Genomic DNA, 125,492 nt, shown 5'->3' with positions numbered 1-125,492 from the left:
GGTCTTAGAAACAACTTATAGCTCTGTTTTCATTATTAAATTCCTTTTCTTTCCGATAAAAATGCCTTTGGTCCCCACATATTCAGAAGTTTAAGATTTTAAGTCTACGACTACTTCCGTGTTAGATACCGTGGACTGTGAGGCAAACCTAGGCCTTTTGAAGCACATGTTTTCCTGGGTCTGTAGCATGTTTCCTTTTTGATGCTGGGGCCCTTAGGTATCAGTTTGGGATGGATTATTTGAGGCCAAAGATTTTAGGAGTATTGTGCCCCTACCCCTTGCTATTTTCCTTCTCAGTCTCTGTCTGAAACCAGCCATGAGCCCCTTATGCATGGAAAGTGAATACCTCTGCAGCCCCAGGGCCTCCATGAAGGAACATCTCTGGCTGGGCACATCCTTAAGGGGTGCTCACTCCTGACACCCTCTCTGCCCCAGACCAGGTGAGGCACTGCTGGAAAGGCGCAACCTCCAGGCACTTGTACTGGCAGAGCTCTTTAAAGATTTCAAAGTGGGGCCATATCTGGTGTCTTTTTGTTGCCAGGATATCGCCATGAAGTAGGCAGGGGAAGCACTGATCCGGCCACTTCACACATACAGCTGAGGCTCAGGTAAGTGACTTGTCCAAGTTCACCTAGTTTCAGGTCCTTCACCGGAGGACTGCAGGACACACAATGGAAATATAAGGCCTCCCCAAACTCCCAACCCATCTGCTGAGAGTCTACTCATTTAATTTCATTTAAACCTCTGAATCCCTTACCAAGACAGCTAACTCAGAGATAACTACCAAAACAGCAATCAGCATCGTGTGTCTGACCTGAGGAACAAGTATGCACCTGCCAGCCATAGAGAACCCCCAATGGGGCCTCCCAAGGCTCTGTGACCCCATGGATATGTATCAGGCAGGACATGTATAGAGATTTTCTATTGTGCTTCTGGACTTTGAAGAAATATTTCCACCTGAAGGCTCTGTTAGGCAAGTTGTTCTGTCTACACCCAACCCACCCCCAGGCTTGAAGCCCTAAAGAATCCTGCTTCAAGTCTTAGCTGGATACTCAGGCTCTGCCAGGAACCAGCCAGCTTTCCAGCCTTCCGTCCCAACAATTGGCTGGCAGCAGACCCAATGAGATGGTTGAGAAAAGAGCATGGGGCCTGTTCCGGAGCCTCTTCTACCCACACAGGTCAAGGGAGCCGCTGTCAGCAGTTCCCTGTGAGTCCTTGGGGCCAAGGACCCACATTCAGTTTTGGAACTTTCCCTTTGAGAGAAAGTCAGCACCTGTGTACACTCTGCTCTCCCACTTGCCGAGCATGTATCTCATTGACATTTTTTTTTTTTTTTTGTCTTTTTGCCATTTCTAGGGCCGCTTCCGCAGCATATGGAGGTTCCCAGGCTAGGGGTCGAATCGGAGCTGTAGCCACTGGCCCACGCCAGAGCCACAGCAACGCAGGATCCCAACCACGTCTGCAACCTACACCACAGCTCACGGCAACGCCGGATCGTTAACCCACTGAGCAAGGGCAGGGACCGAACCATCAACCTCAAGGTTCCTAGTCGGATTCGTTAACCACTGCGCCACGACGGGAACTCCAACATTTTTTTTTTTTGTTCTACCTGGAATTAATTAAAATTTTCAGAGATGGCAAACTAATGTAGCAGGTCCTTTCTAGTTTTCAGACCAGTGGACACTCTCAACCTTCTGTCAGGAACAGTTTTCTCCTGACTCTGTGGGACTTTCGGCATTTTTGTTTGCTGGCTTACTTCACTCGTGCCTTGTTTTGGTTCTGTGCATATGCCTGGACCACTGGCCAGTCTGGTGTCTCTCTTAAGGGCAGGGACCATAAGTCAGTGCCTCTGTGATCATAGTCCCTGGCATGTAATAGCATATTTAGTAAAAGGAAACGAAGATTAAATTTTGGGTACAGCAAGTTAGCAATCTGTATTGAAGGGTTTAGAGATATGTGTACTTTATGGCCTAGTCATTCCATTTTCAGGGGTTGCTTCTAATGAAAAAAATCAGAAATAAGTGAATTCAAGAAACATAGTATTATATAAAACCTAAACATTGGAAATATCCTAAATATCCAATAACAGAATGACTAAAAATTAAACCTATATTCATATATGCAGCTACTAAAAACCATATTTTCTAAGAACATTTAATGAAAATGTTTTTTATATGACATAAGGCTGCAAAACTGGTTAGACAACACAATCAAAAATTTTAAAAATACATTAACATATGTGTAGAAAAAGAAACAGATAAAATATTTCTAAAAGGTAATAGAATAAACTACTGAGTAGTGTAATTATGGGTGATTTTTCACTTTTTTTTTTTTTAATGGCTGCACCTGGGGCATACAAAAGTTCTTAGGCCAAGGACTGAATCCTACACTGCAGCTGCAGCAATGCTGGATCCTTTAACATACTGCATTGGGAGGGGATCGAACCTCAGCCTCTGCAGCAACTCAAGCTGCTGCAGTCAGATTCTTAACCCTCTGTGCCATGGTGGGAACTCCTAATTTTTTTCTTTCATGTGCTTGTATTCTCCAGATTTCTTTATAATAGTTTATAATACTTTTTAAATACTCTGTAATTTATAGTACATTTATAACTACATAACATATAAATTATAATCATTCATAGTATACTTTATAATAATTTTTAATTGGCTAGGTTACCTAATATTTATTTGTTTTTCCAAAAAGCTACCACCTGCATTTTATTTATTGATTTTATTATTCTTTGCTAATTTAATCTTTCTACTCCCCATCCTACAATTTTAGCTGATTGTTATTTTAAAATTTTTCAATTTGATCCTTAATTCATTTTTTTTTTTCTTTTTGGGCATGTCTGCAGCATGTGAAAGTTCCCAGGCCAGGGATTAAACCTGTACCACAGCAGCGACTAGAGCTGCGGCAGTGACGACACCAGATCCTTAACTCACTGTGCCACAAGGGAACTATTTTAATTAATTTTTATTCTCATTTATCTGTTGGCATAATTACTTATGGCTACAAAATTTTCCTCTGAGTACTACTTGAACCACATAGTCTATGCGCGATCTATGGTTTTTCATTATTACTTTAGCTATTTTAATTTGATTTTTATTTACTCATTTATTCAAGGTTTGTATGTTTTCATAGAAGTTTGGGTTTATAAAATTATATTCTAGGTGGTACAGATTTTTGTTGTGGTTATTTAATTTTTTCTTTCATTTCCATTTTTAGTATCTTGTGATCATATATATATCAGTATCTATATACATATATATTTATGCTCTTTATACTTTGGAATTATTAGTGTTCACAAACTAATTTAGGGAATCGGAAATTTTTTTTTTTTCGTCCTTTTAGGGCTGCATCTGTGGCATATGGACGTTCCCAGGCTAGAGGTCAAATCGGAGCTGTAGCTGCCAGTCTGCATCACAGCCACAGCAAGGCCAGATCCAAGCCGCATCTGCGACCTACACCACAGCTCACAGCAACACCGGATCCTTCATCCGCTGAGTGAGGCCGGGGATAAAACCTACATCCTCATGCATACTAGTCAAGTTCATTACCACTGAACTACAACAGGAACTCTAGTAATCATTTTATATAATGAGCAAGATAGCAAATGTTTTTGAGTTTGTGTGCATACAGTTTCCCTCTCAACTATACAGCTTTGCAACTAGAGCACAAAGCCAGCCAAAGACATGAACGAGTGAGCATGGCTGTATCCCAAAAAACTTTACTTACAAAATCAGGCAGCAGAGCAGATTTGGCTGGCACTTAGCTCTTCATGTTGGCATATTATTTTTCATTAGGAAGGCCCATTTTCATTAAATGAGGTAATGCCATTGTCCCTAAAGCAATCTTAAATTAAGAACATAATCTTAAATTAGGAACCCCTGTTTACTCCCTTTACTGATATTTTAAATTTCATCCTTTCTATGTCACTTTGTTGTAGTTATATCTCTTGTTTACTGTTTTTAACTGGATACTACTTAGTGATAAAATCCAAAGCCTGGAGCTCCCTTCATGGCTCAGTGGTTAAAAACCCAACTAGCAACCATGAAGATTCAGGTTCTATCCCTGGCCTCACTCAGTGGGTTAAGGATCCAACGTTTCCCTGAGCCGTGGTATAGGTCACAGACACAGCTCAGATCTGGCGTGGCTGTGGCTGTGGCTGGCAGCTGTAGCTCCAATTTGACCCTTAGCCTGAGAATTTCCACATGCCACAGGTGTGACCCTAAAAAAGAAAAAACAAACAACAACAAAAACACAAATCCAAAAGCCTTAAAAGAGGTGAGTTTTATCTCATTCACATTTGTAGGCAACGCATAGACGCTTTCAGTTCCTATGTCTTATGTTACTTTTTTCTGCCTACAGAATTTAATAAACATTTCACATGTTTGTATTAGTTTCATGCCCTCTCTCTATATATGTATATTTATATACATAATGTTCTGAAAATATGCAATGGTTATATTTTTGTTTTAGTTTTCCTCTTGATCACATTTAAAACCACAAATGTAATTAATACACTCCTCTATACAATTAAATTAGCATGTTTGTATTTCTTTTAACTTTTTCTCCCATGAATTTACACTAAGAAAAATGATATAACCAACTAAAATTGGATTGTAAACCCGTATAGTACACTTTATAATAATTTTAAACACCCATTTGTCGTTTCTTCTTTGCCTCATTAAACATTCCGACGGTGACGATTGGGATTTTGGCAGTCCCGCTTCCAGAGCTCTCTAGGTAGTAAGTACTCATGACATCGCTAACAATCAATGCCATCTTTCTCCCAATATGTTCTTTTTCCTATCAGCCTTGGCATAACTCTTCCTTCTCGTCAGTCCTAGAGGTGTTTCTGACTCTCTCCGTACCTTTTTACTTTGGCATGTGTTAGACTATGCCTTAGGAGTTCGCTCCCCGCAGAACCTTTACCCAGACCATCTTCCACATGGCAGCTAGTGCGGACAGGTGTGCCCAAAGGGGTCAGGCCTCCAGTGATTCCCATATCGTCCAAAAATCAGCCAAGATCAGTCTCCTTCCCAGGCCAACAGGTGGAGGCAAGCAAAATCTAGTGCGGGCTGCTTGGTGGGAACGAGGCGACTGGGGGGGGGTCGGGCGGCGCTGCTGCTCTTCTGGGCTCCTGCGTTTGGAGCGCGCACCTACCCGTGAGCGCGTCTTAGGGGGCGGGCCCGCCGGGCGGGGCTTGGGGGGAGGGTCCTCGGAGCTAGAGGGAGGGAGGGAGGTGGGAGGGCGGGTCGGTGAGCCGTGGGTGGGGCCTGAGGGGGCTGAGTCTTCGGAGGAGCACCATGCGAGTCCTCGAGGCTCCGAGGGTGGATCCTTAGGGCGTTCCTTCAGGAACCCATCCTTGGGACGCAGGGCGGGACGTGGGTCCTCGGGGCTTGTGGGGCGGGTCCTCCGGGACCGGGGCCGGTTCTCGGTACGAGGGGCGGGGCATGGGACCTGGTCCTCAGGACGAGGGGCGGGGATTGGTGGTGGATCCTCCCGGCGCAGGGCGGGACCTGAGTCCTAGGGCCTCGGGGGGCGGGTCCTCGGGGCGGCGCGCGCTGGCGTCCCCCGCTCCTCCCGCGCGCGGCCCCTGGAGTCCCCGAGGCGCGCGGCCAGCCCTGCTCGGGCTGCTGCACTCCAGCTGCCCGGCCGCCGAGCAAGCGCGGGCCCGGGCCGGGGCCGGGGCCGCGGCGAGGGGCGCCGCACCCAGGGTCCTTCTGCAGCCCTCGTAGCGAGGAGCGAGGGCGAAGACGAGGCTAAGTGGAGCCGGAACCATGAACCGGAGTTTCCACAAGTCTCAGACCCTGCGCTTCTACGACTGCAGCGCGGTGGAAGTCAAGAGCAAGGTGAGCCGGGGTCCAGCAGTTTGCCTACCCCCCTGCGAATGAATGGGCGCCCCGCAGGGGACTGAACTGTGCGAGAGGGACTGGCGCCGGCGACAACTTTGGAGCGCGGCGCGGTCGGTGGAATGTGCGGGGGTCCCCCAGTCCTTCCCGCCCCTCTGCGCGCGCACAAAGCCCGGCAGCCCGATAGGGTCCAGCTGGAGCCGTGGCTCTCTGAGGGCCGCGCGGCCGCCGGACCCTTCGCGGGAGCTGCTCTTTTGTTCCACAAACCAGCGGCGACCCGGCGCGCCGCACGGTGGAGGGGCGACGTTTCCGGGGCTACCCGAGGCTGCTCGGATTCGGGGCCGTGGAGGGGCCTCGGGGGCCCGGGCGAGGGGAGGGCCCTGACCGCGCCGCCGCCCTCGCTGAGGAGGAGCCTCGGAACCCGCAAGGGGGGAGACAGGCTGCGGATCTCCGACCCCTGGACTGGACCCCCAGACCCCGGCCCCGCCCTGCGTACCAGCCCCTCAGCCTCCCGGCGAGCCCCAGGCCCAGATTCCCCCGGCGCGCAAGACCGGCGGCCCCTCCCGCTGCCCGCGCCCTGGCCCAAGCTTGCCCGAACTTGCGGGTGGCTGTACGTATTTGGATAATTGGCTGATAGGATCTGGCGCTTCTGCCCTTTGCGGAGGCGGCTCCTTTGCTGCAGACGCTTTTGTCTGCGAGGGTCTCGGGTGTCCGTGGTGAACCCCGCAGCAGAGGAGGAGCTGCAGTTGTTCAGGGTCCTGGAGGAGGGGCCCCTCGGGCTTACTGCTGCCTGAGAGCCGGTTCTTGCCCTTTCTCTCTGCGCGCCCCCCACCTCGGAAAGCAAAGCAGAGGAGCCTGAGTGGTGGGAGAAGGAGGGTGGGCTCCGACCAACTCCGCGCACACTCGAGTCTTGAGGCTTGTGTGCCCTGGCCCGGTCTCTAGGAAGACAAGTCCAGCGGTCCCCTGCCTGGGCTGCCCCTACCAGCGAAGGGGGATGGGGGTCCTTTGGTGTAAGATTCCCAGGGTTTCCTCCGAGAATTGGTGGAGGGGGCGCGGGTTATCTCCGCGGGAACCTCAACGCAATGAGTTGCGGAATTTCATCACCATCTCGTTGAACAGTGTTTTTATGAGATCCTCATGTCCAGTTACTCCGAATACTAATTCTGTGACCCTTGCCCAACACTCATCCCCTCTTCTAGCCCCAGAGTGCCTTCCCATACTGCCATCAGATGTGCCGGCCGTGAGTAGTGGGACGGGAAAGAACCGACAAGCATGAGTGAGGGCACCAAATAATTGACGTTTCATTAGCTCAGTGGGAATAAGGCTTTTAAAGCTCATTGTCCACTACAGTAGCCACTGAGCACTTATGGTGTTTCATTTTAACTTTCTGTTTTGAGATCATCATAGATTAACAGGCAGTTGTGAAAAAGAATACAGAAACTCCTCCAAAAGTAACATCTTGTATCACAGTGTCACACCTAGGACCTCATTAGACTTGTTCACAAGTGTTTTTAGGTCATGCACTTTCATCAGTGTGCACATTCCTGAGACCCAGCAGTCACAATACAGAGCACTTCCATCTCAAGGGTATCTTCTGCTGCCCTTTCATAGCAGCTATTTGACTCCAAGTGTGAGTTGATTAGCATCAATATCATACACTCTTCCTGAGTTCCCTGTGCTCAGTAGCCACATGCAACTTGCAGCTCCCTGACCAGATGCAACTCCAGAGGGTCTATCCAGAGGGGACAGCCCTGGAGGAAATGACCTCACAAAGCCTTATCCTACAGTGCTGGACTGTTGACACTGTGGGCCAATGGGTTCTGGAGAGTTGAGTCTGCCTTTGCCCCTCGTTGGGAGCTGGGGGCTGTGGGTGTTCTGGTAGCCCAGTGGATGGCCTTCTTGGCTTCCCAGTGAAGAAGAAGGGGCACTGCTCCATGCCCCAAGCCTGGGTTGAAGTTCAGATGCAGCGAATGCTCCCCAGAGGTGAATGGCAGAGCCAGACTTTTGGTTGAATTTGGGAGCAACCCTGGCCCTGGGCCCTGTTGGGCTGTCTGGTTATAGACACACCACTAGCAGCAGCAGCAGCGGCCTTTTTGGATAATGGGGCTTGCCTTACTTTTGTCCAGGGGGTTCATGTGGCTCTTCCCTCTGTATTCGGCCTTCCACTGACCCCCTTAGTAGTTAATACCTAGAACCATTGTGTCTGTCTCTGCAGGGGGTCTTGCGCCAGCTGCTGTTTTCAAAATATGGGGAAAAAAAACGTGATGACAGTGATGTCTTTATCCAGTCTAAATGTAGCACCTAGCACCTGGGTTTGTATTTGGATAAAATAGTGCCAGGGAGCTGAGCTCAGCAGGTTTTGCCACCTACCTTGTGAGCTTTCAGTCAAGTTATTTAACTTTTCTGAGTCTCAGTTATTTCATCTGTAAAATGGCCATTGTGCCGGTTCTGCTTACCTCCTAGGATCAAATGAGGTAGTGAATGTGAAACCACTTTTAAACTGAGAGCAGGAGTTCCCGCTGTGGTGCAGTCAGTTAAGAATCCAGCTACGAGGCTGCAGAAGCAAGAGTTTGATGCCCGGCCTGGGAACTTCATATGCTGCTGGGACAGCCATTAAAAAAAAAAAAAAAAAATGTTGAGAGCACCCACTGTTGTAAGAATTAAGCACTCAGATCAGGATTCTATGGCGTTTCAGGATATTGGGTCTAAAAATCACCTCTGATCCTCTCAGAATTTTTGGCATTAGCCATGTGCCACAGCTGGTCAGTTTCCAAAGCCTTGGGGACTTTATCTTGACCTGGTGCCTCAACCCCTCCCCCAAACATTTCAGCTTTAAAACCTGTGACTGGGCTCCTCCTACGCCGTCCAGCAGCATGCACTTCTGATTCCCCAGTTCTGGTAGTGGGACTAGCGTTTCATGGTCATTCTGACTTCTGCCCCTCTTCCCATGAGGCCTGAGGGGGCAGGGGTTGTGCCCATGTCTGGGGGTGTAAGTCTTGGCCCATCAGAGGGCAGCAGGAAGGCCAGTGCTGAGGGAAGGGTCTCTAGGGGGCAGAGTAATTGGAGATGACTTGTTTGAGGAAAAACAGAAAGTCACACAGATTAGCTGTGAGTGCTGCAGTGGCTTTAACTGTGTGTCTTGTCAGTGCCACCAGCATCTGCTTGTGCCTGAAAAATCTGAAAGCACGATTATCCCATCTCAGCCCCGAGCCCCACCCTCTGGCTGGAGGCCCCTGCCTTAAACCAGGTCCATGTGGTCCCAGTTTCCTTACCTCTCAGGTCTCATCCTGGTTCCCCTTGGCCGCTGGGCCTCTGGCCATGCGGCTTTCCCCCACCAGCAATGCTTTCTCTAAGAACCTGCCCTATCTTGGTGGCCCCCTCCTCTAAAGCCCATCTGATGCCTTTCCCAGGCGGAAGCTTCTCCATCCTCTGAGCTCTTCCCCATGTTTCTCGTGTTGTGGTCCTTGTCATGGTGCTGGTGACAGGGATGGAGGACTCTGTTTACACTCGCAGGGTTTGTTGTGTCCATTGTGTTTGGGGCAGAATAACACTGCTGAAGGATTTGATCCAGTTTTGGCTGCTTTGTTTAGATAATGTTGGAGGCTTTTTTGGATTCTAATCAAACACAGCATTGTAGAAAATATAGAAACCATGATAGGCATGAAGAGGGGTAATTGTCACACCCAGCGTGTTGTCACATGTCCTCCAGCCCCTTTATATGCACGTTTACATGCAGATGTCTTTGTTTTACAGAATCAGGGTCCTATTTATAGATATATTATTCCGTAGCCTGCTTTCCCCCTTCAGCTTAGCAGTGTATTCTAAATGTTTTCTCATGTCATTAGTATTTTTAGAAAACACATTTTTGAAATGGCTGTATAGTATTTCATCTTATGTATAAACCTTAATTAATCTAACCCTATCTGGGTTATTTCCAATTTTTTCTAGAATAAACAATTCTATGTATAACGTTTTTATATTTAAATCTTTTATTTAAAGATTACATGTAGAATGTAAAGAATATATATGTGTGTGTGTGTGTTGTATGAACTGTAAAGAATACTGATTCGCTTAACTCGCAGCAGAACTTTTATTATTTCTTTAGGATAGATTCCTAGAAGTGAAATTACTAAGTAAAAAATATGCACATTCTTAAGGCTTTGAATACATATTGCTTCCAGAAAATCTCTTCTGTAAATGTTTCATTTTCACCCCCTCTCTCCCCCTCCCTCCTTCCCACATTAGGTATTTCCTTATTCTTTCTCAATTGGATAAATGAAACGCTACCCCCACCATTGTTTTCATTTGTATTCTTGGGTTATTAGTGAATAGAAAATTATTATAGTTGTTAGCTATATGTATGTCTATTTTTAGCGGCCTCTTTCTTTCCTGCATTCTTTTTTGTTAGTGTTCTTATTTTTTATTGAGTTCTAGAGCTGCTTTCCACCGGGATTTCCCAGTGGGTGCAGATGATGCTGAGGTGACAGTGCCTTCAGTCCGCATGTTTCCTCTGGTCCCAGATCTTATCTCTGGCTGAGGTTGTTGCTGCCTGGCCTCGCCCTTCCGTCTGGTGGCTGGGGCCTTGGCCAGGCCCTCCCCGTGGGGTGCTTGGGCACTTGCCTCCTGTGGGCCAGTTGAGAACCGCCTGACATGGTTTGACTCACCTGTGTGTGCAGCTACACCCTTTTAAAGATTCCAGCTTGTTTATATCTGCGCATGTCTGTGTTTAAACAGGTTTGGTGACTTGATGAGGGGAAGTTGCCTCTGGAGGGGACTTTCCTCAGGGACCCAGGTGGGGAGTGTCAGTCTGGGGGGCTTGGGTGGTGCTACTGCCCACCTTCTTGGCTTTTGGGCCCTTAAGCAGCAAAAAGCCCTCTGGGCCGTCCTGGGGGCACCCCAGTTAGCAAGGGGTTTAAGCCACTTCCTAGAATCCATGACATTTCAGGTAGAGGGTTCTTACAGTTCTAGAGAAGGGAAGGAATGCCAGGGATTGGGAGATGCGACCATTCAAGGTTGCTTCAAGGTATCAGAAGCTCTAATATTTGTGAATCACATCCAGAGTCGGCAGAAATCGAGAGGCACCTGACCTGTTGCCATGAAGGGGCCTCCAAGACTTTTAGAGGCAAGCAAGGGAGAGCTTGGAATGATGACAGCAGAGGCATCCATGACTTGGGGGTGAAAGGGGCCGTGGGAGTCTGGGTATCTCATTTGTTCAGCTAGCTGAACCAGTATCCACACTGCCTCTCAGCAAATTTCTCCTCTACTGTGAACCTGGGGAACAATGGGAGGTGCTATACCCCTTTTCAGGCCCAACACTCACCCTACAGCCCTCCTTTGAGGTTGCCCTGAACTCACTGGGGGTATAGAGATGGTCCAGGCTGGACACTGCCTTCTGTGTATAGGTTGTGTTCAGAAGTATTTCTTAAAATTTGTTTAACCACACACACCAGACACTGTTCTAAAAACATTGCAATTGCAGAGATTATTCATTAATCCCCATCACGACCTTGCAAGATGGGTTCTGTCATCACCCCCCTTATACACAGGAGAACACTGGACAATCCAAGTGGCTTTACTAAGCTGCTCCAGGTCAGAGATCCTGCTCACTTTAGCTCCAGACTCCACGCTCTTTACCACAAATCACCTGTGGCCTCTGGTGGAGGCGGCTCCCGCTCCTCCTCCTCTGAGAAGCCCTCAAGCCAGGTCCACACATGGGTGTTCCCAGCTCATCCCAGGAGAATGAGGCAGACCCCCTTGGGCGCCTCCATGGAAGGCCAAGGCCTGGTACTCTGGGGGAAGAGGTTCTATTTTTCTTTCATCTCTGGAGCAGGTTCCAGCTGTGTGGCCTCAAGGGAAGTCCTGTGTTGAGTAGTTGTTCTCAAAAGTCTGATCCCATCATCCATTCATGTATTCATTTACTGAACACCTCCTGTGTGCCAAGCATGGGGTTCATGCTGGGGTACAAAGGTAACCAGGACAGACAGTATGCCCACCTTAACAGCTTATGGTCCAATGAAGGCTCAGACCCAGGTGGGTGGATGCTGGGCTCCTTCATTCTCTTGTCCAAATTGTCACCAGATCCATGGTTTCACATCTTAAGACCAGAGGTCGCCAGTGCATTCCGGCCATTCTGCCCCCACAGCAAGACCCGCCACAGTGCTCGGGCACCCAGAAACCACTCCCGTCTGTCCTCTGATGTGAGAGAAGCCGTGCCTGCGAGGGTCGCTCTGAGATGAGTTGGGGCATCTTCTCATCTCCTTGCTTCCAGAAATAGCTGGGCTCCAGTCTCTACTTTTCCTCATCTGGGGACTTTCCCCTGCGCTGCATTTGTCAGTAGTATGCTCCAAGGATAACTCCAGCATCTAAAGTGTAAAGAGCAGTGCTTTGAATGCAGCAGGTACCCAATAAATGTTAGTTGAGTTGAATGCAGATGAAGAACATCTGGACTTTCCTGCTAGCTACTAGTTCACAAGTGGTCTGTTAGGGTACTTTAGAAAAGAACTTCTTTTTGAGAAAGGTGACCAAAGCTGGACTCATCAATTGACTTATTCCCAGGGCATCTCTGTGAGGGGTCAGGGGCCTTGTCCCCCTCTTGCTAGTGCCCTCGGGATGGAAGGGTAGAAGATGAGCTAAACCAAGGAGGAACTTTGAAAGGTCGAAGGAAGCTGATGTTGGTATTGCCGCTGCTGATAGTATCCCCTGGTTTCCTCAGTGCTAAATTGCAGGCTGAGAGCTGCAGGGATCCAGCTCTGGCACTACATCGGAGCCAGCTCCCGTGCATCTCTCATTGTTCCTACACGCTGCCTCTTCCAGAGCCACCCAGGTAGCCCTGTGTTTCCCACAGGACAGGGGTAACAGATCAGGGCACTTGCTGTGGCAGCTGTGACATCTGTTACCTTTGAAGCCTTCTTTCCCTGACCCCTAAATTCTGTGTTTCCCAGGTTCCTGGGGCGCAGGGGTATGTCTCCCACACCCCACCCCTCTTTGACCCTCCCGAAGGCTGTGTTCCTCTGGGGCTCTGCAAAGATGCTTGCTGGCAGAGGGGACCAAGAGGATGGGCACTTCTCACCACTCCCCAACCAGAGCATCTGCTCTGTATTTTGGGGTATGAGTGCAGTATTTTACTTGGGGGAAGAAAAAAACTTTTGCTCCATAAAGAGTTTGAAAGCCACCCAGACCCTCCTGCCAGGCCCAGCCCTGTAAATTCTTAGTTTGTTACCCTCCCCAGGTCCATGGGCTGACCTTGCAACCTGATCCCTTCCTCCTCTTACCCAAGAAGCTCTGCCATGCCTCAAGGCTGCAACAGCTGCCTTTTTAGGAAACTGTTCCAGCCCCCCTTGACACTGGAGAGTCTCCTGTGTGAAGTTCAGTGTGTGTGTGTGACCGTAAAGTACACTAACCTCCGGCGTGCAGCTTGATGAAATTTTACATGTTGACACACCTGGATGAATGCTGTACACATCACGGTAGGTCTGGAACATTCCAACATTCAAGAAGTTTCCTGAGAGTTCCTGTCATGGCTCAGCAGAAATGAATCTGACTAGCATCCATGAGGACACAGGTTCGATCCCTGGCCTTGCTCAGTGGGTTACGGATCCGGCTTTGCCGTGAGCTGTGGTGTAGGTCGCAGACGTGGCTTGGATCTGGCGTGGCTGTGATTGTGGTGTAGGCCAGCAGCTACAGCTCTGATTTGACCTCTGGCCTGGGAACCTCCATATGCTGCAGGTGTGACCCTAAAAAGACAAAAATTTCCTTTATGCCCTGTGTAGTCAAACTCCCTTTTAACATCATCAGGGTCTCTACCACCAGAGATGAGTATGCTGGTTTCATCTTGATGTCACAATGCACTCTGTGTCCACAGGGTCCATCCAGTTGTATAAGTCCAGAGAGCTGTTTTCCTATGGATGCAGATTATCCCATTGTGCATCCGTCTGTGTTGATGGAGGTCTGAGTTGATGGAGGCCTAAAGCTTCCTGTGTGAGTTCCTCTTCAGTGCACTTGTGATTTTCACTAGCTGTCCTCAATGCTGCTGTAAGCCTGCCAGGGGTGGCCCTGGTCAGTGTAATGCTCGGCCCAGTGTGGCTGTCCTCGACTCAGCGGTGCAGCCTCCAATCCTGGACTGGATTGGATTTGGGTGGAGCAGCTGCTATAGGAAGTCTGAGGGTTCGGGAGTTCCTAGAGGCCTTGAACTGCAGCTTATTAAGTATTTGTTGATTAATAAATCAAAACAAATCAGGATTCGCGTCTTACAGAATTGAAGGGCTCCTGGTCCTTCCTTTAATTCTGGTTTGGGTTGCTGCTTGAGTGCCTTTCCAGCTGTCCTTTACTCTACTCTAGCCTTTGTGCGGCCTTCTGCTGGGCTGGGTGTCCTGGGCGAAGCTGAGACCCGAAGTGAAACAGTCCAGGGCAGCTCGTGCCACAGTCTCTTTGGCAAAGGCGAAGAGTCATCCTTTTGAACATCGCCTGAGTTTCACATCCAGAATGAACACTACACCGCAGCCTTGATCATGGTGGGCTGTGGAGCTGAGCGTTCACACGGCCTTCACCCAGGGGGCTTGCCTGTGTCGCCCTGCTGCTCACCACATGCACACCTAAGGATGTTGGTGAGTCCCATCCTTTGCCTTTGGGGATTTCTTTGCACCCCTGAAAGTTCTGCCTAGTGATCAGCTATGTTTATCTTCCATTTTATCACGTCAGTAGGCCTGTTGAAAGCTGGATTGTATGTCAGTCAGTGCACAGAGCAGATCTTTTGTGCCTTTGCTTCCAAGAGAGGACATGAGGTACTGATGCACAAGTCCAGAAAGTTCCCCCTCAGATGGCTTTTTGGGGGGATGTGTGCTGTTGTGGGAGGACCCTGAGGTCCCTGGCCAACAGCTGTGTAAGAGAACTGAGAGGACCATTAAAGCTTTAGGTCATCAGCTGTGCTAGAGCAATTCCGAGACTAAAGTCATGCTCGTATCCTGTTTTCCATGGCTTGGGGGCCTGAGCCACTGCCTCCCCACCCACAAGTCCCGACCTCACTTCCCTCACTGGTCTGGAATAATAATGGGGTGTTGCTATGGGACAAAACAAACTTCTCTGTCTGAAGTTTGGTCCCTCATGTAGACAGGGAAGTGGCATCTGGCTCTTGGCAGCAGCCGTACAGGGCACAAGACAGATTTCACAAGAATGTGCTCCTTTGGGCTGGAAGGTGATGCAGAAGCTCGCTATGTCTGGGCAGACATCAAGGGATGCTCTTGTGAGAAATGGTGTTTTGAGGAAGCTGTACTTTGCCCCCCAGGAGCAGAGCTGCCCAGGAGCAGGTTTGTCCCTGCTCACTGCATGTGGGCTTGGAGTCACCTATCCCGCACACAACCCTCCCCCACAAGCTGCTTCTCAGAGAGGTGACTCCGTTGCTTATCTGTGGTGTCTCTTATGATTCTTGTCATAACCAGGCTGAGGATTAGCACCTGGCCTTGAGCGTGAACAAGCATGTACTGTTGAGGTTGCCCTGCAGTTCTTCCTGGAGTGGGTTTCCAGGGAGCACACGGTCTCTGGGCTCCCTCTCTGACCCCGGAGCTAGGTGTGGCCTGGTGGGAGCAGCTGCCGCCCAGGTGATAGCACCCGAAGGAAGGTCCGGGAAAGTGTGACCATCTCTTATCATCAGTGATGTCTCATGGTTACAGCTTCCTTTCTTGGAGCATCAGCTGTGTGCCAGCTTTCTGCCAGGCACTCAGCACAGATGTTTTCCTTGACACTCCTGATACCTAATGGATGGGGGTCTTAACGAGGCTGTTAACTTGCCCAACAAAGGCCCCAGCTAAGTGGCAAAACCACTTCTTAAGCCCTCAATTGCTCCACCATCCTGCTTCCCATCTAGTTCTCATTATCCCCTGATTCCACCGCATGGAAAATAGGCAACACCTACCTGGTTCAGATGTGCTCTGAAGTCACATCACGTGTCCCTCTACCTCCTTCCTGGACACCAGCTCAGGGCTGTGCTGCTTCCTAAATATCCCTCTTGCATCCTGTGAAATCCCCTCTCCTAGGTAGCCCATGAGCCTATGTACAGTCTGCTGGGAGGGAGATGGGGTGGGTGCAGGGGGAGCTGCTTCCTCTGCAGTACTGCAGAGGTTCTTTGCTGCTGTGGTCAGAGTGCCAACGTGACCACCCAGGTCCCTGGCACCCCAGACATGTCACTCAACAGAGGCCCCTTGGATTGCCAGGCTGGGAGTGGGCAGTGCATGCTCAGCTCAGCTCTGAGTCCCCATCCAGAGACCCGGATGCATAGCTTGTCTCCAAAGCACAGCTTGGCTCTCATAAAATTATAAAAAGGTGGTTTTGGAGTTCCTCTCGTGGCGCAGTGGTTAACGAGTCTGACTAGGAACCATGAGGTTGCAGGTTCGATCCCTGGCCTTGCTCAGTGGGTTAAGGATCCAGCGTTGCTATGGCTGTGGTGTAGGCCTTCAGCTACAGCTCCAATTAGACCCCTAGCCTGGGAACATCCATGTGCTGTGGGAAGCGGCCCTAGAAAAGGCAAAAAGACAAAAAAATACACATATATGAAAAGGTGGTCTCATTGTGAAAAATGACCCTGAAAAATAACCGCCTGCCAGTGATGGAAGAGAGAGGCCTGAGAAAGCCATGACCCCTATTCAGAAATTAGGAAGGTGGCTCAATCGAAGGAGGGAATCCTTCAGTCAGGGGCCGACTGCATGCTTCCTGCCCTTTGACAAATCCACTCAGGCCAAAAGCCTCACCTTATTATGCTTGCAAGCATGCGTCTTTGAGAAGGGCTCAGTACATTCCTACGAATGGCCATGGATGGTCTAGCTGGGTGTGCACCTTCTCCAGGTATGCTTGGCCTGGAAGAGCAAAACCCCAGATACAAGCTGATCGAGTGCAAGCTGGTGAATAGCTGCTGTTTGCTGGACTCTCACTTTCAGAACAGCATAAAATTCGTATTTGATTCTCACAACAAGTTTGTAAAGAATACACTTTGTCTTGGAGTTGCTGTCATGGCTCAGCAGTTAATGAACCCGACTAGCATCCATGGGGATGCAAGTTCAATCCCTGGCCTCACTCAGTGGGTTAAGGATCCGGCGTTGCTGTGAGCAGTGATGTAGGTCCCAGACGCAGCTCAGATCTGGCATTGCTGTGGCTGTGATGTAGGCTGGCAGCTACAGCTCCAATTCAGCCCCTAGCCTGGGAACCTCTATATGCCGTGGGTTGTGACCCAAAAAGAGACAAAAAGACAAAAAATAAAAAAGAGTATACTTTGTCCCTCTTTTTCGAAGGAGGAGATATGCTTGGAGAAGCTTAAATTATTCAGAACCTGTGTATTAATCTAGAGCCCTGGCTTCTGATGACTTGTTGTCTGTATTGATAAGGAGCCATTGACCCAGGAAGCCCATCTCCTGCCTCAGCCATCCCCTCCCTGGACAGTGACTCTTTTCCTTGCATCTGAGCTCATGTCTGAATATTACCTCACTTTCCTGCTCAGACTGAGCTTCCAGGCTTCTGCCTGAGTGGATTTCTTTTCCAGGAAAGTTCCATGAAGGCAAAGAGAGATGACCCTCCAGTCCGCCAGCTCCCTCTTAGCACCAGGGTCTTCCTTAACCCTACCCCATCCCCCAGCTTCTAGAGCTGCTTGCTCTGGTTCACGCTGCTACCACCATCATGGCCCCTCTCTGTCCACGCTGTCAGCTGATTTGGGCATCCTCCCTTCCCACGTGGGGCATCTCTGCCCCTTGGAATTCTTCCCCCACCACTGGCGCTCTTTAGGTCTTGTCTAAATTCCCTCCTGTACTAGCCTTAGTTCCTTCATTTACTGGCCTTGTGCCTCTGTGCAGTCATTGAATCCTTCCATGTCTGAGTATCCTGGTCTATAAATGGGAAGAGAGACACCGCTGGGTCGCTCTTAGGATTAAATAGAGCAGGAATACAAAGCTTGGCACTTGGCACTGACTACACCTTCTCTGCCACAGTTTAGCAGTGCTGGGCCCACTGGTGCAGATCACATATGTAAACTAGAGAGCACATTCATGAGCAGGGGACTGTGTGCACACCCAGCTGGAGCACACACACAGGCTTACGGAGGTGACCACAAGTGCAGGGGGTTCTCCGTTCCCAGCAGTTGTCCAGATAGCCTCATGCAGAACTGGGTGCTTATCTGAGCAGTTCTGCAGGTGCCAACGGCAGCACCATTGTTGCTCTGGATTGAGTTAGGTTGACAGGACAGAGCGAGGGACCAGGCTCTGCTGTTGGTCCCATCCCATCTGACTCACAAGTCTGTGGACGGATTTTAAACTGTCCCAGTGTGTCAGCCCAGGAAGTCATCCCATGGCTGGGTCCCATGCTTTAACAGATGGTGTTAGGATGACAGCCTATGCTACCTGGTCATTCCATACATAATTGGAGGTCTTTCCATGGTTTTCTATATGACGTGTGTGTACACATGTTCCTTGGCCCTGTCCTGAAACGATCATGAGGTGCTTGCGTTTACCATATAAATACACGCTTCTGAGCTCTTTTACAGTTGGGTATGGACCCCCTTCCTGACAGAAGCCCTGACCCTGCACTTAGTAGGGGGCTCTGATGGTCTCAGGGGAGTCCTTTCCTCTGTCAGTGATTGGTCTGAGATGGGCATATGACCCTGTCCTTGATGATGAGATGTGAGGTTTTTCTTCCTCTGAATATTGTGTTGTTACTCCGGGACCCACCTCGGTGGGTAACAGGATGTGGCCCTACCCTCCTGGTTCTGGGGCTGCCTTGGTTCCTTCCAGCCGTAGTGTGGGTGATGTGCCAAAGCCCTCTGTTCCCCTGATTATTGCTTTCCTCATACCCACAGTTTAAAACAGGGCTTCTTTGTTTGAATTTCTGTTTGTCACTACACACTTGCCATGTGTGATTACTCTTCAGCATGTCATCCTTGGGTTCTCAAACAAACCATCAGACTCATGAGGACACTTAACACTAGTGCTGGGCCTGGCCCATACTGGGCATTCAGTGAAATCTTATTGAATGAGTAAACCGATGAATGAGTACTAAAAAATAGCCCATAGCAGTAACTAGTAAGATGCTTATTGGGATGTTTGTGATGCTGCTTTTTAGGCTTTAGTGTGCACCTGGGTCACTGGGAATATTGTTAAGATGCAGATGCTAGAGTTGCCGTCGTGGCGCAGCGGAAACAAATCCAACTAGGAACCATGAGGTTGCGGGTTCGATCTTTGGCTTCACTCAGTGGGTTAAGGATCTGGCATCACCGTGAGCTGTGGTGTAGGTCACAGATGTGGCTCGGATCTGGCATTGCTGTGGCTCTGGCTTAGGCCAGCAGCTGTATCTCCAATTAGACCTAGCCTGGGAACCTCCATATGCCACACACGGGTGCAGCCCTAAAAAGACGAAAAGAAAAAAAAAAAAAAGATGCAGATGCTGATTCCTCGGCCTGGGGCCTGAGGTTATGCATCTCTAGCAGCAGGTCCCAGGTGATGCTGATGCTGCAGGCTCAAGGAACACATCTTGAAGAGGAGCTAAGGTTGTAGAACTCCCTGTGTCTGGGCCCAGTGCAGAGACACTGTCTTGCTGGCCAAAGGTGGACCAAGTGTACACAGCACCCTGGGCTCTTGGCTCAGGCAGGGTTCCCCAGCCCAGGGATGGACCTTCTTGCTTTGTTCTGTGTTGCACCCAAGTAATTTTCCACCTGATAGGGATCACACTGTACATTCAGCATTGGACTGTTGGGTTGTTTTTTGGTTTTTGTTTTTCACTTTTCCATATTGTAAAGGCTTCCTTGAATCTATAAACCCTTTCTAAAATAGCACTTATGTTGGCGTCATCGTATTTCATCCTGGGAACATACTTCATCTGTTTGATGAGCTTTTACAGTTTTCATTTTTCATCACCGTGAATATTCTGACGAATATTTTCCATCAGAATCTGTGCCTCCCATGACCTATAGCTGCTCTCATTCGAGAGGCCTGGGGTGGCGCTTGGTGTGGGTGGGACCTGTGGGCGGGGCCGCGTGAGGGTGGAGTCAAGTGTATTACAGCCTAGCTGGGGGCGGGGTCTCTGCCTCTGGGTCCAGAGCGCTGGGCTGGATTGCATCCTGCTTTGAGTGGCACAGAAAGCTGGTTAACGGGTGTGTATCATTTTAAGTCTGCATTGTAAGACAAACTTTAATTATAAGGGGGTCGTTCGAGTGTGAAATAACATTGTAGGCCCCTAGACCCCCCTCAAGAGTATTTTCTATTCAAGGTAAACACATTTTACAATAGGAAAGTGAGCTGAAGATTCTTGGTTGGTTCAGCCCCAGGCCAGTGCCAGGGAGCAGTCAGTGGGTATCGGAATGAGAAGATTTAGCTTCTAGGGTCCTCCTTGATCCCTCGAGGGTAGTTTCAGGATAACTGAGAAGACCTCAGCCCTGAAGGATTTAAGCACTGCTGCCACAGCAATTGTTAAATTATTACAAGTGATCAGGAGCAGCTAGCCTGCTCTGAGTGCAAAGCTTTACATGCCTTGTTTCTTAAAACCTCACAGCAGCCCCATCCTACTGATGGGTAACAGAAGCTCAGAGAGGCTGAGGGGCTTGCCCCAGGTCCTCTAAGTCCCAGAGCAGTAGCGTGAAGACCAACCCATCCAGGACTCATGCAAGGGACCCAGTGGGCCTTTTGGCTGTGAGGGTCTGTGCTCCTAGGCAGTTCCCAGCAGATTATGGAGTGCACGTGGCCTCTGTTGTCCCATGTTACTGTTCTCTCCTTTCCCCTTGGCACTTACAACCTTCTAACATACTATATGATCTACTTATTCATGATTCATACTAGTTGCTTTCTGTACTCACAGTGTATAGGGTAGTACCTGCTGCTGGATAAATAAGAGCAGGGCCACTCCTTATACTAGTTGTCCACTCAGAAAATGTACTTTGAGTGCCTGTTCTATGCCAAGGTCAGTGGGAGTAAAATGGAGACCACATTTTTCTTTTGCAGCTGTAAAGCCTAGCTCATGAAAATATTTGTTCAGTGAGTAAGTTCCTACTTGGTATTTGGAAGTGAGTTCAAATGAAGAGACACATGTCACCTGAAATGACACTTTTGTAGAAGTGTCCTGGTGGTTCTTGGGTCACTCTCTTGTGAAAGGGGGCAGCAAAAGCAAATGATGCTTCTCAGATGTTCTCCTCTTTCTAGCATCAGTTCTGCCAAAGGTCAGTGTTGTGGGGTGGGGAGTGGGTGGAAGTTGGCCTCGGGGGCTCTGGCAGGGGGAGTCTGCCTTCCTGCAGCAGATGCACTGTACCCACTGTGTGGTCTGTAGTGGAGGGCACGGCCTGATGCTGCTGACCCCTGAATCCCCACCAGTTTATCCGGAACAGAAGGTCAGTGGTCAGAGAGACTGGCAGAGGCCCCGCCCCCAGTGAGGCTGTAATAGTTGGTTCCACCATCATGTGGCCCCGCCCACAAGGCCCCACCCACCCCAAGCGCCACCTAAGTCACTCTGACCACTGACTCCTTGGAAAGTGACTTGAGATCAAAGGGTTATTTCAAGAAAACACAATACCTTCAGGCAGCCACTGGGTCTCTGTGTATTTAACTGGCACTTACTGTTGAGCTGTGCCATCTGAAACAAAGACATAGACCAGAAGTTCCTGTCGTGGCTCAGTGGTTAATGAACCCAACTAGCATGCATGAGGACGCTAGTTGATTTCCATCCCTGGCCTGGCTCAATGGGTTAAGGATCCGGCGTCTCCATGGGCTGTGGTGTAGGTCGCAGACGCGGCTCGGGATCTGCTGTTGCTGTGGCTCTGGCGTAGGCCGGCAGCTAAGCTCCTTTTGGACCCCTAGCCTGGAAACCTCCATATGCAGCGGGTGCAGCCCTGAAAAGACAAAAAACAAAAACAAAACACAAAGACACAGACCAGTGTATTACACCTTAAAGACCACCACATCACACTCCTTTGCAAGTATTCATTGGAATATTACCTCCTTGGATTTGCTGGTGAGAACATCTTCACTTTCATGGTGACATGTGGTATTGGGGGCAGTCTGGCATTTGGCCCCAGGTTGATGAGATGGGGCAGGGCTGATGGGGGGCTCGGGACCTGGTTTGTGACCTCATGCTTATATCTCCTTCTGCATCCCTGTTTTGTCAGTCAGTGTCAACTGATAGCATTTTATTTTGAAACCGGTTAACAGAGGTTTAATTTTTTTTTTAATTCAGTGAGGATTTGAGTGCCTGCTCTATACCACAGACTGTGCTGTAGCAACCAGACCTTGCACTCATGGGCTTCTGGTCAGGTGGAGATTTCGTGCTATCATTCATATGGTAATTAAAAGTTTGTGGCGGCTTGGGGTTTGAGAGGTATCTTAATAAGTGACTCAGCTACTCAGCAGATTTTAACAGGTAAAGACTCCTCCTTAATGCCTGGCTCCTGTGGCCTTGCCTGGTGAGTCTGACAATACCTCATCACGACAACCCCGTGGGCACCTTACAAGCAAGGAGCCGGGTGACTTGATTTTTCTCAAGTTCAGGGGTACCTGCAAGTCTGAGACACCTGCCCCATAGGACCACAAGCAGGCAGCAAAAGAATGGGTTTTTTTACTTGTTTGTTTGGTTTTTTTGATCACACTCAAAGTATGTGGAAATTCCCAGGCCAGGAGTTGAACCCATGCCACAGCAGCAACACGAGCCACACAGTGACAATGCTGGATCTTTAACCTGCTGAGCCACAAGAGAACACCAAGAGAATGTTTTTAAAGTATAGCAGATAAGTAAAAAAAACACAGAGTAGATGAATGTAGACAGTGTACTACTATTTGTTTAGAAAAGAGAGGATTTAGGTACAAGTCACTTATGTTGCTTTCACATGCGTGAGATACCTTTTGAAGGGCACATATAACTGACATCATAGGTTCTTGTGGAAAAGGGACTGGGAGACTATTCACTGAATATCTTTTGAATTTTGAGCTATGTGGTTCTGTTCCATTCAAGCCATAGCAAGTGACCGAAGATGAACCTTGAAAACACTATGCTTAATGAAAGACATCAGACACGAGACCATATATTATTGTATGACTCTATTTATGTGAAATGTACAAAATAGGCAAATTCATAAAGAAACAGACTAGTGGTTTCTAGAGACTAGGAGTAGAAAGGCATTGAGAGTGGTTGCTAATGGGTATGGGGTTTCTTTTTGGGGGTGAAAAAATGTTCTAAAATTAAATAATGGCAATGATTGCGCAGCTCTGTGAATATACTAAAAACTACTGAATTTGCCCTTTGAAGGTATGCATTGTATTTCCTATGAATTATAGTTTATAGAGCTGTTTTTCTTTTAGCCTTCCCCTCAAAGAATAATTTTTTAAGCAGCCATTTCAAAGCTGATTGAGAGTTGTGGTCAGAAATATGGAAACCCCAGATGGTGGTAGTGGACTGGTGCCCATGAAGGCTTTGCCTTTGCTCCAGGCAGACAGTAAGCCTCAAGTGACCAAGGGTCAAAGCATCTGCTGTCAGCACACATCTTTAGAAGATCAAAACCTTTTTAGGACTCAGGGAAGGCCCCCCATTATTGCTGGCCCTTGCAGAGGAGAAACAGGATGTAAGATTTAGTCCAAGCTGGTAGGGCAAGCTTTTCCAGTTTGAATTGGTCCAACAGTGTTGGACTGGAAAGGGAGACAGAGGGCAGGTACTCTGAACAGGGTAGAACTTGCCTCCCTCACACACCCATCTCCACCCTGACCCCAAACTGCAAAAGGCCCTCACAGTCCCTCTTCTCCAATTTAGAGACTAAAGCTTTATATGAATATGTTTCTGGAGGCACTAGACTCCGGCGGTATGAGTGTATTTTCATCATTCCATGTCACGTAACTCCATTAATTCATTACCGTTACCGTAATTATATCTTACTTTCCAGGTTAAAAATATTAAAAATGTAAAGCTCTCCTTTTCTTGATACCTAAGGAGTTCTCTCTACACCCATCCATTTTTTTTTCTTTCTCTTGTTCTTTTTTGGTTGCCCATGCAGTTCCAGCTACAACCTAAGCTGCAGCTGTGACATGCCAGATCCTTAACCCACTGTGGGCCAGGGATTGAACCTGTGCCCCAGTGCTCCCAAGATGCCCTGATCCTGTTGCACCACAGCAGGAGCTCCTATCCATATGTTTATCCATTTTGTATAGAAACATATTTAATTCAGAGCATGAAATGCTCATTGGGTGTGTGCTACAAATCTCGTTAGCTGTCCTTATGCCCACAATTAAATTGTAAGCTTCTCAACAAGAAGTGCCCTTCCAAGCCCTATACTGAGAGGCTCAGAGAGAGTGAGAGATTTGCCCAAAACCATAGAGCTACTTGATTCCAGGCTGGCTGGAAATAAAACCCCATTTCCTGACTCTGGTGCTGCATTCCATCTGCAGCCAAGCTGCTGCCACTCCAAGCCAATCAAAAATTTCATTGTTTTTACAACTGAAATCATGGTCCCCAGGTTTCATCTTAAACTCACTCAGCTACTATTTATTTACAAACTCTAAATGGCATGTTTTTGATGATTACCATGTAGCTCTGGCTTAATACCATCCCCAAAGAGACTGTGGCGCCATTTCTGAGAAAAGCAGCTGACACCCTCCTGTTGATCTAACATCAGAGGGAAGGGGAGGAAAATTATAAACAGTACAGTCTTTTGCACTTGGTCTTTTCACACTGTTGTCTTTCTAACTCAGGAGGGCTCCTGGGGCCTGAACGCAAGAGATATCCCTTCAGGGCCCCAGGGAGGGTCAGCTAATAACTATTTCCCTCACTTGGGAAAGGCTGAGAGAGAAATGCGCACACGTGGCTGTGTCTCTACCAGCTACGGGGGTGGGGGGGGGGGTGGGGGGAGGGGGTGCACCACAGAATTGTTCATTTCAAGCGGCTGGGAAGAGACTTCTCTCCCCCCTTCATAGATGTAGACAGCTAAAACCCAGAGGTGGAAAGTGTTCAGTTTTGATAAAGTCCAATTAATCAACTTTTTTCTTTTGTTGCTTATGCTTTTAGTACCATATTGAAGACATCATTACCTAAACCAAGTAATGAACTTGTCCTATGTGTTCTTCTAAGAATATTAGCTCTTACATTTAGGTCTGTGATCCAATTTTAATTTGTTGTATGTGACGTGAGGTAGGCATCTAACTTCATTCTTTTACATGTGAGTATCAAATTGCACCCAGCTCCATTTGTTGCAAAGAAAAACTATTTGTCTTTTTGTGACTGATTTCACCGAGCATAATGTCCCCAGGAGTCACCCTTGTTATAGCAAGTGCCAGTTTTCCTTTTAAATTTTCTATTGTATGTATATATATGTAGACACACCACATTATGTTTAGGATTCTTTATATCTTCTGAGTACAGTGGATACAGAGCATCCACCAGCTCTATATCCGGGGATTCAACCAACAACAGATAGAAAATTATTCAGAAAAAAGATTCCAGGAGTTCCCATCATGGCACAGCGGAAATGAATCCGACTAAGAACCATGAGGTTGCAGGTTCGACCCCTGACCTCGCTCAGCGGGTTAAGGATCCGGTATTGCTGTGAGCTGTGGTGTAGGTTGCAGACGTGGCTAGGATCCAGAGTTGCTGTGACTGTGGTGTAGGCTGGCAGCAACAGCTCCTATTAGACCCCTAGCCTGGGAACCTCCATATGCCTTCGGTGTGGCCCTAAAAAGACAAAAGACAAAAAAAAAAAATTCAGAAATTACTAAAAAGTAGAACTTGAATTTGATGTGTGCTGGCAACTATATACAGTGTATTTACAACTATTTACATAACACTTATATTTATTAGGTGTTAAATGTAATCTAGAGTTGATTTACAGTATGGGGGTGGGATGGGATATGTGTAGGTTATATGCAAATACTATGACATTTTATATAAGGCACTTGAGCTTCTTTGGATACTTGTGTCTGCAGAGGGCCCTGGACCCAATCCCCTGCTGATAGAGGTATGACTGACTGTATTTATCCCTGTTTAAAGCCTTTTTACTCTGTGGATGGTGTCCTTTGATGCACAGATTTACTTTTTATTAAGTCCAGAGTCTGTCTTTTCTTTTGTTACCTGTGCCTTTGGTGTCATATTGAGAAATCGTTACCAAACCCAATGTCCTGAAACTTTTGCTTTATGTTTTTGTCTTAAGAATTTTATAGTTTTAGGTGTTACATTTGGTCATGGCTCCACTTTGAGTTAATTTTTGTAATGATGTGAGGTGAGGGTCTAACTGCGTTATGATGAAAGCATTTTATTTTAGAAAACATATTGGTGTGTGGTACCAATTTTATGTTTTTATTTTTACTTCCCCGTTATATCAGATCTGACAACTTGCCTGTAAATGAAGGAATTAGCAGGCACAATTCATTGTTGTATAATTCTCAGTACAGCTACCAGAAATTGAAAAAATGAATTGCTCTAATCACTGGGCAATCGATCTTTCCCAATTCTTTGTTTTCAGTAAAATTGAAAGCAGCCCTAATTGAATTGTCAGCTAATAGACTTAGACATACTCTACTGATAGACCACTCTGTGGTTACTTATTTCTGGTACCAGGCTTGGAGGGAGTCCCAGGACTGAATGTCTTCATGCCTTCAGAGCCTTTTACCACTGTCTCCTCCTTTATGTGAAAAGTCTTCTCACTGGTGACACCAAACAGTGAGAAACAGCAGAAGAATCGATGCTACCTTTGCTTCATTTAGTAAGAAATATTTTTCATTACAGATTTTTATATGTTTACTTTAGAAGGCTAATAATTGTTTGTCAAGTTTTATAACTGTATGTTCCAATTGATAATTGTAATGACTCAATCTAGAAATGTTTTTACTGTAAAAATCTGTTTTTACTTATTTTATATGATTTGATTTATAAATATAAAATACACATACCAAAAATCTACCACTTCACCATTTTTTTTAGTGTACAGTTTTGTCGTGTTAATTACATTCACATTGCTGTGCATCTAATCCAGAACTCTTTCTATCTTACAAAACTAAAAACTCTTTACCCATTAGAAACAACTTAGAAATATTTTTCACAAAGAGAGCCTTATGGCCTTGGGGAAAGTGTCTAACTTCAATTCATCTATCTATTTTTGTTGTAGAGAAGAGTGGCAGGGCAATCAAGCATAAATTATTAGGCTAAAATATCAGGATTAAATTCTCTTGGGGCAGTGTAATGGAAACAAGAGATCAAAGAGAAAAGGGAACCTTGTTGAATTTCTGATTATTATAATAGAGCTTGTTCATTCTATTTTAAAATGCATGATGGTAGTATCAAATCACTATGGCATTTAGATTTCATTGACTATATTTAAAAGATCATATGATAAAATATTTATTTTTAAATGAAATATTTACAGCATGCTGGAAATTAAATCCTTTGCAACTATTTATTTTTATTATGAAAAATTTCAATGCCAACTTAAAAGTATCTTATCCTTTTTATGGGGGCAGTTTTTCCAAAACTCTTTCAGGGATATCTGATATCTGAAGACCACTGAACTGGGGATGCCTGTGAAAGTGCCTGAATCACCATTCAAGTTCACTAGAGATTTAACCACCACCCCTAAGATATTCAGCATCTCATTGTGGATGTGTGTTCCCATGGCAGGGCTCATGACAAGGGTGACTGTTGAGCTTCACCCACTCACCTCTTATCCCATAATCAAACCCTAAAACACCTCAAAGGAAGTGGCACTACTTTGGGAGGTCATCTCCTCACTCTGTTACCCATTTCAAATGAGGCTCAGTGCTTACTGTCAACTGAAAAAAATGCACAACCTGAAAGTTAAGAATTATGTTTTATTTGGCAGACAAAACTACAAAACTGAGGCCTTAAACCCAGGACATAGCCCAGGAGCCAGATTATGTAGGAGTTTTTGCAACAAAGATGCAGTATTTGGAACATCTAAAGATTGCTGTTAATTAAAGAAAACTAGGTATCTCAAAGAATTGAGTGTTGTTCTGTGTATGGAAAGATATAAAAGTCAGGGCTCGTTGAAATCCTTCCTTTGATATGTACCTCAGCTGTCTGGACCAGTATCCTGTGCTTTCCTATCCTGAGTCTCCTCTGGGTGCACCAAGGGGGCTGCAGCAGTTGACCGCTGGATGGCAGGCATCCCATTTCTATCCTGGGTTCCCCAGGGCTCCATTGGGGCAGCTATAATGTGATGGCTTGATGGCTGCAACATCCTTTGTTTACTGAGGCAAGCAACATTTTTTTTCATTGATAATACTAAAGAATGTTTTAAGAGAAACTTGTGTTACTGTGCCTGGCCTAGGTTAGGAAGTAAGTTACACAACTCTATCAAAGTCCATCTACCCCGTCTAGCACCCTGCTACAGCTGTGATATTTCTCCTTAAAGGACCCTGATCTACAGAGTAAAAGGCAACCTATAGAATGGTTTTCAAGTCATGTATCTGATAAGGAATTTTGTTTATGTTTAGTGAAAAGAAGGTGTGTACTGATTTAAAAAAAAAAAAAAAAAAACTAATTGCGCCGAAAGTTAACATGTATTAGTTATGTGAGATAGGAAAGATGGTGGACTTATTGAAATTAACATTTGTGATGTATCTGGATAACTGATTATGAAAAATCACATTAAACTCATGTTGCTGCTTGATCTCTGGTGTTCTTGCAAAGCTTTGCCATCCCAGGGTGTCTCCCCTGCGTGTATGGGACTGTGTGCCTGGCTCACTGTAAGCCTGCTCGTGTACGTGCTCAGAGTGAGCATTAGCAGGAGGATGCTTGTCTTTTAAGTATCGGGAGAGGGACCCTGCCTCAAGGGGAGGCTCCTCTGACAACAGCAGGGCCCCAGCACATGGGTGCAGGGTTTAGTTTTGATTAGTCATTGAAGGTAGCTTTTCTCAAAGGTCAAGGTTTTTTTTATTCTGAGGCAATGCAGGATGGGTAAAGAGTTTGTTTTCTTTTGATTCTTAAAAGGGAAATGGGATCTGAGCCTCTGGTTTTCAGAGATCTGTGGAAATTGAGATCTGGAGTCTGATTCCCTTAAAATTGGTGATTATACATATGGTCCCTAGACTAGCAGCAGCTTCTCCTGGGAACTTGTTTAAAACGCACATTCCTGGAGTTCCCGTCGTTGTGACTCAGCAGGTCTAAGTATCCATGAGGATGCAGGTTTGATCCCTGGCCTCACTCAGTGGGTTAAAGGATTCCTGCAAGCTGTGGCACATAGGTTGCAGATGCAGCTTGGATCTAGCATGGCTGTAGCTGTCACCAGCTCCGGTTCGACCCCTAGCCTGGGAACTTCCATATTCTGCAGGTACAGCCCTAAAAATAAAGTAAAATAAAATGCACATTCCTGGGCTGCATTGCAGATTAGCCAACTCCAGAACTCTGGGGTCCTCCAGGTGATTCTGATGCCTCCTCAAATTTTAGAACCACTTACATCTGTATGGTTTGAGTTTCATTGCCCTTAACTCATTGACATAATGTCTGGATGGTATAACTATTAGTTTTGTGTTAACATTAGACATTTCATTTTTGTGTATTTTGGAACCAATATAATTAGTTTTCAGTTATATAGAAGAGCACAGACTCTGTCCTGAATGATGAATAAAGGTCCCTATTGCCAAGTGAGAAACAGCAGCATGTCCTGGGCCAGCACCCTCAGTCCAAACAATCAGAGGCGGTGCCCTTAGATCACTGGACAGTTCAGCCCATGGGAGGTGACCTAGGGTCCTCTCCTGGCAGGCAGCCTAGGTCTGCAGGCAGCACAGTGGGCATCTGAGGCAGGGCCAGGGGCCGATGGGAAAGAGGCGGGCCCTGTGTGTTTCCCAAAGCAGGAGAGTGAATAGCGTCTTTTTTTGAAGAAAGACCGGCTGTCTTGCCTGCCAGTCCAGAGCATAGCACCCCGAGATTTGTGAAGCATCTTTTTTTACCAGGTTCTTTCTATTTTGCTTCCACTTCTGAGCTTTCTGAATTGCAACCATTTGGTCTTTTTAAAATGCACATCATATCAAGTAATTTCCTCCCTTAAAATAAAAATTGTAAAATTGTTACAGGACTTCCCATTGCCCTTAGGAAAGAGTCCAGAAGTTGCAGCTGCTGCCTTGCTTCCCTCCTGCCTCTGAGAGTCTGACACTGCCCCAGGGCTGTGCACACACTGTTCCCTGGACCTGGAGATTCACCCCAGGGTCCTCGGATGAGGTGAGGGTCTTCACTAAGCAGTGACTCCTGTTGCATTCCTTCTGCCTTGCTTATCATTAATTTGACATTGCTTTTTTCCCACAGCCTGAGCTCCAGCACCTGTCCAATCCTCAGGACATGGTCTTTGTTGAGTGAGCTGTCCCCTCACACTGCCACCTCCCTCCTTCATGGGCTCACATAGGTTCCATGAGGCAGGGCTGCTGTGGCTGTTGCAGCTGTGTCCCAGGCCTCCTGGAGGCTCAGAAGATACTCCCTGGTTAAGCGAACAAGCCACACCTTGCTTCTGACTCCCTTTCCTTGCTGTTCACATACACCTTGTCTGTTTCCTTGTAGTTTGGAGCTGAGTTCCGAAGGTTCTCCTTGGACCGTCAAAAGCCTGGGAAGTTTGAAGACTTCTACAAGCTGGTGCTGCACACCCACCACATCTCCAACACCGAGGTGACCATCGGCTACGCCGATGTGCACGGCGACCTGCTGCCCATCAACAATGATGACAACTTCTGCAAGGCCGTCTCCAGCGCAAACCCCCTGCTTAGGGTCTTCATCCAGAAACGAGGTACCAAGGCTGAGCTCTTTTCCATTTTGTCTGTCATTATAGAACTATATGATTCTGTTTTCTAGTCTGTGGAGGGAAACCAAAGAAATTAACATCTGTTTGGTCAAATTAATTTCTTAGGAAGGAATAACAATATTTAAACTACATTTCCACCTTAAATCATGTTGACTTAATGATTTTTAAATACTGAGGAAAAGATAACAGTGATATTTTCAGTATTTTAACTGAAAGCATGAGCCAGTAACCCAAGAATGAACCTTAAGGTTGTCAGTGTATGTTTTCCGCAGTCTTTTTAGGGTTGGAAAAAAATGTTAGCTTTAGATTTTAACTTTGGTTAACTTTTAGCTCTGAAGGCCTAGCTTTGCTGCAAGGAACAATACCATTTTATGTGAAAGCAAATTACTTACACAGGTTAATGGTTGAAAGAGGGCACCACGCTGTGGAGTCACGATAGATTTGTTTTCTCATTTCTAAACTTGGGAGAATTTAACAATCCTAAATAACATACAGAACAAAAGAACCACCGGCAGGTAAGGCCTGACACTCAGAAAAAAATGCATTTCATGATTGACCTGATTCTGAATGTCCCTCCTTCCGAGTGGCCCTCTGTGCCTACAGCAAGAGTGGACCACCCTGGCAGAGCAGCATGGCAGTGGGGACACTTGCAGAGCTGCAGCACACTGCATTCAAGGTCGTGGACTCTCATCAAATGGGGAAAAGGGGGAACAGTCTTAGTCTCCAGGGTGGTGGGGCAGCCTCACAGAGACTAGGAGTAGCCACACAGTGTGCTGGGTGGAAGGCCTTCCAGGGTAATACGAGTCACCTGCTATTGGATGCAGCAGTAGTTCTATATAGTCCATACCTCTGCATATTACAGGTCTGTCTGTCTGTCTGTCTGTCTGTCTATCTATGAGACAAGCATGGTAAGTGTAGGGAGGCGGGGGGCTGAGGTTTGGAGATTTGGCACCTGACTCTCTCTTTGTCACCTGAACCCTCCTTTGCATGATGTGTTCTAGCAGCACTTGGCAGGCAGCTTGTCCTAAGTTGAGGAGGCCGCACACGCAGAGTGCTCAGAGCATGCTGGCCACAGCCAGGGCTCTGAACACTGGCTGTTGCTGTCCTCTTGTTTGTGGTGGTGGGAAGGACCGTACAGAAAGGGAACAGCAGGGGACCCACTGACCTCACTTCAGACTGGTTCTCTGGCACTAGATCAGAAAGCTTTGCATCTGCAGCCCTTGCTGAGCCTTGTGTCCTGCTGATGGTCCCGAAAAGTCAACACAGCTGTCACTTCCTCACAGTGGCCCCAGGGAACTGGCGTTCACTTTCCTGTAGGGCTGCTGGGGCATCTGCACAGTCCCTGGGTCTGCCTCCTTGTTCTGTTCCTCCTTCCCTTTGCTGTAGCCACACCTGTGCCCGGCTGTCCCCACCTGGAACTCGCTGCCCCTCATACCTGTTGGGTGCCTGTTCACATACCACTGTCTCAGAAGGGCCTGACCTCAGCGCACGCTCCCTCTGCCCCTTCTCTTGCCTTTTTATTCTGCTTTCTCTGTGTTGCACCATCAGTTGCTCTAGGGCTGGCATGTTGTCCAAATCCCACGTCCGCATCTCTGCCCTGGTCATCCCAGCTCAGGGCGTTGTCCCGCAAGGTGCGGAAGTGTGAGCAGTGGGTGTGGAGCCCTGTGTGAGTGACAGATATGTGCAGGGACTTGGTCCCCTGCCATGTAGGAAACAGGTCTCTCTGTGCCGCCACATGTGGGACTGGGGTTCGTGGCACTGCAGCAGGCATTCTTTGACCTTTAAGAGGCCAGCCCCAGTGACACTTGGCAACCTGTGCTGTTGATTCATGAAAGCCCAGGTGAGACAGGAAGTGCTGGTGGAGGTGCGCCAACTTCCACATGTGGCTCACATGGCTTTGCTGCTCAGCTTGCTGGGTCAGGCCCTGTATCCTGTGTTTATTATTTACTTTTTCTTTCTCCCTTGGCCTCAAGAAAAATAGCCCAAAGTTTAACTAACTGGCTTAGGGTTTCTAACCCTCTCATGTTTTGCTTTTTTTTCCCCCCCCAACAATTTCAGCATATAGAAGTTCCTGGGCCAGGGATGGAACCTGTGCCACAGTTGCAGCCTGTGCCACAGCTGCAGCAATGCCAGATCCTTAACCTGCTGCGACACATGGGAACTTCCACCCTCTCATGTTTCAAGTGTGAGCACTTCGCCTACAGCCCCTGCCTTTCTCTGTGATGTGACAGCGAGGAGCTGAACTCATGCCCTTCCTAGCACTTTCTTACTGGCTCTGCGACCTCTGAGTCCTAATGTTCTCATCCATAAAATGAGAGAGCCCACCTCAGGTTGTTGTCAGTCTTAAAAAGGAAAATGTTCCCAGTGTTCACAAAGCCTGGCCCCTCAATCCTATCTGGGTTAATTGGGGCTCCCTTCTCATCATCCTCAATGGCCCCTAACTGTAAAGACTAAGTCCCAGGGGGAGAAGCAGGGGCAGTTCTAGGAGAGGCAGGGGCAAATTGGGGGAGAGGCAGGGGCAGCTGGTTTCCATGGATGGCAGCAGCCGTCCTGATTGATGCCATCTGTGTTCAGGAAAGACTTGCTAACCATGTGACAGATGTTGTCTGTCCTGGGTGGGGCAGAGCTGAAGTTCCCCTGGAAATGACACTCAAGTCCTTTTCCTACAGTGTGGGTTCTGAGGTTTTGGTCACAGTAATGTCATTTTCATGATTTTACTATAACCACACCCACCATCATTTACTTAATAACTTTTTGTACATTGGTGTATATTGTAAGAAGAAATTATGTTACTATCACAAATGAAGAGTCATTCTTCTAACAGATGTTGAAATAAACCTCAGTAATATTTGGGAAAAGTAATGTGTTTGCCACCTACTAATCTCTTCTCTTGAACCACACACAGACATCATAATAAAACTTGAGACCAGCATTCCTTATGAATATAGATGTAAAACCTCTCAACAAAATACTAGGATATGGGAAAAATGTTTCCATGGTGATGAATAGATAAACTAAATGTGGTGTATCTATACAATGGAATATTACCCAGCCATGTAAAGTAAAGGAATAAAGTACAAAAGGATCCATGCCACAGTACAGATGGAAAATAATGCCAAATGAGTGAAACCAGTCACGTGTTGTAGGATTCTGTTTACAGTCTATCCTCATCATGTGTGGATTCTGTGTCTGTGAACTCACTACAGTTTATAACCCCAGGGTCAGTACCCTGGACCCTTTTAGAGTCATTTGCAGATGTGCACAGGCTGCTGATGTAAATTCCAGCTGAGGCTGAGTAGGTGCTGCTCTTCCTGCTGGTTTCAGGTCATGTCACGAAACAAGCGTACTCTTCACAGTCTATATAGTGGCACATTTTCCACATTTTGCTGCTGCTGCTTTTTGTAAAATTGGGTTAAAATACCATCACCACCATCCATCCCCCTAACTCTTTTCTTCTTGTGAAACTGAATCACTCTACCTTTTAAACACTAACTCTCTATTTTCCCTCCCCTATCCCCAGGTAACCACCATTCTACTCTTTCTGATTTTGACAACTCCGAGTACCTCATATAAGTGAAATCATACAGTATTTGTTCTTTTGTGACTGGCTTACTTCACTGAGCTGATTGTCCTCCAGGTTCCATGCTATAGCAAGTGTCAGAATTTACTCCTCCTTTAATGATGAATAATATGACACTATGAATATACCACATTTTGCTTATCCATTCATCCATTGATGAACACGTGGGTTTTTTCCACATTTAAGCTATTGTGAATAATGCTGCTGTGAACATGAATATATCTCTTTAAGACAAATGTCTTTTTGAGATCCTGCCTTCAATTCTTTGAGTATATACCCAGAAGCAGAATTGCTGGGTCACAGAGTAGTTCTATTTTTTATTTTTTGGAGGAACCCCCATAGTACTATTTTCCATGGTGGCTGTTCCATTTTACATTCCCACCACAAATCAATCAAGGGTTTCCAACTTCTCATCCACACCAACACTTGCTTGCCAGTTTTGGGGTCATGGCCATCCTCATGGGTATGAGGTGGTAGCTCGTTTCTTGTTTTGATTTGCATTTCCCTGATTATAAGTGATGTTGAGCTTCTTTTCACTTGCTTAATGACCATCCCTATATAATCTTTGGAGAAATGTCCATTCAAGTCTTTCGCCCAATTTTCCCTGGGATGTTTTTAGTTGTTGAGCTTTAGTTCTTTATCTGGCTATTAATCCCTTATCAGATACATTATTTGCCAACATTTTCCCCCTTTCTGTGGGTTGCCCTTTTACTCTATGGATTTTGTACAAAATTTTTTAATGTTCCTGAGGTCCACTTTGTCTAATTTTTCTTTTGTTATCTGTGCCTTTGGTGTCATATCCAAGAAATCACTGCCATATCCAGTGTCACAAGGCATTTGTCCTATGTGTTCTTCTAAGAGTTTTACAGTTTTGGGTCTTATATTTAGGTTCTTGATCCATTTTGAGTTAATTTTTGTATAGGATGTTAGGTGAGGGTTCAGCTTCATTCTTTTGCTTGTGGATGTTCACTTTTCCAACACCACTTGTTAAAAATATTGTCCTTTACCAATTTAGTGGTCTTATCACCCTTGTAAAAAATCATGAGACTATATATGTGAGGGTTTATTTCTGGGCTTCTCTATTCTGTCCCATCTATCTCTATGTCTGTTTTTATCCAAATATTACACAATTTTGATTATTACAGCTTTGTAAGAATTGTTAGCATCAGGAAGCATGAGTCCTCCAGTTCCGGCCTCTTTTTCAAGATTATTTTGGCTCTTTAGAGTCCTTTAAGTTTCCATATGAATTTAAGGATGAGTTTTTCCATTCCTTCAAAAAAACATCATTGGGATTTTGATAGGGATCACTTTGAATCTGTAAAATGGTTTGAGCAATGTTGACATTTTAACACTATTAAGTTATCTGATCCATGAACATAGGATATTGAGGTGATCATATGCTTTTTTCCCTTCTTGTTGTTGATGGATTGATTTTTGTGTTTACCATCCTTGCATTCCAAGAAAAATCCCTCCAGGTCTTAGTGTGTAATCCTTTTACTTGCTGCTGAAGTCTATATCCTAGTATATTGTTGAGTATTTTTGCATCAATGTTCGTTCATAAGGAATGTTGGTCTGTAATTTTCTTCTCTTATAGTGCCTTTGTCTGGCATTGCTATCAGATTTATGCTGTCCTCTTATAATGAGGGGGGAACTATTCCCTCTTGAATTTGGTGGGAAGTTTGAGAGGGATTGGTATTAGTTCTTCTTTAAATGTTTGGTAGAATTCATCACTGAATCCATCTGGTCCAGGACTTTTATTTGTTGGGAGATTTTTGGTTACTTACTCAATCTCTTTAGTCTCCTTACTAGTCTATTCTAGTATTCTAATATAAACAGATTTTCTGTTTCTTTTTGATTTAGTCTTGGTAGGTTTTGTGTTTCTCTAGGAATTTGTCCATTTCATCAGGGTTATCCAATTTGTTAATGTAAAATTGTTCATAGCACTCTCTTCTGATCCTTTTTATTTCTGTAGAAATGGTAGTAATGTCTTCACTATCATTTTTTTTTTTTGTCTTTTGTCTTTGTTGTTGTTGTTGTTGTTGTTGTTGCTATTTCTTGGGCCGCTCCCGCAGCGTATGGAGATTCCCAGGCTAGGGGTTGAATCGGAGCTGTAGCCACCAGCCTACGCCAGAGCCACAGCAACTCGGGATCCGAGCCGCGTCTGCAACCTACACCAACAGCTCACGGCAACGCCGGATCATTAACCCACTGAGCAAGGGCAGGGACCGAACCCGCAACCTCATGGTTCCTAGTCGGATTCGTTAACCACTGCGCCACGACGGGAACTCCGTTCACTATCATTTTAATAATTCGGGTCTTCTCTTTTTTCTTAGTCCATCTAGCTAAAGATTTGCTGATTATATTGATCTTCCTGAAGAACCAACATTTAGTTTCAGTAATATGTTCCACTGTTTTTCCCTTCTCCATTTTGTTGATATCTGTTCTAACCTTTCCTTCCTTCTGTTAGCTTTCACTTTAGTTTGTTCTTATATTTTAGTTCTTAAGTTGTAAGTTAGGTTGCTGATTTGAGACTTCTCTTGTTTTTTAATGCAAATAGTATAGCTATAAATTTACCCTTAGCACTGCTTTTGCTGTATCTCATGAGTTCTGTTATGCTGTGTTTTCATTTTTTGGATATTTACATTTTGTTTATATGTCATTTTCTTTGCTTTCCTCACATCTTCCTAAAACTCTTTGGGCATTTTTAGGACTGTTGTTTTAAAGTCTTTGACTTTAAGTCTTCTCAGGGACAGATTCTGTTGAATTATTTTTTATCTGTGAATGGGCCAGTTTATTTGTATGCCTTGTGATTTTTTTGGTTGAACATTGGACATTTGAATCTAATAACGTGGCAACTCTGGAAACCAGGTTCTACTCCTTCCCCAGGGTTTGCCAGGCAGTGGGTTGGGGGTGGGAGGGTGGTGGTGTTTTAAATTATTTTTGTGGGCTGTCTGCGAAGTGTCAGTATGAGGTTTAAAATGAATAACTTCTTAGGTTTTTTCTGAGACTCTCCTTGGGCATGAGCAGTCACTGTCTTTCCTCATATATGCAGTTGTTTTTAATGTCTTAGTTTTAATGTCTGGCTAGTGAATGGGGAAAAGAGAAAGAGGGGGGATAAAAGGGCATTCACCTTTGAAATCCCCTGGAGATCACTTCAGCTCGTTGAGGAGGGGTCGCAATAGTTCCAGGAGGTATAACAACAATGGCCACTTGCCTCTGGCTGCACTTTTATGATCAAAAGAAACAGTCAGCATCAGAACACAGATTCCTGATGTTTGGTGGACAGGGCCCTCTTTGCCCACCCTGGTTCCTGCAAGCTGCTCCAGAAATACATGCGCAGCTGCCTGCTGTGTGGCTGGGGGTGGGATGGGTGGGTGCTCCTGTGCTAAGACCTGAAATTGACCAGAGCGGATTATGGTGATCTTCCAATTCCTCCCCCTGAAGTTGCAAGCCTTCAACAGGCCCTGATTTCCAAAACAGTTGTATCAGACAGATCCCCCCCCCATTATTGGCCCATTCCTGCTGCTTCCTCCTCCACTGTCATCCCAGTATCCCTGTGTGTGTGTGTGTGTGAGTGTGAGATATTTCACTGTTTAAAATTACCCTCAAGCGTAGTGTTAAAGTGCTGTAGAGTTTCCCTAAACATGAGATGGATGCGATGTGCTTGACTTAGAAAATGCTTTTGGCCATGAGTTCAATTTTAATGAATCAATAGTGTATATGAAATAATATATCTTAGCCAGAAACACATTAAATCAAGTTTATGTATTGCTCAGTGGATGAAAATGTGATCAGAGGCTCACAGGACCCTAATCCTATATATTCTGGCAGCCATGGTTCAGTATTCAATACTTTGGTGTTCATGGAGCTTTGTAAAACATAGCGATTGTGAATAGCAAGAATCAACTGTATATGAAAAGTCCAGAATGGGCAAATCCATAGAAACAGAAAATAGATTGCTGGGGGAGGGGGCAGAGGGATTGGGAGGTACGGGGTTTCCCTACTGGATGGTGAAAATATTCTGGAATTCGATAGTGGTGCTAGTTGCACAGCTCTGTAAATATACAATAACCATTGAATTATATGTTTTAAATGGGTAGGGTTTATGATATGTAAATTATATCTCAATAAATTTGTTAAAAATAAAAAGTATGAGATTAAAACCAGGTTCTTCTGGGTCCGAATCTCAGCCCTGAGTGAAGTCATCTGGGCTTATCTTAAGCCTTTTTTTCCAAAATTCTGCCATCCTCAATCTGTGTGAATACTTTGACTTTTTAATTAATTTATGTATACAAAATTTTTAAACAATCATCTCTTCCCCTGGTAACTTTGTGCTTCATTTGATGGCCCCAGCTGTAAGTAGCTCCTGCTGTCCTGCTGCATTGGCATTGAAACACAAGACAGCACCCTGGACACTGGAGCTGGTCCCCAAAGGGCTTCTGATAGAGGAGGAACCCTGGCTCCCACCTTGAACTCAGTAGGAATGGGGATGGCAGGCACAGTAACATCAGCAGGACCTGCAACTTGTTACCAGTAGAAATCACAGATACCATTTTTATGTCATGTGTCACTTGTAGCCAGAGATCTTGAATATCACTTACATTATTATTATTATTATTATTATTATTATTATTATTATTATTATCTATTCTAGGGCTGCACCTGCGGCATATGGAGGTTCCCAGGCTAGGGGTCTAATCAGAGCTATAGCCGAAGGCCTACACCAGAGCCACAGCAACTCAGGATCCAAGCCGCATCTGCAACCCACACCACAGTTCATGGCAACTCTAGATCCTTAACCCACCAAGCAAGGCCAGTGATCGAACCTGCAACCTCATGGTTCCTAATCAGATTCGTTAACCACTGAGCCATGGCAGGAACTCCTATCATTATTATTAAATAGTGCAGATTATTATTCAGTGCATTACTAAGAAAGCACACATAGCATTGTATCACACATTTGCTGTAGTCTTTCGATCACTGTCTTCAAAGTAATTTATTTCTTTCGTAATCCCATATCTCTTAATTCCTTTAAGAACATTTTATTCATCAGATTGCTGAGGGTTTGGGGGCTCAGGGTTGAAAACTTAGTTGTAGATAGTCTGCATTTGGGAGTGCAGACAACAGCCAGCGAGGACTTGGCTTTTGTCCTTCCCGGACCCTGTCAGGATGTTAGATGGCAGTTCTGCTCACAAGGGCCAGAGGACCACAGCTTTGGCCTTCTCATCTGCAGGCTTTTTTCTTTCTATGTTTACTACACTTTGTCACGCCTCTGTCCAGGGCTCGCTACTGTTACAAGCTGTTGTGGGGGAGTCCTTTGGGTAAGTAACAGATGTTATCATGTCTTTCACATTAAGGCTTTGCCCATTTAAGTAAGAAAAACAGCATTAACCAGAATGAAATCGTCACTGGGGGGGAACCTGGATCACAGATTCGCTCCGTTCCCTACAAACTCCTGTCCAGGATGCAGGAACATTGGGGAGGCTTGCCCAACTCTGGGAGCGTAGGAGACCAGCAAAGACCCTTGGAGTATCTATTTCTATTTTTAGCAGAATAAACAGGAAGTGCAGACTTGTCACTACTTAGCCATCAAATAAACCCTCCCAGTACTGGCAATCCCAGGGCTCTTGTCATTTAAGAGAGGAACTTTTTACCCCCAAGGCCCCAGCCCTGGAGGAGGTGGAAGGCTAATGGAATCTCACTAGCTTTCTGTCCCTGGAGTAAGGGGCCTCCTGGGGTGTCAGAAGAGGCTTGACAAAGATGTTTTTATTTTCATAGGGCCGCACCCGCAGCATATGGAAGGCCCCAGGCTAGGGGCCTAATCAGAGCTGTAGCTGCCAGCCTACACCACAGCCACAGCAATGCGGGGTCCTTAACCCACTGAGTGAGGCCAGGGATCAAACCCACATCCTCATGGATACTAGTCAGGTTCATCATCCGCTGAGCCACAACAGGAACTTCAACCATTTGCTTTCAAAATAAACATAAATAGTGCTCATTTGCATATATCTGTTAACTGCCGTTGCCATTCTCACATTCTTTTGGGTTCTGAGAATGAGGAAGACACATTTGTAGACTTTTGGATTTATCAGAAGTGGCATGACTGGGGGCAGGGGAGGGAGAGAGGGGTATTTGCATGTGATGTCACTTGTGATGTGAGTTGCCAGAAAAAAATAATTAAGGGATGTTCTTCAGAGTAAAGCTATAGAAACATTGAGAATTTGGTTATACACACTGGCAGAACTCTGCTTATAATGGCTTTTCTTGAATTCTTAATTAAGTAGTAGGGTGTGTGTTTGGTTTCTAAGTTGGGGGCTCACTGCTCAGGAAGCACTCAGCGTGTCCAACGTTTTAAGCTGCCACAACCGAATTTCTATATATCTCTCCCATTTTATTCTGTTTCCTCATATGCTGCCCAAGGTTTTGAGGCTGTGTGTTTTGAGGAAAGGGTAAAGATGTAATTTTGCTGAATTAGCCTCATCTTTGTGCCCACGCTTACAGGAACAGGCATAGAACCTGTAGTTAACCACCCCTCTGCTGTGGGAGCTTTTTCTTGAGATACATTTGCTTTTTTAATTGCCACTGATTCCTAGAAGTTTGCATGTTTGGAGAATGTCCCTTTTTTTTTTTTTTTTTTTTTTTTCTTCCCAGTTGTAAAAAAGGGCAGAAACTCCCACTGCTCTACCGTGGGAACATGCAGAAAACAAAATGCCTCAAGCCCGTGCTCACCCCTGGAGCAGGAGTAGATGGGGAGAGAATGTGCTGATGTAGCTCATTAAAAAGCAAGCAAAGCCAGAGCTGCCCACCATCCAGAAGAATCCAGGGGCATGTCCTGGAGAGGCTGGCCACTCTGCAGCCCTCACTGTCTGCTGGGCACAGCTCAATCCACCTGTGTTAGTGGGCTGCGTCTTCCCCTCCAGCTGAACCTTTGGAAGGGAGGGGAAGACAGCGACGGCTGATTTTGTTTTCTGACGGTCCCACAGAACTTCTTGTAAATAAATGGGGAAAGTTTACACAGATGAATTGGATTCTACTCTTCACATTTACTTGCTAGTCATATATACTTTTTCACAGTCACGCCCATCGTATTAGTAATTTGGAGTCTTTCAAAGATCCTGATTGGGTTGTGATGATGGTTGTACAACTCTAAATATAATAAAATTCATTTTAAAAAGAAAAAAATAAAATGAGGATGGACTAGGGGAAAAAAATTCCTTTCATATCATACACGCATCCTAGGTCATTAAACTCTGTAAACCTTTTGTTTTAAAAATGGTTTTTTTGAATTCCTGTTGTGTCTCAGCAGTTTAAGGACCCGACATTTGCCTGCCTGCGTGAGGATGCAGGTTCAATCCCTGGCCTCACTCAGTGGGTTAAAGATCCGGTGTTCCCGAGAGCTGTGGCGTAGGTCACAGATGTGTCTCGGATCTGGTGTGACTGTGGCATAGGCTTCAGCCGCAGCTCTAATTTGACTCCCAGCCTAGGCCTAGGAACTTCCTTATGCCACCGGTGTGGCCATAAAAAAAAATATTTTTTTGTAACATATTTGTAAAGGAAAATTAAACAACCTGGAAATAAACAACTCTACCACCCTGAGGTGACTGCTGCTACCAGTTTGCTGAACCCCCTCCAGACCCCATGGTATAGATATGGTTAGTTGGATATAGCTTTACATAAACAGGGTCGTAATACACATACTGTAGAGATTATTTTAACCTAGCCTCATATTTTTGACTCTTTGTAGATTATATGGAGGTACATCATCTTTTGAACAGACATATCAGTTAAATGAATGTAACAAAATGTAGCCAACCCCATATTAATTTATATTTAAACTGTTCCAATTTTTCCTTATAATAAACTGTTGTGTATATATATGTGTGTGTGTATATATATATATATATATTTTTTTTTTTTGTCTTTTTGCCATTTCTTGGGCCACTTCCACGGCACATGGAGGTTCCCAGTCTAGGGGTCTAATCGGAGCTGTAGACACTGGTCTACGCCAGAGCCACATCAACGCGGGATCCGAGCCGCGTCTGCGACCTACACCACAGCTCGCAGCAAGGCCGGATTGTTAACCCACTGAGCAAGGGCAGGGATCGAACCCGCAACCTCATGGTTCCTAGTCAGATTTGTTAACCACTCCGCCACGACGGGAACTCCCATGTATTTTTATATACATGTCAGATTCAGGATTAATTGGCAGCAATGTTCTTGCCAAATTAAAAAACATGCAGATTTTGAACATTTTTTGCCAGTGGATCTGTCCCTCTCTCTCTCTCTCTCTCTCTTTTTTTTTTTTTTGCCTTTTTTTTTTTTCTGCAGCATATGGAAGTTCCCAGGCTAGGGGTTGAATCCGAACTGCAGCTGCCAACCTACACCACAGCCACAGCAACTCAGGATCCAGGCCATGTCTACGACACCACAGCTCATGGCAACGTCAGATCCTTAACCCCACTAAGCAAGGCCAGGGATCGAACCCCCAGCCTCATGGATACTAGTCGGGTTTGTTAACAGCTGAACCATGAAAGGAACTCCCACCAGTGGATCTCTCTTTCGCAGAGCATTAGAATGACATTTGAATTGGGTCTTTTTAAAACACATCTTCAGAGGCTGTCTGTGTGTGTTGCATAGAAGTTCATGAGCTCTGAATTTACGCTCTTGAATGCTGCAGTGAAGGCCAGCAAGGGTCTGGCCAGTAATGTGCGGAGAGGGGCTGCCCTCCCCCTAGGAAAGCCCCCACCTTGGGCCACATGGACTCCTTGAATCTAGGAACTCAGCTTCTATCTTGTGGGTCCCAGCCTGCCCCCAAAAGCTGATCATCCTGCTCTAGACTCCTGAGTTCAGGGAGCACCCTCCAGCCTGGCCTTGCTGGGTGGGAGCTGCAGACCTGCAGGACCTGAGCTCCTGGGGAGAGAGGGCACACGTGGGGGGATTGCGCCTGTTGAAGCACTCTGCTTCCACAGAGGCCAGAGGATGGCATGGGTGAACATGGTATCATATTATTTCTTTTCTGTCTTATCAGAGTGGCTTGTTTGTGACGATTAACACATGTGTTTATGCCAGTTCTCAGGAGGAGGGGCTCAAGTATTTCTAGTTTGATGGGAAATAAGGCCAAGCACAGAGGTACGGTTTGGGGCTTTCTTTTTATGTTTAAGCTGATAATCTTGGTTGTCAGGCTACCTATGTTGGTAGGATTTCTCTTAAAAATATCTTTTTAAAAATAAAGCAGCATACCCCTCAGATAACGTTACAGGGCTGTTTCTGTTTCCAGGGTGGGTGGGATTATATGCTGTCGCCTGTTTTTAGGAGGATGGTGTTCTTGGGCCTTCTAAAATGGCCCTGCCTGTAAACCCTGCATCCACATCCCCCCACCTCCTGTGTGTGCTCCCACGGAGGCAAAGCCCTGAGGCCCACCTACCATTCAGGCCTGCGAATAGTCATTCCTTCTTGGACTCAGTGGATCTCATGGTTCCTCAAGTGCCACAGCAGGCAGGTTGAGTCCTGGCCCTGCTCCCTAAGTGCCTATTCTACTGGGGCCACATGGGGGTGTGCATTGTAGCCCCAAAGATGCAGTGGGTCCTGCAAGAGCAAGCAGGTTGTGCCACAGCTGATGGAGAACTGTGGGGAGGGTTATGCAGGCACTCTGTGTCATGGCAGAGGTCCCATTGCGGGTGATGGCCCCTGGAGAGGCTTTTCGCATAGCCTGCCACACCTGCTTTCTCTGCAGCCTGATGATAACCCATGGTTTCCTGGATCACACGCTCCTTTATGGCTGGAAAACCAGCTGTGCTGAGTGAGCCAGAGAGCTGGCCATGTCCCCAGAGCAGGTGTGCAGTTTGGGACGGTCCCATGCCTGGACTGGAGTGGAGTTACAATCTGATGTCATGTTTTATTAAATGTCCCTGAAAGCCAGCAGATCAAGAAGTGCCAGACCCTTGGAGTTCCCGTCGTGGTGCAGTGGTTAACAAATCCAACTAGGAACCATGACGTTGTGGGTTCGATCCCTGCCTTTGCTTAGTGGGTTAAGGATCTGGTGTTGCCATGAGCTGTGGTGTAGGTTGCAGACTTGGCTCGGATCCCACGTTGCTGTGGCTCTGGCATAGGCCAGCGGCTACAGTTCTGATTAGACCCCTAGCCTGGGAACCTCCATATGCCGCAGGAGCGGCCCTAGAAAAGGCAAAAAGCCAAAAAAAAAAAAGAAAAGAAGTGCCAGACCCACTGGGCCTTTGAAAGCAAGAGATTAGGTTTGAGCTTTCCCGGCCCCTGTTGGGGATGGGTGTCAACAGCACAGAGGTTTGGCAGAAGGGACCCTAGCCTGGCAGCTTCCAAAAGTCAGATTTTTCATTCTCCTCTGACTGTAGCTAGGTCAGCCAGCCCTAACTTTGTGCTGTCAAATTAGAGCCCCCACTGCAGATTTGGCTTCTAAGATCATCCTTCATGAGAGTCACAGAACTACCAGCTCTTTGATGACTTACTCATTCCAGCACTGTTGACTATTTCTCCAAGTTCTGCCAGCCGTACCCCCACCTCTGTGTCTCTGAGGCTCCACTGCATGGCCCAGGGGACCCAGGGTCTTGCCAAGTGAGTCTCCTGCCTGTCACCGAGTCCTTCTGCCCAGACACCTTGCTCAGCAGCTTAAAGGCTGGACTGGCCCCTGACACGCAGCTCAGGTCCCATGGCAGCTTCAAGGGTCCTCTTCACATTTTTCATTAAGGTGCACATGGCTCCTCATGCCAGCATCTGGCATTCTGACTTCTGTGTTTGCCAGTGTCATTCCCCAGCGCAGTCACAGCCCTCCTGTTTCCCTTTAACATCCATTCCTTCCTAAGACTCACCATTGTTGCCGTCTTACTTGAGGAGCCATCAGAAGTAATTCCCACCGGGCCTGGGCAGCCCCTTCGTGAGAACTCCAGGAAGGAGAGGGGCTTGTGAGATGCAGATTCTGGCACTCTCCCAGCCCAGGAACCAGAACTCCTGGGTGCAGGTCAGAGTTGGCTTCTCCCGTGACTCCCCACTGCCTCAGGATACATATATTCCTTCCACCCTCAAAGACAAATGCTCATTGAACAGTTTGATGTTGACCCAGGACTTTCAAATCATCATGTGGCTGTCACAACAAACCAAGTTATATGATTGTTCTCCTTTTGTGTACGATGAAACTGAAGCTTCAAGAAGTGTCAAACACTCCAAATATAATTCTCCACTAAAGTTGTTTGGAATTTATTTACAATACCCCCTAGTGAGGGCTTATCTGGCACCTTTCAATCGAGAGTGTAGAGGGAGTGACATCCAGGTGTCTCACTGTAGTGGATGTGACATGTGACTGTCTGCAGCTCAGAACTGAGACTGACTTAGTGGCCCACAATAAGACCATATTATTTTTCTATAGATAGGAGAATCCTTATTTATTTATTAGTCTTTTAGAGCCACACCCACAGCAAATGGAAGTTCCCAGGCTAGGGATCAAACCTGAGCTGTAGCTGCTGACCTACACCACAGCCACAGCAATGCCAGATCCAAGCCACATCTGTGATCTACACCACAGTTCATGGCAACACCAGGTCCTTTAACCCACTGAGCAAGGCCAGGGATTGAACCCATGTAGTGTGTTTGTTATCGCTGAGCCACAACAGGAACTCCCAAGAGTCCTTATTTATCTAGTCACTTATGATGGAGCATGATAATGTGAGACAAAAGAATATATATATATGTATGTGTAACAGGGTCACCATGCTGTACAGTAGAAAATTGACAGAACACTGTGAACCAGCTGTAATGGAAAAAATAAACATCATTATTTAAAAAAAAAAGAATGCTTATTTATAACACAGTAAACGTCAGTGGTACATTAGTGCAAAGCAGTTCATTGTACAGATGATTTACCTGTACTGATTTGGAGTCCAGAGATTAAAAATTTCCACTGTGAACTTTTCCCCTTTTCCAGAACATAAGCAAGCTTTGGATTTCCTCTTGCATAGTAGTTTGTCTTCCTGTTTCTGTCCTGTATCTCTGTACTTTCCATCCTGTCCTGTGGGAAAATGATTCAGCACAGAACCGCCTTCTACAATGTACTCCTCCTGCACCCATGTTCTCATGAAGGCCCAAACCATTTTGTAGAGTCCAACAAGTGCAGACAGGAGTTCCGTGTGGCTCAGTGGGTTAGGAACCTGACATGTTGACTGTGAGGATGTAGGTTCCATCCCTGGCCTTGCTCAGTGAGTTAAGGATCCATTGTCGCCACAAGATGCATCACAGGTCACGGAACCTTGGCGTCGCTGTGGCTGTGGCATAGGCCTCAGATGCAGGTCCAATTCAACTCCTAGCCCAGGAACGTCTATATGCCACAGGTGTGACTATAAAAAGGAAAAACAAAACAAAAATTGCAGACAGAGAAATAGGGTGAGAGAGTGACAGTTGTATTTGGAGCTATTTACTCCTAAGTTGCTTTGGCGGGGGGGGGCGGGGCATGAATGCAGAATATGCCCCCTTGGCCCTGCCCAGCTGTACTCCAACGTCCACTAGAACTACAGAGTGGAGATAGGCTGGGCTTGGGAGTGCTGTACCTTGTTAAACTCTAAAGGAGTCAGTATATATGATACAGTACATATCGAGTAATAAAGGCTTTTTTTATTGTGGTAAAACATGTAACATAAAATTTACTGTTTTAACCATTTTATAAGTGTGCAGTTCAGGAATATTCAGTATATTCACATTGTTATTCAACCACCATCCACCCCCTGAATTTTTTCATCTTCTCAGTGAACCTATACCCCTAAAAACATCGTGTGTTTGGGTACATTAACGTCAAACTCCAAAAAGTGTCTCTGTCCAGATATAAATTCCCATAAAATATCCATGGGGTACATTTATAACTGACATATATCTGTGGTCTTGTTAGAATTTCAAATCAAGGAGTTCCCATTGTGGCGCAGTGGTTAACAAATCCGACTAGGAACCATGAGGTTGCGGGTTTGATCCCTGGCCTTACCCAGTGGGTTAAGGATCTGGCATTGCCATGAGCTGTGGTGTAGGTTGCAGACTTGGCTCGGATCTGGCGTTGGTGTGGCTCTGGCGTAGGCCAGTGGCTACAGCTCTGATTAGACCCCTAGTCTGGGAAACTCCATATGCCGCGGGAGCGGCCCAAGAAATGGCAAAAAGACAAAAAAAAAAAAAAAAAAAAAAAGAATTTCAAATCAAGAGTGAGGAATTATACTTTTTCAGAAAGATCACTTAGGAATTAATTGTCACTTAGTGGAGTCATGATGTCCCTGCAGAGAACAAGGCCTTTCCTGGGGGCTTTGTCCACAGCCCAACCTTATCCCTCTGGTTCCCATGCACTGACCACTCCTAGACCAGAGGTTAGTGGTGAGAGAGGTGCTTCTTGGACTTGAGATTGCACATGGTGAGCATCAGGTTAAATTACTCCAACTCCTCCCGATACACCGGGCTGTCAGCAGTAACTCAGGAGGGTTGGTCGCCCTGACTTGTCTTCCACCTGCTTGAGGTCCCTCTGAGCTGTGAAGTTCAGGTCAGGAACTACGCCATCTCTCGTGATGCGTGCTTGTGTTGTGGCTGGGGACCCTGACAACTCCAGGACTCTGCTGCCAGGGCAGCGGCTACTACGCTGCAGATTGGCTTCCCTCCAAACCCTTCTCCTTCCACCTCCCAAACACAGACGAGGGGAACCTCAAGACACCCTGAGCCCGGGACTCTGCTGACAGAAGAGCAGGAAACCAGGGAGATAGGGGCTAGTGACCCTCCTCACCCAGGCCAGTGTGCTGGTCATGTCCTCCTTGTCTTCCCTCAGGCCCAGCCTGGCCTGGCAGTAGTGGCTGTTGCTTGGTGGGGAGCCCAGCCTGCCCTTCAGGTACCCTCACGCCAGCCCCAAGAGCCCTCCCCAACCCCATAGCCTTAGGTCTCCTCTCCTCTCAGCCTTGGCTCACTCTGGGGTGGGCTTCAGTTGGTGTGGACATTTGCACAGATCTGCCCAAATGACCCCTGCTCATCCCCTGTGCCACGTTGGTGGAGAGATCAGCTTCAGAGACCACCAAAGAGTGCTTGCCTTTGGAAGCAGGTGCCCATGCAGAGGGTACATTGTCTGCTGCTGTCACCTTTGACCCAGTTTTTTTAAGCATCACTTAGATGGAAGTTCTTCATGTGGTTGACACTGAAAACATGAGGTGGGAGTTCTTGTTATGGCTCAGTGGGTTAAAGACCCAACATTGTCTCTGTGAGGATGTAGGTTCAATCCCTGTCCTAGCTCAGGGGGTTGAGGATCCAGCATTGCTGTAAGCTGTGGTGTGGGTTGCAGATGCAGCTTGGATCCAGTGTTGCTGTGGCTATGGCATAGGCTGGCAGCTGCACCTCCAATTTGAAAACCCCTGGCCTGGGAACTCCCGTATGCCACAGGTGCAACCTTAAAAAGAAAAAAACAAAACAAAAACATGAGATGCACTTTTTTGATGCACAAGGTCATCAGAGGGCAGAATCTGAGACTGACCAAGGTTTAGATTCAGGGTTTGGGAGACACATTTCTCAGTATAAGGAAGTAAACCACCTAAACCATCTCTCAAGCCACTCTTTCTGGTGTCCCTCATCATCAAAAGTGAACACACGCTCAGTTGACGAACATTGATGAATCTCCTGTGCTGTCAGAATCAGAGGAATTTGAAGTTGCCATAACATCAGGGTCAAGCACTCATTCACAGACTAGGAAGACCTTGTACTTCCTCATGCACATTTCAAGGCTTGACACGAGGAGGCTTATAGATCCTTGAGTTCTGGATCCTCCTAGAGTTCCTGGGGAATTCCTACTGGTTGTGAGGTTGCTTTTGAAATTAAAATGCATCCTCCCTACCCTTTGTTACTTTTTTTTTTTTTTTTTTGCTTTCGAGAGCCACACCTGTGGCATATGGAGGTTCCCAGGATAGGGGTCCAATCAGAGCTGCAGCTACCAGCCTATGCCAGAGCCACAGCAACTCAGGATCCAAGCCGTGTCTGCGACCCACCCCACAGCTCACAGCATCACCAGATCTTTAACCCACTGAGCGAGGCCAGGGATCGAACCTGCAACCTCAAGGTTACCAGTCAAATTCGTTTCCGCTGTGCCACGACGGGAACTCCTACCCTCTGTTACTTTTAAAATCCTCATCCACCGGTGCCACAGCCCAGTAAAGCCTCATGTGCTCTGTGCTGCCAGGCTTGCTCTGTAGACACTCTGCCAGGCCCTGCCCTGTACCAGGCAGGCATCCCTAGGGCAGTGGGTGAAGGGAACTACATACAGAAGTTGTGTGTTTCACAGGGAGTCGGGCCTAAGGTTTCAAGACTGTTGTTACAGCGGGACCTAAATGTGCCCTGTTTCCTGTATGAGGGTGGTGGTTTTGTTGTGTGGACTATAGGGACCACTGAAGAGTCTGGGGCTACGGAGTCCTCACGGATGAATCAGGTGTCCTCAAATCTGGCCTTTCTGAGTAGGGCAGCCTATCCCTCTTACAAAGGATGAACCTGAGTCCCAGAGAGGTTGTGTGGCTTTTCAGAGCCACACGACTATGCAGGTTTCTCCGTGTTTCCTCCCATGGCAGAGCTGAGTCAAGAAGGAAGAGGAGGAGTTCCCGTCGTGGCGCAGTGGTTAACGAATCCGACTAGGAACCATGAGGTTGCGGGTTCGGTCCCTGCCCTTGCTCAGTGGGTTAACGATCCGGCATTGCCGGGAGCTGTGGTGTAGGTTGCAGACACGGCTCGGGTCCCGCATTGCTGTGGCTCTGGCGTAGGCCGGCGGCTACAGTTCTGATTAGACCCCTAGCCTGGGAACCTCTATATGCTGCAGAAGCGGCCCAAAGAAACAGCAAAAAGACAAAAAAAAAAAAAAAGAAGGAAGAGGATTGCTGCCCTCTTGGAGTGGTCAGCGTAGAACCTTGGCACTTGCACAGATCCACAGGCTGCAGTTTCCATTGGCTTAGGCGGGGGGGGGGCTTCAGGACCAAATTCCTTTGGCCGGTTCCTGGCCTGCTATTGGCCCATCTTAGACAATCCTGCCAGTCCGGACCCTTTCCTGACCCACTAGTGTACCGGGCAGCTCCTTAGAAACAGCAGGAAGATGACTCATTCAGATCTTAAAATCCAGGCTCTTAGTATTAAGTGGAAAATACAGGGTGCAAAATCATGTGTATAATCCATTTCTCACTGAAACAAAAGAGTAAGACCATGTCCATGTTTGCTTGTATTTGCATAAAAAGACTCTGGAATGATTGATAAACTAGCAGAAGTCACAACCTCAGATTTGGGGTGAGGAGTGATTGTTAATGGGTTCAGGGTTTCCTTTTGGAATGATGAAAATGCTCTGGAATTAGGCGGTGGTGGTGATGACACAACTCTGAGTGCACCAACACTGTTGAATTGTACACACTGACAAGTGAGTACTGTGGTAAATCACATCACATGTGAAATCTCTATCCAGCTGTCTAGGATGTCTTGAAGCAATATTTCATTTGGCTCTGAGCCTCTGCAGGTATTTAACATGAGTTGAGTTACACTAGGCTTTGCCTCTCTCTAGAAGGGGCATCTATGGCCTGAGGGGCCCCCCACGAAGCTCTGTCCCTCAGAAGGTCTTCAGTGGGTATCAGGTAGAAGAGCCAGGGCAGGGGCTTGCCTCTGAGTGCTGTGTAGGGTCAGGGGGACCTGCCACATCCAGGGAACAGCTCCCCAGGATTCATGCTCAGGAGCTGTCGGTGAGGAAGACGAGAAGCATCTCATAGAACAGAGGCACTTGCCTTTTGGGAGCTCACCTACTGCTGGCCAGCCTCGCCTTCGAAAGGGCTGTGGTTGTGTTTGTGTGGGACTCAGCTGATGGGGGAGGCGCAGAGACTGGGGCCCTTGGTCGAGTCGGGAAGGGATGAGAACCTGGCTAACAGTCCCCTGGCCTCTTGGTGGTGCTTCTGTGCTCTTCTTGGAGAGGAAAGAAGACAGTTGGTCTGCCGTGCTGGCCAGGCCTGCACTGTTGAATGCCAGCCATGGGAATTGCTGAAGGAGGTCTGCTCTAAGTATGGGGTTTTCTGCCAGTGGTTATTTTCGGCTGTTTCAATTACAGTTGTCCCCTCCAGTAACCACTGTAGTGTCCCGTAAATACAGGCTGAATCACAGCCCCGGGCTGCGGAGCCAGGGCTGGGAGGGTGGACACGTGGATGGCCCTGCTCCTCCTGGAGGGAACGGTGACCCCATGAGGCTTGAGTGGCATCGCAGAGGCAGGAGATGGTATGGAATGTGACTCCATACCCACTGCTCTGAAGCTGAAATTGCTTTGCATTCAGGAGCCTGAGTGAGTGGGGTCTGACGCCTATCAGACAAGCTGGATTTTCAGAAATGCCCAATCCCCATTCTGCCCTGGAAATCCAGTCCTGCTCCTGAGAGACCCTGTGTTTTCATTGGAAATTTCATGTTTCTTCTTATCTGCTCGCCTTTCTCCTACACCCTAAAGAAGATTAAATATGAGAGGGTGGGAAATGGGGAGAGCTCTTCACTGAGGTGACTTCCACGAAGCAGAGGGGCTGGGAAGGGCTGTCGAGTGGGGGCCTGAGCTAGGCTTAGCTGCCAGCACAGTGCATCGGGGCTGGTGAGATGAGACGGGGGTCTTTTGCTGCTTTAATCACTGGGGATGTCGTGTCTAGACCATGGGCCCGCATAGCAGCCCCAATCAGAGTTAAGGTTTGTGTTGAGGGCAGGAAGAAGGACCGCTTGAACCCTCAGAATAGCTGGCATCTATGCCCCATGGTTCTGGGCCTCTGGAAGTGTTCTGCCTGGCAGAACCAGACCAGCTCTGTCCTCTGGATGCCCAGTGGCGAGATGGGCCCAGGAGGGACGCTCATGCTCCGGGGCTCAGGGCTGGCTGAGTCCGGATGTGCGGCTTGGTTACAAGTGGTTCCGACTTGGGTAGAGGCCCCACACAGTAGGAGGACTGACTGGGTCCAGGCTGTCTCACTGCTGATGCTGAGCCCTCTCAGTTCAGCTCCTTGTCTGAACTTTGAGTTTTTCACTCTAGCTCCCTTAGAACCACCACCATCCTCAACCTCCTGGGTCAGTCATGGTCCTCACCCTACCAGCCACGTGGCCCTGGCAGGTTACCTCATCTCTCTTGTGCCTCAGTTTCCACATCTGTTAAACCCCAGTTGCGAGGATTAAATATTTGGAAATCTTCAGAGCAGTGCCTGACCACCTTAGGGCATCTTGTGAGTGTTAGCTCTTACCATCGCCATGGCACCTGGCTAGATGTGTGATGGGGCCTGTGGGGATGGGAAGGGGGAGCAGAGCTGGGGGATGTGGTCATGGGGGTCCTGGCCTCTGAGCATCAAGAGAGGATGACTGGGCCTGCCATTCCCTTTAGCCCAACAGCACCAGCTGCTGCCCAGGACCCCCTTAGTGCAGAGTGGCATTGAGCCTCCTCCTTGAGAAGAAGGAGCACGTAGTTCTCATACCACCAGCCTTTTGTGTCCTGCCCATGGAGCATGCATTCCTTCCACTCTGGAGCACTGCCGAAGAGCACTAAGGCCACACCCAGTGCTCTCTAGCAAGAGCCCATTGAGCTGAAACTGCACCGTCCCCTCCCAGAAGCAGAGCTGAGTTGAAGCCTGGGGTGGTCCTGTGTCTTGAGCTGGTCGCCAGGCAGCTCCACCATGTGAAGAATTCTAACTGGGCTTCAAGGCCATTAAGTAACTTCTATTGGATTCTCCCTCCATTTCTTAAGATGGTTCTGAAGACCAGAAAAGATGAAAAGACATTGGGCATGAAGCAGATTTCAGGGATTGAGGATAAATTTTTACTTTTTAAAAATAGTGGAAAGAATAGCAGCTACAAATGAAATACTTATTAGCACTTGATTACAGGTGTGACTAGGAGCTGCAGCTAAGGGTTGGCGCCCATGTTTGCACGTGTGTGCATGTCCTATTGTGTCCCCAGATCTGTGGTTGTGTGTGCCTGGAATAATTTCACCTCCTGGTGGTGTGATATTTAGAGAACTCTGGCTCCAAGTTTAGCTAGATGGGAAAGACAGTGGAAGTTAATTAATGTTCATTAAAATCAGTTTTAAAATCATTCCTTCCTAGTGCATCAAGCCTTAAGTCACCTTCTGAGGATATAATTGCCCGTTCAAAATGGATTTGTAAATGGAGACTCTGGCTTTGCCACCTGTGTGCTCCAGGGCACTGATTACTCATCCCCACAAAGCAGATCAGCATTTGCTAGACTTTTATTAATCAAGGTCAGTTGCTGGAAAATACCCAGGCCACCCACCTGAAGAGGGTGGGACCTTCTAGTTTATCATAGACCATGTGATTTCCTGGTACCACACCAGGAAGAACAGTCTCTCGTCTGACTGAGACTCACACCATCTGCACTTCCGGGCAGTCTCAGCACAGACAAGGTGAGGAAATAGCCAAGAACAAGCCTGGTCAAGTTGCCTGGGTTTATCTTCCTGGCTTTCGCCTCTGCCTTCCCACAGGCTGGCAGGGAGACCACTGTCTGACAAGTTCTTCATTCTGCCTGTGATCACTGTGCTCAGTCCACTCTGCTGTCTCGGGACTTAATTCTGAGGTGGTCGCTGGGGGGGACGGAAGTCTCATGTCCATGGCCACAGGGAGAGGGTCTCAGCAGCAGTGAGGCCAAATGGAGGCTGTTTTCTAAGGCCCAGGGGGTGGGCACAGGCTCTCAGGGCTGCCTGAGGGGACAGAACACTGCTCCCTTGTTTCTTGATCATCCTTCTGGACTGTATTGACTCTTAATTTTTGTCTTCTACAAAATAAGGGTAAATTCTACTTGTCAATTGCTTGTCTGACAAAAGTGCTATCAGAGTTGGTGATATTTCTCCAGAGAAGATACACAGATGGCCAACAAGCACATGAAGAAAGGCTCAACATCACTAATTATTAGAGAAATGCAAATCAAAATTATAATGAGGTACCACCTCACACTTGTTAGAATGGCCATCATTAACAAGTCAACAAATAGCAAATGCTGGAGAGGGAGCAGAGAAAATGGTACCTACACTGTTGGTGGGAACATAAATTTGTCCAACCACTATGGAAAACAGTATGGAGGTACCTCATAAAATTAAATAATAGAGCTACCATATGACCCAGCAATCCCACCCCTGGGCATATATCCAAACAAAACTTTCATTGAAAAAGATATATGCACCCCTGTATTCATCACAGCACTATTCACAATAGCCAAGACATGGAACCAACCTAAATGTCCACTGACAGATGAATGGATTAAGAAGATGTGGTGTGTACACACACACACACACACAATGGAATACTACACAGCCATGGAAAAGAACAAAATAATGCCATTTACAGCAACATGGATGAAACTAGAGACTCGCATACTAAGTGAAGTAAGTCAGAAAGAGAAAGACAAATACCATATAATATCACTTATATGTGGTATCTGAAATATGTCACAGGTGAACCTACCTACAGAACAGAAGCAGACTCACAGACATGGAGAGCAGACTTGTGGTTGTCAAGGGGAAGGGGGAGGAGTGGGCTGGACTGGGAGTTTGGGGTTAATAGATGCAAACTATTGCATTTGGAGTGGATAAGCAATGAGATCCTGCTGTATAGCACAGAGAACTCTATCTTGTCACTTGTGTTGGAACATGATGGAGGATAATGTGAGAAAAATTATATATATATGTATCTGGGTCGCTTTGCTCTACAGCAAAAATTGACGGAACATTGTAAATCAACTATAATGGAAAAACAAAAATCTTTAAAAAAAAAAAAAAGAGAGAAAGAAAGAAAGAATGTTAGCAAATTACGAAGCACTTCTGAGCAGCCAGGTCCTGTGTTTGCACAAAGCATCGCTGTAGCTGCAGACATGAGCAGGCTCCTTTCACTCGCCTCTCTTCCCGGGGCCTGAAAGCCAAGACAGATGTTTAGGATCACCCTTCAAATTACTGCTGCTTGCTTTTGCAAAACCTGTGGTCCTCACCTTTGGCTCCTCAGAGACCTTCACAGAAACCAGAATGACCAAAAGCTCCAGGTTTGTAACAAAAATAAAAGCAGTCCAAAATGGTCAGGAGGAAAAAGAGGCTTCAACAGAAATGAGTAGCCGTCATGTTCACAACACCATCAGTTCAGCTATGATGTGTGGCCAGGGATCTCCTGACCCTGCCTCTCATATACGTCCCATCCTGGGAAGTGGGAACAGGGGAGCCTGTTTGGAAATGAACAATGTGAACCTACCCAGGATAAAGTGAGGTGTGTACCAGATAGTATAGTCAAGGCCAAAACCTTCAGGCTCTAATTCATTAATGTTGATTTTAGTCTAATTGGGAGAAAGAGAGCAGATTAAAAGTAGGAAAAAGATTCAAATCTCTCACAAATCCCTTATTCCTTTTTTTTTTTAATGGTTTAAAATATCTATTTCTTTTTTTTTTTTTTTGGTCTTAATCTACTTTTGTTTTTTGTTTTTTTTTTTTTATTTTCCCACTGTACAGCAAGGGGGTCAGGTTATCCTTACATGTATACATTACAATTACATTTTTCCCCCACCCTTTTTTCTGTTGCAACATGAGTATCTAGACAAAGTTCTCAATGCTATTCAGCAGGATCTCCTTGTAAATCTATTCTAAGTTGTGTCTGATAAGCCCAAGCTCCTGATCCCTCCCACTCCCTCCCCCTCCCATCAGGCAGCCACAAGTCTCTTCTCCAAGTCCATAATTTTCTTTTCTGAGGAGATGTTCATTTGTGCTGGATATTAGATTCCAGTTATAAGTGATATCATATGGTATTTGTCTTTGTCTTTCTGGCTCATTTCACTCAGGATGAGATTCTCTAGTTCCATCCATGTTGCTGCAAATGGCATTATGTCATCCTTTTTTATGGCTGAGTAGTATTCCATTGTGTATATATACCACCTCTTTCGAATCCAATCATCTGTCGATGGACATTTGGGTTGTTTCCATGTCCTGGCTATTGTGAATGGGACTGCAATGAACATGCGGGTGCATGTGTCTCTTTTAAGTAGAGTTTTGTCCGGATAGATGCCCAAGAGTGGGATTGTGGGGTCATATGGAAGTTCTATGTATAGATTTCTAAGGTATCTCCAAACTGTTCTCCATAGTGGTGTTTACATTCCCAGCAACAGTGCAGGAGGGTTCCCTTTTCTCCACACCCCCTCCAGCACTTGTTATTTGTGGACTTATTAATGATGGCCATTCTGACTGGTGTGAGGTGGTATCTCATGGTAGTTTTGATTTGCATTTCTCTTATAATCAGCAATGTTGAGCATTTTTTCCTGTGTTTGTTGGCCATCTGTATATCTTCTTTGGAGAAATGTCTATTCAGGTCTTTTGCCCATTTTTCCATTGATTGATTGGCTTTTTTGCTGTTGGGTTGTGTAAGTTGTTTATATATTCTAGAGATTAAGCCCTTGTCAGTTGCATCATTTGACACTATTTTCTCCCATTCTGTAAGTTGTCTTTTTGTTTTCTTTTTAAAGGTGTTCTGAGGTTGTAGTATCTGGGAAAGTGCTGGGCTGGGAGCTCTACAGGCCATAACATTTCTTTTTCTTCCCTTGAAGCTGTAAGGAACCATTTTATTTGTTTAATAAAAACTTCATTGAGATATAATTCACATATCATATAATTCACCCATTTAAAGTGTGCGATTCAGTGGTTTTTAGGATGTTCACACAATTGTGCGACCATCACCACAGTCAATTTCAAAAAATTTTCATCACCCCAGAAAGAAACCCTGAACCCAATAAGCAGTTTGTCCCTAGGCCCTGAGACCCACTGGTACGCTCTCTGTCTTTCCAGATTTGCCTTTTCTGGTCATTTCACATAAATGCAGTCATGCCATATGTGGTCTTTTGTGATTGGCTTTCTTTCACTTGGCATCTTGTTCTTGAGATCCGTCCATGTTGTGTCCTGTGTCAGTACTTCATTCCTTTTTTATGGCTGAGTAATATTCTATTATATGGATTGACCACATTTTTTTCATCCATTCCTCAATGGATGGACGCTTGGGTTGTTTCCACCTTTTGGCTGCTGTGAACATTCATTGTGTAAGTGTCTCTGTAGACATCTGTGTTCAGTTCAGTATGGTGGTTCCTCAAAAGATAAAACTAGCATTACCACAAGACCCAGCAAGACCACTTCTAGAGATAATTGTACTTCTTTTCCCACCTGAATGGATGCCTTTTATTTCTTCTTGTCTAACCGCCCTGGCTAGAACCCCCAGTGCAGTGTAAGTACAATAGCAGATACTCTTGTCCCATTCCTGATCCCGGCAAGATGGGGAGCACCCAGCCTGACACCACTGACCATGAGGTTTGCAGTGGGTCTTCCTTGAATGTTCTTTTTCAGGTTGAAGACCTAGTGTTTCTTTTTCACATCAGGAGCAGATGCATCAGGAGCAGATGCATCTTGTTCATAAAAAGGACCAAAGAAAATAGAGCTACTTGACCACTAACATAGTTATAAAAAGAAAGTCCATTAAAATAAGAGTTAAGGCACTTTTAGCAGCGTCAACATTCAGGGCACACATGTCATTGGAATGACAGTTTCAGTCTGTATCTGTACTTGTGGTTTCCTTGTGTGTGCTTTCCTGAGTTAGGGAATTGAAACTTTATAACACAGCTCTATTCCAAGGATTTATTTTGTTGTATTTTCCATTCTTTTCATTTAAAAGTTGTATAAAAGGTCGTTAGGGCTGGTTTTGATAGAGAAAGGTCTTGGTTTTGCTAAATTCATATCTTGTGGTCTGGGGAACGTGCAGTGCTCAAGCCTAGGAATGTCTGCAGAAACAAATGTGGGGTTTCTCTCAGCACAGAGATGGAGGTGGAAAACATACTGCCCTGGGGTGGGGGGCTTGCTCAGCTCCAAGTGGGGGTTGGATGGGGCCCCTCTTTGCCTCCAGAGCCCCCTCTGCCTCTCTGACCGGGGCAGTGAGACTTGTCTGACTACAAGGAAAGAATGGTGCTGGTGTTTTTTTGTCTTCTGGGTGTTTTAGGTTTTGTTTTTAGACGAACCGGTGGGGGGACCAGCCTTCTTCTCCACTCTGCCTGTGTGTGGCTTTCCCCGAGCTCATTCGTGCTGTTTCCCAGGCTCGCCCCTCGGCCCGTTCCCGTCCATCCTCTGTCTCCCTGCCGGTGCTCCTTCTGATGGGGCTCACGGGGCTGGGCTGGGGTGCAGCACCTCCCCAGGGAGGACTCCTGTGACATCCCCAGACCCCTACACAGGCTGCCCACCCACTGGCCCCTCCAGAGGCCACATGGGGCAGAAAGAAGCCACAGAAGGGACTTCAGCTTTGGGGCATGTGCCACCTTCACCCGAGTATCCAGCCCCACATCCAGAACGTAAAACTGTGATGTTGGGTTAAAATGTCTCCCTGAATATTTGTCCTGCCCAAACAATAATTTTGTAACTTTTTAAGAGTTTTGCATGTGTTAAAAATGTGCTTTGTCCAAGGGACTGCGATTGTGGAATAGGCCATCACCTCCCATACAACTTCTAGAGAATTGGAAAAAGTGTCAGATTAGCACCTTTTTTTCTCTGTGAAAGCTATCTTTATGCAGTTTGTGTTTGTCCTCAGAACACACTGGCCAAAAACATTACCTTCAAGTGTGAATTAATTGTGCATATGTTCAGATATTATTGGAAATAAATTCAGCAGGTTAACATCATGACTCCTAGGCCCTACCCAGAGACAAGCTGAGGGGGACCTGGTACCCATGTTTCCAGGGCAGTCAGGGTGCAGATGGTAGTCCAGATGTCCTTCCCACTCACAGGGCTGCTGGGGAACTCATGTGGGATGAGAGTCCCACTCCCCCAGGAATAGAGCTGAGCTGCATATGACCCTGCTGGGAACGCCCCCAGCAGGAGCTCAGGGCTGTGCCTTTAAGCAGAGTGAACTCCAAGCTCTGAATGAGGGGCTGGCCCAGCCAGACCTTCGTGTCACTTATGCACATGACATTTAACTCTCCTTTCTGCTGCGCTCAGCAGACCCCTGGACTCTCATTTACCTCTGCTTCCCCACTCAGGGAGGGGCCACCTGAGCTAAGCTCTGCCAGCCAGGCAGACACCTCATCACACCTTCTCAGAGGCCCTCCAACTCACCTTGTCCTTGTTGGAGCCTCAGTGCAGCTTCCTCAGTCCTCATATCACAGGAACATCTGTGTTCCCAACCAGAACACAAGCAGCATAGGCCCATTTTGGAATTTGCCTTACCCAAACCGTTTGCTCTAATGCGATGGTGTCTGAGCATTATGCATTCCACGTGATGGCAGTGACCACCAGGCTTCAGGGGTACTCACTGGACACAGGTAACCCATGGCATTGGTGCCTGTCACAGTGCTCACTCAGCCAATGAAAAAATGTGCCCTTGGATCTGAAGCAGTTGCCCAGGGTGCTGTGAGTGCTGGGGTACCTGAGGCTGAACTAAAGAAGGCCCAGAGAAAGGAGCCTGCAGAGCAAGACCTGCCAGGTGGGACATGGGGAAGGGCAAGTGGGGCATTCGTGGGGTTCTCCCACCCCTGTCAGCCCTTCTGCAGTGATGTTGAGGCCCGCCACTTGTTGAGGGCAGGACACAATCCTGGCGAGGAAAGGAATGTTCTCCTGCGATGGCCGAGGGGGCGGGAGGCGTGTTGCTGCAGCCCGGGACACGCGAGCCTGGCTGCAGAGGGATGACTTCATCCTGCCCCGGCCCCGCTGTGTGTCTGAGGCTGCTTCACTGAGACACACCTGAGTGATTTCAGCTCCCGGGATTACGGAGTAAAACTGTTCCCGTCTAGTTAAAAATATGACTGCGGACCTCCTTCCGGGCCCTCCCTGCCGGGCCTGGCCATGGGCAGGCGGCTGGGAGGTTTGGCAAGAAGACCTCCCACGTGGGCTTGAGGCAGGACTGGCGAGTTCTGATTGGTGCTTTGTGATCAGCCCCCTTTTGTGGCTTCTGCAAAAATGTAGGAAATTGGGTGGTTGGCTCTGGCTTTCCCTTGACTCGGCATGTTCTTTATTAACCGTCCGCCTAGGTTGGGTTCATCCTCCTTGCTCGTCTTCCCAAGAAGAGGACCGAATGGCACGAAACCTTAAGGCTGTTTTGGAGTTGACGCGGTCCTGTGTGTGGGAGAAAGGTATTGGAGCCAAGAAAAGGCAGGCAGGCTTGGGCTGGGGAAAGACATTCAAGGAAACCACGCTGGATCCCCCAAAACGCTGTTCCTCACCCGCTTTGTCTTCTCTTTGATCCGTGTCCCCTTTGAGCAGCATAGAGCAGTTAAGCCAAGTTCCAGGCACGTACCCCTCCGCCAGGTTGCGTCTCCACCCACCTACGTTGTAGACTTTTGTTTCCCGCCCTGTGTTACATACGCCCCGCGGGGCTGGGTGAGAAGATTGTGCTCAAGACGATGCACCTTCAGACTCTGAGTGCTCCACCCCTGCTCCACGGAGGGGAGAGGGGGAGACAGCAGAGCTCCCCATGCACCGTGAGGAGACCTCACCAGAACCCCTACCCCCCACCCCACCCCCGCCTCCACACAGCACCCTGAGGGCCGACCGCAGCCCCCAGAAGCGTGAGCAGTGCTGTCATTTTAAACCACCCAGTCTGTGGTGCGTGTTACAGCAGCTCCAGCGAAGGCAGTAAGTTCCCAGTTCTGCCACAAAACAGTTACTAAAGTGTCACTCTGTGTGTTTGCTGTATTTGGTATCATGATGGTTCCTTTTACTTGTCAACTGGATTGGCCGAAGGGTTGCCCAAAGAGCTGATAAAACCTTATTTCTGAGTGTGTCTGTGAAGTGTTTCCAGAAGAGCTGAGCATTTGAATCAGTGGTCTGAGTAAAGCAGTGGTCTGAGGACCCAGTCATTTGGGACCCAAATGGGAAAGGGGGCAAAGGAAGGGTAGGTTCTCTCTTCTGGAACTGGATCATCTGCCTTTCCCTGCCTGCGGGAACTGGTTCCCTGGGCCTCCGGCTTGCCTGTGGCTGTGGGACTCCATGGCCAGAGCCAGTTCCCATGGTAAATCCTCTCCCATTTGGGCTGGATGTGCCCTGTCAGCTCCATTGCTCCAGAGAATCCCCGCCCCCCAACGCAGATAGGTCTTAGTTGCACTAAACAATATGAGAAAGTGTGCATTGGACTATTACTAGGAAGGGGCAGGATTATCAGGGCATTTTCTTGCTGTTTGGGGTATTTAATCCATTTGATCCTACCTGTTTACTGATCTGCTCCCAACACATGCCAAGCGCTTTCTCTGAGCCAGCAGAAGTTAGTGTGTTTGTGATGCTCCCTTCACTTCTCCAAGTGCCTCGCACTTCTTCCTGCCTCCAGAGCAACACAGCAGTCAAGCAACTGGGCCTCTCTAGACCTAACACTATTGCCTCTGACCTCAGGTTTCCTGTCAGTCAAAGAAAGGTACACTGGGCCTCAGAGCCATGAGGACTAAGGAGGAAGGGTTGGGAAGCTCTTACCTGCCTCTGCTTCCTATACAGGGAAGTCACCTAGAGTGGCTAATAGCTCGCCCTGGGCTGACCAGCCTGAACTAAAGACCAGCTCCTCCCATGTCCTGCAGCTTAATGCTTCACTCTCTTTTTTTTTTTTTTTTTTTTTTTTTTTGGTCTTTTTAGGGCCACACCCAAGACCCAAGGCATATGGAGTCCCAGGTTAGGTATCAAATTAGATCTGTAGCTGCTATGCCACAGCCACAGCAACATAGGATCTGAGCCGAATCTGCGACCTGCCCCACAGTTCACAGCCACGCGAGATCCTTAACCCACTGAGCGAGGCCAGGGATCAAACCTGCGTCCTCATGGATCCTAGTTAGATTCATTTCTGCTGAGCCATGAAGGGAACTCCCACTTCACTCTTCTTGACCTCAGGGATCCTGTCAGCAACTTGGACCTGGAATCTCAATGGAGAATTCCAGGTGCTGCCCAGAACTAGCAGCACAGGAGTTCTTCACCTTGGGCTTTGAAAGTGTCTCCACAAACCCTTCTAGGAGTGATCCAAACATCTCTCAAAACTTGGGCGTGGCTTCTCTTTGGCAGAGAAAGGTATTTCAGTGTTGACTTCATTTTTATTTTGAGGAATCTTCAAGACAGATCCATTGTTTGAGGAGACTTTTACCAGAAAAGAAAAAAGAAAAAAAATTGATCTGAGTCATCTCCATGAACTTGTTCAGCAGTTCAAAGCAACTGAGGAGGTGTGCACCTCCCTCATCTGAAGCTGGGGAAACTGGGAGCTGAGCTCCATGCTAAACTTTTTTTTTTTTTTTTTTTTTGGCTTTTTAGGGCCACACTTTCAGCATATGGAAGTTTCCAGGCTAGGGGTCCAATTGGAGCTACAGCTGCTGGCCTACACCATCACCACAGCAACACTGGATCCGAGCCACATCTTTGATCTAATCCCCAGCTCACAGGAACAGCGGATCCCCAATCCACTAAGTGAGGCCAGGGATCAAACCCGCATCCTCGTGGATACTAGTCAGATTCGTTTCTGCTGTGCCACAATGGGAACTCCTAGAAGAGAGTATTTTCAAGTCATGTATTTTGTAAGAGACTTGTATACAGATTATTAAAACATTCTCATCAACTAAAAAAAAAAAAAAAAAAAGACAAACAAGGAGTTCCTTCCTACTGTGGTGCAGTGGGTTAAGGATGTGGCATTGCTACAGCCTGTGGCATAGGCTGCAGCTGTAGCTCAGGTTCAATCCCTGGCCTGGGAACTTTGATATGCCTCAGGTATAGCAAAAAAAAAAAAAGAGACCAATTGAAGTGGGTGAAGGATCTGAGTATACATTTCTCAAAAAAAAGAGATGTGTATGGCAACAAGTTTGACAATCTGGAAGAAATGGACAATTTTCTAGAATCTTACAGCTTGCCAAAACTGAATCAAGCAGAAACAGACCAACTGAACAGACCGATCACTAGAAATGAAATTGAAGAGGTCATAAAATCACTCCCTACAAATAAAAGTCCAGGACCAGATGGCTTCACAGGTGAATTTTATCAAACATATAAAGAGGAATTGGTGCCCATCCTCCTTAAACTCTTTCAAAAGGTTGAAGAAGAAGGAATACTCCCAAAGACATTCTATGAGGCCACCATCACCCTCATTCCAAAACCAGACAGAGATACCACCAAAAAAGAAAACTATCGCCCAATGTCATTGATGAATATAGATGCAAAAATTCTCAACAAAATCTTAGCCAACCGAATCCAACAACATATCAAAAAAATTATACACCATGACCAGGTTGGGTTCATCCCAGGTTCACAAGGATGGTTCAACATACGCAAATCAATCAACATCATAAACCACATTAACAAAAAAAAGTCAAAAATCATATGATCATCTCAATAGACGCAGAAAAAGCATTTGACAAAGTTCAACATCCATTCATGATCAAGACCCTCACCAAAGTGGGTATAGAGGGAACCTTCCTGAATGTAATCAAAGCCATTTATGATAAACCCACAGCAAATATAATCCTCAATGGGGAAAAACTGAAAGCCTTCTCACTCAAATCTGGAATAAGACAGGGATGCCCACTCTCACCACTGCTCTTCAACATAGTTTTGGAAGTCGTAGCCACAGCAATTAGACAAACAAAAGAAATAAAAGGCATCCATATAGGAAGAGAAGAGATCAAACTGTCACTGTATGCAGATGATATGATACTATACCTAGAAAACCCTAAGGACTCAACCCCAAAATTCCTTGAACTGATTAATAAATTCAGCAAAGTGGCAGGATATAAGATTAACATTCAGAAGTCAGTTGCATTTCTGTATACCAGCAATGAAACATTAGAAAAGGAATACAAAAAAATGATACCTTTTAAAATTGTACCTCACAAAATCAAATACCTCGGAATACACCTGACCAAAGAGGTAAAGGACCTATATGCCGAGAACTATAAAACTTTAATCAAAGAAATCAAAGAAGATGTAAAGAAATGGAAAGATATTCCATGTTCCTGGATTGGAAAAATCAATATTGTGAAAATGGCCATCCTACCCAAAGCAATCTACAGATTCAATGCAATCCCTATCAAATTACCCATGACATTGTTCACAGAACTAGAACAAACAATCCAAACATTTATATGGAACCACAAAAGACCCAGAATCGCCAAAGCAATCCTGAGAAACAAAAACCAAGCAGGAGGCATAACTCTCCCAGACTTCAAGAAATACTACAAAGCCACAGTCATCAAAACAGTGTGGTACTGGTATCAAAACAGACAGACAGACCAATGGAACAGAATAGAGAATCCGGAAATAAACCCTGACACCTATGGTCAATTAATCTTTGACAAGGGAGGCAAGAACATCAAATGGGAAAAGGAAAGTCTATTCAGCAAGCATTGCTGGGAAACCTGGACAGCTGCATGCAAAGCAATGAAACTAGAACACACCCTCACACCATGCACAAAAATAAACTCCAAATGGCTGAAAGACTTAAATATACGACAGGACACCATCAAACTCCTAGAAGAAAACATAGGCAAAACACTCTCTGACATCAACATCATGAATATTTTCTCAGGTCAGTCTCCCAAAGCAATAGAAATTAGAGCAAAAATAAACCCATGGGACCTCATCAAACTGAGAAGCTTTTACACAGCAAAGGAAACCCAAAAGAAACCAAAAAGACAACTTACAGAATGGGAGAAAATAGTTTCAAATGATACAACTGACAAGGGCTTAATCTCTAGAATATACAAGCAACTTATACAACTCAACAGCAAAAAAGCCAATCAATCAATGGAAAAATGGGCAAAAGACCTGAATAGACATTTCTCCAAGGAAGATATACAGATGGCCAACAAACACAGGAAAAAATGCTCAACATCGCTGATTATAAGAGAAATGCAAATCAAAACTACCATGAGATACCACCTCACACCAGTCAGAATGGCCATCATTAATAAGTCCACAAATAACAAGTGCTGGAGGGGGTGTGGAGAAAAGGGAACCCTCCTGCACTGCTGGTGGGAATGTAAACTGGTACAGCCACTATGGAGAACAGTTTGGAGATACCTTAGAAATCTATACATAGAACTTCCATATGACCCTGCAATCCCACTCTTGGGCATCTATCCGGACAAAGCTCTCCTTAAAAGAGACACATGCACCCGCATGTTCATTGCAGCCCTATTCACAATAGCCAGGACATGGAAACAATCCAAATGTCCATCGACAGATGATTGGATTCGGAAGAGGTGGTATATATACACAATGGAATACTACTCAGCCATAAAAAAGGATGACATCATGCCATTTGCAGCAACATGGATGGAACTAGAGAATCTCATCCTGAGTGAAATGAGCCAGAAAGACAAAGACAAACACCATATGATATCACTTATAACTGGAATCTAATATCCAGCACAAATGAACATCTCCTCAGAAAAGAAAATCATGGACTTGGAGAAGAGACTTGTGGTTGCCTGATGGGAGGGGGAGGGAGTGGGAGGGATCGGAAGCTTGGGCTTATCAGACACAACCTAGAATAGATTTATAAGGAGATCCTGCTGAATAGCATTGAGAACTATGTCTAGATACTCATGTCGCAACAGAAGAAAGGGTGGGGGAAAAAACTGTAACTGCAATGTATACATCTAAGGATGACCTGACCCCCTTGCTGTACAGTGGGAAAATAATAATAAAAAAAAAGAGATGTACAGAAAGCACATGAAAAGATGAAAGACAGATAAAAACAAATATGGAGAAACTGGAACCTTCAGGCACTACTGATGGGAATATACAGTAGTGCAGCCACTGTGGAAAACAGTTTGGTGGTTCCCCGCCCCCTGCCCCCACAAAGTTTAAATGTATAGTTACTGTATGACCCAGCAGTTTCACTTCTAGCTATCTTACCCAAGGTAAATGAACATAGAGAACTTATATATATGTCCACACAAAAACATTCATAGCAGCATAATTCACAAAAGCCAAAAACTAGAAATAACCCACATGTCCCTCCAGGATGAGTGGATTTTTAAAACGTTGTCTCTCTATACAGTGGAACAGTATTCAGTCATGGAAAGAAATGAAGCACTGACCAATGCTACAGTGTAGATGAGCTTGAAAATACTGTCCTCAGTGAAAGAAGTCAGACACAAAAGACCACTTTTTTATTTATATTGAGTGTCCAGAAATGGCAAATCTAAAGGGACAGAGGGAGTTCCCATCGTGGCGCAGTGGTTAATGAATCTGACTAGGAACCAAGAGGTTGTGGGTTTGATCCCTGGCCTTGCTCAGTGGGTTAAGGATCCAGCATTGCCGTGGGCTGTGGTGTAGGTCACAGAGGCCGCTCGGATCTCATCTTGCTGTGGCTCTGGGTGTAGGTCAGTGGCTACAGCTCCGATTGGACCCCTGGCCTGGGAACCTCCATGTGCCAAGGGAGCAGCCCTAGAAAAAAGGTAAAAAGACAAAAAAAATTAAAAAATAAATAAAGAGACAGAAAGTAGACTGGTATTTGCTTGGGGCTGGATGGCATTACAAAGTACAGTGTTTCTTTTTGGGGTGATGAAAATGTTCTGGAATTAGAAAGTGGTGATGTTTTCACAGCATGGTGAATGAATATAATATAAAAAAAACTCAAAAATAAAAAAAAGGGAGTTCCCATCGTGGCGCAGTGGTTAACGAGTCCGACTAGGAACCATGAGGTTGCGGGTTCGGTCCCTGCCCTTGCTCAGTGGGTTAACGATCCGGCGTTGCCGTGAGCTGTGGTGTAGGTTGCAGACGCGGCTCGGATCCCGCGTTGCTGTGGCTCTGGCGTAGGCCGGTGGCTACAGCTCCGATTAGACCCCTAGCCTGGGAACCTCCATATGCCGAGGGAGCAGCCCAAGAAATAGCAAAAAAAAAAAGACAAAAAAAAAAAAAAAACTCACTGAGTTCTACATTTTTTTCAATGGTTTAAATAGTGAATTTTATGTTACATGAATTTTGTCTCAGTTTAAAAAAACAAACAAACAAAAAACAACCCTTTTTAAGCCAAATGCACTGGGAATCCAATTCCCGCGGGCTGGTGAAGCAAACAGCTGGGCGGTGCTTGTTTCACGGACCACTTAGAGCTCTTTGCTGACTGCTCCCACCCCCATAGATTGGGGCAGTGATGGGGGCCTGGAAGCTCCTCTGTCTTAGAGGTTTTCTTGGGGAGAGTGGAAGCACCCACCCAGGGTGATGACACCTTCTAGCTGTGTCCGTGCCCACCTGTCTGACGGCTTCATGGAGAACAGGTGGGCACAGCCTGAATCTTCCCTGAAATTCTGGTGGGGAAAAGATACACTGAAGTGCTGACAGTGGTAACCTAGGAGTGGGCTTCCAGCTTTGGGGGTTTTTTAATTAGTTTGCTTCCATTTTTTTCTATAATGAATATGGATGATTAGGGTTCACATTTTTTTTTTGTCTTTTTTTTTTTTTTTTTTTTTTGCTATTTCTTGGGCCACTCCCGAGGCATATGGAGGTTCCCAGGCTAGGGGTCTATTCGGAGCTGTAGCCACCGGCCTACGCCAGAGCCACAGCAACGCGGGATCCGAGCCGCGTCTGCAACCTACACCACAGCTCACGGCAATGCCGGATCGTTAACCCACTGAGCAAGGGCAGGGACCGAACCCGCAACCTCATGGTTCCTAGTCGGACTCGTTAACCACTGCGCCACCACGGGAACTCCAGGGTTCACATTTTTAACAGAAGGAAATAATAGAGAGCCAGAGCCAAAATAAGATTCTTAAATGGTTCCAGTAAAAATTTAAACTCTCTTCTGCTGCTTTCTTCCTTGTGTATACTGTGTGTCAGAACCAGCAACACAGTCTCCTTGCTGTGGATTTTTTTTTGGGGGGGGGTGCGCATTCTAGACACAGGGTCCTAAGTAAGTTAAGAATTCTCTGCCTTAGTTACAGAAAACATTATCTAGGGGTAACCATTATAGCTGACCCTCTGTTGTCCATGGGTTTCACATCCACATTTTAACCAACCAAGTATCCAAGGGGATTCAGATTTGGAACCCATGGATACAGAGGGCCGGCTGTACCAGGTCATTTTACGTAAGCGGCTTGAACATCGCGGATTTTGGTGTCCACAGGGGGCTCTGGAACCAAGGAATGGATATTGAGGAATGACTGTACTTTGTTTTGTTTTCTTGGTTTTTCAGTCAAAAGAAAACTTGTTGTTAAGCACCCATCCAGCTCCCAGCCTCTCTGAAGCTCAGAATGGAGAAAAGTTTATTTTGAAAGAATCTGTTTTAAAGTAAGAGGGAAGGCGAGCTGGAGGGCTGGGTGTCTTCTTAGTGAGGTTTTCTCCCCAAACGAGTCCCTGATTGCATACTCTTGCCTCTTCCCCATCCCTTTCGTCTGTGACAAGTCAGAGCTGACTCTCTTCCTCCACCTTCTGAGCTCTTGATGGGCACCTGCATCCCTGCCTGTTTCAGGTTCCTTTGGCTCTCTGTGCACACCTAGTGGATAGGTGTGTCTCGGCCCACCTGCTGGGGGGCTGCTGTTCTTCGCTTGAATACTGCAGGGTATCCCTTTGGACCAGTCCCCTGCTTGGCAGATATAAGACCTAGGGTTCTAGTCCACTTCAGGATGAGTTACAACTAAGTTAGTACTGCTAATAATAAAGGACTGAAGATTTTTAGAGTTTACCAGAAAGAGTGGATCCATAGATATGACTATAAGGACACTTTATCACTCAGCCAGCTTTGGGGGAGGGGGTTATAGCTGCCCTGAGGCTCTTGGCCCTCTCACCACCCAACCCAGATGGGGAGCTGGTCAAAAGTCACTGGCCCTGCCTCCCAGCACCACCGGCTCCCAAGCTGAGGAGTGGACCCTGCTGTAGACGGAGGCCATTGCCCAGGACCAAGCCCTGCTGACCACTGTCTATGACTTGGAACTTGGTGAACCCAGAACCAGCCTCTAGGTAGATATGCTAGTTGAGCTTAACTGGTGAAGCCAGAGGGGAGGTAGGAGGGCAGGTGGGCAACTGGCAGCTTGGTGGTGGGGGGTAGGGGAAGGAGGCCAAAATACTTAAGAAAAAATAAGTGACTGGGAACAAAAAGCAAGCATAGAAGATACCTCTGTGCTAGTTAAAAATGGCTCTTGTAACCTGCGAAGCAAGAGCCCTAGAAAATGGCTCTAATTCCTGGACCACTGTCAAGAGACCCAGGGACCCTGGGTCCTGGCACCACATAACCACTGAGAAGGCTCCACCCCAAGGAGCCCTGCCTCTGTGCCCTCCTTCCACACCCCTGACCCTGGTCCTCGAGGGGTCACTGTGGCTGGTGCTATCTGTGCCATCTGCAGCATGGATATGCCTCCCCTCATCCCCCCAGATGGGCCTCAGTGATCCAGAACTTCCAGGCTTCCCCAGATAGAATAATCATCAGATAAGCTTAGGCACATGCCAAGTGTCCATGCCCAATCCTCCAAGGCCCTGCTTGTGCACCTGAGTTATAGCAGGCACTGCGAGTCAGGGAGATGCCACTGGCAGGTGTCATGCCCTGAGGCAGCACAGCCAGCCTCCTTCCCAGAAACGGCTGAAATGCATGCTTACCTTCAGTGATAACCTTTGGGAGGGGACCTGGGACCCCAGGCCATTGATCCTGGGGTAGGCTGACTCATTTTGGAGCAGGAAGACACAGACTGATAGGTGATAAGCGAGGAAAACTGGTGGGGGTGGGACAGAGCATCTGGAGGTGACCCTGTCTGAGTGCTTGCAGACCAGATGAGCTAGGAGTGCAGAGCTGGGTGCATGGGGGGTGGCCCTCTGGGGGTCCTGGTCACGGCCAGGAGTGGCCCTTCCACTCTATGAGTTCACCTGGGGGCACTGAGGGGAAAACAGAGTCAGGAGACGGGCCACAAAGCTTCACGACAAAGTTTGTGGGGAGAGAGGAAACTGCAGGAGTTTTGGATTCTTTTGTGTTTTTCAACTTATGTGGCAAATTTTTAAAATGTTGACATTTCCAATGTCTTTAAGAATAAAATCTTGTTCTGACTTGTGTTTTGATCGAGTGGTGCAGTTCTTCCGGAATGTTTTTTGTACATGTCTGCATGTTTGTTTAATTATGGGAAGGGGAGCTATTTGGCCTTAACTACCCTTGGGCAAGCTAAGACTGGAAAAGGTGTTTTCACACAGCCAGGCTGAGGGCTGATTGAAGTCGTCCTGTGTGAGTTTCCCATCGTGTGGTCTCACTGAGAGGGAGAAGTGTAGTCTCCTGCCCCCTTCCCCCTCCCCACTCCCCCAGATCCCTCTCTCTCCTCTCACACTTTGTTTCTAGAATTTTTTTTATTTCTAGAATGCTTTTTTGGTGGCACCACTTCCTGTACCTCAGCCAGGCGCTTCCCCCAACAGCCACATGGCAGATGCACAGCAGCTCTCTTGTAACCCTGATAGCAAGCAAGTCAGGCTCATAGTAAGCTCTTACTTCTTCTCTTCATGATGCTCTCAAGTCGGCTAAGTGTTCTGGGAGGGAAAGAGACCTGCTCAACTTGTCTTGAGGAACAGCAGCAGTGGCAGCAGGACCGGAGGACAGTGGGGGCCAGTTTACTGGGCGGAGGCAGGGAGCCTGCAGCCCTGGGCTAATTCCGTAGGAAAAGCCAAGAAGGCCCCACTAAGCTCTGGGGCAGAGGCTGTCCTCCAGGGCAGAATGGCACCGTGGTTTCTGTCCTCTAGGGCAGAATGGCACCGTGGTTTCTGCATCTGTCTGGTGCTTCCCCCACCCCTTGAGCAGTTATAAGAGGGGAACATGTGGGTGGAGCAGGGCATGCAGGGCTCGGGGTGTCCGGATGCTGAGGTCCGGCACAGCACCTGCCTACCACACCCTCTGCTCTCCTGGCCTCCCCTCTCTGCAGGGACACCCAGCTCTGCAGAACATGTTCCCGAGATGTTTCTTTGTAGGCCAGTGCTGTGTACCACGTGCAGGCACACAAGAGTACTCCTGGGATTCAAATTAAAGCTACATGGGTCGTGTTTTCTCATATTTGCTTTCATCGTGAAGCCCTGGCTGAGTGCAATTCAGACTGTAAGCACTGGCAGTATATGCCAGGTGTTGCACTGGCCCACTGGCCTGGCAGCTCACATCTGGGCATCTGCTTTAAGGCAATAGAGGAAGGCACAGCCATCTTGTTGTTATTTATGAGGCTAAAAAGTGATCTAATTACAAAAGACAAGTTAGATAAATTCAGGCATGTATTGGCATCATGTATTGGCATCTTATGTAGTCTTTAAAAGTATCTCAAAGCAGGGAGTTCCCTTCGTGGCTCAGTGGTTAACGAATCCAACTAGGAACCATGAGGTTGCAGGTTTGATCCCTGGCCTTGCTCAGTGGGTTAAGGATCTGGCGTTGCCGTGAGCTATGGTGTAGGTCACAGACTCAGCTCAGATCTGGCATTGCTGTGGCTCTGGTGTAGGCCAGCAACAACAGCTCGGATTAGACCTCTAGCTTGGGAACCTCCATACGCCATGGGTGCGGCCCTGAGAAAGACAAAAAAAAAAAAAAAAAAGTGTCTCAAAGCAAATACTACAACATAAATGGGAAAAGCATCACAGCAGGTACATTGCATGAGCCATACAAACATACAGGGAAGCAACACTTAAAAGTCATAAAGATCATCCCAAACCATGGGGCCAGATGATTTTGGTCCTGCATGTGTACAGTGAGCATGTATTGTTTCTGAAATCAGAAGAAAGCACAGCCACCACCCAAAAGAGCAGTGGTGAGGAAAACAAGTGTCCTCCCTGACACGGACTCCTCCAAATTCTGCCCAGGGCAGAGCCGAGGGCCTGACCTCTGCTGACGGGCTCAGACCAGCTTTCCTTCACACAAGGGGGAGCTGTGGCAGTGGTGGTAGTTCACCCCCCAATCCGGTCTGGGTCAGTGGGGACTCTGGGCATGGATGAGGCATGACCACTCAGATCACAGGCTGTCAGAGACCACTCTGCAGGAGGTGACGGTCATTCCTGCGCCTGAGAAGAAGCTGCACCTCCTCGTGGCCCTGGCCCTGCTCTGGCTACTGTGTTATCCTGACAGGCTGGGCTTTTTGGGGACATGTGTCCCTCTCATGTAAGTGGAAACAGCCAAGGCCCCTCCTTCAGTGAACAAAGCACCCATAAAGCGCAGGGCAGACCGGCTCAGGCACCAATCAAAATCCCTAGTCCCTGTTTTTCCTTCTGTGATGCTTGCTACCTGTTCAGATCAGCAGAACCTCAGGAGCCAAGCAGGAGCCATGTTGTTAGGGACAGCTCTCCAGGAGGCCTCGCTTCTGCAGAATAAATGGCAAGAATAGCACTCGCTATTTCCTGGGCCCATGGCCTGGTCCTGATGGCAGATTAGGGACCGTGGTGTGTGTGTCCCCAGGTGAGCCCTGGGGATACCCGTTCGGGCACAAAGAGCCAAGTGTCACGTGGAGCTCTCCGTGGGGTTGGACCCTGAAGTTGCTTCAAGGAAAAAAGGCAGGAAGAAGCACCATGTTCCCCCAGGGGGAAGGGGGAAGCTGAAGTTAAGAGACTGCCTGGCCAGACCCCAGGCTTTTCTAACTAAAGCAACAGGCCTGCTTTCCTGGTCTCCCCGCAAAAGGTTTTCCCTGGTCTGTGGAGCCCCTTGGTGATTCTCTGCCACTGCATCCTGTCCACTCCTTCCTCGGACCCTTATCTTGGGATGGCTCACTGTCCAGTCTGCCCCATGAGGTCAGGGACCACATGGAGAGCGCCTGACTCTGAAGGACTGAGAGCTGGGCCACTTTCCCCTGTGCCTCTGCAAAGTCTAAATAACTCTGAACTGAGTGAATGGGTTGCCAGGAGTCAAATGGCAAATGTTTTCCAGCTAAACCCCTCATTTACATTAATTCAGCAAGCAATTACTCTGTAAAGTTCAAACTTGCTTTGATGTCCCGGTCAGCTCCTGTCCTTAAAAATGGTGAAATAAACATCTAAGCCTGATCCCAGGTACTTATGACATGGTGGCGTTCCGTGGACATCTTCGAGGCCTGTGTTGGTGCAGCAGGGGCCTGGGGTTGCCAGCAGCACAGGCAGCTCCTTCCTTGCCCTGCATCCGCCACCACCTCCCCGCCCCCCGCCCCCCATCAGCATTTCCCTGGTGTGGTGATGGGAAGTATCTTTTCATATGCTTATTTTTCATCTGCCTATCTTCCTTGGCGAGGTGTCTGTTCACCCCTTTTGCCCATTTTTGTCTTTTTGTGTGAGTGTCTGCTTTTGTCTTTTTAGGGCTGTGTCCAAGGCACATGGAGGTTCCCAGGCTAGGGGTCTAATCAGAGCTGCAGCTGCCAGCCTATGCCACAGCCACAGCAACACCGGATCTGAGCCATGTCTGCGACCTACACCACAGCTCATGGCAACACCGGATCCTTTAACCCACTGAGCAAGGCCAAGTATTGACCCACATCCTCATGGATCCTAGTTGGATTTGTTAACTGCTGAGCCATGATGGGAACTCCCCTTTTGCCCATTTTTAAATTAGGTGGTTTTCTTACTGTTTTGTTTTCAGAGTTCTTTATGTACTTTAGATACAAGTCCTTTATCAGGTATGTGTTTTGAAAATATTTTCTACTGGTTTTGTGGGGTTTTTTTTCCCCCATTCTCTTAACTGTGTCTTTCACAGAAGATTTTATTTTAACAAAGTCCCATTTATGCATTTTTTTCTTCCATGGATCATGCTTTTGTTGTTATATTTAAAATCTCGATGCCAACCCAAGTTTACCTAGATTTTCTCTGCTGTTGTCTTCTAGGAGTTTTATGGTTTCGCATTCACGTTTAGGTCTATGGCCCATTTTGGGTTAGTTTTGTGAGGAGTGTGAGGTCTGGGTCTGGATTCACTTTCTGGCGTGTGGACATCCAACTATTCTAGCACCATTTGTCAAAGAGTCTGTCCATCCACTGTGTCACCTTTGCTTCTCTGTCAAAGACCAGTTGACTCTGTTCATGTAGGTCTGTCCCTGAGCTCTCAATTGTGTTCCATTGATCTGCTTCTCTATTGCCTCACCAATACCACATTATCTTACTTTATGGCAAGTCTTGAAGTCAGGAAGTGTCATTACTCCAACTGTGTTTTTCTCCAATATTTCATTGGCTGTTCTGAGTCCTTTCACTTTTGTGTATAAACTTTATTTTGTGTGTGTGTGTGTGTGTATAAACTTTAAAATCAATTTGTTGACATCCGCACAATAAAATGTTTACTTATACTAAGGGAATAAGTTGTTTTATGTGTTTCCTTATATGTTAAGGCATTTTTTCCTATTCATAATAGACAGTTTAGGGTTTTAGTTGGGGGGGTGCTAATCTTTATTACTGCTGAGATTTTTTTTTAATTTTATGATTTTCATTTTTTCCATTATAGTTGATTTACATTGTTCTATCAATTCAATTTCTGCTGTATAGCAAAGTGACTCAGTCATTCACACACACACACACACATATATCTATATATATTCTTTTTCTCATATTATCCTCCATCATGTTCCATCACAAGTGACTGGATATAGGTCCCTGTGCTATACAGCAGGATCTCATTGCTTATCCACCCCAGATGCAATAGTTTGCATCTACTAACCCCAGACTCCCAGTCCATCACACTCCTTCCGCCTCGATAACCACAAGTCTCTTCTCCAAGTCCATGAGTTTCTTATCTGTGGAAAGGGGTTCATTTGTGCCATATATTAGATTCCAGATATAGGTGATACCATATGGTATTTGTCTTTTTCTTTCTGACTTCACTTAATATGAGAGTCTCTAGTTCCATCCATGTTGCTGTTTTGTTCTTTTTTATGGTTGAGTAGTATTCCATTGTATATATGTACCACATCTTCCTAATCCATTCATCCATCAGTGGACATTTAGGTTGTTTCCATGTCTTGGCTATTGTGAATTGTGCTGCAGTGAACATACAGGTGCATGTATCTTTTTCAATGAAAATTTTGTCCAGATATATGCCCAAGAGCAGGATTGCTGGTCATATGGTAGTTCTATATTGAGTTTTCTGAGGTACTGCCATACTGTTTTCCATAGTGATTGTGCCAATTTACATTCCCAACACTATAGGAGGGTTCCCTTATCTCCACACCCTCTCCAGGATTTGTTATTTGTTGCCTTGTTAATGATGGACATTCTGACAGGTATGAGTGGCACCACATAGTAGTTTGGATTTGCATTTCTATAGTAATCAGTAATGTTGAGCATTTTGTCATGTGCTTGTTGGCCATCTGTATATCTTCTTTGGAGAAATGTCTCTTCAAGTCTTTTGTCCATTTTTCCATTGGGTTGTTGGGTTTTTTTGCTGTTGAGTTGTATAAGTTGTTTGTATATTTTAGAGATTAAGCTCCTGTCATTTGCATCATTTGCAACTATTTTCTCCCATTCTGTAAGTTGTCTTTTTGGTTTTTTTACGGTTTCCTTTGCTGTGTAAAAGCTTCTCAGTTTGATGAGGTCCCATTGGTTTATTTTCGCTTTTATTTCTGTTGCCTTGGGAGGCTGCTCTAAGAAAACATTTGTAAGGTTGATGTCAGAGAATGTTTTGCCTATATTCTCCTCTAGGGGTTTGATGGTGTCTTGTCTTACGTTTAAGTCTTTAAGCCATTTTGAGTTTATTTTTGTGTATGGCGTGAGGGTGTGTCCCAGTTTCATTGATTTACATGCTGCTGTCCAGTTTTCCCAGCACCACTTACCAAAAAGACTGTCTTTTTCCCATTTTATAGTCTTGCCTCCTTTGTCGAAGATTAATTGACCATAGGTGTCTGGGTTTATTTCTGGGTTTTGTGTTCTGTTCCATTGGTCTGTATGTCTGTTTCTGTACCAGTTCCACACTGTCTTAATTACTGTAACTTTGTAATAATGCCTGAAGTATGGGAGAGTTATGCCTCCTGCTTGGTTTTTTTTCCCCTCGGGATTGCTTTGGCAATTCTGGGTCTTTTATGGCTCCATGTCAATTTTTGGATTGTTTGTTCTAGTTCTGTGAAAGATGTTATGGGTAATTTGATAGGGATCTAAATTTTTTTAAAAGCGTTTTTACTAGTTTTCTGGATTTTCAATTTTTTAAATTATTTTGTAAGTAAAATTTCAAATTAATATCAAGTTTCTAGAGAATTGCCAAAAAGCAGTTTGCTTGACAGGGAACACTATCCATCGACAAGTTAACACATTTATAACCTGGGAAATAACCATGGATACCCTACATGATCCTGCATTTTCCAAATATAAAAGTTTCAAATTTAAAATTTTTCGAGTTACTTTCAGATAACTCTGTCTGTTTTCCAAGGTGGACTTCCAAGAGGCCACCCCCAAATTGGCCTAAGATAGGTACCCACTGGGTCCTATGGCCTCTGAAGCAAAAAGGCCGAGAGCCAGTGGGGCTGCCCAGGGTTCCAACACCTTTTGCAGCCCTGTGAGCTCCTTGCTGCTTTCCACTCCCTCAGCTCCGTCTGTCCTCAGGGCCTATACAGCCCATCCTCTGAGCCCCCCAGTCTTCTCAGTGCCCCCGTCCCAACAGCTGACCTGTGCCCCACATCTTCGAGCATAAGTCTCCCCCTCCTCCATGAGGCCAGTCCCTGAGCACTTCAGACAGAAGGACCCCTCCTCCACGTGTTGCCCCAGGACCCTCACTCTGCCTGGCTCCTGTCCCTGTCTCCACTCTCATGTCTGACAAGTGCTCCTGACAAGAAAGCATGACCCCGTCTACCTGCAACCTCATGTCCCAGCCCCAAGGCAGAAGTGCAGGTGGTGATGTCTTTCTGGCAACTGGTGACAAGAGCGGGCAGTTCTTACTTTTGTCCTCTCGTTCACATCATAGCAACTGCTGTTAAAATGTTCAAATGCTATAAAATGGTTATTTCTAAGCTTTTTATCAGAAACCACAGGTCCTTCCCCACCCACTGGAACATGTCCCCTAACCCAGGGGACAGCTGTGAGCCCCCTGACCTACACCCTGCCCCAGCCACATCCCCATGGCGGCTCAGGCACAGCAGTTTCTTGGCCATCCTGACTTTCAGGCCTGGAAGGAAACCCCTGCTGAGAGGTGACGAGTCTGTGTCCCTCCAGCTGCAGAGCTGAGGCGAGTTGTCAGACTGGAACGCTCTGGGGAGCATTTCCTTGCAAAGGATTCCCCTCCTGTCACGTAGGTAGGTGACAGGGTGTGACGTGTCTGAGCCGGTAAACCCGCCTGCCCGCTGGACTCTCCCACCTTCAAGCACCAGCTTGCGACTTCTGTCTCTCCTCTTGTTGAGAATGTCTAAAAATAGGAGGAGCAAATATAATTTAATTTGAATAGAAATGCGTAACAAAATAGGAGGAGAGGGTGGTGGACATTTGCCTGAAAAATAGGGGCCTCCCTTAGTTTACTTTGTGGAAAACAAAAGATTTAATATATTGCTTGACAGAGAAGCTATGACAGTTCTGCTCTTATAAAAAGGTATTCTAGGAACCAAAGGTGGAACCTTAGGCGTGGGACATCTTTGAGAACAAATTTCATTTTTACGATAGTTGGGAATTTTTGAATCGAGTCCATGTGTGACAGCGGTCAAAGAACGGTTGTGGCCTGAACCACAGGGTCACCGGTGATGGCACCCACACCTGGGCCAAGAGGAGCCCAGGCTTTCAATGCTTTTGCCACAACTGGTCAGGAAGTGGAAGGAGAGTTAGAACCCACACGGCCTGGGCCCGTGGGCACTGGGAAGAGAATTGAGGTGATTAACTTTTCCGCAAACAGCTGCTTGCTGGGTGCAGGTATCCCTTAGCCATCAGCTGCCCCCTGGCTGCACGCACCCCAGACCCCACATCCCAGCTCAGTCCACCTGAGACACAGGGCCTCGAACCCAGACACACTCACCCCGGGTCACATTCCAGACCTCCTCATCTCACTGGGAGTCCCAGACCAGCCACACCCGGAGGAGGACAGGAGACCCTGAGTCTGGAGGAAACTTCCACAGCTAGTTCTGTGTGCCAGCCTGACCCAGCCGCAGGTGCCCAGAGAGTGGGCCATTCCAGGTGTTTCCTGAAGAGATGAGCATTCAGATCAGCAGACGGAAGTGGGCGGGTCTCATCCAACCCCGTGAAGCCTGGATAGAACACAGCAGGTGGAGGAGAGAGATTCTTCCTCTTTCCTGGGCTGGGTGCCGTCCTCTTGCCTTGGACATCAAGCTCCCAGTTCACCTCCCACTTTCCTGGGGCTTCAGTTTGGATCATGGGGCCTCTTGGTCCCCACAGTTAACCTGAGCCAATGTATAAGAAATCGCTCGCCCTACTTTCCTACACACACACCCCCGCTACTGGTTCTGTTCCTCTGGGGGACCCTGACCAGTACAATGTGGTTTCAGGGAACTGAGACACCTCCCTCCAATGAGGGGTCCACACTGGACACCTCACAAAAGGACAGGGTCACCCCTGCTCACTTCTCTCCAGCGCCCTCTCCTACCACTGGGGATGTAGTGAAGGCTCCATTCAGGACCCACCTCCCCCAGGCCTTTCTGGACCCCAGCCCTCCCTCCATGAAGCACATCTTGGGCCTCTGGACCCAGGCTCCCTGCCCTGTCCCCAGCACCCCCATGTCCTTGCTTCCATGTGTGTGTTCACATGTGTGTGTTTCCCAGGAACCACAGCAGAGACCCCACCACACGGTGTCCTCTGCTCCATGACATCCAGGAGGCCCCAGATATAGCTGCTCTGCTCACTTTTGTCTGACTGACCAGGGCCTTCACTGGAAAGGACTGAGCACCCTGTATGGCCCCTTGATCCCCTTTAGATCTGCTGAAACTCCCTCAGAGATATAGCAAATAAACCAGGGCAGCTAGACACATAGGATTGGGTTTCAGCCAGCATGGTCAGGGTCAGATGTTGGGCTCTCAGCTGTTTGTAGTCACAGGCTCAGAGAAAGGAGAACATGTGATATAGAGGGGCCCAGGTCAGCCCCCAGGCTCCAGCCCCACCTGCCCTCCCTGCAGCATCCTTATCGGTGAGCAGGCCTCCTCACAGGTGATGGAGACAAGTAAAAACATGCCGTTCCCGGGACCCCGTCTGGCTACGGTGTGGTCAGGACCCACAAGGCAGCTGCCTGCCCTGGACCTGCAGCCTCGACCTCACGCTCTGCTCTGCTCTGCTCCAGTGAGGTCACCAAGAAGGTGGGAAGGTGCTTGTAGTCATTCCTTTAGATGGAAACAGCAGGAATAGGCTGAAATGTGCACGTTTCTCCCCACTTGTGTGCTGATCTCTACAAAGGACATTTAGCAGAAAGTTGAAAATACTGTTTTGTTTGTAAATAATAAGCTGCCACTGAGCAGGTCTGTGTTTTCTCATCTGGCACCTAATTAAAGCTCATGATGGAACTGTGGTTTCAGGCCCTGCCCGGAACAGGAAGGTCTTGCCCTGAATGTGGAGGTTGTAATTAATTGCTTATAATATACTTGTTGAACTCTTTAGATTCTAAAGGAGGAGCGTGGTATGTGTATGTATGGGAATTTAGTTTGATAGTTCAACAAAAGTTCAGTTTCATATTTATCTGGTTCAGCTTGAGTATTGTATCATTTAAAACAGATTACCAACCTTAATGTTGAAAAACTGCAGGGTATATAATTACATGTTGTTCAAGGAAAAAAAAATTGTGTACAAAAATGTCAGGAACTCAGAAACTGCCACCTCCCTGCTGATTTGCTTTCTGGATGGAATTAATAGTGTTTTGAACAACAACAAAAAAAAATTTGTCATGTATTATTTGAAAGTAAGAGCTACTTTGGGGTTTGTTTGTTTTTTTTAATTTACCATCTTAGCCATTTTTAAATGTATTTTTATTGAAGTATAGTTGATTTACAATGTTTGTTAATTTCTGCTATACAGCAAAATGATTCAGTTATACATACATATATATATATATATATATATTCTTTTTCATATTCTTTTCCATTATGGTTTATCACAGGATATTGACTGTAGTTTCCTGTGCTATATAATAGGACTCTGCTGTTTATCCATTCTTTTTTTTTTTGTCTTTTTGCTATTTCTTTGGGCCGCTCCCTTGGCATATGGAGGTTCCCAGGCTAGGGGTCGAATCGGAGCTGTAGCCACCGGCCTACGCCAGAGCCACAGCAACGTGGGATCCGAGCTACATCTGCAACCTACACCACAGCTCACGGCAACACCGGATCCTTAACCCACTGAGCAAGGGCAGGGACCGAACCCGCAACCTCATGGTTCCTAGTCGGGTTTGTTAACCACTGCGCCACGACGGGAACTCCTGTTTATCCATTCTAAAGGAAATAGTTTACATCTGCTAACCCCAAACTCCCAATCCGTCCCTCCCCCAACCCCCATATCCCTTGGCAACCACAAGTCTGTTCTCTGTTTGGGAGTCTGTTTCAGTGCTACTTTTTGTCATAGGACCTTTCCGACTTATGGTTAGGTAAATACAATAAACAGTTAATAACAAACTGGAAAATCTTCCTCTACTACCTTTTTGTCAGTGACTGAGCACCAGCCACAGCTTCAAGCCCCAAAGACACTAATAATTTGCCCAGACTGAGAGGGCGCAGTGCCAGGGCCTTCCTGCCAGCTTTCCGCCCTTCTCAAAAAAAATCTAAGCCCAGAACATCCCACCAGGACAAGGAGTCCTCCAGATGCCCACAGGCCGAGGAGGCCGGTCAGATCAGCAGGAGTACCCAACACATAAGTGCTCCCAGACTAGCGAGGGTCAACACTGTGGAAGACCCTGCCGTCCTGCTCCTGGCCTTGTTTTGTTTGGGCTGGGTCGCTGGGGGGAAGGGACGTGGCGAGATACTTGGAGCGGCGTGTGGTCTTTGTGCCCACCTGCCTGTGCAACCTCTGGGAGCAAGGCTGTGTTGTGTGAGCAGCACTGCCGGCGTGCCTGCCTTCATTTCAAAGGAAAAACACAAGCCAAAGAGTCATAGCATTTGTTTTATACGTCCAGATGGTGACAGTGGTAGCTTTGCCACTCAGGAAATAAGTGGAAATGATAAATGATTAGGTTTTCTGGCAACTTCCTAGACGTTAGTAATGTCACACCATTAGAAACATGTATTAACAAGAAGTCGGCTGGGGTTTTCATATTGTCATCTGTGGGTCAGCAAGGCTCCGCACACCGTCCTCTGTTAGGGCCCCAGGGAGGCCCAGCACCCGTGGTTCTGGGCTCCTACCCTGAACAGAACACTCACCCACCACACTAGTTGGAACAGTACAGACCCTTCAAAATGCACTCCAACAGCAAAGTTAAAAGCTATCGTCCTTTAGAAAAGAAGCGCACACATCACAGAGGGAATGTGCTTCAAGTCGGAAGGGTCTGGATTCCGGAGACGGGAGAACACGCTTGGCAGGAGTTCGGCCTTGGCGTGAAGGAGCATGGCCATGTCGAGAGGGTTTCTAGGGTGTTTCGCCTCACCTTATTGTGGCTGCATTGTGGAATGCTGGGGCTCTCTTGGCGACTGTCTGGTGTTGTGTGGCCTCCATGACCCTATGCCAGAGGTGGACATTATCTGACATCCGTACACCTTCCAGGCTTTCTTTTGAGATTGTCTGTGGGTCTCTCTTCTGTCCTCTATTTTAACCTTCCTACACTGTGACATTTGCTTGAGCTGCCAGCTGACCCTGGAGGTCCTGGTCTGACACCTCCCTGCCCTGGGAGGACATCCAGATTCCCCTGACCCAGTGGGCTTCTCCAACCCAGGTGGGACGTGGGGGCACCTCCTCCCTCAGACTTGCAGTCCAGCATGGGCTTAGACTGGGCACATGGGCTTGGACTGGGCAGTCTGTCTCTTCAGTCTTCTCCTTTCTGCTCCTTGGGTGGAAGAAACCCATTTTATTGGGGTGTGTTGGTGTTCCTGGCAGTGACCTCAAGTCTGGGGCTGCGAGGTAACAGAAGACCCAGGGACTGGACATCAAGTCATTCCTGGGGCCCAGGTCCGGAGCTGTCTTCTCGCCACCCTTGGTGGGGTGTCCACTTGCAGGTGTGTGACCTCAGGGTTCCAGGTGAACAGCAGAGCAGGGCAGCAGGTGGGCATTCACCCCATCCTCAGAGGCAGGGGCCCCACTCACACTTGGGGTTTGTGGAGCCTGCTGCCCGAGCCCCCAGTGACCTCACCACCCCCCACCTGAGAGTGCCCACTGCCCTTGGGCTGCCTGGCCTCGCAACCTGGGTGCCCAGGGCTACTGGGAGGAAGGCCGCTGCTCGGGAGGTGAGCTGCTCTAGAGGATGAGGCGGCTCTGACGGAAAGGGAGGTGAGTGGGAGGCTGCTCAGAGTAGCAGTCTCCGCCCCTCCCCCACCCCACCCCACTCTACCAGCATCCCCACCCCACTATACCCACCCCATCCCCATTCTGCTACCCTGACTCTGCCCACAACCACCCCACCCCCACTCCACCCCTGCCCTTCCCCCATCCACTCTGCCCCAGGCCTACATTTGCTCCTGGAAATGCCAAGAATGTTCATATGGGATATTGGTCTGTAGTTTTTGTTCCTCTTGGTGTATTTGTCTGGCTTTGTCAGGGTTAAGCAGCCCTTGTAGAATGAGGTGGAAAGGTTTACCTCCTCTTCAATTTGGGGGAAAGTTTGAGAAGGACTGGGTGTTCTTTAAATATTTGACAGAATTCGCCACAAGATAGCAAATCTAGGGCTTTTGGGAGTTCCTGTCATGGCTCAGCAGTTAATGAACCCAAGTAGTATACATGAGGACGTGGACATGGGACCACCCTGGCATCACGCAGTGGGTTAAGGACCTGGCATTGCTGTGAGATGTGGTGTAGGTCACAGACAGGGCTCCAATCTTGCATTGCTGTGCCTGTGGTGTTAGGCCAGGAGCTCCGCTTCCACCCCTAGCCTGGGAACTTCCATATGCCCCGGGTGTGGCCCTGAAAAGACCAAAAAAAGACATAAAAAAGACATAGAGCTTTTCTTGATGGTGAGAATTTTGATTACTGGTTTAATCTCCTTACTACTTATAGGTCTATTCAGATTTTCCACTTCTTCATAATTTAGTCTTGGTAGATTTTGTGTTTCTAGGAACTTGTCCATTTCATCTAGGTTATCCAGTTTGTTTCTGTGCAGTTATTCATGGTACTCTCTTAAAGTCCATTTTATTTCTGTAGAAATGGTTACAATGTGCCCAAGTCATTTCTGGTTTTAGTAATTTGAGTATTCTTCTTTTTTCTTAATTTATCTAGCTAAAGTTTTGTTGATTTTCTTAATCTTTTTGAAGAATAACCTTTTCATTTTATTGATTTTCTTTATCGTTTTTCTGTTTTCTATTTATCTCTGCTCTCTAACCTTTATTATTTCCTTCCTTCTGCTAGCTTTGGGTTTATTTTGCCCTTATTTTTCTAGTTCCTCAAGTTGTAAGTTAGGTTGTTGATTTGAGATCTCTTGGTTTTTAAGGCAAGCGCATAATTACAAATTTTCCCCTTAGCGCTGCTTTCACTGTGCCCCATAAATTTTGGTATGTTGGGTTTTCATTTTCATTCATCTCTAAGTATTTTCTAATTTCTCTCATGATTTCTTCTTTGATCCATTCCTTGTTTAAAGGTGTGTTGTTTATTACACATTTTTGTGAATTTTTCAGTTTTCTTTATGTTAACTGATTTCTAACTTCATCCTCTTGTTATCAGAGAAGATAATTTCTGTGCCATCTTATTCCATTTACTGAGAATTAACTTGTGGCCGAATACACGGTCTGTCCTGGAAGAAGTCCCACGTTCACCTGAGAAGACCGTGTGTGCTTTTGGGTGGAATGTCGTGTGCACGCGCACGCGCGCGCGTGTGTGTGTGTGTTAGGTGTACTTGGTTTATTATGTTGAGTCCTATTTGCTTACTTCTTTCCAGTCATTATATCCACTATTAGGAATGGGGTACTGTTTTAGAACTGTTTCTTTCTCCCTTGAATTCTATCAGTTTTTGCTCCATTCATGTATACATGTTTTTTATGAAGATATACATGACTTACGATATTATATTACTTTCAGGTATACAGCACAGTGATTCAAAATGTTTGTAGGTTATACTCCATTTAAAGTTATCATAATTTTTTTCTTTTTAGGGCCACCTTTGTGGCAAATGGAGGTTCCCAGGCTAAGGGTGGAATTGGAGCTCTAGCCGCTGGCCTACGCCACAGCCACAGCAACACCAAATCCAAGCCACATCTGCAACCACAGCTCATGGCAATGCTGGATCTTTAACCCACTGAGCAAGGCCAGGGATTGAACCTGCATCTTCATGGATACTAGTCAAATTTGTTTCTGCTGAGCCATGACAGAAACTCCCATTTAAAGTTATTATAAAATACTCAATATTTTCCTTGTAGGCAATATATCCTTGTAGCGTATTTATTTTATACATAGTAATTTGTACCTCTCAGTTCCCTAATCCTGTCTTGTCCCTTCTCCCTCCTCACTACAAACATTAGTTCGTTCTTAAATTCCACATAGTGATAACATACAGTATTTGTCCTTCTCGATCTTATTTTGCCAGACATAATATTCTCTACATCCATGTGGTTGCAAATGGCACATTTTCATTCTTTTTTTAAGGTTGAGTAATATTCTATTATATTCACATACTATACACACATTCCATATCTTTTTGAATCCATTCATCTGTTGATGCACACTTAGGTTGCTTCATATCTTGACTATGGTAAATAATGCTGCTGTGAACATCAGGGTGCGTGTATCTCTTCCAGTTAATTTTTTGTTTTCTTGGGACATATGCCCAGGAATTGAGTTGCCGGATCACAAGGTAGTTCTAGTTTTGTTATTTGTGATTCTTTTGATGATAGCCATTCTGATGGGTGTGAAGTGAGCAGGTTTCTGTTTATTAATCTTGTGTCCTGCAACTTTTCTAGATGCACTGAGGAGCTCTCATAGTTTTTTGGTGGCTTTGGGATTTTCGATATATGGTATCATATCTGTAAATAGTGACAGTTTTACTTCTTCCTTTCCAATTTGGATTCCTTTTCTTTTTTTTCTTTTTTCTTTTTTTTTTTTTTTCCTTGTCTGATTGCTGTGTTGAATATAAGTGGCAAGAGTGGGCAATCTTGTCTCGCTCTTAATCTTAGAAGAAATACTCTGAGCTTTCCCACCTTTGAGTATGATATTAGCTGTGGGCTTATCCTATATGACCTTTATTATGTTGAAGTATGTACCCTCTGTACCCGCTGTTGAGAGTTTTTGTCATAAATGGATGTTGAATGTTGTCAAAAGCTTTTTCTGCATCTATTGAGATGATATGTGGTTTTCATTCTTCAGTTTGTTAATGTGGTGTATCACATTGATTGATTTGTGGGCGTTAATAATCCTTGAATCCCTAGGATGAATCCCATTTGATTATAGTGTGTGATCCTTTTAATATATTGTTGGATTTGGTTTTCTCATATTTTGCTGAGAAATTTTATGTCTATGTTTATCAGTGATATTGTACTATAATTTTTTGTTTTGAGAGGTATACATATATGTATACCTCAGCCTTGTAGGATGAGTTTGGAAGTGTTCCTTCCTCTGCAGTTTTTTGGAATCATTTGGGAACCATATGTGTTAACTATTCTCTAAATGTTTGGTAGAATTCATCTGTGAAGCCATCTGGTCCTGGACTTTTGTTTGAATCAGTTATTGAGGAAAAAAAATTTTTTTCATTGCTAGTAATTGGTTTGTTTGTGTTCTCCATTTCTTCTTGGTTCAGTCCTCAAAAATTGTACACTTTTTTGAATTTGTCCACTTTTTCTTGGTTGTCCATTTTAATGTCATATGGTTGTTCATAGTAATCATTTTATGATCATTTGTATTTTGGGAGTGTAAGTTGTAACTTCCTTTTCATTTCTGATTGTATTGATTTGGGTCCTCTCTTTTTCTCGATGAGTCTGAATAAAGGTTTTTCAATTTTGTTTGTTTTCAAAGAGCCAGCTCTTAGTTTCAATGATCTTTTCTATTTTTTTAAGTCTCTAATTCATTTATTTCTGCTGATCTTTCCAATTTCTTTTCTTCTACTAACTTTGGCTTTTTCTTGCTCCTTTAGGTATAAGGTTGAGTTGTTTGATATTTTTTCCTTGTTTCCTGAGGTAGGCTTATATCACTGTAAACTTCCTTTTTAGACCTGGGTTTGCTGCATTCCATAAATTTTGGATATTGTGTTTTCATTCTCATATTTTTTAATTTCTTCTTTGATTTCTTCAGTGATCCATTGGTTTAATAGCATATTGTTTAGCCTCCACATATTTGTGGGATTTTTTGCAGTTTTTTTCTTCTGGTAGATTTTCTAGTCTCACAGCATTATAATTGGAAAAATGCTTATTGTTTCAGTTCTCTTAAATTCACTGACATATTTTGTAGCCCAGCATGTGATTTATCCTGAAAAATGTTCCACATGAACTTGAAAAGAATGTGTGCATATATGTATTTATGTATATATTATATATGTATATATGTAGATATATACTTATGCATATATCTATCTAATCTAATGTGATCTATCCATTGATGTAAGTGGGGTGTTGAAGTTCCCTACTAGTATTGCGTTACTGTTAATTTCTATCTTTATGTTTGTTAATATTTGCTTTATGTATTTAGGTGCTCTTCTGTAATTGTTCTTTTTCTCAGATGATACCTTGATCATTATGTTGTATCCTTCTTTGATTCTTGTTACAGTCTTTGTTTTAAAGTCTATTTTGTCTTATAAAAGTATTACCATCCTGGCTTTCTTTTCATTTCCATTTGCATAGATTAACTTTTTCCATCCCCTAACTTTCAATCTATATGTGTCTTTAGATTTGATATCAATCTCTTATATGTGGCATATATATATGGCTCTTGTTTTTGTATCCATTCAGCCAGTCTATATCTTTTAATTGAAGTGTTTCATTTACATTTAAATAATTATTGATAGGCATGTACTTACTGCCATTTTAGTTGTTTATTAGTTTTGTAAATTTTTTTTGATCCTTCTTTTGTTCTTTTGTCTTGTGACTTGATGACCATCTTTAGTGTTATATTTGGAAACATTTCTCTTTTGTATGTGCATCTATTATAGATTTTTAGTTTGTGGTTACCATGAGGAATATATATGTTATATATGTATAATGATCATATGTATATGATTACGTTGCTAATCTTTTATATTCAAACACATTTTAATAACCCTGTATTTTTATTCCCCTCCACCCATGAATACTGGCTTTGACATTATATTTTACCCTTTTTTGGTTTGGTATCCCCTAACCACTTATTGTAGACATAGATGATTTTACTACATTTGTTTTTAACCTTCCTACCACCTGTGTACATAGGTTTATTGTCTTTACTGTATATTTGCCTTTACTGATGAGCTTTTTCCTTTCTTAATTTTCTTGTTTAGCTGTGGCCTTTTCTCCTTTGCTTAAAGAAATCCTTTTAACATTTGTTGTAAAGCTGATTTGGTGGTGCCAAACTCTTGTAGCTCTTGCTTATCTGTAAAACTTCTGATCTCACCATCAAATCTGAATTACAGCCTTGCCAAACAGAGTGTTGTTCTTCACTGTAGGTTCTTCCCTTTCATCACTTTAAATATTTTGTGGCACTCCCTTCTGGCTTGAAGAGTTTTTGCCAAAAAGTCAGCTCATAGCTTTATTGGAATTCCCTTGTACATAACTTTTTGCTTTTCCCTTGCTGCAGTTAATATTCTCTCTTAATATCTTAATTTTTGCCACTTTAATTAAAATGTTTCTTGGTGTGGTCCTCTTTGGAGTGATCCTGTTTGGAACTCTCTGTACTTCCTAGACCTGGATATCTGTTTCCTTTCCCAGGTTTTCAGCTATTATCTTTTCAATTATGCCCTCTGCCCCTTTCTCTCTCTCTCTTCTCTTTCTGGGACCCTTATAATGTTAGTGTTAGTACACTTGATGTCCCAGGGTTCTCCTAAACTGCCCTCATTTCTTTTCATTCATTTTTCTTTTCTCTGTTCAGCTTCAGTGATTTCCAGTGCTCTGCCTTCCAGCTTGCTGATTTGTTCTATTTCAGTTAATTTGCTGATGGTTCCTTCTAGCATATTTTTCATTCAGTTATTTTATTCATCTTCATGATCATTACCTTGAACTATTTATTGGCTAGATTGCTTATCTCCATTTCTCTTAGTACTTCATCTCTTGTTTTTCTTTTTTTTTTTTTAATTTGGAACATGTTCCTCTGTTGCCATATTTTGCCTAATTTGCTGTTTTTATTTGTGTGTATCTGGTATGTTGGTTACATTCCTTGACCTTAGAGAAGTGGCTTTTTTTTAGGAGACATCCTATGTGCCCCTTCAGAACATTCCCCTCTGGTCACCAGAAGTATATGCTCTAGGAGTACCCCCTATGTGAGGTGCATTCATCCTTCTATTGTGTCAGGATGACTACTATGAAAAGTCTGGTAGGTTTGCCAGGCCCTGCCTTGTGTGGAGGCTGCTGGCCTCTGGTTGGCAGAGCCAGGTCACAAGGTGGCTGGCTGTGGAACCCAGGGTGGGTCCTTGTTATAGTGCTCAGCACTGGGCAGAGGCTGGTTCTGAGGTGGATGGCTTCAGGACCAAGCTTCCTGGATCTAGTATTGGTCTGTTGGTGAGTGGGCCCTGTTCTTTACATGGCTGGATGTTGGTTTTAGGGTATACCAAAGCTGGTACTAGCCTGCTGGTGAGTGGGACTGTATCCCTGGGTGACTGGCTTAAGATTCCAAGGTACCTCTGAGCTAGTGTTGGCCTTCTGGTAGGTAGGCTGGGGTCCAGGGGCTAGTTCCGGTTCACTGGTTGTTGGAGCAAGGTCCCAACAAGGTCCCAGTGCAGAGCCCATGGAATCCTGAAGCTGGTATCATCCCACCTGTGGGTGAAACTTGGTTCTGGAATCTCTGGCTTCAGGACCCAACTGTCCCAGAGCTGGTGTTGCCCTGCTGATAAGTGGGTTGCATCCTGCCACAGCATGTTGCAGGGCTGTTGTAGTCCTAGGACTATTGTCTTCCTGCTAGTGGTCAAAGCTGGGGCCACGGGAGTTCTGGGGCTGGTACTTGTCCACTGGTAGGCAGAGCTGGGTCCTACAGTCTCTGGCTGCAGGGCCTGTGGATCTTGGGTCTAGTGCCAGTACACTGGTATGTGGTGTTAGGTCCTAGGCTCTCCACTGGGCAGGGATATCTGCAGGAGTAGCTGCGGACTCATAATGTCCTAAAGTAGCCTGCCTGCCAGTGGGTGGGGCTGTGTCCCTGCCTGGCTAGTTGTTTGTCCTGGGGCCTCCCGGTACAGATGCCTTACAGGCTGTGGTCCAGGGATGGGGCTGGGTCCTGAGACTAACAAGCTAGAGAGAGGACTCCAAAATGGCACTTGCCAGTACCAGTGTCCATGTGGTGGTACAGGTTCCCCCAAAATGGCTGCCACAGTGTCTGTGTCCCCAGGAGAACTTCAGTTGCTTCCTGCCTCTCCAAGAGACTCTCCAAGATCAGCAGGTGGGCCTGACTCAGCCTCTTTTCAAATTACTGCTTCTGCCCTGTGTCCTGGGGCATGTGAGATTATATTGTGACTTGGTTTGGGTTTCTTTGAGTTCATCGAGTTTGGATGTTTATATTTCTGCATTTCATAAAGTTTGGGAGTTTTCAGGTATTGTTTCTTCATAGTCCCTCCACTCCTTTCTCTTCTCCTTCTGAGACTCTCACAAGTTACTTGTCAGTTTGTTTAATGGTATCCCAGCAGTTGTTTAGGCTCTGTTCACTTTTAATTTTTTTTTGTTTCTCACTGATTCCTTCTTCTACCTGTTCAGATCTGCCTTTGAATCCCCCTAGTGAGTTTTTCATTTCAGTTATTGTACTTTTCGGCTCCAGAATTTCAACTTGGTTTCCCTTTAGGTTTTCTGTCTCTTTATTGATATTTCCATTTCATACATTTTTTCCCCATATCTTTTTTTTTAGGTTTTTGATCATGTCTTTTTTTTTTTTTTTTTTTTTTTTTGTCTTTTTGTCTTTTTGCCTTTCCTAGGGCCGCTCCTGCAGCGTATGGAGGTTCCCAAGCTAGGGGTCTAATTGGAGCTGTAGCCACAGGCTTACACCATAGCCACAGCAACATGGGGGATCTGAGCTGTGTCTGCAACCTACACCACAGCTCACGGCAACACCAGATCCTTAATCCACTGAGCAAGGCCAGGGATCGAACCCACAACCTTCATGGTTCCTAGTCAGATTCGTTAACCATTGTACTACGATAGGAACTCCAGGCCACTTTTTTGAAGTCTTTGTCTATAAACCTAGAATTCTCTTGTGGCATAGCAGGTTAAGGATATGGTATTGTCACTGCAGTGGCTTGCATTGCTGCTGTGGCATGGGTTTGGTCCCTGGCCTGGGAACTTCTACATTCTATGGAAGTGGCCAAAAAAAAATTAAAAATCAAGTCTTTAGTAAATCTGCCATCAGATGGTTTAGGGACAGTTTCTGTTATTTTCCTTTGAGTAGATCATACTCTCGTTTATTTGTATGTCTGTGGATTTTTTTGCTAAACATTGGAGATTAATTTAATGATGTGGTAGCTCTCTGGAAATCAGATTCTACCCCTTCCTCAGGGTTTGCTAAGTTTTTGTTGTTACTCTTTTGGGTTTTTGAAAATTATTGTAGGCTGTCTCTTTGCTGAGTATGAGCATTAAGATGTGAACTTAAGTTCTTCTAAGGTTCATTCTGAGATTTTCCTTATGCGTGTGCAGTCACTTTCCAACTTTCCCCATTTATACAGTTGTTTTTAATGTCCTAGACTTTAAGGTTTGGCTTCCAAAATGTGAAAACATGAAAAATGAAGGAAGAGAAAGAGTGCCAGCCCTATAACTCTCCTGGACATTCCTTTAGCTGGAAGGGATGGGCTTGCAACAAGGCAGGGAGGTACAATAGCCACTCACCTCTGTCTGTGCCTTTGTGATCAGAAGTAGCAGTCAGCAGCAGAGCATAGATCTCTGATGTTTGGAGGACAGGGTATTTTTTTCCCACCATGGTCCCACAAACTGCTCCAGAAACATGTGCACAGCTGCTTGCTTGGGTGCTAGGATAGTAGAAAAGTAGCTGCTACTGTGCTAAGTGTTGAAATTGACCAAAATCGACCACAATTACCATCCAATTCTTCCCCTGGAAGTTTAGCCTTCAGCAGACTCTCAAGTTCCAAAAGAGTTACATCAGACAGATTCTGCCCTGCAGTTATTGTCCTGATGGGGAAATATTCATGATGCTTTCTGTTCCACCATCATCCCAGAATTCAGTCAGTCACTTTTAAATCTTCCATCTAATTCTCTTAACCTTTCATTCATTCTGTTGGTTGCCTGGTTGGCAGGCGATCAGTTTGGGGATTTTTAAAGAACTAATTTTAGGGAGGTGATCGTGCTTGAATTCAGTGTCAAACGTTTACCTGGTGAATACTGTTAGTCCAGCTCAGCTGATTGCTGTGGGCTCAGCAAAGCAAGTCATCCAGTTACTCCAGTGTGTCTGCATATCATCCTGGAGGTTGAGACTTTCCCAGAAGGTGAAGTGTGCTGAAATGAACATTCAACTCCTAACCACCTGTGTGAGAGGTGTATTTATTTCAGTCTTTACCTGATCTGACTGTGGTAATCATTGCCTCGGACTTCCCTGGGGTCATATCACAGATTAGAGAAGTGGTGGGAAGGTAAGCTGCAGAAAGCCGAGATACACCTGGACAGCCAGCCTCAATGCTGCCTGACTGGTGCTTCCACATTGCCCCCATGGTCTGTCCTCTGACTGTTGCCTCTGCACTCTTCCAGAGGAGGCTGAGCATGGCAGCTTCGGGGCAGGCTCACTATCCAGGCGGCGGCGCGCACTGGCCCTGCGGGAGGACGGCCCTCGCCGGCGGGCGCACCTGCACATCGGCCTGCCGCACGACTTCCGCCCTGTGTCCTCCATCATCGATGTGGACATCCTCCCCGAGACCCACCGCCGTGTAAGGCTCTACCGGCACGGCTGCCAGAAGCCACTGGGCTTCTACATCCGCGATGGCACGAGCGTGCGCGTGGCCCCGCAGGGGCTGGAGAAAGTGCCCGGCATTTTCATCTCCCGCATGGTGCCTGGAGGCCTGGCTGAGAGCACTGGGCTGCTGGCCGTGGACGATGAGGTCCTGGAGGTAAATGGGATCGAGGTGGCCGGGAAGACGCTGGACCAGGTCACAGACATGATGATCGCCAACAGCCACAACCTCATCGTCACAGTCAAGCCAGCCAATCAGAGGAACAACGTGGTACGTGGCAGCCGCGCATCGGGCAGCTCCAGCCGATCCTCGGACAGCACGGCCAGCCGCCACAGCCTGCCCACTGCCCACGTCCTGCAGAACTTGCCCCCGGATGACATGGAGAGTGACGAGGAGGCTGATGTAGTCCTCGAGGTCTCTAGGCCGCCGGCCAGCAGCCTCCCGCGGATCAACGGAGCCAGCCTGGCATCCAGCCTGCATAGCCCTGGGCGAGAGGGCAGCATGCACAAGCTGCTCAGCTCCCTCCGGTCAGAAACCCGGCATAGCCTAAACCTGCCCCCAGGAGGGGTGGAGGAGCATGGTCCAGCAGTCACGCTGTAGGGCCAGGCAACAGACAGGTCAGTTTCCCAAGGGGAAATACTTTAAAATTTTTTATTCTAATTTTAAAGTAAGAAAAAATCGTATACTTAACTCCTTTTTGTTGTTTTTATTTATCCCTCCCTTTTTTCCCACAACCCTACTCTTTATTTCAACTATGGATAGAAAAAAAAAAAATACTGTATTTTTATAGAATTCCTTCACAGAACATAAAATGTACATACACACATGCACAGTCTGTACTAGGCCAGATGCAGGTTTCAGCACCTTTGTAAAGGGGTGGGAAGGATCTGACGGAGTGCAGAAAAAGATTTCATTTTTAAATTTTTACAATCTACTTTTTTAAATGAAGCTTTAAAATTACTTTTTAAAAATAGTCAAATTCATGCTTTTTTTATTGTGCTTCCTGCCAACTTGCACTGACTCTGCCAATGGCCTGAAGGCTATGAAGATGGAACGAGGCAGGAAAGTGAGACTGGTTTTTACGAGCAAATGCACCCAAACCTTTGATGGGTATGGCCGTAGAGGATGAATTTCAGAATTTCACATTGTTTATAGTCCTGTCTCAAGTAGCCAAATGGGAGTTGAACTCTCAAACCTTCCTGGGAAAAGAGAACCCACATGAAGTGGTCATGGTGGCCATGGCATGGGTCTCACCCCTGTGGGCAGCCCTGTGAGGTCTTCACTGATGGCCTGTTCAACTTTTGAGAGTGAATTTAATTTTGGGAAGCAGCCAGCTCTGCCAGAGTAGAAGGTAGACTCACCAGTACCATCTGTGATCTAAAGCCAGTACTTACTCTAAGATAAAAACCAGTCTTTTCCTGTGGATTGTGATGCTGAGGACAGTTGTTTAAATGTTTCCATCAGAAATGATGACTAAGCCTATAACACATCTCCACATAGGCCTTTGAAAGGTCACAGTCATTTGGATGTATAGGTTCTGTTATCTTTGCTTTTAAACAATGTCACATGGAATGTAAAGGTTTTTAACACAGATTAAATTCATTGTCACTTCTCTTTGATGGTCTGTTAATATTTACATATTTAGTAATTATAAAGGCTTATTCATTTTTGAGCCATATTTTATATGAAATATTTTTGTTTGAATCCAGTGTCAAGGAGAAAATGTTACACATTACTTTGAAAACTAAACTTTGACCCAAAAAAGCTTTCATACAGGTAGAAATATTTTTGTGGGTTGCCCATTGGGAAACTATGCAGCTGCTTCTCCTGTGGTCTAGCACCCCCTGCTGGTCAGTGACATAACTGTCCTGACTTCAGGGATGTCAGAGTGGTAACAGATGGAAAACAGTGTATATCAAACATTTTCATTTTTCTTGAATTCATTGAGTGAAAAGCAAATTATCTTTCTTCTGTAAACTATTTATTGGCCAGAAATAGCTTTCACGGAGTAGTTGTGGTCTCCTGCGCTCTTGTTTTTGTTATTTGTATGCCAAGATCACTGTCTGTTTTGGCCCTAAGTACAGGGAAGACCAAAGATGCCCCCATTTGAGGCCTGGGATCCCCAAACTTATGTGCTCCAATGAACTGTAAGAGCATTTTTGGGCACCCCAGGAGTCAGAAGTGTTTTTTTTACTAAGACAAGTATTATAGAACAAAAACTCTAATGCTAAGTTACTTGCTATCATTACAGAAATGTTCTTTTACTAAGTTATTGCTGGTCATCGAATATCTTGTCAGATAACCAGGTGTGTTACCAAGAAGGAAATTTATATTTCTCACCGTGTTTTGTTAAACAAATGTGAATGATTTTTTAAAGGAAAAAAGGCCTATGGTGAGATTTGTGTGCTATTGTTCATAATTCTAGGAGTTATAAATTGCTTTGAACCTCTGCTTGAGTGTATTTTTCTACCCAGGTCTATATTTCTGCAATTTTCTTCTTAAAAAAAAAAAAGACAAAAAAAGTACTATGTCATACACACATTAAAGTGTTCTTGGTTTTATATATCAAAAATAAAAACTTTTTCTTTTTCTTTGCTTTTAATATTTTCCAATTGTGTTGTAAATACTGGAGAGAATATCTGTTAATGGTCAACAGAGATAAATTTATCTTCATGATGAAATGCTTCTAATGCTCACCAAGTGCCTCCTGTGTGCCGTATTTTTCACTTAATCTTCACATTCTCCACAGGCAGGCTGCAGTAATCCCATTTTACAGATGAGAAAATGGACTCAAACTCAGGCAGGCAGGAGGGCATGTCAAACAACCCAATTATACTCATACTTGATAGGAGATAGATGTGTCTTAAGTCCAGAGCCTTCTTCTGAAGTCCTTCTGAAAAAGTTTTTCTGAATACTTACTATACAGCTTTTTCAAAATATACCCTGGTTTGCAAAATTTCCATTAACACTTTATCACTGACATTGCTAATGGTCTAATACATAGCCTCAAGATCCACTCATTCAGTAAATTACAAATGTCATGGTGATAACAGAAAACATCAGTGATTCTTGGAAGAAACAGGCACAAATGCTGGCAGCTTTACCAATGTGTGTCACCTTGCTGAATCCTCTCGCTAATGCTGAGCTGCAAGCAGCCCTTTTCCAGTTAGAGTTGGGGAAACCCAAGCAGCTGGTCAGTCACCAGCCCAGCCTGTGAGGTGGAGCTGAGGCAGGCAGGTACCAAATCTGGGTACACACTCTGAGTCGATTCATGTGACGGAGTTGTAGATGCAGGGGCACACACCTGGCTGCCAGGCTGGGGGGCACAGGTCACCTGACCTCTTAGTAATACACATCGCCAGCCCCAGAGACTGTGACATTTCAGGAGAGCCAACTTTTCAGCTGAGGAGACTCTGTCCACAAATCACTGGCAGTTTTACACAAAGTGGCCAGAGACAGAGTAGGGTCTTGTGGGAAGTCACAAAGGTATCTGGAAAATGCTGGTATAGAGATCCTAATTTAATATCAGGCATCATACAAAAAGCATTTCCTGATGTGCAGAAATACTCTTCTGTGAATTACTTTTTATTCCAACACTACACCTCCTTTTTTCTGCCTCTGACGTCAATCTCCTAAGTATTTCTTAACCCAAAGACATCCCAAGTCAACATACAAATTCTTTTAACATCTTACCTTTCTTCACTTACCTTGTTTTCTTCCATATCCTCATAAAAAAAGAACTTTCAGGGGTTGAGAACTTTACATTGCTGAACAACATTTCCAAGGAATAGTATAAACTTATTAATAAAAAAAATAAAATGGAGTTCCCGTTGTGGCGCAGTGGTTAACAAATCCGACTAGGAACCATGAGGTTGCGGGTTCGATCCTTGCCCTTGCTCAGTGGGTTAACGATCCGGCACTGCTGTGAGCTGTGGTGTGGGTCGCAGACTTGGCTCGGATCCCGCGTTGCTGTGGCTCTGGCGTAGGCCGGTGGCTACAGCTCTGATTCGACCCCTAGCCTGGGAACCTCCATGTGCCGTGGGAGCGGCCCAAGAAATGGCAAAAAGACAAAAAAAATAGAAATAAAAAAATAAACAAAATGATTCAACATTGGTCTCCCCAGCCTAGGAAACAAGTGCCAGTTTCCTCACCCCCTTCTCCAGGGAGCTTTGAAAGTAAACATATTTCTTAGAGTTCCTGTTGTGGCTCACAATAATGAACCAGACTAGTACCCATGAGGATGCCAGTTCGATTCCTTGGCCTTGCTCAGGGGTTAAAGGTCCGGCATTGCCCCAAGCTATGGTGTAGGTTACAGGCATGACTCGGATCTGGTATTGCTGTGTCTGTGGTGTAGGCTGGCAGCTACAGCTCCATTTCAACCCCTAGCCTGGAAACTTCCATATGCTGTGGATGCAGCCCTAAAAAGCAAAAAGAAGTAAGCACGTTTCTTGACCTGAACCATCTTGAGCCCAAGCTCATGTGCCACAAGTTTTACTGCTGTTGGACTCCAGCAATCTGTTGGACAAGACTACAGGGGTTTCCTTCACTGGCCCTGGCAAATTGAGAGTCTGTCTTACTGCTCCAGAACCAAGTTACATGTTTCATCTGAACCCCACCCAAAGCTGTAACACAGGTGAGAGAAGCAGCTCCCACAGACCAGCTAACAAGTACTTTAGGGAAGCACTGCAAACCCGACTTGGTGTCCTCAGGTTGCCATTTTGGTTTTAGGTTTTTCGCTTAAACCAACATAAAGCTCTTTGTTCAGAGGTTGTTATATTCTCTTTATCTGATGTTCAGCTATTAATTATTTTATTGAGTGTGAGCATACAAATGTTTCCATGGACCTTATTCTTTAGAAACAGATACTAACAAATGGCTATAACATGCAGTATTTTGTTGGCCAGTAACACTTTATTCTCCAAATAAAAATAAAACCAGGACTTCCCGTCGTGGCACAGCAGAAACGAATCCGACTAGGAACCATGAGGTTGTGGGTTCAATTCCTTGCTTTGCTCAGTAGGTTAAGGATCCGGCGTTGCCGTGAGCTGTGGTATGGGTCGCAGATGCAGCTCGGATCTGGCCTGGCTGTGGCTCTGGCAAAGGCTGGCGGCTACAGCTCCAATTAGACCCCCAGCCTGGGAACACAGGTGTGGCCCTAAAAAGGCAAAAAGGCAAAAATAAATAAATAAAATAAATAAATAAAACCAGAAGGAGGATGTTGTAAATTTTTATCATTACTTTTCAAATGAGGAAGGGAAGGCAGACTGATATTTCCAGGGTCACATGGTAGTTTTTAGAGCGGAATTCATGCCCATGTTTTCTGACATCCAATACTTTTCCCACCCCATCTATCTGCTTCCAGAAATGCAACATCCCCCCCCCCACGCAATTCCAACAAAGGAAAAGCACCACCTTCACCTGAGCTGTGGTCTTCCAGCCCAGCTAACAGTAGAGGGCACAGGACTCGTCACCCAGCATAAGTGACTTGAAAAATATAAACTAAAGGCTGCTCATATCAAGGTCACTCAGGTAGAAAATATCAAATGGAACTTTGTCTGTTCTGGGCCACTGACTCACAGAACAATCTGTGATTTCTCTGAGCACCTTTCTCTTCTCTTAGAATCATGATTTTTATGTTTGAAAGTATCTTAGACTGATAATAGCTACTAGAACATAACCTACTTAGCACTAACCAGCTTGCCGAAACCATACCCAGTTTTCCCCTCTGACTCACACCCACCCCAGGGTCAGGGGTCAGACCCACAGGCCTCCCTCATGATGGACCCACCCAATTCAGAGCGAAGGCAAAGGTCCCCTGCATGAAGCAGGTATAGTTATTAGCGGAATTTTTTTTAGAAGGAGCAAAGTGCCTCCATCCTTCTCTGCATTGTCCCTAATTTGTCACAGGTTTTCTACAACTGCTCATTCTCTGCTCCCTCCAGGGCTGTGTGGTTTCCACTCCCATCATGTCAGCCCCTTGTCTGTATCCTGGGTTGAAAGCAGTACTACAGTCATCATCCTGCTGGTTAAGAGCACAGGAGAGGCCGCATTCATGGTCATGATGTTTAGTGCTGATGAAACATCATCTCATGTGGCTACAACTCAGGGGCTGGGAGCAACCTGACTTCACACTTGAGCCATACAGTTTTCTGGGCCCTGCACTTGTGCAGTGGGAAGGTTTTCTGACTATAAATCTAAGTTCAGGTACAAATTAAGATCTAAGAACATACATACATTAAACAAACACAGTGAGAATGCATACCTGGGGTTGGTCATACCTTACTGCTTCCTAACTTAGGACTCTCACCGGCCAGAATTAGTGACACCTGACTGGACATGAGAAAAGGCCAGCTTTGTATATATACACAGGTGGACAGTGCTGCCAGTTCCCAGTCACATGACACTCTAAAACCAGCACTGGCCAGGGCAGTGGGCCTGGACCCTGGATGGGAACTCTTTTCCCCTTGATGGGAGGACTAGCCACCCAAACGAAATTGGGGCTCTGCAGTGAAGAGGGACAATCACACCTGCCTGGCAGCAGTGCCACAATCAGAGGGGAACTGACATCCCCTTCAGTTGCCGGTGGTTCACCTTCTGCCCCTCAGGTGCTCACACGCCCTTCGGTGCATGCAGTGCTGAGGAAGAAGTATTGCGGTCGCAGTTCTGAACCCCAGACGCTGGCTTTCACATGACTTTTGGCAGGTGAAGGAAAAGGTTGACCTCCTCTCGCTCTGTCCAGCCTCTTCAGCATTCCCGTCCTCACTCCGTGACTCCCTTATCTACAGCCTAAGAGGCTTTGTTCCACACACCCTGGGTTGGGGGCAGCTGTAATCAGTTCCCTGAATTAAATCTCTGAAACACCTGGCCATTTCCATTTTATTAACTGGACCCTGGCTGGCAGATGAACATGCTTTTGCAGTCCTAGGGGAGGGGAACATGGCTTTTGGGGCGGGGGTGTGTAGATGGAAACAGAGTGCGTCCCACATGGTTGGGCAATGGATGAAACCCCCATAGGGTGAACCCCTACTTGGAGGGTGGAAATAGTGCCAATGGGACTCGCCGTCAACCTGGCTGGAGTGAGGCATAGTGTCTCCCAGAATGGAGGCTCTGCCTCCCAATGCAGTTGTTTTTCCTCTCCACAGATGCTTCGTTTTCCCTCACAGTGACAACTTGCACCCCACAAGTTGACAATGGGACCCCACACTGACCCTCACAACACCTTCCTCACTGCCAAGCTGAGGAAGTCCAGTCACCCAGCTGTACAAGCCAATTGGGACTAAATCAGAGCTCATATTCCTGCTGCTGCACAGAACTGGCACAGACAGGTTGCCATCACAAGTCTCCCTGCTCCTAATCTCATTCATCCTCTTTAGGTGTTCAGGAGGGAGCCCTGGAACACACAACAATCTAAGCCAGTTCAGAATTTCACAGCAGACATCTTCACATACTGAACAAGATTTCTACATAGCCATTTCCCTCTTATCTGCACATATACCAACCCAAACTACCCACAAAGTGACTCACAAAATACAACCCCCAAAGAAAGATGGCACCAGAGGCCTTTAAACAGTTCAGCACTGAAACAACAAAGTGTAGACGCACAAAAAGCACAAAGGCACTGAGCCAAAACAATGGCTGTTGGGATGGGATGATAGACTTCTAACTCTTTGAGGTGTTCAGAAAAATGCATGCATTCAATTCTATAATTAAGAAAAATACTGATTCTTCCATTTAAAAAGTAGCAAATAGAGAAAATGAGGGTAATAGGGATAAACCCTAGGACCACCTTGTGGTTATAGGACCAAAAAGTGTTGTAACTCCTATGAAACCCCAAATGGTTCCTGGGAGACGGTGTGAGGGTTTTGGTTTTTTGTTGTTGTTGTTGTTTGCTTTTTCAGGGCCTCACTTGCCACATATGGAAGTTCCCAGGCTAGGAGTCAAATTGGAGCTACAGCTGCCAGCCTACACCACAGCCACACAATGTGGGATCCAAGCCACATCTGCAGCCTACACCACAGCTCACAGCAACACCAGATCACCAACCCACTGAGCAAAGCCAGGGATCGAACCCACATCCTCATGGATACTAGCCGGATTTGTTTCCTCTGCACCAGAACAGGAACTCCCCAGTGTGAATTTTTAACCTTATTTTTCTTCCGATTGTAAAAATTACATATGCTCATTCTGGAAAGTTTGAAAAATATCAAATGTAGGGGAGTTCCTGTTGTGGCTCAGGGGTAATGAACCCAACTAGTATCCATGAGGACACAGGTTTGATCTCTGGCCTTGTTCATGGGTTAAGGATCTGGCATTGCCATGAGCTGTGGTATAGACCAGCAGCTGCAGCTCCGATTTTACCCCTGGACTGGGAACCTCCCTATGCCACGGCTGCGGCCCTAAAAAGCAAAAAAAAATCAAGTGTATAAAGAAGAAAAATCCCACAGTAACCCCACCAAATAATCACTATTAACATAGGTATTTCTCTGGATGTCATCAGGCTGCTAACATGATAAATATGAGATGGAATTAATATACTGCACATCTTACTCTCATGTATCATAAGAATTTCCCCAGCAGTAAAAATTCCTCCAAAACAATATTTTAATAACTATAAAATATGGAGATATCCTACTTAAGTTTGCCATTTTCCTGATATTGGCTTATTTGTGGTTTTTGTATTACAGAAAATATGGACACTTCATACATACATGGTGGCTTAGGTTTCTGATTATTTCTCTAGGATAGATTCTTAGGTGAAATCACTGAATCAAAGGGGGTGAACATTTTGGGGTGTTTTGTTTGTTTGTTTTTAAATGTTTTATTTTATTTTTTGCTTTTTAGGGCCGCATCCACAGCATATGGAGGTTCCCAGGCTAGGGGTCTAATTGGAGCTGTAGCCACTGGCCTATACCACAGCCACAACACCACCAAATCCGAGCCATGTCTGCCACCTTATGGCAACGCAGCATCTTTAACTCACTGAGCAAGGCCAGGGATCGAACCCACAACCTCATGGTTCCTAGTTGGATTTGTTTCCACTGCACCACAATGGGAACTCCAGGGTGAACATTTTTGAAATTATTTTTCTCTTTTGAAACAATCTCACGAAAAGTTGTATGTACAGAAAAAAAGAAAAAAATCTGAAGAGTAAGCTGCCAAACCAATGCCCCAGGATCCTCAGTGACAGTTTCCTATGAACAAAGACATTGTCCTCAGAGCCCCAGTTTAGCCATCAGGATCTGAAGTGGAGGAAGCTGAGGAAGATGGCAAGGTAAGAGCATTCTGAGCTCACCTCCTCCCACAGACACGTCCAAAGCCACCAGTGGAACAATTTCCTCTGAAAAGCACCTCAAACTAGCCAAGCAGCGGCTCACGTCACTGACAAAGGAGAAAAGAGCCACATGGAAGCAGATGGGAGAGGCTGATACCGCATCCCTGTAAACCCACTCCTGGCATGGCCAGCTGCCACCAGGAGGGGATCTCAAACCTAGAGCTTCTCCTGGAGGAGCCAGAGGTTGGACTCCCACATTGGACACTGAGAGGAGTCCCCAAAACATCTGGTTTGAACTCCATGTGGCCCCGCATCCACGAGAGACCAAGAGGCACCCTCTTTGGGCCCAGACTTGACAGCAGAGATTCACTAGATAATCAGAGCATCAGCCGAGGAGCTGGGCTTGTTGAGAAACTCCAGGTTGCACTGTTTTCCGCGGCTGAAGCTGGCGGATAAACTTCAGTTACTCTAGTTTTTGCCTCTATTTTCTCTGTAGATACCATCTTTGAATGCTCCCTCTGCCTTGCTGGAACCAGCAAGCACCATCATTTTTATTTTTCCTTAGAGGGTGCACATCTTCACACGTGCCTTCTGCCACACTCCACAACACCAGCATCCCTTGGAGAAGAGATTTTATACACATCTAATGCCCTGATGTTTACACCTGGTGCCTGATTTTTAAGGCTATAGCCCAGGGGATACCCCTTGATTGCCTGGCTCTGAAGGCTGGGGGCTTGTGTTCCTGGGCCCCATGGGCCTGTAACTGGAGAGACAGTTCTTGGCAGACTGCCACCTCAGGGCACTGCAGAAAGCAGACAGAAACATATGCCCAGTCTTTTTGAGGCAGAGGTCTATCTGCCATCTAGGAGCTGTGGTCTGAGGGGCACGCCTCTGGAATCCATGCTTGTAGGGCCTAGAGAGCTGCTCCATGGGAATGGAGGCTGGTGGAGCAATCTTTGCACTCTTCCTCTGCCCTGCTGCAGTTCAGTGGTATCTCCTAGGAAGGTGCCTGGTGTTGCTACCTGGGGTTACCTCTACATCACCTAACTGAAGTTGCCAGTGGGCCTTAACACGTGCAGGTCCCAGAGACTGTAACCATCAAAGAAAGAGTCTCACAGCTGCCACCCTCTGGGCACAGCAAGAGGCAACAGACTCAGGAGCTCAGTCTTTCTGGAAAAGGGACCTATTAGCTAATCATCACAGATGTGGCCTGAGAGGCAGGCTTCTAATGAAACACAGATCTAAGGGCTGAGCATAAACCTTTCCAGAGACCTCAAAAGGTGGGTGCTATCTGCATTCTCTCTACTTAGTACCAAAGCTGGCATCAATTGGGGGAGTTATTTCATGTGATTGATGGTCCTGTTCTTACATCTGGTGCCCAGTTTTTGCAGCTGCTGCCCAGAGGTGCCCCTTGAATATGGTTGGTGGACTTGCATCCCTGGGTCCTACCAGACTGTGACAGAGTTTCCAGGGGTAGGCTCCCAACCCCAGGACACTAAGAGAGATGGCCCCCCTCTCTGGAATGGAGGTGCTCTCTGAAAACCTGGGCTGGGACCATCACATGCTCTGCCTCTGCATTACTACGGCCACCAACATCTCCCATAAAGGAGTTTAGAAACTGGACTAGAGCCCTAATTTTTTCAACTGTTGCCCAGAAAATGCCTCAGATTGCCTGGTGTGGTAGCCAGCAGTCCCACAAAACTGTATGTATTTCTATACTTTAACAACTGCTGCCAGTGGCTATCACTTTGGCAGAAGAAGAGGATGTGAAGCTCACCTCCCCTAAAACACATCAAAAATACATCTGCGTGAGGAGCAATTCTCCCTGAGAACTAACTGGAAACTAGCAGAAAGATGCTTCCATAACCAAAGCTGTAAGAAAGAGCCATGCAGACACAGGCAGGAAGGGAGGAGTGATCAGGTTGGGACCTGTACCCTGGAAGAGGACACAGAAGAGGAAGGGGAATTACATAGGCTTGGAGATAACTACCTGGGGAATGAGTAGTTGGAACCATATATCAGGGACCCCAGCCCTGGGATCCAACACCTGGAGGATGAATCCCCTTGATGGTTTGAACATTAGTGGGCTAACAGTAGGCCCGTGACAAACCTAGACTCCACTTGTGAAGAGTGGGCACACACTTGCTTACTGCCTAAACAAAGTGGAGGAAGCAGACTGAAACAGCCTGGGCCCTGGTCAGTTTCCCACGACCTACCCAGACTACACCCTGGCCCACTCTAAGCACACACACGCGTCCCTTTTGCTATGCAGTGCAGCTCCTCATTAGGGTGAAGGCTGCTGTGGCCAAGGAGGGTGCCTACTTGTGGTGCTGGCAAGGCATCTGAACAGGCCAAGAGTGGTCATAACTGGCATTTATTGGGGCAGCAGATCAGGAGTAGTCTGGAACTGTGACCGGTGCCAGAGCTGCCCCAGCACACACTTCAGCACACATTGGGTACCCACTTCAGCTCCTTTTTGTTCCAGCATGCTCCCCTCTGGGACAAAGGTGCCAAGGCTGGGAGGGGAAAGTGTACACACACTTACAGGGAATGAGCCAGTTCAGACCTGACCCTCAAGGATTTGCTCCAGCACCTGGGATCTGCCCTTACCCCTGATAGGGTTAGGCTGGCTACTTACCAGAGGAGAAGCCCCAGCTCACACCTGGCTCTGGCTCTAGCACCTCCACTTCCAGCCCCACCTTCTACAAAGGTGGTAACTGCCAGCAAACCCTGGGGATGTGACTTCAGATTGAGCTCTCCCACCAAAGCAGCCAGAACACACAGATTGTATAGGGATGCTCCCACATGACACCACTGGCAAGACTGGGGTAGATTAACTGTTTCATCTAATTTCATGGAGACAGAGAAGTTTAATCAAAATATGAAGACAGAAGAATTTGTTTCAAATGAAAGAACACAAAAACCCTTGTAAAAACAACTAATTAAACACAAAAAACAACTTACCAGATAAAGAGTTCACAACATTAGGAATAAGAATACTGACTGAATCAGGGGAGAAAAATAGGTGGACATATGACAATTTAAAAAAGAAACTAGAAATATTTTTACAGGAATTTTATTTTTCTTAATTTTATAATGATTTTTATTTTTTCCATTATAGCTGAAACTAGAAAATATTTAAAAGAAGCCCTCAGAACTGAAGACTACAATAAGGGAAATGAAATATACACTAAAAGGAATTAATAACAGACTAGATGATAAAGAAGACTAGGTGGAAGAGAACAACACCTAAGTGATCTGGAAGACAGAATAATGGAAGTCACCAATTCAGAACAAAAAAGAAAAGCATAAAAAAAAGCAGTTTAAGTAACATTTGGGACATAAAGAATACCAATATTTTAATTATAGGGGTGCCAGAAGAAGAAAGAGAAAAAGGGGTCAAAAATATATTTGGTTGGAGGAGTTCCCATTGTGGCGCAGTGGTTAACGAATCCAACTAGGAACCATGAGGTTGTGGGTTCAATCCCTGGCCTTGCTCAGTGGGTTGAGGATCTGGCATTGTCGTGAGCTGTGGTGTAGGTTGCAGATGCGGCTCGGATCCCACGTTGCTGTGGCTCTGGCGTAGGCCAGTGGCTACAGCTCCAATTAGACCCCTAGCCTGGGAACCTCCACATGCTGCAGGAAGCAGCCCTAGAAAAGGCAAAAAGACCAAAAATATATACATACATACATACACACACACACACACACACACACACACACACACACACACACACACATATATAATTGGTTAATTATTGTTGAAAACTTCCCAAAACTGAAGAAGGAAACACATACAGGAAGAGGATGAACAGAGTCCCAAACAAGGTGAACCCAAAGAGATGCAATCCAACACATATCATAATTAATATAGCAAAAGTTAAAGAAAGAATTCTAATGTCAGCAAAAGAAAAACCAAGAGTCAATTACAAAGGAACCCCCAAAAGACTGATTTTTCTGCAGAAATTTTGCAAGCCAGAAGGGAGGAGCATGACCATATTTAAAGTGATTAAAGGGAAAAAAATTATAAACTAGGATACTCTACCTAGCAAAATAACCATTCAGAATTAAGGGAGAGATAAAGAATTTCTCAGATAAGCAAAAACAAAAAGAGTTTATCAACACTAAACTGGCCCTAAAAGAAATGCTAAAGGGTCATCTCTAAGTGGAAAATAAAAGACTACAATAAATAAGAATTTATAGGAAAGGAAAAATCCCACTAGTAAAGTCAAATGTAATAGTAAAAGCTGTGGATCAACCATTTAAATAAGCTAGTACAAAGATTAAAAGACTAAAAACAAGATCCATCTATATGCAGCTTACAAAAGACTTGCTTCAGAGTTAAAGACACATAGAGACTGAAAGTGATGGGACAGAAAAAGATATTCATGCAAATAGAAATGTCAAGAAATTGGGTAGCAGAAGTTCCCACTGTGGCTCAGTGGAAACAAACCTGTCTAGTATCCATGAGGATGCGGATTTGATCCCTGGCTTTGCTCAGTGGATTAAGGATCCAGCATTGCCATGACCTATGGTGTAGGTTGCAGATGCATCTTGGATCTGGCATTGCTATGGCTGTGGTGTAGGACAGAAGCTGTAGCTCTGATTAGACCACTAGCCTGGGAACTTCCATATGCTGCAGGAGTGGCCCTTAAAACAACAACAAAAAAAAAAAAAAAAAAGGAAAGAAAAGAAATTTGGGTAGCAATACTTATAATGAGCAAAACAGACTTTAAAGCAAAGTCTAGGGGGACAAGATGGTGGAGTAGAATGACCTTGAGTTCACTTCATCTCATGAGCACACCAAAATCACAACTAACTGCTGAACAACTTATGAGTAAAAAAAAAAAAAAAAAAAAAAAGACTGGATCAAAACCATTCGGTACTAGCACAAAGACAGAAATATAGATCAGTGGAACAGGATAGAAAGCCCAGAATTAAACCCACGCACCTACGGTTAACTAATCTATGACAAAGTTGCAAGAATATGCAATAGAGAAAAGACAGTCCCCTCAATAAGTGGTGCTGGGAAAACTGGACAGCCACATATAAAGGAATGAAATTAGAACACTTCCTAACACCATACACAAAAATAAACTCAAAATGGATTAAAGACCTAAATATAAGACCAGATACTATAGAACTCTTAGAGGAAAACATAGGCCACTCTCTGACATAAACCACAACAATATCTTCTCAGATCCACCTCCTAGAATAATGACAATAAAAACAAAAAACAAAAATAAAGAAATGGGATTTAACTTAAAATTTTCTGCACAGCAAAGGAAACCCTAAACAAAACAAAAAGACAACCCACAGAATGGGAGGAAATCTTTGCAAATGAAGTGAATGACAAAGGGTAAATCTCCAAAATTTTATAAACACCTCCTGCAGCTCAATACCAAATAATAATAATAATAATAATAACCACATCAAAAAATGGGCAGAAGATCTAAACAGATAATTCTCCAAAGAAGACATACAGACAGCCAAAAAACACATGAAAAGATGTTCAACATCACTAATGATTAGAGAAATGCAAATCAAAACCACGATGAGGTACCACATTATCCTGGCCAGAATGGCCATCATCCCAAAGTCTACAAACAATAAGTGCTGGAGAGGGTGTAGAGAAAGGGAACCCCATTACACTGTTGGCAGGAATGTAAATTGGTGCAACCACTGTGGAAAACAGTATGGAGATTCCTCAAAAAACTAAAAACAGAATTATAGCAATCCCACTCCTGGGCATCTATTCAGAGAAAACCATCACTCAAAAAGATACATGTGCTCCAACGTTCACTGCAGTACTACATACAATAGCCCAAACATGGAAACAACCTAAATGTCCACCAACAGAGGAGTGGATAAAGAAGATGTGATACATATACACAATAAAATATCACTCAGCCATTAAAAGGAAAGAAATAATGGCATCTGCAGCAACATGGATGGGCCTAGAAATTATCATGCTAAGTGAAGTCAGACAGACACTGAGACACAAACATCATATGCTATCACTTACATGTGCAACCTGAAAAAAGGACACAATGAACTTCTTTGCAGAACAGACACTGACTCATAGACTTCAAAAAACTTATGTTTCCAGGAGTTCCCGTCATAGCGCAGTGGTTAACGGATTCGACTAGGAACAATGAGGTTGCAGGTTCGATCCCTGGCCTTGCTCAGTGGGTTAAGGATCCGCCATTGCTGTGAGCTGTGGTGTAGGTTGCAGATGCAGCTTGGATCCCAAGTTGCTGTGGCTCTGGCGTAGGCCGGTGCCTATAGCTCCGATTAGACCCCTAGCCTGGGAACCTCCACATGCCGTGGGAGCGGCTCAAGAAAAGGCAAAACAACAAACAAAAAAAAAACTTATGATATCCAAGGGAGGGAGGTTTAGAGGAGGGGTGATGAGCTGGGGGTTTGTGATGGAAATGCTATAAAAAAAAATGGGTTGTGATGATCATTGTACAACTATAAATTTCATTGAGTAATTTTTAAAAATTTTAAGACTGGAACCTACCAAAAAAGAAACTCTACATCCAAAGGCATAAAGAAGAAACCAAGCAGACAGTAGGAGGGGCACACTCACAATATAATCAAATCCCACACCCCCTGCGTGGGTGAACCACAAACTGGAGAGTAATCTTTTTGTTGTCTTTTTGCCTTTTCTAGGGCCGCTCCACAGCATATGGAGGTTCCCAGGCTAGGGGTCTAATCAGAGCTATAGCCACCAGCCTACACCACAGCCACAGCAATGTGGAGTCTGAGCTGAGTCTGCAACCTACACCACAGATCACAGCAGCACCGGATCCTTAACCCACTGAGCAAGGCCAGTGATCGAACCCACAACCTCATGGTTCCTAGTCAGATTTGTTAACTACTGAGCCACAACAGGAACTCCAAGGAGAGTAATTATATCATAGAAATTCTCCCTCAGAGGTGAGAGTTCTGACACCCATATCAGGCTCACCAGCCTGGGGGCCTGGCATCAGAAGGAGGGGCACCCAGAGCATTTGGCCATGAAGGCCAGTGGGGCTTGTTTGCAGGAGCTCCACAGGACTGGGGGATGCAGATACTGTACTTTTAGAAGACACACACAAGGTCTTGTATGCACTGAGACCCAAGGAGAAAGCAGTGACATTATAAGAGCCTGAGCCAGACCTACCTGCTGGTCCTAGAGGGTTTCACATGGCTGTGGCTCACTGTGGGTACAAGGACACTGGTGGCAGAGGTACTAAGAAATATTCATCGGTGTGAGCTCTCCTGGAGGCTGCCATTTTGGCACCAAGACCTGGCTCCACCAACAGCCTGTATGCTCCAGTACAGGGACACCTCAGGCCAAACAATCAACAGGCCACAGGCCTCAGGATACAAATCAGAAGACAGGCTTCCTAAAGACTTCCTGAGGAATTCCCATTTTAGATCATCAGTAATGAATCCAACTAGTATCCATGAGGATGCAGGTTCAATCCCTGGCCTCACTCAGTGGGTTAAGGATCCAGCATTGCCATGAGCTGTGGCATAGGTTGTAGATGTGCCTCAGATCTGGTGTTGCTGTGGCTGTGGTGTAGGCCAGCAGCTAAATCTCTGATTTTACAACCTAGCCTAGGAATTTCTATATGCCATGGATGCAGCCTTCAAAAGACAAAAAAGAAAAAAAAAGACAGACTTCCTGAACCTACAGCCACCTCTAGACATGTCCCTTGACACAACCCTGTGCACCACAGGGCCAAGACTCAGCTCCACCCACCAGCAGGGGCACCTCCACCAGAAAGCATGCACAAGCACCTAGGCAAGCCTCACCAACTAAGGGGCAGACAACAGAAGCAAGAAAACTATGATCCAGTAGCCTGAGTAACCAAGTCCACAAACACAGATCAAAACTTACACTGGAACCAGCTGGTGCCTGGCCCTTGGGTGATGAGAGGGGAATGTACTGCTGGGACATAGAGGACATCCCTGACAGAGGGCCAACTTTTCCAAGGTTGGGAAACATAACTAACCATCCATATACATAAAAATACAGAGGAGTATGCACTGTGGTGCAACATGATCAGTGGTATCTCAAGAGTGCTGGGATGCAGGTTCAATCCTCAGCCTGGCACAGTGGATTAATAAGGATCTGGCACTGCCAATCCCTGACCTGAGAATTCCATATGCTGTAGGGCAGCCAAAAAGAAAAAAAAAATACAAATAGAAATTTAGGCAAAATGAGACATCAAAAAATATACTCCAGATGAAGGAACAAAATAAAACCCCAGAAGAACAATTAAGTGACATGAAGATAACCAATCTAGGGAGTTCCCGTCATGGTGCAGTGGTTAACGAATCCAACTAGGAAACATGAGGTTGCTGGTTTGATCCCTGGACTTGTTCAGTGGGTTAAGGATCTAGCATAGATGTGATCTGTGGTGTATGTTGCAGACGTGGCTCGGATCCCATGTTGCTGTGGCTCTGGTGTAGGCCAGCAGCTACAGCTCTGATTAGACCCCTAGCCTGGGAACTACCATATGCCTAAAAAAGGCAAAAAGACAAAAAAAAAAAAGATAGGAAATCTACCCCAGAAGGAGTTCAAAGTAATAATTGTAAAGATGATCAAAGAACTCAGGAAAAGAGGATGCACAGAGTGAGAAGTTACAAAAAGTTTTTAAGAAAGAGTTAGAAAATATAAAGAACAAGGAGTTCCTGTTGTGACTCAGTGGTTAACAAATCCAACTATGAACCATGAGGTTGTGGGTTTGATCCCTGGCCCTGTTCAGTGGGTTAAGGATTCAGCATTGCCATGAGCTGTGGTGTAGGTCGCAGACATGGCTCAGATCCCACGTTGCTGTGGCTCTGGCATAGGCCAGTGGCTACTGCTCCAATTAGACCCCTAGCCTTGGAACCTGCATGTGCCACGGGTGCGGCCCTAGAAAATACAAAAAAAAAAAAAAAAAGACCAAAAAAAAAAAGAAAAAAAATATAAAGAACAACCAATCAGAGCTGAAAAATAAAAGAACTGAAATGAAAAAAAATATATTAGAAAGAATCAACAGCAGAATAAATGAGGCAGAGAAGCAGAAAAGCTGGAAGAGAGTGATGGGAATCATTGCCACAGAACAGAATTTTTTAAAAGAATGGGAGTTCCCACTGTGGTTTAAGAATCTGACTGCAATGGCTCAGGTCACCACAAAGGCACAAGTCTGATCCCTGGCCCAGCATAGTGGGTTAAAGGATCCAGCATTGCAGCAGCTGCAGTATAGGTCACAGCTACAGTTCTGACTCAATCCCGGGCCCAGGAACTTCCATATGTGTGGCCATAAAAAAAACTAAAAATCTTTAAAAAGGATGAAAAGAAATGAGAATAGTTTAAGAGACCTCTGGGACAATGTCAAACCACAAACATTCACATTATAGGGGTCCCAGCAGAAAAATAGAAAGGGGCAAAAGAAAGTTTTTGAAGATAATAATAGCTGAAAACTTCCCTAAGATTGGAAAGGAAACTGTCACCAGTCCAGGAAGCACAGAGAGTCCCAGACAGTGTTAATACAAGGGAAAATATGCCAAGACACATAGTAATCAAAATGACAAAAATTAAAGAGAAAATATTAAAAGCAACAAATAACATATAAGGGAATCCCCAAGAGGTTATCAGCTGATTTTTCAGCAGAAACGCTGTAGACCAGAAGAGAGTGGCATGACATGTTTAAAGTGATGAAAGGGGGAAACCTACAACAAAGAGTACTCTGTCCAGCAAGGATCTCATTCAGATTTGACAGAGAAATCAAAAGCTTTACAAACAGGCAAAAGCTAAAAAAAAAATTCCACACCACCAAATTAGCCTTTACAACAAATGCTAAAGGAACTTCTCCAGGTGGAAAAGAAAGACCACATCTATAAACAAAAAATTTATGAAACAGGAAGGCTCACCAGTAAAGGCAAATAAACAGTAAAAGTGGGACACCAACCACACAAATGTAATATCTAAACCAGTAATCGTAAGAGGATGAGAGTACAAATGCAGAATGTCTGAAATGCATTTGAAATTTAAGAGAACAGTAACTTAAAACAATCATATATATATACAGACTGCTACATCAAAACCTTATGGTAACTGCAAGCCAAATATCTACAATAGATATACACACAAAAAGGAAAAAGGAATCCAAACACAACATTAAAGATAATCATCAAATCACAAGAAAGAAGAACAAAAGAAGAAAGGAAGAAAAAAGACCCACAAAAACAAATCCAAAACAGTTAACAAAACGGCAATAAGAACATACATATCAAGAATTATCTTGGGAGTTCCCATCGTGGCTCAGTGGTTAACAAATCTGTCTAGGAACCATTAGGTTGCAAGTTTGATCCCTGGCCTTGCTCAGTGGGTTAAGGATCTGGCATTGCTGTGAGCTGTGGTGTAGGTCACAGACACAGCTTGGATCCCATGTTGCTGTGGCTCTGGTGTAGGCCAGCGGCTACAGCTCAGATTTGACCCCTAGTCTGGGAATCTCCGTATGCCACAGGAGTGGCCCAAGAAATGCCAAAAAGACCAAAAAAAAAAAAAAGAATTATCTTAAATGTAAAAGAATGAAATGCTCCAACCAAAAGATATAAACTGGCTGAATGGATATAAAAACAAGATCCATATATATGCTGAAGAGACCCCCCCACTTCAGGTCTAGCTAGATACACATAGCTGGAGTAAAAATACTTATGTCAGACAAAACAGAATTTAAAATAAAGACTGTTACAAGAGATAAAGAACAGTACATAATGATAAAGGGATTGATCCAAGAAGAAGATATAACAATTGTAAATATATATGCAACCAACATAGGAGTATAGCAATATTTAAGGCAAATATTAATAGACATAAAAGGAGAAATTGACAGTAAAAAAATAATAGTGGGGGACTTTAATAACCCACTTACATCAATGGACAGATTATCCAGATAGAAAATCAATACGGAAACAAAGCCCTCAAATAACACATAAGACCAGAGAGACTTAATTGATATATATAGAGCACGCCATCCAAAAGCAGCAGAACATACAATATTTTCCAAGGGCTCATGGAACATTCTCCAGGATAGATAACATGCTGGGCCACAAAGCAAGCCTCAATAAATTTAAGAATATTGAAATCATACCAAGCATCTTTTCTGACCAAAATGCCATGAAATAAGAAATCAACTACAAGGGGAAAAAACTGCAAAACAAACAAACAAACACAAATACGTGGAGGCTAAACAGTATGCTACTAAACAACCAATGGATCACTGAAGAATTTAAAGAGGAAATTAACAAACACCTAAAACAAATTAACAATGAAGACACAATGATCCAAAACCTATGGGATGCAGCAAAAGTTACCTCAGGAAACAAAAAAAATCCCAAACAATCTATCTTTACACCTAAAGCAACTAGAGAAAAAGAACAAACAAAACCAAAAGTTAGTAGAAGAAAAGAAATCATAAAGATCAGAACAAAAATAAATAAAGACTAAGAAAACAATAATAAAAAAAAAAAGACCAATGAAACTAAAAGCTGGTTCTTTGAAAAGAACCAAAATTGATAAACCTTTAGCCAGACTCATCAAGAAAAAAAAGAGGGCCCAAATTAATAAAATTAGACATTAAAAAGGATAAATTACAACCAACACTACAGAAATACAATGGACTAGAAGAGACTACTACAGGCAACTATATGCCAATAAAATGAACAACCTAGAAGAAATAAACAATTTCTAGAAATTCATAGAAGAATTTCTAAGAAATTCTTAGAAAGGTACAATCTCCAAAGACTTAATAAGGAAGAAATAGAAAAGATGAACAGACCAATTTCAAGTACTGAAATTAAACATGTGATTTTAAAACTCCCAACAAACAGAAGTCTAGGACCAAGACAGCTTCACAGATGAATTCTACCAAACATTTGGAAAAGAGTTAACACCTATACTTCTGAAATTATTCCAAAAAATTACAGAGGAAGTAACACTTCTCATTTCATTCTATGAGGCCACCATCACCCTGATACCAAAACCAGACAGAGATACAGCAACAACAATAAAAAGAAAATTACAGGCTGATATCACTGATGAACATGACACAAAAAAATCCTCAAAACTAGCAAACCAAATACAATAATATATTAGAAGGATCATACACAATGACCAAGTGGGATTTATCCCAGGGAGGCAAGGATTTTTTCAATATCTGCAAATCAATTAGTGTGATATACAACATTGACAAATTCAAGAATAAAAGTGATATGATCATCTCAATAGATGCAGAAAAAGCTTTTGATGAAATTTGACATCTTTTTATGATAAAACCTCTCCAGAAAGTGGGCATGAAGGGAAGATACCTAAACATAATAAGGATATATGTAACAAATCCATAGCATCATACTCAGTGGTGAAACCTGAAAAATATGTCATCTAAGATCAGGAACAAGATAAATATGTCCATTCTCACCACTTCCGCTCAGCATATTTCTAGAATTCCTATCCATAGGAATCAGAGAAGAAAAAGAAATAAAGGGAAACCAAATTGGAAAAGAAGTAAAACTGTCACTGTTTGCAGATGACATAACACTATACACAGGAAATCCTAAAAACAGTAACAGAAAAATATTAGATCTCAACAATGAATTTGGTAAATTTGCAGAATACAAGATTAATACATAGAAATCTGTTACATTTTATATACTAACAATGAAAGATAAGAAAGAGAAATTAAGGAAACAATCACATTTACAATCTCATCAAAAAAAAAGAAAATATCTAGAAATAAACCTACCTAAGGAGGCAAAAGACCTGTACTCCGAAAACTATAAGATTCTGATAAAAGAAGTAAAAAAAATGACAAAAACAGATGGAAAAATATACTATATTCTTGAATTGGAAGAATCAAATGTCAAAATGACTCTAGTAACCAAGGAAATCTATGGATGTAATGCTATCAAATTACCAATGGTGTTTTTCACAAAACTAGAACAAAACAATTTTTTTTAATTCTTCTAAGATCTTATATGTAAACACAAAGTCCCCAAATAGCCAAAGCAATCTGAAGAAAGAAGAAGAGGTGGAAGAATCAGACACTCCAACTTCAGACTATATTACAAAGCTACAGTGATCAAAACAATATGGTACTGACATAAAAACAGAAATACAGATCAATGGAATAGGATAGAAAGCCCAGAAATAAATGCACAAAATTAATCTATGAAAATGGAGGCAAAAATACACAGAGGGGGAAATGACAGTTTCTTCAATAAGTGCTGCTGGGAAAAGAGGACAGCTACATGTGAAATATTGAGATTAGATGGAGTTCCTATGTGGCTTGGAAGGTTAAGTATTCAGCATTGTCACTGCAGTGGCTCCAGCTGCTGCCAGGGTGCAAGTTTGATCCCTGGCCCAAGAACTTGCACATGCTGCAGGTGCAGTCAAAAAAAAAAAATGAGATGAGAGCACTTCCTCACATCATATACAAAAATAAACACAAATTGACTAAGTATCTAAATATGAGACCTGAAATCATAAAACTCCTAGAAGAGAACATATGCAGAATACCCTTTGACATAAATCATAATATTTTTATACCTGTTTCTTCAAAGCTAAGTTTTATATTAAGTTTTAAATATTAAACTTAAAAGCTTTTGCAAAGCAAAGGAAACCACTGACAAAATGAAAAGACAACCAAGAGAATGGGAGAAAATAGGTGGTAAATTATATAACCAACAAGAAGTTACTATCCAAAATATATAAAGTAACTATATAACTCAATATTAATAAAAACAAAAACTCAGTCAAAAAATGGGAAGATCTGACTAGGCATTCTTCAAAGAAGATACATAGATGGCTAACAGGCACATGAAAACACACTATTTCTAATTATTAGAGAAATGCAAATCAAAACTACAATGAGATATTATCTCATACTTATCAAAACGGTTATCATGGTTATCATCAAAAAGTCTACAGGGATTCCCGTCATGGCTCAGTGGAAATGAACCTGACTAGCACCCGTGAAGACTCGGGTCTGATCCCTGGCCTCGCTCAATTGATTAAGGATCCAGGGTTGCCATGGGCTGTGGTGTAGGTTGCAGATGTGGCTCAGATCTGGTGTTGCTATGGCTGTGGTGTAGGCCGGCAGCTACAGCTTGGATTCTACCCCTGGCCTGGGAACTTCTCTATGCTGCAGGTACAGCACTGAAAAGACAAAAAAAGAAAAAGTCTACGAATAGGAGTACCCACTGTGGCACAAAGGGTTAAGAACCTAACCACAGGTGGGATCAAGATGGTAGGGTTATAAGATGAGGTGCTCATCTTCTCAAACAAAAATAACAAAAAAAAAGAAAAAAAAAAAAACCTAGGAGTTCCGTTTGTGGCTCAGCAATAACGGACCAAACTAGTATCCAAGAGGACGTGGGTTCAGTCCCTGGCCCTGCTCAGGGGGTTAAGGATCCCACATTGCCATGAGTTGAGGTATTGTAGGCCACAGACATGGCTCAGATCCGACGTTGCTGTGGCTTTGGTTTGGACTAGCGGTTATAACTCTTATTTGATACCTACCCTGGAAATTATCATATGCCTTGGGTGCAGCCCTTAAAAAAAAAAAGACCAAAAAAATCTATATATATAAAGATTCACACAGAATATCTACTGAACACTGGTGGAATACTTTAAATTTCCAAAAACAGATGGGATAAAGATGTAGCATAGAAGGACTGGAGCTCAACTTCTCTCCTAAAAACAACAAAATTACAACCAAATGGTCAACTAAATGGACCAGAAACTTTCAAAAAGACATCCTACTCCAGAAGACAAAGAGGAGGCCACATCAAGAGGTAGGAGGGGTGATTAAATGATATAAACAACCCTATACCACCCAAGTGGGAAGCCCCACAGACTGGAAAGTAACTGGTTCACAGAGACTCACCTACAGGAGGGAGAGTACTGAGACCCACATCAAGTCTGCATGCCTGGGGATCTAGCACTGGGAGAAAGAATGCTCAGAGCATCTGGCACTGAAGGCCAGGGGGGCTTGTGTGCAGGAGCCCTATGGGATTGGGGGAATAGAGAATCCATTCTGAAAACACACAAACAGATATTCATGTACACTGGGTCCCAGGAAAAAGCTAAATCTAAATAGGAATCTGGGTCTGAACTGACTGTAGTTCCTGGAGGACCTCCTGGAAAAACAGGGGATGAATGTGGCTTGTTGTAGGGGAAGGGCATTTGAAGCAAAGCTCTTGGGAATATTCATCAGCATGTGTTTCTCTGGAGGTGGCCATTTTGGGGAAATCTGGCCCAACCCATCAGCGCTGAAAAGGCCCAGGTGGGATCACAGCCCTACCCAGCAGCAAACAGGCTACCTAAAGACCCCTCAGGCACAGAGCTGCCTCTAATCCCATCCAGAGACAAAGCCCCACCCATCAGAGGGATTAGAATCAGCTCCACATACAAGTGGGCAGGCACCAGTCCCTCCCATCAGAGAGCCTACAGTAAGCCCCCATACCAAGTTCAGACACAAGGAGGGCAGATACCAGAAGCAAGAGAGGCTACAACTCTATTATCTGTCAAAAGGTTACCATATCTGTAAAAATGAAAAGACAGAGAAGTATAACTCAGATAAGGGAGAAAGAGAAATCCCACAAAAACAGCTAAGTGATCAGGAGATTCTCAACCTCCAGGAAAAAGACTTTAGACTGTTGATGCTGAAGATGATTCAAAACATTGGAAATAAACTGGAGGCAAAGATGGATAACTTAGAGGAAACACTGAGCAAAGAGATACAAGATATAAAACTTAAGCAAATAGAGAAGCAAAACACAATAACTGAAATAAAAAAATTCATTAGAAGCAGCCAACAGCAGAATACAAGAGGGAGAAGAAAAAATAAGCGAGGTTGAGGACAGATTAGTGGAAATAATGGGTGAAGAACAGAAAAGAGAAAAAAGATTGAAAACAAATGAAGAGAGCCTCAGAGAATTCTGGGACAACATTAAACACACCAACATCTGTATTATACAGGTGCAAGGAGAAGAGAGAGAGAAAGGGACAGAAAAAATATTCTAAGAGTTAATAGCCAAAAATTTCCCTAACATAGCAAAGGAACCACTCACTCAAATTCAGGAAGCGCAATGAGTGTCATAAAATAAACACAAGGAGGAACACCCCGAGACACATATTAATCACACTGACCAAAATTAAAGACAAAGAGAAAATATTAAAAGGAGCTAGGGAAAAGAAACAAATAACACACAAGGGAACCCCAATAAGGTTATCAGGAGAGTTTTCAGCAGACATTCTACAGGCCAGAAGGGAGTGGCATGATATACTTCACACGATGAAAGGAAACAACCTCCAACCAAGATTGCTTTACCCAGCAAGGCTCTCCCTCAGATTTGAAGGAGAAATCAAAACCTTCACAGATAAGCAAAAGCTAAGAGAATTCAGCAACATTAAACCAGCTTTACAACAAATACTAAAGGAACTTCTTTAGGCAGAAAAGACAAGGCCACAACCAGAAACAAAAATACTACAAATAACAAGGCTCATCCAATAAAGGCATAAATACAGTAAAGATAAGAAATCATCCACATGAAATTATGCCACCAAAATCAGAAATCATGAGAAGAGGAGGATACAAATGCAGGACACTGGAGATGAACTTGCAATTAAGAAACCAACAACTTAAAACAATCTCATATACATAGAGAATCTCATAACAAAACTTCAGAATAAATGCAAACCAAAACTCTACAACTGATACGCAAACAAATAAGAAAAATCAACTCAGATACAACACTAAAGAGAGTCATCAAACCACAAGAGGAGAGAACAGGAGAAGAAGGGAAGAAAAAAGAGCAACAAAAACAAATCCAAAGCAATTAATAAAATGGCAATAAGAACATAAATATCAATAATTACCTTCAGTGTTAATGGACTAAACACACCAACCAAAAGACATAGACTGGCTGAATGCATACAAAAACAAGATCCATATATATGCTATCTTCAAGATACCTTCTTCACTTCTAGGGACACATACAAATTGAAAGTAAGAAGATGAAAGAAAATATTCCATGTAAATGGGATGCAAAAGAAAGCTGGAGTAGCAATACTCATAACAGACAAAATAGACTTTAAACTGAAGAATATTTTAAGGGACAAAAAAGGTCACTACCTAATGATCAAAGGATCAATCCAAGAAGAGGATGTAACAATTTTAAATATCTACTCACCCAACATAGGTTCACCACAATATATAAGGCAACAGCTAACAATCTTAAAGGACAAATTGACAATAACACAATCACAGTGGGGGACTTTAACACCCCACTTACAGCAATAGACAGATCGTCCAGACAGAAATTCAATAAGGAAACACAGGCCCTGATTGAAGCATTAGACCAGATGGGCTTCATAGATATTTACAGGACATTCCATCCAAAGGCGACAGAATACACATTCTTCTTAAGTGCACATGGAACATTCTCTAAGATTGCTCATATCCTGGGCTATAAATTAAACCACAGTAACTTTAAGAAAACTGAAATGGTATCAAGCATCTTTTCTGAGCACAACGCTATACAACTGGAAATCAACAACAAGAAAAAAATTGCATAAAACACAAACATGTGGAGACTCAACAATATGCTACTAAACAACCAATGGATCACTGAAGAAATCAAAGAGGAAATTAAAAAATACCTAGAAGCAAATGACAACAAAGATACAACATTCCAAAATCTATGGGATGCAGCAAAAGCCTTTCTAAGAGGAAAGTTTATAGCAATAAAAGCCCACCTCAGGAAACAAAAAAAAAAAGCTCAAATAAAGGAGCTAACTTTACACCTAAAGCAGCTCGAAAAAGAAGACCACACAAGACCTAAAGTTAGCAGAAGGAAAGAAATCATAAAGATCAGAGCAGAAATCAATGAAATAGAAATGAAGAAAACCATAGAAAACATCAATGAAACGAAAAGCTGGTTCTTTGAAAAGATCAACAAAATTGATAAACCCTTAGCCAGACTTACCAAGAAAAAAAGAGAGGACTCAAATCAATAAAATTAGAAATGACAAAGGAGAAATAACAATGGACATCATAGATATACAAAGGATCATAAGAGACTACTTACGTAACTATACACCAATAAAATGGAAAACATAAGAAATGGACAAATTCTTAGAAAACTACAATTTACCAAGACTAAACAAAGAGGAAATAGAAAAGATGAATGGACCAATCACAAGTACTAAAACTGAAACTGTGATTTAAAAACTTCCAACAAACAAAAGTCCAGGACCAGATGGCTTCACAGGCAAATTCCATCAAACATTTAGAGGAGAGCTAACACCAATCCTTTGAAACTATTTCAAAAAAATTGCAGAGGAAGGGACACTCACAAACTCATTCTATGAAGTCACCATTGCCCTGATACCAAAATCAGACAAAGATACCACAAAAAAGAAAACTACAGGCCAATATCACTGATGAACGTAGATGCAAAAATCCTCAACAAAACACTGGCAAACAGCATCCAACAATACATTAAAAGGATTGTACATCATGATCAAGGGGGATTTATCCCAGGGATGCAAGGGTTCTTCAGTATCCGCAAATCCATCAGTGTGATACACCACATTAATAAACTGAAGAATAAAAACCACATGATCCTCTCAATAGATGCAGAAAAAGCCTTTGACAAAATCCAACACCCATTTCTGATTTAAAAAAAAAAAAAACTTCAAAAAGTGGGCATAAGAGGGAACCTACCTCAACATAATAAAGGCCATATATGACAAACCCACAGTGAACATCATTCTCAATGGTGAAAAGCTGAAAGAATTCCCCCTGAGATCAGGAACAAGACAAGGATGTCCGCTCTCGCCACTACTCTTCAACATAGTTTTGGAAGTCCTAGCCACAGCAATCAGAGAAGTAAAAGAAATAAAAGGAATCCAAATTGGAAAGGAAGAAGTAAAACTATCACTCTTTGCAGATGACATACTATACCTAGAGAATCCTAAAGACTCTACCAGAAAACTGTCAGAGCTCATTGATGAATATGCAAAGTTGCAGGATACAAAATTAATACACAGAAATCGATGGCATTTCTATATACTAACAACAAATGATCAGAAACAGAAATTAGGGAAACAATCCCGTTTACCATCACATCCAAAAGAATAAAATACCTAGAAGTAAGCCTACCTAAAGAGACAAAAGACCTGTACTCTGAAAACTGTAAGACACTAATGAAAGAAATCAAAGATGACACAAATAGATGGAACGACATACATACCATGCTCTTGGATTGGAAGAGTTAACATTATCAAAATTACTATACTACCCAAAGCAATCTACAGATTCAATGCAATCCCTATCAAATTACCAAGGACATTTTTCACAGAACGCAAACAAAATACTTCCAAGTTTGTTTGGGAGCACAAAAGATCCAGAATAGCCAAAGCCATCCTGAGAAAGAAAAATGGAGCTGGAGGAATCAGGCTCCCTCACTTCAGACTATACTACAAAGCAACAATCATCAAAACCATATGGTACTGGCACAAAGACAGACATATAAATCAGTGGAACAGGATAGATAGCCCAGAATTACACCTACAGCCAACTCATCTATGACAAAGGAGGCAAGAATATACAATGAAAAAAGTGGTGCTGGGAAAAGTGGTGCTGGGAAAACTGGACAGCCACATGTAAAAGAATGAAATTAGAACACTCCCCAACAATATACACAAAAATAAATTGGATTAAAGACCTAGATATAAGACCAGACACTATAAAACTCTTAGAGGAAAACATAGGCCAAATCCTCTTTGACATAAACAACAGCAACTTCTTCACAGATTCCAATCTTAGAGTAATGACAATAAAAATAAAAATAAACAAATGGGACTTAATTAAACTTAAATGTTTCTGCACAACAAAGGAAACCCTAAACAAAACAAAAAGACAACTCACAGAATGGGAGAAAATATTTGCAAATGAATCAATTGACAAAGGATTGATAAACACCTCCTACAGCTCAATACCAAAAAAAAAAAAAAAAAAAAAACCCATCAAAAAACGGGCAGAAGATCTAAACAGACAATTCTCCAAAGAAGACATACAGACAGCCAAAAAACATGTGAAAAGATGTTCAAAATCACTCATAATTAGAGAAATGCAAATCAAAACCACTATGAGGTACCACATTACACCAGCCAGAATGGTCATCATCCAAAAGTCTACAAACAATAAGTGCTGGAGAGGGTATAGAGAAAGGGAACCCTATTACACTGTTGGTGGGATTGTAAATTGGTGCAACCACTGTGGAAATCAGTATGGAGATGCCTCAGAAAACTAAACATAGAACTACCATTGGATCCAGCAATCCCACACCTGGGCATCTATCCAGAGAAAACCACGACTCGCAAAGACACATGTACTCCAATGTTCATTGCAGCACTATTTGCAATAGCCAAGACATGGAAACAACCTAAATGTCCATTGACAGAGGAATGGACTAAGAAGATGTGGTACATATACACAATGGAATATTACTCATCCATTAAAAGGAACAAAATCCCGGCATTTTTAGTAACACATATGTACCTAGAAATTATCATGCTAAGTGAACAGAGTCAAACAATGAGACACCAACATCCAATGCTTTCACTGACATGTGGAATCTGAATAAAGGACAGAATGAACTTCTTTGCAGAACAGATACTGACTCAGAGTCTTTGAAAAACTTATGGTTTCCAAATGAGACAGGTTGGGGGGTCGGGGGATGCGCTAGGGGTTTGGGATGGAAATGTTATAAAATTGGGTTGTGATGATCATTGTACAACTATAAATGCAATAAATTCATTGAGTAATATAAAAAAATGAATAAAAAATAAAGAAAATGAGAAATAAAAATAAATCTCCAAAAACAGCAAGAAACCCTCTACATAACTGGGTAGAGCAAAAGTGAAAAAATAGACAGAGAAAGGAATCAGGACAGGACTAGCACTCCTAAGAGGAATCTGTGAAAGAGGAAAGGGACCCACACCCTGGGAAGCCACCTAGCTGATGGGATATCAGCTGACACAGAGGGACCTCAAAGCCTCAGAGAAAAGTGCAGCAACTGAACTGAGGAAGACAAAGCAATGAGAGAGGCACACAGACCTTTGGTACCCCCTCCCAGGATACCACAGCCTAAGATGCTCGGATAGGGCTGGGAGCAGAGCACCACAGCCAAGAGAACCGGGGAAGAGGTCTGTACCCACAGGAAAAGCAAGGCACCATTGTTGTGGAAGGCAAGAGGAAGAGAGGCAGACAGCCACAGGAATATCTTTTTTTTTTTTTTTTTTTAGGGCTGCACCCATGGCATATGGAGGCTCCTTGGCTAGGGGTACAATTGAGCTACAGCTGCCGACCTATACCACAGCCACAGCAACACAGGATCTGAGATGCATCTGTGACCTACACCACAGCTCAGGGCAGTTCAGAGGAATGCCATATCCCAACCCACTCAGCGAGGTCAGGGATTGAACCTACAATCCCATGGTTCCCAGTCAGATTCATTTCTGCTGTGCCATGATGGGAACGCCAGGAATATCTTTTTCTGCATGTGTGCAGACTCTCATAGGGTAGGGATATGGGCAGCAAGGCGCCTCTTGCAAAGACTAAGCGGGATGGTGTACCTCTTGTGTGGTCTACAGGCAGTGGGGGCAAGCCACCACAGTCATCTCATGCTCCAGAGGTGGGCCTGACCTGCCACCACTAGGGGTCCATGAACAGGCACCACCTGCAGCCCCAGTCAACTCAGAGTTCGGCACAGAGGAGGGCACTGTAACCAAGAACGACCCGTTGTTGTTCTCACTCCCCTGGGAAGACACCTGCCCTGCTTTTGCCATTGTCAAACACTCCACAAGCTGCCTACTCCTGCATAAGGGTCACTACCATTTTGCAGGGCCCTGCCAGTAGGATCAGCTTGCACCACCTTCCCGTGGGTCCTTGCCACTGTCAAGGGCCCAGGAAGCAGGCACTGGCTACTAGCCCTGCCCATTGCCTCCCTGCAAGTACATGCAGTACACTATCAAGGGGATAACTGCCAGCACACACTGGAATATGAGACAAAAAGAGACAACAAATATCCAAACCAAAAGCAGCCCTCACACCAAAAATAAATAGTAAGCCCTCACAAAATATCCAGGGGAAATTTCACATATAAATATCCCTTCAAGACTACAGTAGCTGTTTTCCTTACCCTCACAGGATATGAAAAATATAAGCAAGATAAAGAAGCTCAGGAACCATTCCCAGTTAAAAGAATAGGAGACTTTCCCTGAAGGAGCAAACAATGAAACAGACCTCTGCAGTCTTAACAGACAGCAAGTTCGAAAAGAAGACAGTGAAAATGCTGAAGGAATTAAGAGCAAATACGAAGGAATTAAGAGCAAATATGGGAGTCCCCATTGTGGCTCAATGGTTAACGAATCCAACTAAAAACCATGAGGTTGCAGGTTTGATCCCTGGCCTCGCTCAGTGGGTTAAGGATCCGGCATTGCTGTGAGCTGTGGTGTAGGTTGCAGAGGTGGCTCGGATGCCACATTGTTGTGGCTCTGGTGTAGGTCAGCAGCTACAGCTCTGATTAGACTCCTAGCCTGGGAACCTCCATATGCCATGGGTTCAGGCCTAGAAAAGACAAAAAATAAAAGGAGAAAATATGAACAGTAACACAGATTACTTTAGAAAAGAACCAGAAAATATAGGAGCCAAGAATAATTAGAAAATCAATTTGCATAGATGTAAACTGAGTTAAAGGCACTGAAGAGTAGAATGAATAATGCAGAGGAATGAATTAGTGACTTGGAAGATAGAATAATGGAAATCACCCAATCAGAACAGCAGACAGAAAACCAAATGAAAAAATATGAAAGAAAAATATTATCTGTGGAATAATATAAAGTGGGCCAATCTGTGCATAATAGGGATTCAAGAAGGAGAAGAAAAAGTAAAAGGAATTGAAAATATAAAGAAGAAATCATGGCCGAAAACTTTCCAAATTTAAAGGAATCAAGAGTCCCCGTCATGGCTCGGTGGTTAACAAACATTAGTATCCATGAAGACACAGGTTTGATCCCTGGCCTCGCTCAGTGGGTTAAGGATCCAGCAGTTTCTGTGAGCTGTGGTGAAGGTCACAGATGCAGCTTGGATCCTGAGTTACTGTGACTGTGGAGTAGGCTGGCAGTTACAGCTCTGACTGGACCCCTAGCCTGGGAACCTGCATATTCCATGGGTGTGGCCCTAAAAAGCCAAAAAAAATTAAAATAAATAAAGGAAGCAGATATCAAGATACAGGAAGCACAGAGAGCCCCAAACAAGCTGAAACCAAACAGGCCTACACCAAGATATACCATAATAAAAATGACAAAAGTTAAAGATAAAGAGAGGATTCTAAAGGCAACAAGAGAAAAGCAAAGAATTAATTATAAGGGGACCCCCATCATGCTATCAGCTGATTTCGCTACTGAAACACTACAGGCCTAAAGAAACTAATGAGATAGGGAAAATTTTGCAGCCTAGAGTACTATACTCAGCAAGAATATCATTTAAAATAAAAGGAGAAATAAAGAATTTCTCCAACAAACAAAAACTAAAAGAGTACAGAGGTTCTAAACCCATTCTAAAAGAAATAATGAAAGGGCTCCTGTAAATAAATAAAAAAGAAGTAAGGGAGTTCCCATCATGGCTCAGTGGTTAACAAATCCAACTAGGAACCATGAGGTTGCGGTTTCGATCCTTGGCCTTGCTCAGTGGGTCAAGTATCCGGCATTGCCGTGAGCTGTGATGCCAGTTGCAGACGAGGTTGGGATCCCACATTGCTGTGGCTGTGGCATAGGCCAGGGGCTACAGCTCCAATTCGACCCCTAGCCTGGGAACCTCCATATGCCATGGAAGCGGCCCTAGAAAAGGCAAAAAGACCCAAAAAAAAGTTATAAGAAATAGAATGGAGGAAATCACAACTAGAAATCACTTAAATAAGCCAGTATACAGATCTAAAAGAAAAAAAAACATTATAAAAGCAATGATAAACACAAGAAAGAACAAAAGGACAAACATGAAGATATTTTAAAAAGGACTTC

General features: G+C 45.0%; 1 protein-coding gene across 1 annotated transcript; it reads left to right on the top strand.

Moving 5' to 3' along the window:
* On the top strand, window positions 5,595-94,693 carry PARD6G (par-6 family cell polarity regulator gamma). Its single transcript, XM_013993972.2, has 3 exons — window positions 5,595-5,855; window positions 30,348-30,570; window positions 91,892-94,693. Exons 1-3 carry the CDS (start codon window positions 5,784-5,786, stop codon window positions 92,689-92,691), a joined length of 1,095 nt encoding a protein of 364 aa, XP_013849426.1. The 5' UTR covers window positions 5,595-5,783; the 3' UTR covers window positions 92,692-94,693.

Source organism: Sus scrofa, chromosome 6 (genome assembly GCF_000003025.6).
Source record: "Sus scrofa isolate TJ Tabasco breed Duroc chromosome 6, Sscrofa11.1, whole genome shotgun sequence".
NCBI lineage: Eukaryota > Metazoa > Chordata > Mammalia > Artiodactyla > Suidae > Sus > Sus scrofa.
The sequence above is the reverse complement of the archived record's forward strand: the minus strand, read 5'-3'. Positions and strand labels throughout refer to the sequence as shown.

What these genes read in the sequence shown, in the direction of transcription:
- PARD6G (XM_013993972.2), top strand. Translation starts at nt 5,784, where the DNA reads ATGAACCGGAGTTTCCACAAGTCTCAGACCCTGCGCTTCTACGACTGC. An exon ending in CGGTGGAAGTCAAGAGCAAG is followed by an intron (nt 5,856 to 30,347) that starts GTGAGCCGGGGT and finishes GTTTCCTTGTAG; the next exon opens with TTTGGAGCTGAGTTCCGAAG. An exon ending in GGTCTTCATCCAGAAACGAG is followed by an intron (nt 30,571 to 91,891) that starts GTACCAAGGCTG and finishes GCACTCTTCCAG; the next exon opens with AGGAGGCTGAGCATGGCAGC.